At 55.3% G+C, this 121,896-nt stretch overlaps 14 protein-coding genes and 1 long non-coding RNA gene across 31 annotated transcripts; 7 read left to right on the top strand and 8 right to left on the bottom strand.

Annotated features, from left to right (window-relative positions):
* Positions 1-917: 917 nt before the first annotated feature.
* On the bottom strand, positions 918-9,228 carry LOC120380371 (E3 ubiquitin-protein ligase RNF182-like). 2 transcript variants are annotated; one of them, XM_039498067.1, is made up of 2 exons: positions 8,455-9,228; positions 918-3,065 (listed from the first exon to the last, which is right to left on the bottom strand). In XM_039498067.1, the coding sequence occupies exon 2, from the start codon at positions 3,007-3,009 to the stop codon at positions 2,278-2,280; it is 732 nt and encodes a 243-aa protein (XP_039354001.1). In that variant the 5' UTR covers positions 3,010-3,065; positions 8,455-9,228; the 3' UTR covers positions 918-2,277. The 2 variants fall into 2 exon arrangements, with proteins under 2 accessions (XP_039354001.1, XP_039353999.1); XM_039498065.1 differs by lacking the exon at positions 8,455-9,228 and adding an exon at positions 3,757-3,812.
* Positions 9,229-12,396: 3,168 nt separating this feature from the next.
* PCIF1 (phosphorylated CTD interacting factor 1) lies at positions 12,397-33,745 on the bottom strand. 10 transcript variants are annotated; one of them, XM_039498060.1, is made up of 18 exons: positions 32,244-32,418; positions 31,653-31,791; positions 30,750-31,141; positions 27,774-27,912; positions 27,414-27,538; positions 26,849-26,986; positions 23,968-24,098; positions 23,600-23,754; positions 22,522-22,669; positions 22,235-22,318; positions 21,071-21,170; positions 19,760-19,922; positions 18,510-18,682; positions 17,740-17,826; positions 17,111-17,295; positions 14,957-15,050; positions 14,557-14,732; positions 12,397-13,511 (listed from the first exon to the last, which is right to left on the bottom strand). In XM_039498060.1, the coding sequence occupies exons 4-18, from the start codon at positions 27,895-27,897 to the stop codon at positions 13,265-13,267; spliced, it is 2,130 nt and encodes a 709-aa protein (XP_039353994.1). In that variant the 5' UTR covers positions 27,898-27,912; positions 30,750-31,141; positions 31,653-31,791; positions 32,244-32,418; the 3' UTR covers positions 12,397-13,264. The 10 variants fall into 10 exon arrangements, with proteins under 10 accessions (XP_039353994.1, XP_039353986.1, XP_039353992.1 ...); XM_039498052.1 differs by lacking the exon at positions 32,244-32,418 and adding an exon at positions 33,578-33,745 and having other exon boundaries at positions 13,265-13,511; XM_039498058.1 differs by lacking the exon at positions 32,244-32,418 and adding an exon at positions 32,432-32,548 and having other exon boundaries at positions 13,265-13,511.
* On the top strand, positions 27,440-30,217 carry LOC120380372. The gene is made up of 2 exons (XR_005587745.1): positions 27,440-27,839; positions 30,019-30,217. It is a non-coding gene; the product is annotated as an uncharacterized LOC120380372 (long non-coding RNA).
* A 3,944-nt stretch (positions 33,746-37,689) lies between the features above and the next one.
* On the top strand, positions 37,690-54,582 carry LOC120380975 (phospholipid transfer protein). 3 transcript variants are annotated; one of them, XM_039498938.1, is made up of 16 exons: positions 37,690-37,718; positions 42,190-42,311; positions 42,664-42,763; positions 43,102-43,230; positions 44,053-44,208; positions 44,331-44,394; positions 45,594-45,657; positions 45,919-46,010; positions 46,192-46,362; positions 46,526-46,585; positions 46,765-46,929; positions 47,099-47,166; positions 47,292-47,334; positions 53,825-53,888; positions 53,968-54,044; positions 54,277-54,582. In XM_039498938.1, the coding sequence occupies exons 1-16, from the start codon at positions 37,705-37,707 to the stop codon at positions 54,451-54,453; spliced, it is 1,566 nt and encodes a 521-aa protein (XP_039354872.1). In that variant the 5' UTR covers positions 37,690-37,704; the 3' UTR covers positions 54,454-54,582. The 3 variants fall into 3 exon arrangements, with proteins under 3 accessions (XP_039354872.1, XP_039354873.1, XP_039354874.1); XM_039498939.1 differs by lacking the exon at positions 37,690-37,718 and adding an exon at positions 39,221-39,339; XM_039498940.1 differs by lacking the exon at positions 37,690-37,718 and adding an exon at positions 41,369-41,411.
* A 671-nt stretch (positions 54,583-55,253) lies between these two features.
* On the bottom strand, positions 55,254-62,639 carry CTSA (cathepsin A). The gene is made up of 15 exons (XM_039498941.1): positions 62,511-62,639; positions 62,196-62,359; positions 61,162-61,273; positions 60,815-60,865; positions 60,271-60,357; positions 59,973-60,128; positions 59,483-59,574; positions 58,497-58,581; positions 58,064-58,155; positions 57,650-57,728; positions 57,213-57,361; positions 57,047-57,122; positions 56,729-56,818; positions 56,392-56,493; positions 55,254-55,991 (listed from the first exon to the last, which is right to left on the bottom strand). Exons 2-15 carry the CDS (start codon positions 62,357-62,359, stop codon positions 55,908-55,910), a joined length of 1,419 nt encoding a protein of 472 aa, XP_039354875.1. The 5' UTR covers positions 62,511-62,639; the 3' UTR covers positions 55,254-55,907.
* Positions 62,640-62,927: 288 nt separating this feature from the next.
* On the top strand, positions 62,928-66,878 carry NEURL2 (neuralized E3 ubiquitin protein ligase 2). The gene is made up of 2 exons (XM_039497247.1): positions 62,928-63,926; positions 66,742-66,878. The coding sequence occupies exons 1-2, from the start codon at positions 63,146-63,148 to the stop codon at positions 66,855-66,857; spliced, it is 897 nt and encodes a 298-aa protein (XP_039353181.1). The 5' UTR covers positions 62,928-63,145; the 3' UTR covers positions 66,858-66,878.
* Positions 66,879-67,658: 780 nt separating this feature from the next.
* On the top strand, positions 67,659-70,070 carry SPATA25 (spermatogenesis associated 25). The gene is made up of 2 exons (XM_039497246.1): positions 67,659-67,818; positions 69,226-70,070. The coding sequence occupies exons 1-2, from the start codon at positions 67,698-67,700 to the stop codon at positions 70,044-70,046; spliced, it is 942 nt and encodes a 313-aa protein (XP_039353180.1). The 5' UTR covers positions 67,659-67,697; the 3' UTR covers positions 70,047-70,070.
* Positions 70,071-70,081: 11 nt separating this feature from the next.
* ZSWIM1 (zinc finger SWIM-type containing 1) lies at positions 70,082-74,555 on the bottom strand. 3 transcript variants are annotated; one of them, XM_039497243.1, is made up of 2 exons: positions 74,537-74,555; positions 70,082-73,693 (listed from the first exon to the last, which is right to left on the bottom strand). In XM_039497243.1, exon 2 carries the CDS (start codon positions 73,515-73,517, stop codon positions 71,649-71,651), a length of 1,869 nt encoding a protein of 622 aa, XP_039353177.1. In that variant the 5' UTR covers positions 73,518-73,693; positions 74,537-74,555; the 3' UTR covers positions 70,082-71,648. The 3 variants fall into 3 exon arrangements, with proteins under 3 accessions (XP_039353177.1, XP_039353174.1, XP_039353176.1); XM_039497240.1 differs by lacking the exon at positions 74,537-74,555 and adding an exon at positions 74,356-74,513; XM_039497242.1 differs by lacking the exon at positions 74,537-74,555 and adding an exon at positions 74,356-74,501 and having other exon boundaries at positions 70,082-73,690.
* A 1,277-nt stretch (positions 74,556-75,832) lies between these two features.
* On the bottom strand, positions 75,833-82,104 carry ZSWIM3 (zinc finger SWIM-type containing 3). Its single transcript, XM_039497239.1, has 2 exons — positions 81,346-82,104; positions 75,833-79,404 (listed from the first exon to the last, which is right to left on the bottom strand). Exons 1-2 carry the CDS (start codon positions 81,498-81,500, stop codon positions 77,382-77,384), a joined length of 2,178 nt encoding a protein of 725 aa, XP_039353173.1. The 5' UTR covers positions 81,501-82,104; the 3' UTR covers positions 75,833-77,381.
* Positions 82,105-82,372: 268 nt separating this feature from the next.
* ACOT8 (acyl-CoA thioesterase 8) lies at positions 82,373-88,265 on the top strand. Its single transcript, XM_039497245.1, has 6 exons — positions 82,373-82,589; positions 82,896-83,032; positions 85,199-85,424; positions 85,745-85,902; positions 87,569-87,760; positions 87,837-88,265. The coding sequence occupies exons 1-6, from the start codon at positions 82,414-82,416 to the stop codon at positions 87,953-87,955; spliced, it is 1,008 nt and encodes a 335-aa protein (XP_039353179.1). The 5' UTR covers positions 82,373-82,413; the 3' UTR covers positions 87,956-88,265.
* SNX21 (sorting nexin family member 21) lies at positions 88,156-92,220 on the bottom strand. Its single transcript, XM_039497244.1, has 4 exons — positions 92,064-92,220; positions 91,086-91,394; positions 90,394-90,551; positions 88,156-89,939 (listed from the first exon to the last, which is right to left on the bottom strand). Exons 2-4 carry the CDS (start codon positions 91,375-91,377, stop codon positions 89,268-89,270), a joined length of 1,122 nt encoding a protein of 373 aa, XP_039353178.1. The 5' UTR covers positions 91,378-91,394; positions 92,064-92,220; the 3' UTR covers positions 88,156-89,267.
* A 3,152-nt stretch (positions 92,221-95,372) lies between these two features.
* On the top strand, positions 95,373-99,826 carry TNNC2 (troponin C2, fast skeletal type). The gene is made up of 6 exons (XM_039498561.1): positions 95,373-95,481; positions 97,174-97,228; positions 97,556-97,699; positions 97,786-97,900; positions 98,359-98,495; positions 99,511-99,826. The coding sequence occupies exons 1-6, from the start codon at positions 95,479-95,481 to the stop codon at positions 99,540-99,542; spliced, it is 486 nt and encodes a 161-aa protein (XP_039354495.1). The 5' UTR covers positions 95,373-95,478; the 3' UTR covers positions 99,543-99,826.
* Positions 99,827-101,725: 1,899 nt separating this feature from the next.
* Positions 101,726-103,501, top strand: LOC120380660 (regulator of G-protein signaling 9-binding protein-like). The gene is made up of 2 exons (XM_039498586.1): positions 101,726-101,966; positions 102,696-103,501. Exons 1-2 carry the CDS (start codon positions 101,726-101,728, stop codon positions 103,208-103,210), a joined length of 756 nt encoding a protein of 251 aa, XP_039354520.1. The 3' UTR covers positions 103,211-103,501.
* A 282-nt stretch (positions 103,502-103,783) lies between these two features.
* Positions 103,784-107,753, bottom strand: UBE2C (ubiquitin conjugating enzyme E2 C). The gene is made up of 6 exons (XM_039498587.1): positions 107,587-107,753; positions 107,029-107,056; positions 106,772-106,858; positions 106,449-106,653; positions 104,405-104,464; positions 103,784-104,010 (listed from the first exon to the last, which is right to left on the bottom strand). Exons 1-6 carry the CDS (start codon positions 107,682-107,684, stop codon positions 103,952-103,954), a joined length of 537 nt encoding a protein of 178 aa, XP_039354521.1. The 5' UTR covers positions 107,685-107,753; the 3' UTR covers positions 103,784-103,951.
* Positions 107,754-108,773: 1,020 nt separating this feature from the next.
* Positions 108,774-120,565, bottom strand: DNTTIP1 (deoxynucleotidyltransferase terminal interacting protein 1). 3 transcript variants are annotated; one of them, XM_039498920.1, is made up of 13 exons: positions 120,248-120,565; positions 119,825-119,895; positions 118,551-118,647; positions 117,568-117,666; positions 113,868-113,936; positions 113,269-113,325; positions 112,900-112,961; positions 111,643-111,688; positions 111,049-111,107; positions 110,738-110,798; positions 110,220-110,291; positions 109,618-109,673; positions 108,774-109,255 (listed from the first exon to the last, which is right to left on the bottom strand). In XM_039498920.1, the coding sequence occupies exons 2-13, from the start codon at positions 119,878-119,880 to the stop codon at positions 109,117-109,119; spliced, it is 873 nt and encodes a 290-aa protein (XP_039354854.1). In that variant the 5' UTR covers positions 119,881-119,895; positions 120,248-120,565; the 3' UTR covers positions 108,774-109,116. The 3 variants fall into 3 exon arrangements, with proteins under 3 accessions (XP_039354854.1, XP_039354855.1, XP_039354853.1); XM_039498921.1 differs by lacking the exon at positions 120,248-120,565 and adding an exon at positions 120,199-120,227; XM_039498919.1 differs by lacking the exon at positions 120,248-120,565 and adding an exon at positions 120,106-120,222.
* Positions 120,566-121,896: the final 1,331 nt, after the last annotated feature.

Raw genomic sequence — 121,896 nt, 5'->3', positions numbered from 1 at the left:
GGAAAAGCCTGTGGAACAGCCACTCACAAGCGGCCTCCCAGCACCCAGGTGTCTTCGGCAATGGCTCCCCACTAGTGGCCTTGGGGGTTACGCCATGGGGCTGGCATTGAGCCTTGTCCTTGCGCTTGCAGGACGCTAGCAGGGGGGCCCAGGAGGGCTCGGGCTGCCTGCAGTTGCAGTTTCTCTGGCAGTGGTGAGCGCTGCCCTGGAGAGCAGGAGTGCAAACATGGCCATGGGCCGGGCTCTCCGGGGCTGAGTTCTCCGGAGCTGAGCTCTCCGGGGCCCGGCTCTCTGGGGCTGAGTTCTCCGGGGCCCGGCTCTCCGGAGCTGAGTTCTCCGGGGCCCGGCTCTCCGGGGCTGAGTTCTCCGGAGCTGAGCTCTCCGGGGCCCGGCTCTCCGGGGCTGAGTTCTCCGGAGCCCGGCTCTCCGGGGCTGAGTTCTCCAGAGCTGAGTTCTCCGGGGCCGGGCTCCACAGCTCCATGGCCGTGCGTGGCTCACCAGGGCTATAAACCCTCCTGCTACTGCAGCGAACAGTCCACTACTGCACAGGATGGGTCTAGATTATAGCCCTGCTGCTGACCATGGAGACCATGCAGATGCTGGAGAGACCCAAAGCCAGCAGGGCACGCGCCCACCCACCCCTCTGCAGAAGGGCCTGGCAGGCCAACAGCACCAGTAACAAGCAGGCAGACACGGCTAGCAACTGGCCTGTGGTTTGCACTGGAAGATGCTCCAAAACATAATGATCACATGGGCTGGGGGCTTCCTCCTCCATCCCCCGCATGCTCCAGCAGCCAGGTCAGCGAGCTCAGGGGCACAGGAGGAGAGAGCAGAAGAGGGTGAATCTGAGGGCGGGCAGGGCAGGCCCCACAGACAGTCCCAGGCCCCACAGATGAGGAACAGCACCGACACCAAGGGGAGCTGTAATGCTGGTTTTTAATGTCCCTAAGAACTAGGAAACAAAAATCAAAAATAGACTTTACTTTGCTTTCTTTGATAAAAGTAATAAAACGGTTAGCGGTGTTAAATTAATCCTTTAAAAAACAAAACCCAAGGAGGTTAAATAAAGCCCAGCGGGCTCTGGGTAAAAACCACAACGACTACAAAACAGCTGCAAAGACGTTTTTACACACAAAATGAAATTCCTTTTCTCTGCTTTTCTTGTATACGGTAAACAGCTTCGGCAAACACGGAACTCGCACATGTGGAAAGGAAACATGGATGCTATGGAAACAAACCCTGCAGGGAGCATGGTCGCCACGGACAGAACTATTTACACTATGGACACGGAGCTGGGCTGGTGGTGCCAGGCCGGCAGGAAGAGCCTCTGGACCCTGCCGGCTTTTCTCTTGGAAATGACAGGCTTCAGCCAGCTGCCAGGGACCTTCTAGGCCACAGCTCTGTCAGTCCGTCCGTCCGTCCGTCCTTCATCCGTGCAGCCGTCCCAGCTCCAGCTGCCTCTTCCTCAGAGTTTTAGTGTTTGAAGGGGCTGCAGACTCTTCCTATGACTGTGGCATTTGGCTTCTTTGCCCCTTGTTCAGGACAGCAACCGATTGTCTTCCCACAGGGCATAAGGCGAGGGAATCTCCCTCGACTCTGGTGAGGAAAGGGGCCTTGCAGGTTGACAGAGGAAAGCAAGCAGGGTGGAGCTGCCTGAAGAGAGTCCCCCAGGCCTGGCACGGCACTGCATAGCCAGCAGTCTCTCCACCTGCCACATCGAACCTCCCCTCCTCTGGAGCACTGTTACCTTCGCCCCTGCTGCCTGTCCCCGCACACTGCCCTCTGCAGATTAATTGGCATTGGTCTCCCGGCTGGTGCTTTGCTCTCCGCCCGTCTCCCGATCTTTATCTGCTGTTGAGGAAGAAGTGGAGGAGGAAGAGGAGGAACCTGTGGAACTGAGGGTCCGTCCCGAGTGCTTATAGGCTGTGACAAGCTCCTGCAGCCGCTCCGGCGTGGGCTCCCACTTGGTGAAGCCTGCGTTGTTTTGGAGGAAGATGATAGCAGTGTTGTGCACGGCTTTGTAGTACATCTCCTCTCTGCAAGGGAAGACGACAGGTACTCAGTACTCGCTTCGTGGGCCTGTCCAACCAGTCGCTCACCGGCACCTGGACCCTCCCACACTGACGTCTCCCCGTCTCCCTGCAATAACTGTGGGGGCTGGCAAGCCCTGAGTGGGGATGCTCTCGGCCGGCCCCAGGCACAGGGCACAGCCTCGGGGAGGTCCAGGCTGTGCAGGGCCAGTGCCTGGTGCCTTCAGGACACAGGGGAGCAGCAGGCTCAGGTGGAGGGGAACTCGAAGATCTCGCGGCACAGACACTGGCAGAAGCTGTAGAAGACACAGAGAATGAGGGTGGAGGGCACCAGGCTGACCAGCACGATGCCCAGGTTGTGGCGCTCAATGAGCAGGAGGTAGATGCCGAAGGGCAGGGAGCTGAAGTAGATGAGGCACAGCATCCAGAGGATGAAGTGGGGTATGGCATGCCAGGTGCAAGCGCGGCATTGCTGGATGGGGCCGCGGCAGGGCAGCGAGTCCAGGCTGGCGGGGCGGTACAGGCGTATCAGGTCCAGCATGCCCAGGCCTTCGGGGGGCGCCACGTCCTCTGGCACCTCGAGGATGGTGATGACCAGGCAGTCAGAGGAGCTGCGGGAGGGCTCCAGGACGCTGGGGCACAGGATGACCTCAGGGGAGGGCAGAGTGCCTCGCTTCTTTGCCCGCTCGTGGTGTGTCAGCACTGCCAGCACCTTGCTGTCATCCTGGAGCAGCTGCACATCCTCCTCGGGGACCTGGGTCTCCTGCCGGCAGAAAGGGCAGCTGAGCAGGCGGGGCGAGGACTCCCCCATGGTCACCATCTTGCGCAGGCACTTGGCGCAGACCCGGTGGCAGCAGCTGAGCAGCTTGGGCTTGCGGGCCCATGCGTCGTAGCGATTGTAGCAGATCTTGCACTCCAGCTCGTGCGCTGGGAATGTCGGCGGCTGGCATCTCTCCAGCTCGCCATCCTGGTGGGTCATGGTCTCTCTTCCTGAAGCCGCTCGGAGCTCCTGGAGAGACGGTCCTAGAGCCCAGCCTGGGGAGAGGCACGGGGAGACCTCCATGAAGAAAGGGTTTGTAAGCAGAGTCCCAAGTGCCCTGCTTGCCGCCCTCAGGGCCTCCAGCACAGCCACCCTAGGCTAGAAACAGGGTCAGGGGCCTCGTTCTGGGCAGCAATTCAGGGGCTCTGCAGCGCAGGGAGCCAAGGAGAGGTGGGGATGGTGAGCCGAGCCGAGCCCTCCCCTCGGCCCCTGCCCTATCCCGCCTGGGCTGGGGGGAGGCCCCGGCCTCCTGGCAGGTGTGCACATCAGAGCTGGCACCTGCTGCAGCAGCCACGGGCAGAGGCTCGCAGCTTCCCCCTCCCGCCGGGGTTTGATCCTGACAGCGGGGCTGTGGGGGCCGTGATCAGCCGCCCCATCTCAGCCAGGGCCCAGCGCTGCCCGCCCCGGGCTGGGACCCTGCAGCGCAGGCATGTGCCCAGCAGGCTGGGGGCTGCCCGGCTCCCCGGGACGCTGGGGCTGCAGCCTCCCAGCTCAAAGCAGGAGCCCGAGCCAAGGGCGAGGCCGTTCGCTGGGCCGGAGGGCGGCAGCGCCGGGCACCCGGGCCCCGTGGGGAGGGAGGCAGAGGCCCGAGACGCCCGGACGCGGCGCCGGAGCCGGAGCCGGGCAGGGCGCGCAGCCCGGGGGAGCCCGGCCCGGCGCCTCCCTCCGCGGGCCCGGGGCGCTCACCTGCTCGCCGGGAGCCCGGGCGGCGGCGGGTCCCGGGCCGGGGCCGTGTGCGCGCCCCGTGGCGCCGGCCGAGCCCTGCCCGGCCCGGCCCGGCGCGCAGCCAGCCGCGGACGCACGGAGCCTGCGAGCCTCCGCCTCGGCGTTGGCATGGCAGCGAGGGGCGGAGGGCTGGGGGCCCGGCCCGGCCCCCGGGAAGGGGCCGCCCCGCCACCCGCCGGCTGCTCCAGCCCCGCCTCCATCGCCGGAGCGCGGACGGGCGGGGGGGCCGCGGCCTTGGTAAATTGCCGCTTGAACCGTTACTTGTATTGCCCAGACCAGGCCCCGCTGTGCCAGGCGCTGTACAACTAGACCCCAGCTCCCACCCCCGCCCTTCCCGGCTCAGGGGCTGGCCGGGAGCAGAGGCGCTGCGGGCAGCTCCAGCAGGGCTTAGCCCAGAGCTGCTCCCCAGGCTGGAGCCAGGGCTGATAACGACTAATCCCTGGGCCTCAGTCCTCCCTCCAGCTCTCTGCTGTGGCAGCCTCAGCCGCGCAGGGCAGCACTGGAGGGGAGCAGGGCCGCAGGGCCCTCCTCAGAGCTGCACTCCAGCAGCCTAGGGGCAGGGGCAGAAGAAACCCTCTTCATTTCCTAGGCCGAGGGTCCAACACTTGCTGCTTTCCAGGAGCTCTGGGGTGCTGGAGTAAGGGAGGTTCTCGGCCTGCGAGGCTGCCGCTCCAGGAAGATACTACAACACCCAAGCCCTGTCCCGCCTGGCTGCAGGGAGCCCCCACCAGGGACAACAATGGAAGGGGGCTCAGGTGAGACACCCCTGCCACGTGGGCATAGATCCCAGAACTGAGACTCCACTCAAAGCACCTGGGATTTCTAGGGAGCTAAAGAGCCCCACACCCAGCACAAACCTGCCTACAGCCTGTAATTACCACTGTGGCATCCAAGCTCATCCCCAGGCCTGAGGCAGGACTGTGGCCCAGCTCTCTCCCCGGGCCCCTTTCCTCATCGGCACACCGCACTTTGACTGTCGAGTTCTGCCAGAGCTCAGACCAACCCAATTCCTCCTCATGCTCCAGGATCAGCTCCGGGAGGGAGGGCAGGCAGCCTGGCTCCCGCAGGTAGAGGGGCAGCTGCAGCAGCTCACCCCCAGATCAGCCCTGCCGCACAGTTGGAGTGAAATCCAGCGCTGATTGACAGCCCTGGGTCACCCCTACAGCAGACAGAGGCTGAGGGAGCAGTGCGAACATCCCTCATTGCCCGTGCAGCTGCCAGGGAGACAGCAAAGCTAGTGAGGCAGCAATGCTGAGACCATAGGTGTGCGCACGGGGTGTGCCGGGCACACCCTAATGCAGGGGTGGGCAAATGCTGTTTCTGGCGGCACTTCAGTGGCGGGTCCTTCCTCGGCAGTAGTTGTCTTCTGGGGCCTTCTTAGGCGTGGGGCCCAATTCACAGGAATCAGGGGAATCGTCCTAAAGCCAGCCCCGGTCTTGAGCCCCTGCTGCATCCCTCCTGCACTCCAACCCCCTGCCCTGAGCCCCCTGCTGCACCCTACACGCCCAGCACCCCAACTCCCTGCCCTAAGCCCCCTGCCTGCAAGCAGCACCCCTCCTGCACCCCAACTCCCTGCCTGCACTCCACACCCCTTCTGCACCCTAACCCCCTGCCCTGAGCCCCCTGCACACCCAGCACCCCAACTCCCTGCCCTAAGCCCCCTGCCTGCAAGCAGCACCCCTCCTGCACCCCAACTCCCTGCCTGCACTCCACTCCACACCCCTTCTGCACCCTAACCCCCTTCCCTGAACCCGCTCCTGCACACCGCACACCCTGCACTCCCTCCCGCACCCCAACCCCTGCCCCGGCCCTGTATACAATTTGCCCACCCTGATGTGGCCCTCGGCCCAAAAAGTTTGCCCACCCCTGCCCTAATGTCTCAAAAAAAAAAAAAGTGGCTTTGCATTTTAATTTAATCGCATGATACACTCGTTTAGTTTTAAAGTATGGATTGTCGTATTATGTAGTAAGTGCCAAATAGCGTAATATAGATGTTGTAGAAATGTATAGAAAGCCTGCGTTCGCTCACAGCATGCGCCCCACCACCATTGGTCCTTCCCTCCCCCTCAACTACTATTCTAGAAAATTCTTTGACCTATATAAGTGGCCGTGTCAGGCGTGCCCAGTGCAGTGTCTACACTGTTTGTAATCTTTGTCGTGTGTACTCTACTGAAATAGCATAACAAGCCTGTGGCTTTACATTTTAAATCAATTGTATGATACCCCCTTTTAATTTTAAAATATGGATTGGTTCGTTGTTAAGAAAAGGGGCAGACAAACATTATAATGAATGTGCTGATAGTGCAAATAAGTAAAGTTTAGTTGTTAATTAAAAAAATAAGTTTGTTTCTTTAGTTTGATGAATAAAAATAATGAACTTTATGATTGAATAGTCAATAAGTGTTTGCCTTTAAAAAAATAAATCATAGAATCTCAGGGTTGGAAGGGACCTCAGGAGGTATCTAGTCCAACCCCCTGCTCAAAGCAGGACCAACCCCAACTAAATCATCCCAGCCAGGGCTTTATCAAGCCTGACCTTAAATACCTCTAAGGAAGGAGATTCCACCACCTCCCTAGGGAACCCATTCCAGTGCTTCACCACCCTCCTAGTGAAACAGTGTTTCTTAATATCCAACCTAAACCTCCCCCCCTGCAACTTGAGCCCATTACTCCTTGTTCTGTCATCTGCCGCCACTGAGAACAGTCTGGATCCATCCTCTTTGGAACCCCCTTTCAGGTAGTTGAAGGCTGCTATCAAATCCCCCCTCACTCTTCTCTTCTGCAGACTAAATAATCCCAGTTCCTCAGCCTCTCCTGGTAAATCATGTGCTCCAGCCCCCTAATCATTTTTGTTGCCCTCCACTGGACTCTCTCCAATTTATCCACATCCTTCTTGTAGTGTGGGGCCCAAAACTGGACACAATACTCCAGGTGTGGCCTCACCAGTGCCCTATATAGAGGAATAATCACTTCCCTCTATCTGCTGGCAATGCTCCTACTAATGCAGCCCAATATGCCATTGGCTTTCTTGGCAACCAGGGCACACTGCTGACTCATATCCAGCTTCTCATCCACTGTAACCCCCAGCTCCTTCTCTGCAGAACTGCTGCTTAGCCATTCGGTCCCTAGTCTGTAGCAGTGCATGGGATTCTTCCTTCCTAAGTGCAGGACTCTGCACTTGTCCTTGTTGAACCTCATCAGATTTTTTTTGGCCCAATCCTCCAATTTGTCTAGGTCACTCTGGACCCTATCCCTACCCTCCAGCGTATCTACCTCTCCCCCAGCTTAGTGTCATCTGCTAACTTGCTGAGGGTGCAATTCATCCCATCATCCAGATCATTAATAAAGATGTTGAACAAAACCGGCCCCAGGACCGATCCCTGGGGCACTCCGCTTGATATCACCTGCCAACTAGACATCGAACTGTTGATCACTACCCGTTGAGCCTGACAACCTAGCCGGCTTTCTATCCACTTTATAGTCCATTCATCCAATCCGTGCTTCTCTAACTTGCTGGCAAGAATACTGTGGGAGACCGTATCAAAAGCTTTAATCAGGAAAGGAAGGTAGGCTAAGCTCACATGCTAAATCAAAGCAAGCAGAGGAAGCTTATGTTTCAAATTTCTGAGAAAAAAATAATCCAGCGGTGTACAATTGTGGTCACCTATGTTCCAAAAAGATAAACTGGAACAGGTGCAAAGATGATCTACTAGGATGATCAGGGGAATGAGGGGCCCAGAGCTTGGCTTGTTTAGTAAAGCAAACAGAAGGCTGCAGGGGGTTTTCTGCTCTCAGTAAATACATTAAGGGGATAAATACCAGGAAGGGTGAATAGCTACTTAAGCTACATGACATGTAGGCAGAACAACGAATGGATATAAACTGTCCATGAGCAAATCCAGGCTGGAAATTGGAAGTAGGTATCTAACCATCAGAGGGATGCGGTTCTGGAACAGTCTCCAAACAGGGGCAAACCACGTTAACAGATGGTCACAGCTGGAAATGGGACCTTGGGGGAGGCCCTGGGCTCAGAGGTGACACTGCATTCTCTCTCCCAGGTGCTTGACTGGCTGGTTCTTGCCCATATGCCAGCTCAGGAGGGAATTTTACCCTGTCAGAACTAGCAGCGACCTTGGAGGTTATTCACTTTCCTCTGCAGCATGTGGGTGTGGGTCACTTGCCAGGATTATCTGGGTTTATCTCAAGGAATCATTTCCCTGCCACTGCAGAGGGCTCTGGCACTAGCGCATCTTGGTCCCTCCTATTCTCTGCCTATATCACATAATAGTCTGAATACTTTGGTCTCATTTCAGTTGTTGGGTTAGTGTGCGGGTGCTGGGCGGTGTTGGTGCCCTGTGCTACACGAGGTCAGACTGGATGATCCCTTCTGGCCTTAAACGCTATCAGATTCCTTTAGTCTGGTACAGGATTCTAGTAGATTCAAGACCCATTTAAAGACAATGCAAGACTCCCCTCACCACCCTCCTACACCTCTCCTTCTGAATGATTTTTTTATATTAGAAATGTAATAGATTTGAAGGCATTACTAATGGGACACTTGACCTTAGGGAGTCCCATTATCAATCCGTAATTTGCTGGGTGTATTTTGCAATCCTCCTGACATTGCTGGCATCGAAGGAAAAGACAAGTCTGACTTACCTGTGTAAATATCTATTCTTGTGGCATCAGCATCTCTACAAAGTAAATTCCCTGGGTGCACACCCGAATGACGTGTGCTGCGCACGCCTATGCTGAGGACAGGAGGGAAAGAGTAGAAACTGAACTGAACATCTAAGCTGAGGAGGAGTAGATAAGTGCATAATTATCCTCATTTCCTAGCTGGGGAACTGAGGCACAGGGAGACTAAGGTCAAAACTTCCCACTAATTTGGGGTGCCCAATTTGAGACACTGGTATCTGGTTTTTCAGAGTGCTTAGCATTATATAGCACTGTTTCTGTTCAAAGCACAGCTCCCCGTGACCTCCGTTCAGCTCTGAGCACTGCACTCCTACAATTCAGACTCAACTGTCTCACACCAGACACCCAAAAAATGAGGAACACAGTTAATGACCACATGTGAAAACATAGATACACAAACTGGCCACCAACAAGTTTGGGCTTGAAATTAGACAAAGGTTTCTAACCATCAGAGGAGTGAATGTCTGGAACAGCCTCCCAAGGGGAGCAGAGGGGGCAAAAAATGTAACTGGCCTCAAGCCTGAGCTCGATTATGATGCGGATGGTATGATGGCACTGCCTACACTGGCATGTGCCCCACCTGTGACTGAGAGCAGCAAATATCCCCAACAGCCAGAGATGGGGCACTCCTTGAAGAGGGCTGAGAGTTACTAGATAATTCTTTCCACGTGTCTGGCAGGTGGGTCTTACCCACATGCTCAAGGTCTAACTGATCACCAGATCTGGGGTCAGGAAGGAATTTTCCTCCAGGTCTGAATAGCAGAGAAACGAGATTTTTCACCTTCCTCTGAACTGTGGAGCACAGGTCACTTGCAGGTTTAAACTAGTGAAAAATGATGAATCCTCTAACTTTAAATCATGATTTGAGGACTTCAGTAACTCAGCGAGAGGTTAGGCATCTATTACAGGAGTGGGTGGGAGAGATACTGTGTGGCCTGCAGTCAGATTAGATGATCAAAATGGTCCTTTCTGAGACCATCCTTTCTTTTCCTGAAATTCCCTGCTTCATTTACTACACACCTTCCAACTTCTGCAACAAATGAGGCAGACACATCAGCCTCCTTCACTACACCTGTAGGATTTATCCCCAGAGCAGGTCCATTCTGCACACTGAATGATGCAGGGTCCTGCAGAAAAAAATAGTATGTGATCATGTAATTGAAGACTTATCATAATGCATATGGCCCAAGAGAGCAGAGTTAAGTTCAATGGGCAACCTTATTCTGGTATGTACTCGGTTTAGAGTGCTTGACTTTGCGATCTTAATGTTCTTTTAATGTAGTTGGGGGGGGGATTTCCTAGGTATTTAAAAGAGCAAACAGGACAGCCCCCCCTCGAAATTCCATCATGTGGCATGACAGTGACATTGGCATGGTTCATCAGTAGGCCTAGAACCTGTACATCCACCACAGACCTCAGGTCACTTAAACTAACGGAGTCATTGACAGCAGTAGTGGGCTGTCATTTTCCACATGGCCCGGCACTAGGAAGGGCGTCACACTTTGCCAGTGGGTTTCAGATATTCGCAGAGAGCAGAGGATCTTGGGTCCATGCCACACTCCGTAGAGGAGTGTGCTGTAGTGCAGAGACTCTTCAGCCCATTCTCCCTAAGCTTGTCTCTTCCACAACCCTGGCACTGTGTCCCCAGCTCATTCCCCTTGCCTCTCCGGTCCCAGTCCCAAAGCCCAACCAATCAGAGCTCCCCCTCCTCCAACTCCATTTCCTTATCTTAGCCAGTCTCAATACCCCTCCTGGCACCTCATCTCTTCCCCTGCCACTGACAGACTTCCTCCAAATCCAATCTCATTCATCTCCCCAAAGCCCTGCCCGGCCCTTGGGTCCAGTCTCTTTGCACAGCCAATCCCAGTTCTCTCGCATCTCAGTTCCTTGTCAGATCTCTTCTCCTCTCCCTTCCCACTGGTTCCTAGTTCCAGCCTGCAATTCCTCCCCCCGCCCCCTTGCCAAATCTTCTGATCTGTCTTGTCCCCCCGATTTACCACACTGGCTCCCCAGCCTCCTTGCACAAGCATCCTTCCCAGACTCCTGGTTCCAATCTACTTTTCATCTGGCTTTTGTCCCCTCATCATTCAGATCAGACAGCTGCCACCTGCAGGTGGATCATTAAGGGCACAGGAGAGAGGCTCCCTGCTCTCAGTTCCAGTGCCCAGCCTGGAGCAGATGGGAGGAATCATTACAGGAAACTCCTGTACTGGATCATGCTCAGTCACTCGTGGAGCTGGTGCATGTGCAGTCCAGTAGGAGCTGAGAGGAGGGAACATGCTTGATTGCTCTGTCGAGAAGGCACTAGGAGGGGCTCAAGGGCTGAATCATTTTGGCTGAAATTTTCCAAACATTTCAGCCTGAAGCAGACCGCTGTCACTGTCTCCTTCTCTAGAGAGCCACAAGGCGCTCTGCTCTCTTACCTACCCTCTCCCCAATGCACCTGATCTTTGCCTTTACCTTAGCTACCCCCTTATCCTGACAATACTCAGATGCATATTTAGGGATCTCCAGCGACTCCTAGTGAGTTCATTACTGGATACTGTCTTGTTCTCCTGGCCACACACAAGGATCCTGAAAAAGTCTGAATGGTTCAGAAAAGAGCTACAAGAATGAAACGGAAAACCTGCCTTTACACCTTACAGCGTATGACCTAAGAAGATCAATCCATTTAGTTCATCAGAGAAGATTAAGAGGTGACTTGCTCAGTCTGTCAGTACCTACATGGGGAAGAGGGCTCTTCAATCCAGCAGACAAAGACAGCACAAGATAAAAGGGCTGGAAGCAGCCTGGAAACGAGGCTCACGTTTTAACACAGAGGAGATTTAATCACTGCAACTTACCTAGGGATGCGGTGGATGCGCTATTATTTGGAGTCTTTACATCTAGAAGATAAACCTTAGCTGAGCCAGCCGCTATGGGTTTAATGCAGGATTATACAGAAAATCAAATTAGATAAAACACAATGGCCCCATCAATCTATAAATCCTCCCAGACTGCCCTCTAGGCCCCTCGGACCAACGTATCTGTGGCTCTCTCTCATTTCAGTTAAAATGTCCCAAACCCCAAAAAGCTGCTCTTGGGCAGGTGCCTCCCCAAGCCAAGCTCCATCCACTCTCATCTGTGGCTTGCCATCACTGCCTCCAGTCCTGACATCATCTTCACCTACACTTGCACACTGGCTTAACATCATCTCATTCACAATGGTCTCAACTACACTGTATCCAGGCCTCTCCTCCTCTTGCCTAACTATAGCAATTCCCTCTTCCAAGACCTCTGGAAGTCCCAGTAGCTCAGATTCCAGCATATGCAGAGTGCTTCTGCCCCTTTCTCCTCAAATACAAAGAAGTGAGCTCATGTCACCCACAATCCTCAGCACCATTAGCTGATTCCCCCGTTATTCTAAGAGCCAGTTCAAATTTGCCCTACTCCTGACTTCACTAACAGAACGCTGATACCTTCCACCCGCCCCCCTTTAAACATTCTTTCTATTACTGGAGTGAAAGCCTCTCTCTGTCGTAGTTCTAAGGAGCCTATAACCGATGTATCAGAGTGCCTACCATCTCTCCCTCTCACTGACGTGCCATTTTAAATCTCAGCAAAATGGTCTCTTTTCCCTTGCCTATGCCTCAGTCTCTGCTTTTTCATTGGAATGGTTTTATTTAACTCCCAGACATATCGGATATACTATGTTTTGCGATGCTGCACACAAACTCTGCCCAACTCAACCCACAAACCCTACAGATAAACAGATTCAAAGTGTAATTCCGTAAGAAATGATCATTTTCCTAGAGTTCACCCCATCCAGGGGCATAGAAGAAGGCAGTGAATCTGAAGGCGGGCAGGGCAGGCCCCACGGACAGTCCCAGGCCCCACAGATGAGGAACAGCACCGACACCAAGGGGAGCTGTAATGCTGGTTTTTAATGTCCCTAAGAACTAGGAAACAAAAATCAAAAATAGACTTTACTTTGCTTTCTTTGATAAAAGTAATAAAACGGTTAGCGGTGTTAAATTAATCCTTTAAAAAACAAAACCCAAGGAGGTTAAATAAAGCCCAGCGGGCTCTGGGTAAAAACCACAACGACTACAAAACAGCTGCAAAGACGTTTTTACACACAAAATGAAATTCCTTTTCTCTGCTTTTCTTGTATACGGTAAACAGCTTCGGCAAACACGGAACTCGCACATGTGGAAAGGAAACATGGATGCTATGGAAACAAACCCTGCAGGGAGCATGGTCGCCACGGACAGAACTATTTACACTATGGACACGGAGCTGGGCTGGTGGTGCCAGGCCGGCAGGAAGAGCCTCTGGACCCTGCCGGCTTTTCTCTTGGAAATGACAGGCTTCAGCCAGCTGCCAGGGACCTTCTAGGCCACAGCTCTGTCAGTCCGTCCGTCCGTCCTTCATCCGTGCAGCCGTCCCAGCTCCAGCTGCCTCTTCCTCAGAGTTTTAGTGTTTGAAGGGGCTGCAGACTCTTCCTATGACTGTGGCATTTGGCTTCTTTGCCCCTTGTTCAGGACAGCAACCGATAGTCTTCCCACAGGGCATAAGGCGAGGGAATCTCCCTCGACTCTGGTGAGGAAAGGGGCCTTGCAGGTTGACAGAGGAAAGCAAGCAGGGTGGAGCTGCCTGAAGAGAGTCCCCCAGGCCTGGCACGGCACTGCATGGCCAGCAGTCTCTCCACCTGCCACATCGAACCTCCCCTCCTCTGGAGCACTGTTACCTTCGCCCCTGCTGCCTGTCCCCGCACACTGCCCTCTGCAGATTAATTGGCATTGGTCTCCCGGCTGGTGCTTTGCTCTCCGCCCGTCTCCCGATCTTTATCTGCTGTTGAGGAAGAAGTGGAGGAGGAAGAGGAGGAACCTGTGGAACTGAGGGTCCGTCCCGAGTGCTTATAGGCTGTGACAAGCTCCTGCAGCCGCTCCGGCGTGGGCTCCCACTTGGTGAAGCCTGCGTTGTTTTGGAGGAAGATGATAGCAGTGTTGTGCACGGCTTTGTAGTACATCTCCTCTCTGCAAGGGAAGACGACAGGTACTCAGTACTCGCTTCGTGGGCCTGTCCAACCAGTCGCTCACCTGCACCTGGACCCTCCCACACTAATGTCCTCCCCATCTCCCTTCCCCTCTGTCGTACTGAGGAACAGCCATTCTCTCTCAAAAGAAAGCCATACCAGTGAGTTAAAATTCAAAGACGCAGCACACAGCCCCTCACTTGGGAGGTTTCTGTCCTGACGTGCCAATACAGCTGTATAGCTAGGACCCCACCGTGAGCTCTATGGGGCCTTCCAAAGGAGAACCTCAGAGAATCAATGTGTGTTACTTCCCATGGACACTACCAGGGCTGCTCTTGGCTAAGCACACACTGCAGTACCGTAAGCTCCTGGGGAACAGGAAGATTGCAAGAAGCTCAACAAGTTAGAGAAGAGGGAACACTGTACAGATCTTGCAGCGCAGCTCCTACTCCAACATACACAGCTGGGAATTCCTACCATCCCAGCTACGAAAAATCATGTTGTCAGACATCCTGGGCCAACCAGAAACCAAGTGTGGACAAGTGATATTTAAGCACTTGCTGCCCACCAAGCAAGCTGTTAGCACTGCCATACAGAAGCCAATGGTGAAAACTGGCCCAAGCTTCTGCTTCTTTTTAACTGTTACTGAATGGCAGAGGCAATAGGACATTGACAAGCCCAGGAAGCTACTCTGCTCAGCCAGCTGCACCTCAGACTGTATGCTGGCGAGTGGCACAAGGCTCTTCTCCACAATATGATATGACATACGCAGGTCAGATCAGAGACATGTCCCTGAGGGAGAGGCTGACGTCAATTTTTAATAGTAGGGGAAATATACACAAATATGGTTACCCATGATACTGTCTGTTGAGCCCAATCTGAGATGTGCTCAAGGTTCATTTTGGATACGTCACTTCGCTTTTTTCTTAGCCTGTTCCATACCCATAACCAATGTCATCTTGGAGCAGAGGATTCCTGCCAAGGGCCTCTCTAAAATGCAGTACATCTCAAGAGCATCCCAACCAAGACTTGCGAGAAAGACCTACTTTTTGCAGATATGCTGAGACCCGCTGCGGTATTCATGATCAAAGGCTGGCAGGATGAGCTGGTGCCGCTTGAACTTGCTTTGCTCCATGCGGGTCAGGGCTGGCGTCGGAGGGTCCCTCCACTCAGGGATGAAGACAATGAAGGAGAGGGGCTCATTGGAGCTCTCCAGCAGTTTCTAATCCACAAGGAAAAGAAGAGTCTTATTCTTGATCAAGTAACGAGAAGCATGACAGGCTCTGTGAGAAGGATCGCACCCTCCTCTGAGACCATCATAAGAGCTGCCACAGTCCTCAGTGACCTGCTGATCTGTAACCCTGCCATGGGGATGCAGGAAAGCAGCAGAGGGAAGAGAGAGGACTGTCCCAGTCCAAGCACAGTGACAGGGATAAGTGAACGTACCTCAAAGTGAGAGACCATGGCATCCATCAGTTCCTCACAGAATGGAGGATTTGCCTCAAAAGAGCCACTTATGGGGAAGAAATCCAGGAATGGGCTGAAGGGAACAAGGGAAAAGATCACAGTTAGGGAGGACCAACTGTTAATTCAAACATCTAAGAAGGCATCAGCATCAGTGAAAGGGCAGCCACATGCAACCTGACTTCCTAGCAAGACAGGGCCTGCCACATTTACTTCCCCTGTGGCACACAGTCACCAAGGAGAGAGACTTCACCTGGGAACCTGCAGGCCGACATTCCTTGGCTCCAAGTTCACTATTTTCAATCTCTTATTTGAGGCTCCCTCTTCCTTCAGAACGAGAGGGGCATATATCCACAGACCTAACGAACAAGCCAAATCCAGGGCCTGCAACAATTCCATGCCCATATACCCTCACAACCAGGCCTGGAGTAAATCACAGAAATATAGGCCTGGAAGGGACCCCAAAAAGTCATCTAATCCAGCCCCCTGTACTGAGGCAGGACCAAATAAACCTAGACCATTCCTGACAGGTGTTTGTCAAACCTGTTCTTAAAAAACCTCCAGTTATGGGGATTCCACAACCTCCCTTGGAAGCCAATTCCAGAGTTTAACTACACTTCGAATTAGAGCGTTTTTCCTAGTATCTAACCTAACTCTCCCAGGCTGCAGATACTTCCTGTCCAAGCTCCAGTGGACATGGAGAACAATTAGTCAGACTCCACTATAACTTTATTCACATCTGTAAAGAGCTGTTCTAAAAAGTCCCCCCTCAGTTGTCTGTTCAAGACTAAACAGGCCCAGGTTTTTTAACCGTTCATCGTACAACAGGATTTCTAAAACCCCTTTATCATTTTTGTTGCTTGCCTCTGGACTCTCTTAAATTTGCCCACATCTTTCCTAAAGTGCGGTGCCCAGAACTGAGGACAGGACTCCAGTTGAGCACTCCCCAGCGCTGAGCAGAGCAGGACAATGACCTCCTATGTCTTACATACAACACACCTGTTAATACACCCCAAAAGGATATCAGCCTTTTTCACAACTGCATCACACTGCCGACTCTTGTTCAATTTGTGATCCACTATAACCTCCAGAACCCTTTTAGCAGTACTACCACCTAGCCAGTTATTCTCCATTTTGCAGCCATGCATTTGATTTTTCCTTCCTAAAAGAAGTACTTTGCACTTGTTTTTACTGAATTTCATCTTGCTGAATTCCGATCAATTCTCCAATTTATCAAGCTCATTTTTTATTCTAATCCTGGCCATCCAAAGTACTTGCCACCCCTCCCATCTTAGAGTCATCCCCAAATTTTATAAGCACATCTCCATTCCATTATCCAAGTCATTAATGAAAATATTGACTAGTACCAGACCCAGGACTGAAACCTGTGGAAACTCACTAGATACATCCTCCCAGATTGACAGCGAACCATTGATAACTACTCTGAGTACAGTCCTTCAACCAGCTGTGCACCCACCTTATAGTAATTCCACCTCTAGACCACATTTCCCCGGTTTGCTTATAAGAATGTCATGTGGGGCCGTGCCAAAAGCCTTACTAAAAATCAAAATATATCACGACCCACAACCAGTAGGCCTGTAACCCTGCCAAAGAAGGAAATCAGGTTGGTTTGACATGATTTGTTCTTGACAAATCTAGCCTAGCTATTCCTTATTATATATTCGCTATTATCTTTTAATTGCTTACAAGTTGATTAATAGTATCAAAATTAGGCTGTCTACAGTTTCCCAGGTCTCTTTTGTTCTCTTTTTTAAAGATAGGTTGAACGTTTGCCCTTCTCTAGTCCTGCGAAACCTCACGTGTCCCCCATGAGTTCTCAAAGATAACCGCTCAAAGTTCTGAGATTGCTTCAGGTTCTTTAGCCTTTTCTTTCCCTATTTTGGCTTGTGTTCTTTCCCTCTTGCTGTCCATATGAACTATTTGAATATCTGGTCACCACTAATCTTTTTAGTGACGACTGAAGCAAAATAGCAATGAACAACTCAGCCTTCTTGATGTCATCAGTTATTAGCTCTCATCAATGAGAACTTAAGTCCAGGACAGAGTTCCCACCCCAGCCAAAAATGCACGCACATAGGTATACATATGGCAAGGACAACAGAATGCAAGACTCACCCCCTGGATCCAAAATACCCATCTGTGTCCAGGAAGGCCGAACAGTACTGTTTAAAATAGCAGTTCAGGGGCGAGGCAAAGCATTCAAAACTCACTCCAAAGAGCTTGTGGAGGGCTTCAAAGACATGCACCGGGAGTGCCCCCTGCAGGCCAGTTCCTTCATACAGACCAACACCAAACATCATCTGAGGAGAGCAAACCCTCTGTGAGTGAGAGTGCACTGCCACTGCTCCCCTCTCACTGCACTCTGACCCCATTCCACCAGGCTGACAGCACCCCTTCTTTGCCCCACACTCTCAAGTCTCCAGAACAGTCAGGACTGCCCTCTAGACACTTCGTCCAACTGGGCCCCACCATCACACATCTCCACATATTCCTTCCTATGAAGCTCCCCTCACCTGGAACTCAGGTTCATTTTGTAAATGTGTGCACTTCTCCCAGCTTGAGGGCTAAGGTCAAGACCACGTGATAGTTCCCCAGCGTAGTACCCTACCCTAAAATCTTGGAGAAAACCCTGTTTTAGCCCAACTTTGCTTCATTTCTGGATCTATTCATAGTTTTCTGCTGGGCCTCCCAGAGCACTGCTCACTGTGTCAGTATTACAATTCCACCAGAGAAGCAACCAGTACCTGATATCGACGGAGAAGGCACCAAACCCTAGGCAGAAACCTCTCACAGCCAGAGTCGTCAATGCAACTGTACCGATAGAGAAGCCACTGGAAGAGAAACCCAGGTCATTAAAAATAGCAATAAAGGAAGCAGGAGAGTTAGAGAGCCACAGGATGCTGAAGTGATAAGGAATCAGAGATGGTGGGTGCTCGTACAATCCCATCCATAGAGAGAAGCAGGCACTGAGGTGATGGGAAAGGTAGAGACGTTAGAGAGCTTCGTAGCATTTTTCAGGAACATCAAAGGCCTGTCATATCTAATCAGACTGCTGGTCCATCGAGTCCAGCACAGGCCAATTGTGCTTTTATTGGCTCTAAATACACTGCACTCTAAGTTTTAATGGATGGTCTTTTAACGAGTGGCCTAATACTGAAGGGCTGGGTAACAGCAGGCAATGATCAGTTTTCATTTAGACCCTTCAGCATTCTGAGCCCATTGGCCAGTCCATAAATACTTCATTGTTTGTACAGTTCCTTGTCATACACTGAGGCCTGTTTTGGCCTCTGCATTCTTCCCCCCAACTCCCCGCTGGATCTCTGAATTCTCAAACTCTCTCTCAAAGTAAAGCAACCACCACTGGGCAGAATTCCCCTTGCAGTGTGGAAAGAGACCATACTGTTTTACAGTCCCTCTCAGAAGGCAAGGAGAAGGCAGACCTCTCTCATTAAAAGGCAATGCACAATGGTGAGTGTGTTTCTCTTGCTCAGCAGGACTGAAGTACAGCCCTTACCAGCTTGCTGAAGTAGTTGCGGCTCACTTTCACCATCTCCCCCTTGTACCGGACACATGCCACATTGTTCTCCACGTGCATTTCTACATTGGGGACTGGAGGGGAAGGGATGGCCAGTCTCACTGGGTAACAGTATACAAGCCGGTCCTGGACCTCCGGTGCTTCTACCTCGGCTATGTGGGAGACAGAGAAAGACAGGCACATTAGAATCAAGCACACTCAGGGGACATGCCCCACCTCCACCCCAAAGACAGGAGTGATGGGTCTGGAGCGAAGGTGGTAGGCCCCACTCCAAACACATAAGGAGACAGGACTGGAGTGACCACATCACAGGCCAACCAGGCAGTCCTGAGCTGAACCCACAGCTTACTTTAGATACTTGTTGGCCAAGTGAAGCAAGACCCTACACTCACCTCAATGGCACTCCTTTGGCTCTGGACACTAGCCAATCAATCCCAAGATTTCAGGGAATGTTCTGGGCATCCACAGACACAAAGCTATGGCTTTTGATGCAAATTGGAACACTAGACAAGCCAGATTAAGAGGAAAATCAAGGCCCCCAGGCTGGTGCTGCAAGAAGAATCTATTGCCCCCTGCTGATGCCTACGCATATCAGCAACAGCTGCTTAATTTGTTGTGCGGCCCAGGGAAGATTGTAACCTGGACTCTAAGGCCACATCAGCAAAAATCATATTGCTCAGGGGTGGGAAAAAAACAAAAACAAACCCATACCCGAGTGACTTGGCGGGAGAGCATGTCCTGCCAACATCGCTACTACCGCTCACTGGGGGTAGTTTAATTATCCCATTGGGAGACCTCACAGCAGTCCAGCTGCAGCAGTCCAGCTGTGCCGCTTGTAAGGTCACTAGTGTAGACAAAGCCTAACAGAAATAAGATAGCAGGTTTGTCAGGGAGGAAGTAGGGACCAGGAAGAGGGGATGGAGAAATGGTGGGGCGGGAAGCAGACATCTGGGAGGCATCAGAGGATACTGGCCGTCTAGTCTTCAAGATGCAGGTGGAAGGTGGCGGGGAAGGAAGGAGACCCAGACAATGCTCTCCTACTGTGCTATTGTCACTTGAGCTAGCACTGGACCCACCAGTTCTACCCTAATTACACATGGCCCCTACGAGTCAGAAAGCACACCTCCCCGCACTACGAGTGCATTTGAATAGGACAGGCTAGGTTGCATTCCATCACTCTGTTGTCATGTGCTGCGCTGTACTGTGCCTCTTCAGAGATTGCTGCCTACCAGATATATTGTGCTCCTTGAGGATGGCAAGATGCTTTTCCCGGATCCGCTTGACATATTCGAGCGATATGTGGTAAATCTTACTGCAGATGCCTTCAACAGAGTCCTTGGCTGCAGCAGACACATGGGGCCCACATTGCTTACGTAAGTGCTCTAGGCGGTCCTGCAGGGTCAGAGAGAGAGAGGCCCTTACACACCACAATCACCAACTCTCCATCAGCCTTTCACCAAATTCACACGGGCTTCTAACAAGGTGTCACGGACTCACAGATCATGCCCACTCTTGGCCCCATGTGGTCCGTGAGGGGTGCCCCTTTCAGTGAGAGAGCCCTTCTCCCGGGGGTCCTCTCTCTCTCTCTCACGCCCCCCCCACGCCCCCCCAACAAGGCTCTCTCCTCTGTAAGGATAAGGCCTTTGTCTGCAGCCATATTAGGAGAGCAGCAGCCATTAGCCAAGAAGCAGAAAGTCACATCCTCACATTCCATCTAAATTGCATCAAATCAACGTAATATCGGACTGTTAAGAAGGCTCCTGTCCGAACAGTACCATCACCAGATAAAGAAACAGATCTTAAGATGGCTAAAGAAAACTTTGTTTGATAGTGTCTGTTGGGCAAGAAATCACTTAATGGATGTGACTGTAAAATCTATACTTCTATTGTTTTGCCTTTTGGTCCCCATTTCTCTGGTTTAATCTGTATGGTCTCTGTCTGGTTCTTTGATATGTTAGGATTGGTTAGAAAATTGTTTAGTAATATTTTAGTAATATGATTGGTTAAGGCACAGCTACGCAGGAGTCAAGTTTCACTATATAAACTGGGGTCCAAAAGGAAATTTTTTGGAACCAACTCCAGGACATAGCCCCAAGATCAGCTGCCAGACCTCAACACCCTGCCAACCACCACACCGTGCAGAAGCTGGAGTCCCCTAGATGACCTGATCCTGACTGGCCATCATCTGCCTTACTGGGAGTGCTGAGCATTGTATGTGTAGTGTGTGCATTGTTTTGGTGATTGTTAATAAAGAGAGGTTAAGTCGGATATTACCATGTCAGGCTCTTTTCACTGGTAAACGACCCCGCAAACCCACAGAGTTCAGGGTTACACCGGAGCCCTTAGGAACAGGGTAAGGGTGGGTGCCCCTAGAGTACGTGAGTAACAGAGAATTTTGTGCAGGTAACACTTCTATCTCACAAAGCAGCTGTAAGTGAGAAGACAACCACAGACTATCCAACAAGGGGCTTTTCCTTGCCCTCCACCTTTTCTTCAATTCAGTGCATTCAGTTGTACCAAGCTGGAAAGGGGATACTGACCATGTAGTCCTCCTTAGAGGCTGAATGGTCCCGTCGCAGCCAGCTGAAGGTGTCCTCCACATTCCATTTCACAACTTTCCTACTGTCTGGTGATGCACTCCTGCACACAATGGGGAAATAGGAATTTACCCCACAGCTGCTGTGACACGTCCCTTCCCAACACAGGGCCTTCCTATCAGTGGGGGAAATGTGGCAGCCATGTCTTCCGCAACCCAGTGCCCTGTCACTGCCATCCAGGATTCCTGTGGGCAGTTTCTCAGATGCCTGCCTGATCAGGACCTGCCATGCTGTCTCCAAGACGCAATGTAGATGGCTGCTCTCCTCTCTGCAACAGGAGAGGTAAGTAAAGGTATTGTCCTAACTGACCAATGGTCCTTTCATCTCCAAAGATGTCCACTACTGGAAGCTTCAAGGGAAGGCATAAAATCCTCCACTCCCCAATGAACTTACACGAAAAACTGAATCAATGGATGTTGCAACCTTCTACCATGTCTGGACTGGACTATCTGTATAGGGTTTAAATTTTGAGCTCCTTGGGACAGGGCTCTGCCTTGCTTCAGCCACCAATGCTGCTCAATGAAAAGTAATATGGCATCTCACTGTGCCATTCTGTACCTCAGCCAGGAATCTGTTCTTTCTTCCTGACCCTGAAGGATCTTTAGCTCTTATTTTTAACTTAACTTGTGCACATACTACCCTCATTAATAGAAAGCCTAGGAAAAAATAAAGGATTGACCTATTTGTCTCAATGCTAACCTGTAATGGAGAGTTCCACAGAGCATTCACACGCTGTGTAATATTACCTTTTATCCTTTTTAAATTGGTTGCCTTTTCCTACCACTGGTGCCTACTGTTCTTGTCTTATCACAAGGATACACAGCACCCAGTTGGCCTTCTCTGTACCAGGCATTTCACAGACTATCTCCTCGTCTTCTTTCCAATCTCAATAGCATAAATCTTTCCAAACTCATGCCCTACTGATCTGCTCCCCCACAAGATGCTGCCGATCATTTTAACTGCCATTCTTGGGGGTCTGTTCTAGTCCTGCTTCGGTCTTACTGAGAAGAATTCAAGGTGGGGATGCAACTGCCACTTCTAGAAAGGCTTAAGAATATTCTCTGTATTATCAGCTTCTGAGAGCAAACTGCAAGAGACCATCCCAACCTGGATTCAATAAGCCGTTTCGCAGCTTCGGCATATTTGAATAGCAGTCGCTTGGCTTCCTCACGGAACTTGATTCGGGATAATCTGAAACAAATACACATGTATCCCAGTCAGCTTCCCAGTTACCACTCGAAGCAGGAAGCATCAGTGCCAGCTCCCACCCTTCACTCAAGCTTGCTCTGGCTCCACTGGGGAAAGTGAAACTCAGCAGTAAAGACTCCCCTAGGAAAACCCCTAGAATGCCCCAAGAACAGAAACCCCAAAGGTGCACTTTGCTTGAGCAGTACCTGATGGGAATGTCATTCATGATTTCTCTGAACATGGAAGGAGAGACTACTGGCTCACAGTTGCTTGGTAACAGAGGGTCTGTCCCTTTATCCACAACCTTCCGCTCCAACATCCAGCGATTAAAGGATTCCCGTGGAGGGTCAATCCCTAGAGGAAAAGAAAAAAAAAGTTTGCTTATTACTATTTAATAATATTATTATGGTTAGGACCCTACCAAATTCACAGCCATGACACACACGTCACGGACTGTCAAATCTGGTCTTCCCCCAATGAAATCTGGTCTTGTGTGTGCTTTTACCCTATACGATACAGATTTCATGTGGGAGACCAGCATTTCTCCAACTGGGGGCCCTGACCCAAATGGGTGTTGTGGGGGGTGCCACAGGGTTATTTTAGGGGTGTTGTGGTATTGCCACCCTTACTTCTGCACTGCTTTCAGAGCTGGGTGGCTGGCGAGCGGCAGCTGTTGGCCAGGCACCCAGCTCTGAAGACACAGAAGTAAGGGTGGCAATACCACAACATGCCATCCTTACTTCTGCTGGCAGCAGGTCTGCCTTCAGAGCTGGGCTCCTGGCCAGCTGCCACTGCTCTCGTGCTGCCCAGTTCTGAGGGCAGCAGCGCCGCCAGCAGCAGCACAGAAATAAGGGTAGCTGCACCGCAACCCCTCTACAATAACCTTGCGACCGCCCCCACAACTCCTTTTTGGGTCAGGACCCCATACAATTACAACACACTAAAATTTCAGATTTAAATAGCAGAAATCAAGAAATTTTGATTTTTAAAAACCTATGGCCATTAAATTGATCAAAACGGACCATGAATTTGGTACAGCCCTAATTATGGTGCTGCCCAGATGCTTGGATCAGGGTCTCATCCTGCTGCATGCAATCTCTGCTTGAGGAGTCTACAATCTTATGCTCTCTTTGACACAATTTTAGAGAGCCACATAAGGAAGGCAAAGAACAGGGAAGAGGAGAGACAGACTAGAGGGGCAGATGAAGATGAGATAGACAGAAGGAGAGCAAGGCACTGCAGTGGTAGGGGGAAAGAGAGAGAGAGAGACAGACAAGAATTTACCCTCTCGCTGCTGGCAGAGCTCCCGGTAATGCTGTCGCAGCTTCAGTATGAGCTGGGATCGAAGCAGCTCCACCTCAGGGTGCAGAGGCAGCACTTCAGACGGTGCCTTCTGCTTAATCACTGCATTTGTTTGGATATCCAGGTCCCAGTATACTCTGCAGCAGAAGCAACAGTCGTCAGCATGGTCAGATATTTAACCAATTATCTCCACTTAAAGAAGTCTCCTTGGGATGTACCAGCAGAAGACTGAACCACCCAGCCTCCTCCAACCTGGAGCCTGGCAAGTTCCCCTTCACAGGCATGGGGGAAGTCTGCTGTCCCCAACTTGGTAACAAGGAAAGAGCAGAAGCAAAGAGGAGACAACTCACTCAGTTGGTCGTAAAAGAGCTGCCTGTTGTTTATCTTCGGGTGTAATACCACACAACTTTAAAATAGGGGTTCCTGGAATACTGGGAGAACTGGGGACTGGCTGGGCAGTAGCGTTCCCTGGAACATCCACCTGAGAGTGAGAAATGCCAGTCATTACCCTAGAAAGTAAGGCACTGGGGCACCATGCGTAGAACTGATAAATGAAATTGTTTTTAATTGTTCACTTTATTAATGTATCTTCTGTTCACCATTCACTACACTTGCCTACATTGTAACTTCTGTTCACTGTTTGCCATCCACTACACTTGTCTATATTGTAACTTCTGTTCACTGTTTGCCATATTGTAATTCAAACCCCATTTTAAAACACTCCATTTTGTAAAAGCTTCCTCCAACCTTCATTTTTGCAAACCCTGCTGTAATCTTATTAGTTTAGTTTAGATATGTGACTGAGGTATGTATGGATGATGACATTAACCTCCAGCCCCAGCCTGTCCTGATGAAATAGAGTTCAAAACCCCACTGGCTGAAGATGCAGACAAGAGCCCTAACAAAGTAAGAAGAGTCCACCCTAAAAAGAAAAGGTACAATAGAAGGAAGATCAAAGCCAGGTCCGAGGCTGAAAGTCACGCCTGCAATTGATGGGTGATCAGTCACCAAACCCAGAGGCAGCGTGACACAGCAAGACCTATAGACTCTGGATTCAAGCCTACAAAAAGGATAGGTGAGATGGAAGACTTTGGAGGGTTACATTGTGCTGCCAACATGGAAGGGCATCGGTGCATGCCCAACAGAGATCCAGCTCGTCCTTGTGCCCAGCTTTCCTGACCAGTTAGCCGCCACAAGCTACGAACCCACGCTGCAAAATCAAGCCACGAACTCAAGCTATCTTCAGAACATCTGTGTGTGTGTGTGTTAGTGTTAAAATATTAGTTATTGGTCATAAATCAAATTATCATAATAAATGTGGCATCTTTGTCTTGCCCCCTGAAACGATCCTATGTAGTTTTGTCTGTACAACACATGTTGATTATCTCCTAAATCACTCCCTCAACAGTGCAGAACTCAGGATGCCCAGCTGATTGCTAGAGACAGAGTATGTTCACATTGCCTCTGGCATACACAAATATGGGCACCTACATTACCCTGTTGTTCAGTCATAGCCCATTTCCCAGCACAGAGGCACACACAATTCCCTCACTACTGGGTACAGGTCTGAGTCCGATTTTCCTGTTCTTTGGGTGCAAGGCGACATGGAGCTGAGTTACTAGACAGTAATTGGGGCTGTCCTCTGACCTTGAACAGTTCAGGTGACTCTTTGAGACCAAGTTCCAGGCCCCCCTTGATTTCTGTTTCTAATACAAGTCTCAAATATGGAAGGAAGGGACACACAGTGAAGACAGTGCCTTTGTATAGCGATTCCTTTAGGATTAGTTACTCTGTGCCACTCTAGGAATTCTGGCTAACGGGGCTTAAATATCTTTTCCTGTCACAACACAGTGACCACCACTTTGTAAAACTCTTCTGAACAGAAACATTAACTGTTAGCATCAGCAACAACTGAACATCTTTCACTTGAACACAATTATCTCAAAGCTTACCTTCAGCTTATCCTCCCATCATATTACTATCCTTACTCCTCCCATTTACTCAGTTCTCAGAGAACGTTGCAATTCACAGAGATTCACATCAGCTCTCTCAGATTCTTGGCTGTAAAGTCCTCCAGGACACCTCCCTAACATGTTTTATTTCATAGCCCAGTCACCATCTCACAAAAACAACAGCTAGGAAGAACCTTCTCTTTGCCAACTGGTTTGTGCTTGCTAATGCTCTGATTCAGCTGCTGGAGTTTTGATCAACAACAGCAAGATTCTTGCTCTCTCACCTGGGCCTGTGCTTTTCAGCCCTCATCACCTCCCTCAAATGAATGCCTCACTCCCTCTGGGACACAGCCTCCCATCTGCTGTGCACTATGGATATGGAATCCGATATTTTTGGTCTTTCATTACCGGAAGCACCTTTCAGTGGACTTCCTGGTTTGGTAGGAGTGGCTACTTTCAGGCTGGTTTGACAGGAGACCTTCCCTTTAGAGGCACGGCATGTAAGGCCAGAAGCGACCACCAGATCATCCAGTCTGACCACCTGTATATCGCAGGCCACCAACACCAGTTAGCACCCGCACACTAACCCAGCAACCAACATTCGATTAAAGTATCACAGCCCACAGGAGACCAGACTGTTCTGTGCACGGGGAAAGAATAGGAGGGAACTAGAGGCCCCAGGCCTCTGCAATGGCATAGAAATGATTAAGTGAGATCTATCCAGATAATCCTGGCAAGTGACCCACACCCACGTTTCAGAAAAAAGCAAACTACCCCTCCTTCCCCAAGATCACTGCCAACATGACTAGAGGGAAATTCCTTCCCAGTGCCCCATTGGTGATCAGTTAGATCCTGAGCATGCCCCTTTCAGACCCAGCAGGCTGATACACAAGGCTCTGCCCACTTGCTGCACTGTACTTAGACACATTATCTGTAATATTAGACAGTCAGAAATTTGGAGTCATCCTGTCACCTTAATCCCTTTTGTAGGTGTTTCTCTGTTCCCCAGGCATTCAGCAGCCTTAGCTCAGTGCAGACTGCCTCCGTTCCACTCCCTCTTCCCTTAGCAGCCCAGGTTTTTCTGCAATATTCAATACGTGTAGCCACAGAATCTTCAGTTCTTGTAGGAGCTTCCATGAGTAACTCAGCTCTGTCATCTGCTGGCCAATTCTTTAGCAGCCCTCCTTCTGTCTAATCTTAACTATATTTGACATTAATTCTAGTGTTTAGTCCAACTTGGATGTGCTTCAAGACACCTTAAGGAGAACTAGGACCCAACCTTAGGTTTCTTCACGCTGTTACCACTGGGCTGAACTTCCTCAGAGAGTCTCCTCTTCCTTGGCTTGCTCTCTGGAGTGGTTTCCAACACTCCTCCTTCCGCAGGCATTGGAGCAGCATTCAATCCCAGAGGATCTGACTAAGAGGATTGGTTACAGACATACAGTTACAACGAGAATCATAGTTCACAAGCTTTCCACAACTCCAACTAGAGAGAACAAGCTCTCGTCTTCCCCATTTCATTGCCCCAATCTCTCAAGTGGAGAGAAACTGGGGCATTATAGGTTGATACATGCAGAGAGTAGGTGCAGTGTCTGGAACAATTCCAGCAGTGTCCCCACCCCAAAGAGAGAAATGCCTAGCCAAGGCCAGATAAGACTCTTGTAGCAGGGTAAGCTGCTTCCCCACAGTGTCCTGCCAGTACCAGACACCTTCATCCCAAGAGAAGAGCAGATCCTCAGAAGAGGAGCTCTCTCGCTATAATCCCACTCCAACAGGAGTGCCATATAAATCCCAGTAGGGCATCACTGCATCACTATGACCACCTGAGGCAAACAGTTACTCACAATGACATCATGCTGTCCCAGGACAGGCATCTCCCACAGTGACTGGTTGGTGAAACGGTTGAAGTAGTAAGGGCGATTCTCCCGTTTGCTCCAGCACTTCTCCCAGCCAGCCTGCACCAGCTCATCTAGGAGAGAGGAAAAGTATCAGCATAAGAGCAGTCCCGAACAGCAACCCTGCTGCTCCAGCCCCCATCGCTGTCACAGCACATGCTAAACTGGGGGTGGGAAGGGGGAAATATCATCCCCAAATCCCCTCTACCACTCCGACAGGCTCCTTACCCTAAATTTTCTCCTCTCCCTCTCTGCTGCCACAGGGCTCCAGAATCCTATCCCTGACCCCCTAAACAGCAGAACAAGTACCTGGCAGGTCCTGCACCAGTCGGATGGGTTTCGGGGAGCTGGGCTGGTTCTGGTTAGAGGTACCAGGTGAGTGACTCATCAGAGAAGCTTCCTCCCCAGGGCTGCCGTGATTCTCATTGGCCATTTCTCAGCACATGCACTATAGAAAATATACACAAACAGCACATCAAAATATGATTTGTGCAAGGCTGGCCCTGTGTCCAGAGCCAGTTCAACAGCTTAGCTCTAGCAATACAATCCTGTATCAGCAACAGCAGAGGGGTTGAAATGGGGTGGGGAGCACCTGACTCCATGGCAGAAAGCTGTTACAGATGGCTGTTAACCTAATTACACACTGATTAATAGGAACTTTGAACTCTGAACAGCACACAAGAGGGGAATCACTTAGCAGCATTAAAAATACACAACTTACAACTAGACCTCATCAGAAAGATCAAGTGTCTGATACCCTACTCGCCTACCTGGAAGAGAAACCACTTCTCACCTGAGAACATAGGCAGACCTCCCCCATCTCAACCATACCAGGAACAGAGTCCACCCTCATCTGCTCCCGTAATCTTTATAAAATAGCATAGGCTTAAACAATACATACACACAAACTTTGTTAGCTTTAAACTTGAGGCATCTATTAAACATTCAAGTGCTACATAAAATAACTCCAGTGATCTACTAGAAAGGCAACCAATGAGATCTGCGAGCAGACACAGGCTGGGAGGCAAAAACTCCTTGGTCCTGTCACTGACTTGCTCCAGGGCTTTGAACAAGTTACCGCACCTCTCTGTACTTCAATTTCTTGAGCTGCAAAATGGGGGTGACACTCCTATCTCTACCCCCAAAAGGGAACGTGGAGGTTAATTAGGTCATACTGCTAAAGCACTCTGTAAGTATTATTAAATGTTGTCAGTTGGAGAGAAGTCTCCAGGCTCTTCTCGTCTCACTCAACCCTCCCTGTGAAGCTATCAAAACACTTGTCCTGGGGCAAGTATCAGAGATGGCTTCGCTATCAACCCTAAACATGCTGACTCTATAGTGAAGCAAGGAAAAAGGGATGAATGTGAAGGAGTTTTCGGCAGTTACCCCAGTTTTTCTAACTCCAGCTGGGCAGCTGCCTTTGTATTTCACCACCCTTCTGTCCCCCCAATTCAGTATCTAAGACAGTGGCACCTCTTTGTCATTAAAGTTTATTTAAGTGGCGCTAATTTAAAATAATATTGCAAAGTGGCCATGCTCTCATCTTTCATCTATAGAGACTCATGTTAAAATCCTGGGTCATGCGATAAATCTGGCGGTCACTCAGTCTAGTCCCTTCCTGCACATTTCACAACAGGCAGTACATTCAGCAGAAGTGGAATAGAAGGAAGTTCTACGGAATCAGGAATGAATACTGGCTGCCTGTGGTGCTAACTACAAAAGGAGAATGTGGTGCAGGTCGGAACTGAAGTGTATTGTTAGGCATGCCTGGCGGGGGAGGTGCCACAAAGAGGGAACCACCCTCCTTCCTTCTCCCAGGAAAGGCAATATAGTGGGTTAGTGGAAGCGTGCAGGTCTTCTAGAAGTCTTGATTCTCCAGAGCCAGGCAAAAGACAAGCCCACAGCTGAAAGGCTGTATATTATCCAAGAGCACTTATTAGCCTGCACCACAACATACAAATATTTAGACCCTTCAGCAAGTGGAGAAGTTATATTAATTTTGCATATCTGTGCTGTGTTTCCTACACTCTAACCCCAGGATGACCTCTAGTCATCCTAACCAGGAGTGAGCAGAGGCTGCAAAACTAGCTCAATCATTTTGCAGGAAAAAAGCAACAGCTCAGCCCCATGCTAAAGTCACTTTTATGCACCAGACCATAGCCGGAATCTGTGTTTCATAGGGCTCCAGACTCATAAGCTTCATTACCTACGTAGTCCATCAATCACTCATCTTGTTTGATTTTTAAAACCTTTTAATCCTTCCTCTTTAGAAGAGTATGTAAGAGACCCAAGCCTGTGCTTATTCAATACGATTGCCGGTCTGTCCTCCATTATACATTGTGTGCACTATACTTAAATGTAGTGGATAAGGCCCAAAATAAACCAGGTGTGTACTTCAAGAAGCTACAGCTATTTACAGGCTACAAAGTGTTAAATAAAATGACAGCAGTTGGTGCAAGGTTTGATATGTGGTGTATATAATAATATTTAGCGAATGCTTTTCATCCACATAGTTTAAAGCACTTAACAAATGAAGTGCCATCTCCATTTACAGACAGGAAAATGGAAGCAGAGAGAGAGTGATTCTTCTCAACTCACTGAAGACAGCGTGGCAGAGCATACTACAAACCCAGGTCCCCTTATACCCAGTCCTTCTCTCTCCAGTGGACCATGCTGATGGGAATATTTGGAGGAGCAGTTTGGCCTGTATCTCACCAATGCTGGGACTTAAAGTGGATCCAAAATAACCATTATCTATTGGTTGTGTTGTGTATAGTATTTTACAGACATAAGATCTGGTCCCTGCCCCAAAGAGCTTATAACCTGGAAGTGGTAACTACCAAAACAGAGTACAGTATGGTGGAAGAACACACAGCAAGGGAGTACAGCCAGAAGGAGCCTGATTTGTTCCACTTCATCAATAGGGGATTTTACATGTTTCGCTCTATAATCAGACAGAAGGACGGATGCAGACATTAGGAATTAGCAGGAGAGAGGGGAGAAATTTTGAAGCTCTTTCCCGTCATCCCAAAGACAGGGCTGCTCACTGGGGCTGGGAGAGTTGACCACCATCACAACTCATTTCTGCACTGCTTTTGGGTGCCAGTCTCGCAGCTCAGCCTAGGGAACGGTAATTGCTCAATACCCAGTGTATACCTCCTAGCCCCCGGGCTACGGCTACTGAGAATGACACTGACAAACTAATGATTTGCTTGTTGTTTTTAATGGGTAACACACAGGAAGGTCATTGGGAAGAAGCAGAAGAACGCACTCGTGTTAACTCACATGAGCATCAAACAGAAATGACACGAGCCTAACGTACAGTCTGAAAGAGCCCGTTACATCAGGAGGCAGCGCGCCCGGGAGCGCGGGCAGCTTCAGGCAGAGCCGGGGCACTTCGGCTGCAGAGGCGGCGAGGCCCAGCGGCGCGGCGAGGCGCGGCGGCAGGAGGCTGGAGATCGCTTGCCGGCCAGGACAGGCGGAACAGCAGGGCCCGGCTCCCCGCGGCCGAGCGTCCAGCCGGGCCGGGGCGCGGAGCTCCGTGGGCGCCGCCGAGCTACTTACAATTGCGGGTTGCGGCGCGGGCCTCGCTCTCTTCTCCAGCGACGCCGTGCGCTGCGCGGGGCTGCGGCGGCATCTTCACAGCGGGCGGGGGCGCGCCTGGCCCGCGGCGGGCGCTACGGGCGAGAACAGGCCGCGTTAGTGCCCGCCCGCCCGGCTCCCGGAGTGCGCAGGCGCGGGGGCGCGCTCCCGCTCCTCCCGTGCGCGCTCCGGGCCTCGGGCCGCGGCAGCAGAGGAGCCCGCGGCCGGGCCCCGCGCGGCCAGCGGTGGCCAGGGCCAGGGCGCGCAGGACTCTAAGATGGCGGCCGAGGACCCGGGGCCTCCTCCCCCTCAGCCGCGCGGGTCCCTCACCCCCCTCCCGGCGGCGCGGCCCCGCCTCATCTCCCGGGGCGCGGCCGGTACCTGCGTGAGGTGTCAGGGGCTTCCTGCTCCCGTCCCGCCTCCACCGCGCCCTCCCCTCCGCCGCCATCTTGTGTCGGGACCGGAGGAGCCAGTGCGCAGCCGCTGCGCCGCCCCGCCCCGCCCCGGGTACTGCGCAGGCTCCTGACCCTAAACTTCCTCCTCTCCCTCTGCTGCCCCAGGGCTCCAGAACCCTATCCCTGACCCCCTACACAGCAGCACCAGTACCTGGCAGGTCCTGCACCAGTCGGGTGGGGTTCGGGGAGCTGGGCTGGGTCTGGTTAGAGGTACCAGGTGAGTGACTCATCAGAGAAGCTTCCTCCCCAGGGCTGCCGTGATTCTCATTGGCCATTTCTCAGCACATGCACTACAGAAAATACACACAAACAGCACATCAGAATATGATGTGTGCGAGGCTGGCCCTGTGTCCAGAGCCAGTTCAACAGCTTAGCTCTAGCAATACAATCCTGTATCAGCAACAGCAGAGGGGTTGAAATGGGGTGGGGAGCACCTGACTCCATGGCAGAAAGCTGTTACAGATGGCTGTTAACCTAATTACACACTGATTAATAGGAACTTTGAACTCTGAACAGCACACAAGAGGGGAATCACTTAGCAGCATTAAAATACACAACTTACAACTAGACCTTATCAGAAAGATCAAGTGTCTGATACCCTACTCGCCTACCTGGAAGAGAAACCACTTCTCACCTGAGAACATAGGCAGACCTCCCCCATCTCAACCATACCAGGAACAGAGTCCACCCTCATCTGCTCCCGTAATCTTTATAAAATAGCATAGGCTTAAACAATACATACACACAAACTTTGTTAGCTTTAAACTTGAGGCATCTATTAAACATTCAAGTGCTACATAACATAACTCCAGTGATCTACTAGAAAGGCAACCAATGAGATCTGCGAGCAGACACAGGCTGGGAGGCAAACACTCCTTGCCGGCGCCGCAGTCGAACTCAGACACTGCGCAGGCGTGACTCTCTCCACACCTCAGCCCCATGCAATGCGCATGTGTAGAAGCTAGACTCGCTCCTCAGGTGCCAACAGTACGCATGCGCTAATCCAGCAACGCCCTGTTGCCTTCCTGGCGCCATCTTTCGTGTGGCCTTATTGGAACTCATGGGAGGCTCCTCCCCTCTGGGCGGGGCCAGACGCGGAGGCCGGCAGGGGGCGGAGCTCTCGTCCCCAGGACTCCTGGGTTCTTCGGGCTGGTGATTCCTAGAGTCGAAGGTTGCAGGCGCCATTGGGTCGTGGGGCCTGATCGCTGCGTGGCCCATGGGAACTTGTGCGTCCCTGGGGCTTGGCCTGGGTGGGACACGAGGCTGGATGCAGCGGGGAGAGTCACCAGGGCCTCCCCCTCTGCCCGTCCCCGCCACGGTGCCAGGCTCCGGCCGCAGCCAGGAGGGAGTCACCAGAGCCTCCCCCCTCTGCCCGTCCCTGCCACGGTGCCAGGCTCCGGCCGCAGCCAGGAGGGAGTCACCAGAGCCTCCCCCTCTGCCCGTCCCCGCCACGGTGCCAGGCTCTGGCCGCAGCCAGGAGGGAGTCACCAGAGCCTCCCCCCTCTGCCCGTCCCCGCCACGGTGCCAGGCCCCGGCTGCGGCCAGGAGGGAATCATCAGAGCCTCCCCCTCTGCCCGTCTCTGCCACGGTGCCAGGCTCCGGCCGCAGCCAGGAGGGAATCGCCAGAGCCTCCCCCCTCTGCCCGTCCCTGCCACGGTGCCAGGCTCCGGCCGCGGCCAGGAGGGAGTCACCAGAGCCTCCCCCCCTCTGCCCGTCCCCGCCACGGTGCCAGGCTCCGGCCGCGGCCAGTAGGGAGTCACCAGAGCCTCCCCTCTCTGCCCATCCCTGCCACGGTGCCAGGCTCCGGCCGCGGCCAGGAGGGAGTCACCAGAGCCTCCCCCCCTCTGCCCGTCCCTGCCCCGGTGCCAGGCCCCGGCAGTGGAATGCTCTGCTGCCAGCAGTAGCCGTGTAGCCGTGGGAGGTGCTGCGTGGGTGTGCAGAGCCGTGTCGGGATGTATTCGCCAGGGTTCAAGCGTGTAGCGTGCTCTACTTGCCCAATCTAAGCCTCACTGTTCCCCCTGCCATTTATAGCAGTTCTTTATAGCCATGCTAGCTGGGCGTGCAGTGTAGACATACCTTAAAGCATCTTCCAGAAAGGCCTCTAGTCTGGCTCTGAAGGTGTCAAGAAGTGGAGAATCCTGCACTTCCCTTAGTAGTTTGTGGCAAACTGTCCTGCAGTGGCTCAAGAGTGTGAGGACTAAGCTCAGGGCAGACTGTTCCCAACCAGCGATCAAGTGCAAACTCCTTGGGCTCCATAACAGCCTAACCACAGCGTCACAGCGTCTCCATGGGCACTCTGGGCTGTCTCGCCACCCAGGGACCCTGCCTTTGTGACATGGTCCATTACATTGAGTATCCCAGCAACATTTGGATTCAAGGACAAGTCACTTATCCAGGTCAATTGTACTTTAGATCTCACACCACAGACAATGCTTGTAGTCAATCCTATAATAAACTATCCACAGACTTATTAACTAGGAAAAGGAAACAGGAGTTATTGACAAGGTTAAAGGAGGCAAACACACAAATCTCAAGCTTCAGAAATAACAGAAACGTCTACAATAAGCAAGCTCTAGATGTCCTTTGGGGTAACCCAAGCAAAGAATGGGGAATTTTTTGCTTATGCCTAGAAATCTTGTCCCCACAGTCCAAGCAGCATAAAGATACTGTTCCTCCTTGTCAGGGGTTTTTATTCCCTTTTCCACTTCTGCTTTGAACTGCAAGCTCAGTTGATGGGAGGAATTCACTTGCAAGCAGGGCTTAAGTTCTCAACAATTATTTACTGGAGCTGGGGGGGGCGGAGCTTCAGCCCCTGTGGCACACATTGGGGCTGAAGCCCTGAGCCCCAGCACACACTGCAGGGCTGAGGCCACAAGCCCTGGGGCCTGCTGCAGACTGAAGCTCTGCGGGAGGTGCCAGGGCTCCTGGGAGTTTGAAAATATTTACCTGCTGCGGTGGGTCCGGCTGAATTTAAGCCCTGCTTGCAAGAGTCATCTTCATGGGGGAGAGTAAACAGCAAACTCTGTGTCCTCTCTAACGTTCCACTTCAATCCATCTGGTGTTGCTGGGGTTACCAGATGTCCTGATTTTATAGGGACAGTCCTGATATTTGGGGCTTTGTCTTATATCGGCACCTATTACCCCCCACCGCCCGGCCCGATTTTTCACACTTTCTGTCTGGTCACCCTAGGTGTTGCTGGGCCTTCCCTGTTGGGCAGGACATAACATCTGCTGGAAACCAGCATTTCACACTGGCTAATGTCCCTCTCCTACCTGGAGAGTTACAGTTACGATAGCTCACAATGCGAATGCTCAAGCATTACCTTACCCGATGGGATGTTATAAGTGAGATTAACGCAGGCAGCCAGCCCCAGCCTTCAATAGACTAAACTCCCAACACATTCCTATACTTCCCCTTTTAACATGACTTACACCCAGGTGAGCCCGACTGGCTCCAGCTGTGTGTCTGTCAGGGTTCAGTTGAGGGATGGGGACCTTGGCCTGAGCTGGCACCTGGTCTGCCAGTGTCACAGTTTGTTCCAGTGGTTAATCACCCTCACTGTTAAATACCCTGCGCCTTATTTCTAGATTGAATTTGTCCAGCTTTATCTTCCAGCCCCAAGTTCTTGTTATACCTTTCTCTGTTAGACTGCCAAGCCCGTTACTGCTGAATAGTTCCTCCCCGTGAAGGTCCTTGTACACCAGAATCAACCGTGAGAACCCATGTTAAAACATGAATTAATCCCATAAGTCTGCCATGAAGTGGTCTCATCAGCCCCATTTCAGAGAGAGGGGAACTGAGGCTAAGAGTTGTGAAATGCCCAAGCAAGCCTGTCAGATGGGAAACCCAGTCAACTGCCTCTGTGCTCCTTCTGCTCTAAACACTTGACTTCACTTTCCTCCTGAACCTGCCAATGGAACCCAGGCATCCTGACTCCCAGGCCCATGCCTGGACCACTAGCCCACACTTTGAGCTTGTCTACACTTAAAACGCTGCCGCAGTGCAGCTCCTCTATGTAGATCTTCCATGTAGACACTCCCCACACCAACAGGCGGGGTTCTCCCATTTGCGTAATCCTCCTCCCTGAGAGGAAGTAGCTAGGTCGACAGGAGAATTCTCCCAGTGTTGGGCTACCCTGGCGGTTAGGTCGGTATAGCTGCGTCCCAGGGGTGTGCATTTTTCACACCCCTGAGAAATGTAGCTATACCAAAGTAAATGCCTAGTGTAGATGAGGCCTTCCTCTCCAGTGTCTTAAGCAGAGGAAGGTTCACTTTACTGCAATAGTGCAGAGTGAGGCTAGCTTGGCAACCCAAAAAACCCGGAGCGTGGCTGGCTGGGTGATAATATTACTTATTTGTATTATCAGAGCGCCCCCAGGGGGCTAGGTACTGTACCAACACAAAGGATAGTCCCTGCCCCAAAGAGCTTATGATCTAAGGCCTGTCTACACTAGGAACTTACATCGGTGCAGCTACGACTCTGGGGGTGGGGGTGGGGGGTGAAAAATACACACACCCCCCTCAGAGACCCGGCTAGAGTGACCTAGCCCTACTGTAGATGGTGTTCTGTCAATGGGAGAATTCTTCGGCTGACCTAGCTGCGCCTCAGGGAGGTGGGTTACTAGCGATGGGAGAACCCTCCCATCTGCATAGTGTCTACACTGAAGCACTACAGTGGCACTGCTGCAGTGTTTTAAGTGTAGACACCCTGAGTATAAAACAAGAAACGACAGCTCCAGACAGAATGATGGGGGAGCACAAGGAAGCAGCCAGCCAGTATGGGCAGTGGTCTCTGCTCACAAACAGCCCAGCCTCTGGGGATTTTTGTGTAGGCCTCATGGCAAAGGAGAGTTTCACACGCTGCTGTGCACCTGGCACAGGGGACCTGGGATTACAGTGCCATGCCAGTAAGGGCCTGCCCCACCCTCGCGGCTGGGGCGGGCTGCAGCATGTGCTTTGCAGGTGGAGGCAGAGTGCGGTGTTCTTTGGAGAACACACAGGCAGCTGCTCCTGCGGCGGCACTCCAGTCTATTTAGGGTTGTAGAACCTCTCATTTAGCTAACGAGCGCCCTTTGCTCTGCCCCTGTGGTCACATTCAATGGGCTGGTTTCTTTTCGGGATTTAATTGTTAGATCCCTGGTAGTTTAACATATAGAATTAAACCTTGGTCCTCTCCCGCACCTTGAGTCTCTCTGCAGAGGGAGGCTGAGCAGCACACACAGCTCTGCTGCGCAGCTGGACTTTCTGCACAAAAGCAGCTGGGCTTCATCAAGTGTTTCAGCTGCCTGCTGCCTGGCTGGGTGGTTCCCCTCAAAAAGATATAAACAGAGGGTTAGTCTGCAAATAGCTAGATGACCAAAGAAGCTTTGAAGTCCTGACAGCCGGCCTGTAGGAGTGAGCTGGGGCTGCCAGCCAGGGAGGTGGACAGAGTGAGACAAAGCACTGTTCATGGTCTCCTCTGGGTCACACCAAACAGCAGCCTTTCCAGCACTGGCTAGGCCACGCTGCGCCAGGAAACCACATCAGCATCTCCTGAGCCCTCGGATGGCCACACATTATTACATCCCTCTGGGAAGTCATACGTTCTACATACAAATATCCTAAAGGGATTTTCCAAACACCCCTCACCACTTCTGGCTGCCCTGTCGCTGGGAACTGCTCTTTTTGTGATGTTTCCCAGTGGGTTCCCCAGTTTAGCTACTTTCAAATGCACCTAAAGTTGAACACAAATTAGTAAAATTTACTTTGTAACAACCTGGGAAGTCACTGTTTTCTCCGGCTTTCCATGGGAACAGGGTTTCCTGAGCTCTCCCTGCAGCACCAGACCTGGCAACTAGCAGTTTGCCATTTATTTGTTAATTCTCCTTTTGTTTATTAGACTCTTAGGATCAGATTTTAGGCAAAATGAGCTGTGCTAACGCACGAGCAATTGCTGTGATGTTACCACAAAGACTCCTAATTAGTCCTGCACTTATCCAGCGCACGTGATAATCGTGTGCAGATCAGACACAGACCCTGTGGACATTTGCTTGCACAATTGTTATAATTGTGTGCATGTGAGATGAAGGGAGGGGGATTTTCTTAGTGTCACTGTGTGTCTCACTTTGCCCCATGTGCTGTGTGTGTAATGAGGTGGTGGGAGAGGGTGCTTGTTGTTACAGAGGACCAGGTGTGACCTCGTCTAGCAGCCTGGACCCCGGACAATGGCCTGGACACGGTGGGTGTAACATAGCAACTGGTGACCCGGAGGCCCACTCCCTTGAAAGCCAGCCGGTTCTGGCCAGTGGGAGGACAAAGGGCTGAGGAGAGAGGACCCTGGGGATCTGGAAGGCAGCTGGTTCTGGCCAGTGGGAACAAAGGAGGGAAGAGAGCGGGCCCAGGTGGACGTGGGGCTAGAGAAGGGGATACAGGGAGGTCAGTGGGAAGGAGGTTGCTGCTGGACTGGGGACAAAGAGCAGCCTGGATGAAGGCAGACCCAGATGGATAGTGCTGAGAGTTTCTAGGCCCGGGGGCCCTGAGAACTTCCTGTGCTGTGTTCGGATGTACAAGAAGCCCTCCTGTGTTACGCTGGCTGAGGGTCACTGCAGGCTAGAGAGCAGGGTTGCGTTGCTCCCCCTGGGTGGGGAGGCCCACAGAGAAAGCTGGGCATGCAGAAGGCTCAGAGGTGCAGTCCCAGGAGGTGGCATGGCCAGAGGGTCTAGCCCCCACGGAGGGCTGTCACCCTGAAGGGGGTTCCTCCCAGGGACCGTACGGAGCCGGGAGAGCATGGGGCCTGGCAGGCTGTGACAAGGTGCAGTTCAGGGACAGGATTGTGGCCAGGAGCAAAACTCTCTGTACAGTCTGTGGCATCTGCACTAGTGTCACTGAAAGAACCAGAGAAATCCCACCTGCGGAGCCTTTCCCTGTGACTGAGCCCCCAGGTGGGGGCAGCTCGGGCCTGGAGCATGGACATTCCTGGGGTCGCCCTGGTGACTGCGGGGTTAAGAACCTCAGCTCTGCCCTTGGCACCTCCCTTTGGGCTCATGGGGACCAGCAGCAGGCAGAGGTGGGGCTGGGCAGAGGAGTGTGTCCAGAGCCCCTTGGGAGCTGACTGCATAGCACCAACAGGCTGCTCCCTGCCTGCCTCCTGCCTCACCAGGAGCACAAGCTGGCCCCTGTTTGCAGCCTCAGCAATGGCCAGGGCCGTGGGTGTTCTCCTCTGCCCCTGGAGGCGGCCCCAGCAGGTCAGGGCTGCAGCATGGAGGTGGGACGCTGCTTGTGCGAGGCCAGCTCTGGGGATAGGCTCGAGGGCCCCGGCACCAGCACTGAATTTGCTTCAGACACGTGATGAGAGCGGAGCATAACGCGAGTCTGACCCCTACGTGCAGACATACCCCCACCCACCCCACCCCTGGCTGCGTCACGCCCCCTCCACCACAGCAGGCCAAGTGCTGCTTTGGTTTGCACACTGCAGACACACGCTGAGCAATTGTGTGCACCAAGGACCAGGGCAGGTGGCTGCATGTGCAGCTCAGGCAGCTGATGTTTGTGAGCCCAGGCGCTTTGTGCCCTGGGCAGGCAGCCCGTGGGCAGGGGAAACTGGCTTTGCAGAGTCTGCTCCTGGCATGCCTGAGACCTGCATCCTCTCAGCCTCTCGCTGCCTCCCAGGCCCCCTGTCTCCTCCCAGCCCTGGGCTCATGAGGAGTGGCAAACAGTGGGATATATAAAGGAAGGGGAAGCACAGCCAGCCCCTGAGAAACTCTTGGAGCCAGTGGTTCTCTCCTGCCCTGCCTCCCTCCACGTGATTCAGCCTCCCAGCACCGAGAGGGAGAGCCAGGAAAAAGTAACCCCAGGGCACTGTAAGTACAAGGAATTCAGCTGGAATTGTGCAGCCAGGCAAATCCCCCTGCCCCCACAAATGGGACAAGCACAGGCAGCCCTGGCCCAGGGAAGGAAAGTGCCTTTGTACCCAGACAGGGAAGTGTGGGTGTCTCTGGGGGGTGCCCCCAAGTTCTTTCCATGGCCAGAGCCCAGTAGATGCTGTAGAGACCAGGGAGAGAGAGAGGCGGGAGAGGGGGTCCCTGTACAGTGCCTGCAGGGCGCCCAGAGGGCCGGTGCTAGCTAGTTCTGCTGGATGAAAAGACCCCTGCTCCTGTTACAACCCAGGAGGGGGCAGCTGGGGGTGTTGGTGGAAGGCGCCGTGTGCACAGGGCACCCCGCTGGAGGGTGGCTGTGCTGCTTCAGGTGTCCGGATGGATGTGGGGAATTCCTCCCTGGAGAGCTGAGATTTTCACCTCTTCCCGATGTGTGAGCGCTGGCTGTGGGTGCGGGTTGGAATGAGTGGGGGTGAGGCTGTGAGAAGGCGGATCTGGGGGAGTTCTTGTTCATTAGGTGTCCAGCACGGGGCCGGGGAAGGGGATGGATCTCTCTGCCCTGCTGCCAGTGGCCAGCCCAGCCTGGGGCCGGGGGATGGCGATAGCACCCACGGCTGCAGCACTATCCTGCTTGCCATGGCGTGTGCTGAATCCTGCAGATTCCTGAGCGTGTGTGTGGACTGGCTGGCTGCTCCCGGCCCAGCAAACGGGCATGGAGAGGGGTTATGCAGAAGCTATGCCTGGGGACCGAGCTCAGCCAGCTCCCCCTGCCCTGCCTGCCCTGTCTCTGCTTTCTGAGTGTGCCCAGCACTACAGGACGGGGGGGCCCTGCTCCAGCCCCAGCCTCTGGCAGGCTGGCTAGTACTGCTGAGTGCTGAGGCCCTGATTTGGTTTCCAGAGCATGTCTGGGTGCAGGGGCTGGGGAGGGAGTCCTGGACCTGGCAGCTCTGGTGGAAGAACAAGCGACCTGCCCACAGTGCCTGGGGGGAAGGGGGTGACACAGCTCTGGCCTGTCGCAGCTGTGGATAATCCGCCCCCAGTGGGGCCAAGAATTCAAGGGGATTTGCAAAGAATGTCAACCTGCCCAAATCCGCTGGCGTTAAAGGCAGGAGCACGTGAGGCAGTGAGGCAGCAAGGGGGAGGCGGGGTGATGGGCCAGCTTGGTCAGGGAACGAGGAGGAGTGGGGGGCTCTCACTAGAGTGGGGGAAGCTCTGGCCAGAGCAAAGCTCCAGGCTGCTCCACGCAGTCCTGATCTAACCCACCTACATACAGCGCAATGCGCAGCCCCTCGCGGGAACAAGGCCCAGTGGATTGGGTGGCATAAGTGGGCGGAACCCACCCTCTCTGCTCCACTTTTAACTTGATTCAATTGCATCCAGGACACTTGTGTGTAGAGCAGGCCCCCCTCTGGGGGTGCCCATCCCCTCCCCATCTCGGTCTGGGCATGCCCATAGCCCCCCGTGGGGTGCCCATCACCCCCTCCTCCTCTGGGGGTGCCCGTCCCCTCCCCCCTCGGTCTGGGCATGCCCATAGCCCCCTGTGGGGTGCCAATCACCCCCTCCTCCTCTGGGGGTGCCCATCCCCTCCCCCCTCGGTCTGGCATGCCCATGGCCCCCTGTGGGGTGCCCATCACCCCCTCCTCCTCTGGGGGTGCCTGTCCCCTCCCCCCTCGGTCTGGGCATGCCCATGGCCCCCCGTGGGGTGCCCATCACCCCCTCTGGGGGTGCCCATCCCCTCCCCCCTCGGTCTGGCATGCCCATAGCCCCCTGTGGGGTGCCCATCACCCCCTCCTCCTCTGGGGGTGCCTGTCCCCTCCCCCCTCGGTCTGGGCATGCCCATGGCCCCCTGTGGGGTGCCCATCACCCCCTCCTCCTCTGGGGGTGCCTGTCCCCTCCCCCCTCGGTCTGGGCATGCCCATGGCCCCCCGTGGGGTGCCCATCACCCCCTCCTCCTCTGGGGGTGGCCGTGGCCCTCCCGGCGCTGCTGCGGGAAGCTGGCTGCAACCAGCCATTTGTTTTGCGCTCCGAGCCCAGCGACGGTTCCCCTGGGGACAGAGGCAAGTGCGGGCGAGGGGCCAGGCCGCGGGGGGGTGCGGGCTGGACGCGGGTTCCGCCCCTCCCCGCTGCAGGCGCGAGGCCGGGGTGGGGGGCGCAGCATCGGGCCCCGCGGCGGGGAAGGGGCTGCCGAGCAGAGCCGAGCCCCCGCCCCGCGCAGACAGCCGGGAGCCGGGGCAGCGGCTGAACGCGGCTCGTCCTGCCGGAGCCCGCAGCCCGAGGCGGGACCCCAGGCGCCTTGGCCCCGCTGCCCCGTGCCCGGGACTCGGGAGCTGCACCGGGGCCGGGCGCCGCGGCGCAGGGGCGGGTCGGTTTCAGCAACAGCACTACCCCGCCCCCCCCATGGCAGCTGGCTCGGCCGGGCCCCCCGGGCAGCTCGCACACTCCGCCCCGCAGCGGCTGCCCTTGTCCCTCTTTGGGGGCGCATTGGGGGAGCCCTGGCGAGCCGGCACTGGGGGCCGGGGGGGAGCAGGGGACGCCGGCCCTGGGAAGCCAAGTGACCTGCCTGGGAGGAAGGGGGACCAGGTGCCACCGAGGGAGCATCTGGGCAGGATGCCTGGGGGCTCCGGCCAAGGCTCCCTGAGGGGGGAGGGAACCACAGCGCTTGGGGGGCTCTCAGGGGCCAGGGGGAGAGCCGGTTAGCAAGGGATGGTAGGAGGCCCGGCTGCCTGCGCCCACTGGGGAGCCGGCTGTGCTGGCATCTCCCACCAGCGGGAAGGCACAGGGATGCCTGGCTGCCTGCTCAGCTGGTCTCAACACCCCTACTCTGGTCTCCTCCAGGAAGAGACGGGCCATGGCTCGGTGCAGCCTCCTGCTCCTGATGCTGCCCTGGCTGGTCACTGCAGGGAGAGCTGCTGCCCCCGGGTGCAAGATCCGGATCACCTCCAAGGGCCTGGAGCTGGGTAAGGGGCTGGCGGAGCCGGAGTCCATTGGCTGCTCAGGAACCACAAGCTGCTGGAGCAGCACCCCCAGGTGGCCCCAGACCAGGGCGTGCCCACTCTTCTGGGGTTCCCCACAACAGGCTGGTGCGGAGCCGGTGGGGTGGGGCGGGATGTTCCGCTGTCTTTAGCCCACCCTCCCTGGGGAGCGGGCTGGGGCTGGGGCAAGTCTGGGCTGTTTACATGCCTCCGGGTTGCCAGGAAAAGGACCTGCCTGGCCAGTGCCCGGGGGCTGAGGGGTGGAGCGGGGGGAAGGGCCCCGGCCTCCTTTCCTCCCTGTGGAGCCGGGGCAGAGAGCAGGGCTGTTCTCTTGCAGTGAAGCAGGAAGGGCTGCGCTTTGTGGAGCAGGAGCTGGAGCACATCAGCATCCCCGACCTGCATGGGAAGGAAGGGCAGTTCCACTACAACATCAGCGGGTAAGTGGGGGCCGGGGGCAGGGCTCTGGGCACCGCTTCACCAGCAATGATGGGGGCAGGCGGGGGCTGGAGGGCCCGAGACAGCAGCGTGTGCGAAGGGGCAAGGAGCCGGCAGGGGGGTGTGGCTTGGGGAGGGAGGGTGCCAGGGAGGGGCTGGTAGCCCTGGGCTGGGTGCAGCCCTGAAGAGCCAGGCCTTAGGGTGTGATGCCACCCAGGGGTGCAGGGGCCTCTCCCATTGCAGTGACTGTGACTGCAAAGCCGAGCTAGAGATGCTGGGCTGGGGCTGGGGCTGGGGCTGGGGCGTGGGCCTGACGCTGCCCCTGCCCCCGCCCCCGCAGGGTGAAGGTGACGGACCTGCAGCTGGCGCTCTCCAACCTGCACTTCCAGCCCCCGCAGCACCTCGCCTTCAACATCAACAACGCCTCCATCAGCCTGCGCTTCCGGCGCCAGATACTCTACTGGTTCTTGTGAGCTCCCGCCCCCTCCGCTCCCCCACAGCCTGGGGTCAGGCCCCTCCCCCTCCGCTCCCCCACAGCCTGGGGTCAGGCCCCTGCCCCTCCGCTCCCCCACAGCCTGGGGTCAGGCCCCTGCCCCTCCGCTCCCCCACAGCCTGGGGTCAGGCCCCTCCCCCTCCGCTCCCCCCCAACACGGGGTCAGGCCCCTGCCCCTCTGCTCCCCCCCAACACGGGGTCAGGCCCCTGCCCCTCCGCTCCCCCCCAACACGAGGTCAGGCCCCTCCCCCACCGCGCCCCCACAGCCAGGGGTCAGGCCCCTCCCCTCTGCTCCCCACAGCCTGGGGTCAGGCCCCTCCCCTCTGCTCCCCACAGCCTGGGGTCAGGCCCCTGCCCCTCCGCTCCCCAACCTCTGCTCCCCCACAGCCTGGGGTCAGGCCCCTGCCCCTCCGCTCCCCCACCGCCTGGGGTCAGGCCCCTGCCCCTCCGCTCCCCCACAGCCTGGGGTCAGGCCCCTCCCCCTCTGCTTCCCCTCCAGCATGTGGTTGGGCCGCTCCCCCTCCGCTCCCCCCCCCAGCGTGGGGTCAGGCCCCTCCCCCTCTGCTCCCCCCAGTGCAGGGTCAGGCGCCTCCCCCTCGCTGGGCTCAGACACCCACTCTGACATTTGCCTTCAGGTTCTTGATGCCCCCAGCTCTGGGCCTGTCTCTGGGCTCTGGCTGGGCCAGCTCCCCCCCCCTCGGCTTTCTCATCCCCACCCAGGCTCTGGGGAGGGGGCTCCGCTGGGAGATGTCTATTTGCTTGGGTGCTGCTCACCTGCTTTAACCGTTTGCTTCCCAGCTACGATATTGGCTCCATCAACGCCTCTGCTGAAGGCGTCAACATCCGCACCCTGCTGAAGCTTTCCATGGACAATGCCGGGCGCCTCAAGATCTCGAACATGTCCTGTAATGCCTCCATTGCCAGGATGCAGACTGGCTTCACGGGCACACTCAGGTACCGCCTGGGGGGCCGCCCTGCCCCCAACCACTGGTCAGCAGCCCCAGCGCCCCCCAGGAGGCTCTCTGGTCCCCTAGCAGGAGGGCAGGGGTTTGAGGACTGTGATTCTGTCTCCACAGGAAGGTCTATGAATTCCTGTCTACCTTCATCACCACAGGAATACGCTTCCTTGTCAACCGGCAGGTACGCTGTGGGCAGAGACGTCCCCCTTGGGGCTGGGGGCAGGGCTCAAACAGTGGGGGCTGAGCAGGCAGGGAATGGGATCAGCTGAGGGCACTTCCCCCTAAATCATAAATCATGGTGGGGCGCAGGCGGAGCGGGGGCAGGCGGGTGGGATGGGGGCTGCGGGTCAGGGTGGACGGGGACTGTGGGTCAGGGCTGTGGGGCGCAGGCAGAGCGGGGGCAGGTGGGGATGGGGGCTGCAGGTCGGGTGGACGGGGCTGTGGGTCAGGGCTGTGGGGCACAGGCAGAGCGGGGGCAGGTGGGTGGACGGGGCTGTGGGTCGGGGCGGTGGGGCGCAGGCAGAGCGGGGGCAGGCGGGGGACGGGGGCTGTGGGTCAGGGCTGTGGGGCACAGGCAGAGCGGGGGCAGGCGGGGTGGACGGGGCTGTGGGTCAGGGCTGTGGGCACAGGCGGGGCAGGGGATGGGGCTGTGGGTCAGGGCTGTGGGGCGCAGGCAGAGCGGGGGCAGGCGGGGGGACGGGGCTGTGGGTCAGGGCTGTGGGGCACAGGCGGGGTGGACGGGGCTGTGGGTCAGGGCTGTGGGGCACAGGCAGAGCGGGGCAGGCGGGGTGGACGGGGCTGTGGGTCAGGGCTGTGGGGCACAGGCAGAGCGGGGGCAAGCGGGGATGGGGCTGTGGGTCAGGGCTGTGGGGCGCAGGCAGAGCGGGGGCAGGTTGGTGGACGGGGGCTGTGGGTCAGGGCTGTGGGGCACAGGCAGAGCGGGGGCACGTGGGTGGATGGGGCTGTGGGTCAGGGCTGTGGGGCACAGGCAGAGCGGGGCAGGCGGGGGGGACGGGGGCTGTGGGTCAGGGCTGTGGGGCACAGGCGGGGGGGACGGGGGCTGTGGGTCAGGGCTGTGGGGCACAGGCAGAGCACGCCATTGCATGGTGCCTGGGAGGAGCTGGTCCTTTCGCTCCATCCCGCTCAGGGCACGGGGTGCTGGCGGGTAGCGGCGAGCCCTGCCCTGTGCTATGGCTTTGACGCCAGAGGACGAGCAGCTCCTGATGCCACGGGCAGGATGTTCCCGGTTCCCATGGGGGCCAGCGGCTGGGCTCCCGGGAGAGGCTGCAGGGACGCCCATCAGGCTAGATCCTGCTCCCTGCGTGTGTGCCGGGGTCCCCGTCCCACCGACCCCGACCCAGCCTGTGGTGTCTGTTTCAGATCTGCCCGGCGCTGCACTACGCGGGGCTTGTGCAGCTGAACTCGCTGCTGGACACCGTGTCGGGTGAGTCCGCGTCCCTGCGGCCGCGATGGGGCTTGGGCCTGGGTGCAGAACAGTACTGTGCTGCCGTGCTGGGGGGGGGAGGTGCACGCTGGGGGGCAGTGGGCTGCAGCTGCGGGAACAGGCTGGGGCCCAGCGGCTGCTCTGCTCGGGAAGCTGGGGGCAGGACTGAAGGGGCCCAGAGACGGGGCGGAGGGGGCGTCAGCCTGGCTGGGCCGAGCTCAGGTCTCGCCGGGAGACTGACCCTGCCTTCCTTGGGCACAGTGCGCAGCCCGGTGGACGAGCACATCAGCATCGATTACTCCCTCCTCAGCAACCCCGTCGTCTCCCCCGACACCCTCGATCTGGACTTCAAGGTAACGGGGTACAGGGGAGGGGCTCCAGCGTGGCCGAGGGAGCCACATCCTGTGATGCCCTGGCTCCGGGGTGCGCGCTGATACTGTATGTGGGGACGCCGGGCCCCAGCCCGGGGCTGCAATGGCCGAGTGCCCCGGGGCCGGGGTGGGGGCCGGGACTCACTAGCTCTGTGCTGCCCAGGGCATGTTCTACTATCAGTGGAACGAGACGCTGGTGAACCAGGCGGTGGCACCAGTGATCAAGGAGACGGAGCGCATGGTCTACGTGGCTTTCTCCGAGTACTTCTTCAACTCTGCCATGGACGCCTACTACCGGGCGGGGGTGCTGAGCAAGGAGATTGCAGGGGAGGAGGTGAGCAGGGACGGGGTGCTGGGCGTGCAGAGGGGAGAGGGGCAGGGGCGTGCAGACGGGGGAGGGGCAGGGGTGCTGGGCATGCAGATGGGGGGAGGGGCGGGGTAACAGCAGTGCACCACGGGGCAGTCTCCTTACCCAGGACGGTTGCATGTTGTTTCAGGTGCCCAAGGATCTGGAGGTTTTGCTGAGAGCCTCGTTCCTCGGAAGCATCATCATGCTGGTGAGAGCGGTGGCCACGGGGCGGGCGACCCTGGGAGGAGGTGCAGCTCCTTGGGCTGGGGGGGCAGTGCAGGCCAGGGCCCTAGGAGGATGGCAATGGAGCTGCTAGTGAGAAGAGCCAGCTGCCTTCAGGGCCCTGGCTCAGCCCTGTGCTGCCTGCCCCCTGTTCTCTCCTGGCAGAGCCCCGCTGTGGTGGACGCGCCCTTGAAGCTGGTGCTGCAGGTGTTGGCTCCTCCACTCTGGACAATCAAGCCCTCGGGCACCTCCGTCTCGGTCGCTGCCGTCCTTAACATCTCCCTGGTGCCCGTCGACCACCCCGCCATCCAGCTCTCCAGCGTGACCATGGTGAGCTGCTCCCCGGGCACAGCAGGGAGCCCGGCCCCACCTGTTGCAGTTTGTGCAGAACCTGGTCCCATGGGCCCATGCCGCTGCAGAACGGCAGGGTGGCATGGGGCAGGGCTGTCTGCTCGGTGGGGTAGGCAGCAATGGGGCTGTGGCCTTGTCTCCCCTCCAGGATGCCAAGCTGAGTGCCAAGATGTCTTTGCGAGGGAAAGCGCTGCAGGTGCAGTTGGATCTGAGAAGGTAACTCCCCTGTCCCTGGGAGCCCCTCGCTGGGGCGTCCGGGCAGCGTCCCAAGGCAGACTGCAGAGCTGTCCCAGGGCTGGAGCTCGGAGCTGTGTTCACAGTGCTCTCTCCCCCCCGGACAGGTTCCGTATCTACTCCAAGCAGTCGGCACTGGAGTCCCTGGCGGTGAGTGGGGCAGCATCAAACTGATGGGCCCGATCCAGCAGAACCGGGCTGGCGGGAGCTGAGATCTGAGCCCCTCCCTTTCAGCTGCCCTTGGGCAGCTCCCAGACGGGGAGCCCCTGGCCTTGTGGCACAGCCGCAGGGGACCAGCTCTTCTCCCTCCACCCCCAGGGAAGTTCCACCAAGGGATTTGGGGAGAGCAATGGGAGGCCCCTGCGGTGGTGAAGGGAAAGAAGAGGGGAGTGGGGAAATGTCCAGGTCAGGGGGGACGGTGCCTAAAGTGGGGCAGCGTGTGGAAGAGATGGGGGGGGCTCTCAGTTAAAAAAAGAACCCCCGGCCCAAGGCCTGCAGCCGCCCTTGCTTGGCCCTAAACTGCTCTGCCTTGTGCCCTGACCTCGGCCCAGCAAACTTACTACCCAGGCCGAGCACAAAAACAGGCGGCCTGGCCCAGTGGCCAGCGTCGGGGAATGAGCAGAACAGGCAATTACTGAGCGATCCGTCCCATCTGGCAGCCAGAGGCCTAGGGACACCCAGCGCATGGGGCTGCATCCCTGACAATCTGGGCTAAAAGCCGTTGATGGATCTTTCCTCCAGGAACTTATCCAGTTCTTTTCTGAACCCAGTTATAATTTGGCCTTCACAACATCCCCTGGCAACGAGTTCCACAGGCTGATTGTGCGATGTGGAACTTCCTTGTGTTTGTTTTAAACCCACTGCCTAGTAATTTCATGGGGTGAGCCCTGGTTCTTGTGTTATGTGAAGGGGTAAATAATGCATCCTAGTCACTTTCTCCACCCCAGTCACCATTTTATAGATCTCAGTCATATCCCCCCTTAGTCGTCTCTTTTCCGAGCTGAACAGTCCCAGTCATAGAATCATAGAATATCAGGGTTGGAAGGGACCTCAGGAGGTATCTAGTCCAACCCCCTGCTCAGAGCAGGACCAACCCCAACTAAATCATCCCAGCCAGGGCTTTGTCAAGCCTGACCTTAAAAACCTCTAAGGAAGGAGATTCCACCACCTCCCTAGGGAACCCATTCCAGTGCTTCACCACCCTCCTAGTGAAACAGTGTTTCCTAATATCCAGCCTAGACCTCCCTCCAGGGCCGGTGCAAGGATATTTTGCGCCCTAGGCAAAACTTCCACCTTGTGCCCCCTCTCTCCCTTTCCCCCCGGAGCAGCCCTTATTATAAACTTTCAAAAATGAATCCTGCATCATGTGGCCCTGTTCATTAGAATTAATACAGGGGGGTCAGAGGAGATGATCACAATGGTCCTTTCTGGCCATGGGGAACCTGTGAGCAAGGAGGAGGCTGAGAATGCCCCCAGGTCGCAGGGTCTCTAAACGTTCCCAGGCTCTGAGTACTTTGCCCTCCAGCGGGGACCCAGGGGCAAGGAGGCCAGAGCTGGGCTCTCCCAAGGAGCAGGTGAGGATCTCCCTGGGGATCAGGGCTGGCTCCCCGCATTGGCACAGTGCCACCGGGGGTGAGGGTGGCATTTGGAAGTGGCACATGTGCCAGCCCTTTCCCCTCTGTCGCGCTGCGGGGTTTAGTTTCACTTTCCCTTACCCCTCTCTCCTGTGAAAACTGACCGTTTATTCCTACCCTTTGTTTCCTATCTTTTAACCAGTTAGCAATCCATGAGAGGACCTTCCCTCTTATCCCGTGGCAGCTTACTTTGCTTAAGAGCCTTTGGTGAGGGACCTTGTCAAAGGCTTTCAGAAAGTCCAAGTACATTATATCCACTGGATCCCCCTTGTCCACATTTGTGGACCCCTCAAAGAATTCTAATGGATGGGGGAGGCATGTACAAAAGCCGTGTGCCTCTTCAACATATTGTATGAATTGATGTGGCTGCTAATTCTGTTCTTTACTGTAGCTTCAACCAGTTTGCCTGGTACTGAAACTAGGGTCACCGGCATGTAATTGCCAGAATTACCCACTGGAGCCTTTTAAAAAAAATTACCCATCCACCAATCATCTGGTACAGACATAGGCGCTGACTCCGTGAGTGCTTGGGGCTGGAGCACCCATGGGCAGCCAAGCTCCCCTCGCCCCCTGCCCCACCTCCTCCTCTCCTGAGCGCAGTGTCCTGGCTCCTCCGCCTACCTCCCGGTGCTTCCCGCCTGACCGCCGCCAAACAGCTGTTTGGCAGTGTTAGCATGCTCTGGGAGGGAGGGAATGTGGGGGGCTCAGGGGAGGAGGCGGGGCCGGGGCAGGGATTTGGGGAAGGAGTTGGAATGGGGGCAGGGAAGGGGTGGGAAGAGGGAGGGCAGGGCCCCCTGGAAGGGGTAGCATGGAGGGAGGGCAGGGGGCTGAGCACCCCCAGGAAAGCGGGGAAGTCGGTGCCTAGGGGTACAGAGGCTGAATTAAGCAACAGGTTGCATAGCACAGGCAGTAGTTCTGCAATTTCATATCTGAGTTCCTTCAGAATTCTTGGGTGAATCCCAACCAGTCCCAGTGACATTTAATTTAAAAATATGTTCCAAAAGCTCCTCTCTTGCCACCTCAAGCTGGGACTCCTAAAAAGAATGTCTCCTCACATCCTCTGCAGCAAAGAATTCATTTAATTTCTCTGCAACAGCTGTGTCTTCCTTGAGTGCTTCTTCAGGCCCTGGATCGTCCAGCGGCTGCTTGGCAGCTTCCTGTTTCTCATGTACCGAACCGGAGCTTTGTGCAGCTTTTGCTTGTTCCTCCTCAAAGTCTTTTTTGCCCTGCCTAATTATACTTTTACACGTGACGTGCCTGAGTTTCTGTTCCTTTCTCTGTTCCTCAGGAGAATTTGAGGTCTAATTTTGAAAGGAGCCTTTGCAGCTCTAGCCCCTTTGCCTCTCTTTAGCCAGCCGGCATTTTTGGTCCTCTTACTGTTTTTTTTTTAATTTGGGATTTAGTTTGTTTGAGCCTCTGTTAGGGAGTTTCCATGCAGCTTGCAGCTATTTCACTCCCCACTGTTACTTTTAATTTCCATTTAACTCGCTGCCTCACTTGTGTGTAGTTCCCCTTTCTGAAGGTAAATGCTCCGGGGATGGGTTTCTTTGAGCCCCTCCCCCCAGAGAGTAAATTGAATGACATGATGAGTGTGAAAAGAACAGGAGTCCTTGTGGCACCTTAGAGACTAACATTTATTTGGGCATAAGCTTTCGTGGGCTACAGCCCACTTCATTGGATGCATGGAGTGGAAAATACAGTAGGAAGATATAGATATTGTGATGGGGCAAGGCCAGATGGCTACAGTAAAGTAGTGAGGAACAGGTATGTTAGCCCCAGGCTAAATAAATCCCTAGGACCATGTTAATCACATGGCAGTTGCTCCAGGTTAATCAAAACACCTGGGGTCAATTAAGATCTTTCTAGAAGGCAGTGGAGATAGCTACATTGACTGGGACACGTGAAGCCAATCAAGGGCTGGAACTAGTTAAAAGCCTCCCAGTTAGTCAGTGAGATTTGTGTGAGGAGCTGGGAGCAAGAGGCACAAGGAGCTGAGAGTGAGGGTGTGCTGCTGGAGCACTGAGGAGTACAAGTGTTATCAGACACCAGGAGGAAGGCCCTGTGGTGAAGATAAAGAAGGTGTTTGGAGGAGGCCATGGGGAAGTAGCCCAGGGAATTGTAGCTGTCATGCAGCTGTTCCAGGAGGCACTATAGACACAGGGCCCTGGGCTGGAACCCGGAGTAGAGGGCGGGCCTGGGTTCCCCCGAAACCTCCCAACTCCTGATCAGACACAGGAGGAGTTGACCCAATGGGGGTTCCACCAGAGGGGAAGATCTCTGAGGTGAGCAAATCTGCCAATAAGAGTAGGACCCACCAAGATAGAGGAGGAACTTTGTCACAATATACACAGAGAACATGAAACAATGGGTGTTGCCATACACACTATAAGGAGAGTGATCAGGTAAGGTGAGCTATTATCAGCAGGAGAGAAAAAGAACGGTTACTGAGCAACTGTTAGATTCACCTCTGGGACTAGATCTGGGCACGACTGGAATTGCCTCCCCTTGTGGAGACTTGGCATGGGACCGCTAAACACTGAGGATGGAGTGGAGGTTAAGGATAATCTAGGCATGGCCCAATATCTAAACAAATACTTTGCCTCAGTCTTTAATGAAGAGCTTACGGATAATGGTAGGATGACAAATGAGAATGAGGATATGGAGGTAGATATTACCACATCCGAGGTAGAAGCCAAAGTCAAACAGCTTAATGGGACTAAATTGGGGGGGGCCCAGATAATCTTCATCCAAGAATACTAAAGGAACTGGCACATGAAATTGCAAGCCCATTAGCAAGAATTTTTAATGAATCAGTAAACTCAGAGGTTGTACCGTATGACTGGAGAATTGCTAACATAGTTTCTATTTTTAAGAAAAGGAAAAAAGTGATCTGAGTAACTATAGCCCTGTTAGTTTGACATCTATAGTATGCAAGGTCTTGGAAAAAAAATTGGAGAAAGTAGTTAAGGAGATCGAAGTCAATGGTAATTGGGACAAAATACAACATGGTTTTACAAAAGGTAGATCGTGCCAAACCAACCTGATCTCCTTCTTTGAGAAGGTAACAGACTTTTTAGAAAAAGGAAACACAGTGGATCTAATTTACCTTGATTTCAGTAAGGCATTTGATACGGTTCCACATGGGGAATTATTAAATTGGAAAAGATGGGGATCAATATGAAAACTGAAAGGTGGATAAGGAACTGGTTAAAGGGGAGACTACAATGGGTCATACTGAAAGGTGAACTGTCAGGCTGGAAGGAGGTTACTAGTGGAGTTCCTCAGGGATCGGTTTTGGGACCAATCTTCTTATTTAATCTTTTTATTACTGATCTTGGCACAAAAAGTGGGAATGTGCTAATAAAGTTTGCAGATGACACAAAGCTGAGAGGTATTGCCAATACAGAGAAGGACCAGGATATCACACAGGAAGATCTGGATGACCTTGTAAACTGGAGTAATAGGATGAAATTTAATAGTGAAAAGTGCAAGGTCATGCATTTAGGGATTAATAACAAGAATTTTGGTTATAAATTGGGGACACATGAGTTGGAAGTAACAGAGGAGGAGAAGGACCTTGTAGTATTGGTTGATCACAGGATGACTATGAGCCGCCAATGTGATACGGCCGTTAAAAAAGCAAATGCAGTCTTGGGATGCATCAGGCGAGGTATTTCCAGCAAAGATAAGGAGGTGTTAGCACCGTTATACAAGGCACTGGTGAGACCTCATCTGGAATATTGTGTGCAGTTCTGGTCTCCCATGTTTAAGAAGGATGAATTTAAACTGGAACAGGTACAGAGAAGGGCTACTAGGATGATCTGAGGAATGGAAAACCTGCCTTATGAAAGGAGACTCAAAGAGCTTGGCTTGTTTAGCCTAACCAAAAGAAGGTTGAGGGGAGATATGATTGCTCTTTATAAATATATCAGAGGGATTAATATTAGGGAGGGAGAGGAATTATTTAAGCTTAGTACCAATGTGGACACAAGAACAAATGGATATAAACTGGACACTAGGAAGTTTAGACTTGAAATTAGATGAAGGTTTCTAACCATTAGAGCAGTGAAGTTCTGGAACAGCCTCCCAAGGGGAGTAGTGGGGGCAAAAGACATATCTGGCTTCAAGACTAAGCTTGATAAGTTTATGGAGGGGGTGGTATGATGGGATAGCCTAATTTTGGCAATTAATTGATCTTTGATTATTAGCAGGTAAATAGGCCCAGTGGTCTGTGATGGGATGTTAGGTGGGGTGGGATCTGAGTGACTACAGAGAATTCTTTCCTGGGTACTGGCTGGTGAGTCTTGCCCACATGCTCAGGGTTTAACTGATCCCCATATTTGGGGTCAGGAAGGAATTTTCCTCCAGGGCAGATTGGCAGAGGCCCTGGAGGTTTTTTCACCTTCCTCTGCAGCATGGGGCACGGGTCACTTGCTGGAGGATTCTCTGCACCTTGAGGTCTTTAAACCACAATTTGAGGACTTCAGTAACTCAGACGTAGGTTGGGGTTTGTTACAGGGGTGGGGGGGTGGGATTCTGTGGCCTGCATTGTGCAGAAGGTCAGACTAGATGACCATAATGGTCCCTTCTGACCTTAAAGTCTATCAACCCTTAGGGTAGGTCTACACTTACCTGCCAGGTCGACGGGCGGCGTTCGACTTCTTGGAGTTCAAACTATCGCGTCTAATCTAGACGCGATAGTTCGAACTCCGGACACGCTCCCGTCGACTCCGGAACTCCACCGGAGCGAGTGGCGGTGGCGGAGTCGACGGGGGAACCGCGGACTTCGTTCCCACGGCGTCTGGACGGGTGAATAGCCCGAACTAAGGTACTTCGACTTCAGCTACGCTATTCGCATAGCTGAAGTCGCATACCTTAGTTCGACCCCCCCTTAGTGTAGACCAGGGGTTAGTCTAAACCAGCTGGCCCTTCCCGGGGGTGGCGGTGCATGCAGAGATAGCCCTGTGGCCCACCACAGCTCTAACACTTCTTCCTCTCTCCCCCAGCTGTTCCCACTGCAAACCCCCCTGAAGACACTGCTGCAGCTGATGATCATGCCCATCCTTAATGGTAGGGACCTGGGCTGCAGCAGGGGGCTGGGCACCGGCCCCAGGACACACTCTCAAAGACTCCCTTTCCTTTTCTGCAGAGAGGACAAAGAAGGGCGTCCCGATCCCCCTGCCTGAGGGCATGGACTTCACCAAGGAGGTAGTCACCAGCCACATGGTACGTGTGCCTCGTAGGAGGGGCCCAGCAGCTGCCCCAGGGAGGGGGCCCAGTTACCATGCAGAGCTCAGGGCCCCACAGTGCTACCCTGAGCTCTCTGCACCCCCCCAGGCCAGTCAAGTCCAGACCCTGGGGTGTCACAGTGCTGTGACTCTTTGGCCCAGGAATGATTGTGGGGGTGCCGAGATGAGGCCCCTGCTGGGCTAACACTGCTTCCCTTTGCACCCTGCAGGGATTCATCACGGTGGGGGCAGATCTCCATTTCTCCAAGGGACTTCGGGAGGTGATTGAGAAATACCAGCCTGCCCGGCCCAGCCGCCTGCCGGGCCCAGAAACAGCCACCCCTGGCTCTAACTCTTCCCTGCTGAGTTCCTTTAACACTACGGAGCCCCAGGCCAGCCTGAGCTAGGAAGCAGCTGCCTGCTCAGCCTGCACCAGGAGCCAGCTCCTGCAACCCACAAGTGGCCCATGGATGTAGCTGCTCTGGGAGGCATGGCAGCAGCTGCACGGTGCTACTAATAAACAGGGTTAGACACTGCCAGGGCAGTCTGGGCATCACTGGGCAAGGTGCCTTTCACTGCAGCTGTCAGAGACTGTGCCCCCTGCCCGTGCAGCTGATGGGGGCCCAGGCACTGGGGCTAGAGCCACCTTGGGGGTACACAGTGCACCTGCAAGCCCCAGCAGCTGAAGCAGCCCTTGCAGTAACCAAGCCTCTCCCCCCCCCCCCCAATTGGGGAAAATCTGGAGCCTAGCTGCATTGGCAGGGTAGCTTGCAGAGATTCCCGAGGGAGGTGTTCCTGTCAACCCAGGGCCTCTTGCCTGACACCCCTCAGCCTCTGGAGCTAGCCCCTACTCCCACCCATCCCAGCTCTTTCCTCAGGGCAGCAAAGCACTAGGTGCCCAGCTGCTCTCCCCCCAGCTGGAATAGCAGTGCCCTGGCCCTGGCTGCCCCTTTCACGCTGGGGCCCTCAGAGCTGCACTGCACTGCCCAGCACTAGGGGCAGGACTAGGGTTAGTTGCTTCCAGGGAGCACAGGGCCAGGCTGGGGTAGAGGTGAGGCCCAAACAACAAGGGGAAGATCTCCCCCAGCCCCTGGGAAGCTCCCATTCCTTCCCCTACTCCTACCGTTAGCTCATGGGAGCCCCCTAACCCCCCAGGCTCCCAGCCCTGGCACCATGAGCTGGGGGGAAAATGTGCAACAGACAAGGATCCAGGTTCAGCTGTGACGTTTTATTGCAATGCCCAGGGAACAGCCCATGCCCCAGGGAGCAAGTGGGGCAGGGCTAGGACTGTCTTCATTTCACACCACCTTCATCGCAACACATGAGAACTTCCCCCGGGTAGACCTGAGACAGCACTGGGGGCTACAGCAAGGCCGCCTGCAGGCCCAGGGTGATGGGGTGAGAGGCCTGGGAGCAGAACAAGGCCAGAGGGTGGGTGCTGTTCCACCCCCAAGGGGAGAGGGCAGCTCCAGGAACCAGGGCAGGAGGCAGCAGAGCCCCAGGAGGTAAAGGCCACAGCAGGAGCTCTGGAGAGTGAAACCAGCCCCGCTAGGAGAGACAGCAGCCTCCCAGCCACTGAGCCCTAGCCCCCACCCCTGCCGTGCACTGCCAACAGGCAGGAGCCCCCTGCGAGGGGAAGGGCAGGTCAGTCTGCCCCGGCTAGAGGAGCTAGGGAGCAGGAGGACACCCACTAGCCTGTGCCAGCAGCCAGAGGCTTTGCCTCCACACTGGAAAACCCGTATCTGCTGCAGTTGCTGAGCAGTGAGAGGCCCTGGTCCTGCCAGGCACTGGCCCATGGCCTGGGAGAGGGAGGGGAGAGGAGCTGCCCAGGCAGCAGTGCAGGCCCTGCTCTGCCAGGCTCTCAGTAGGGCTGCTGTTGAATGAAGCGTCTGAACATGGTGAAGGCAGCTTGCGGTTGGTCTGTGGGCACCATATGGCCGGCTCCCTGCAGAAGACAGTTGAAGGCACCAGGTCAAGGCCAACCATGCAGGGCTGGAAGGAGCATCCAAGCAGCCTCACTAGGTGGGCCAGCAATTCTCAACCTCTGCCCCTGCCCCAAGAGATCCCAACTCTCTGCAATTGGCCCAGCCTCCCTCCTGCCTGCAGGGATGAAGGACACTAGGTCCCAGAGGCTGAGCGGCCACGGCTCCAGGCCCCAGGCCTCCCCTCCCAGGCCAGCTCTGGGGGACAGTGTGGCCTCAGGCCAAAGCAGAGGAGCTGCTGAATCCCACCCCAGCATGAGGATGAAGGTGCCCTGCCCCCTCATTGCCAGTTGGGGAAATACATAGGGCAGATCAGCCCCCAGCTGCTGCTATGAATACGCTGCCATGCCAGGGGCTGGTTACCTTGATGGTGAGGAAGGCGATGTTGGTGAATTCCTTCACAAAGCCCCCGATCTGGTCTTCAGTCCCATCGTTGTACAGCCAGGGCCTGCGGGCCACTTGCACCTGGAACCAGAGCCCAACACCCTTAGAACTGGCCCTGTGCCCACCCAGCCCCTTGTTCTCCCCAGGTGTCACTTGATCACAGTTCTGGGTGGGGCAGGCCAGTCCCTGGACACTCCTCCCAGCAATACTGGCTCTTTGGCCACGTCTTTACCCTGACGCCTGTCACTGCAGCAGTCCCAGGCTGGTGCGCCCCATCAGCACCTCACTGCCCAGCAAGTCCCCCTCCCCTGCCTACCTTCTGGTCCAGGGAGTCCACGAACCACTCATCCCCCAGGAAGTTGCAGGCCATGTCGACATCACCATTGTACACCAGGATCCGGTATTTCTGCCAAGAGCACAAGGGTGTCACCTGGGCTGGAGGGGCAGCAGCTCTGCACCTCATCTCGGGATCTGCTCAGAGCAGCTGGCAGCCCAGGGCAGGGAGGGCTCAGCAGCTGACTGCAGAGCTGAACGCATTACAGACGCAGGGCAGCTGAGGCTTGTGGGGCGCCCTGCCTCATGGATCACTTCTCCCAAAGGGACCAGGCTAGGATCTGGGACCCCCCAAACTCACCATGGTGCCAAGCAGCTTCAGGTACTGGTCGTTCACAGTCATGTACTGCCGCTTGTAGTTGTGGTTCACCTCCGAACTGTGAAGGAACAGGCAGAGTTACGCCAGCAGAGACCCACCCAGTCCTGGCCAGGAGACCATGTCCTCTCCAGGCCAGAAACCTCCCCACCTGCATATATGCCACTCAGGTGCCTCTGGAGAGATGTGCAGCGCCTGCCTCACTTCAGGGGTGTTCAGGTAGGTGGTGGAGGCTGTGGAGTTGGTGCAGGGGGGTTCTAGGCGAACCCCTTTCTTGGCTGCTGGCATCCGGAGCAGATTCTGGGAGACGATGAGTTATGAGAAGAGGAGAGAAGCTGTGGCCATGGGGCAGAGACCCAGTTCCCTCAAGCCCCCTGCACAATGCAGCAGGGAGTTAACCGCCTCTGCCCAGGCTGACCATGGGCAGCACTGCAGGCTGGCCAGAACCAGTGCCCGCCCCAGAGCTTTAGACACTGCCTGCTCCTGCAGCCATAGCAGCTTAGTACAGCAGGACACGGGCTCCCTCTGAGTCAGGGCAGGCAGGTGCCCATTCCCCACACCCCAGGGAGCAGAAGCCCTGACACTTACCTGCCTCCAGGAGTGTTTCAGGGGCTGCTGGATGAAGGAGATGCCCAGGTCATGGCTGATGAGCTGGTCCTGATAATACCTGCAGCCAGAGCGAGAGCAGCCTGAGAACCAGGCCTGGGCCCCACCGTGAGCACCTCCGCCCCTAACCCTCACTTGCTCAGGTTCCCTTTCTAGGGCAGAGTATTAGACTCAGCCATTGGCATCCTGCTGAGGAAGGACAGAGCCCCAGACAGCAGCCAGGAAACCCCAACCCAAAGCCCCTTCCTGGAGGGATACTCTCCAGGGCCCCTGCCAAGATGGCCAGCAAGGACCTCTCTTCCCCCCTGCTACTGGGCCTCAGGACTTTGGAGCGGTGCTGATCTCTCCAGACTCAAGTCAGCCACCTGGAGAGGGGCTGGAGCCAGCTATTCCTACCTGTAGCTTCCAGGGACACCGCCAGCACATGAGGCATAGAGATTGTAGATGTTCAGGCCTGACTCCTCCACGATCTGGATCATCTCTTGCATCTGGAACAAGCCATGTGGGTTGGAATCCAGCAGGCATTACAGCAACTCATGGCTCAGGTGCTACCATGGTCTGCAGGGCACTGACTGATTCAAGGAGCTGCCATGGGCCCCATCTGCTCAGCCACCTGCCCCTTTAAACCCTGCCCTTGGATCCAATCCCTCATGGCACCACACCCGTTCAAACAGCCAGGGAAAGGACCTTGCTGCTGGTGCAGAACCCAACACAGGGTGCAGCGATCAGGCAGACTCTGCTCTGCCCTAGGGAATGACAGCACTGCTACCACAGGCTGTGTTATACTCCGGGGCCTCCCCAGCACTCCCTGGGCCTGGCCAATACTCACCCTGAGTGTGCAGTTCAGGTTGGAGTTTTTATGGAAGTTGCATTTTCCCTGGGAGCAGCAGAAGCGCTGCAGATCTGTCCACAGCCTGGAGCAAGAGACCCTTGTGAGTGCAGGAAACAGCAATGCAATAGGCCAGGACATGAAGCCACCAGCCTGTAGGAAACTCCAATGACTGCCAAGCACTGCAGCACTTCTCTGCTACACAGACTCCATGGGCACATCACCCCATCCTCTACTCCCACAGGACAGCAAGGAGAGTCCTTATCTTCAAGGCACTCACTGGCCTACATGCAGAACACCTACAAACCTAAGGCTCTGGGCTGACAATCATGAAGGATAACTACTCCTCAGGCACAATGGAGCTGTCACGATCAGGGAAAAGCAGGTGACAGCTGCCTCAGGAATGGCTCCAGACTGTGGGACATGAGACCACCCTAAACCTCCACACCTCCTGCACCAAGTGCCAGGCATGCTGCTCCACCCAGCCTTCTCCAGTGTAACAGAGCAGTGCCGGTACAGAAATCAAACCCGAACAACTCTTCCACTGCACACAACCCTCCCCCTGGGGAGTGGAAGAAGCAGCCCCATGTGACAGATGTGTGCCCGGACAGTGCTCAGACACTGCAGAGAGGAGGATAGGAGGAGCCCCCCCCAAGTAGAACAGAATGGAATTCCCATTCCCAGCCAGCAAGCACAGTCCTGGGGGGCATGGGCCAGTCCGCCAAATCCTTTCATCGCAGCGAATCCCTCTTCAGCCCCCCAGCAACAGCGAGGAACTGGCCTGCTGGTGCCCCAGCTGTGCTGAGGTAGCCAAGCTTCAAGGGCAGCACCCTGGCCAGGGAGGCTGGGCCAGAGCAGAGAACGGCCACCAATGCCCCCATCTGCACTCTGATCCTGAGTCCCAGTCCACAATCCTGAGTGCTGGAGGCCAGCGCCCTCTAGCAGTGACTCAACAGCCCACAGCTCCAGTCCCTGCACATTCTTACCCGGTTCCCAGGAGGCCGTGGTAATAGGCAAAGTAAACCAGGGAGTTGTCATTGATCTCATAGGAGGAGAGGCCGTTTCCCACAGCAAGTCCCTAGAACACAGGGCGCAGGAGTCAGAACTTGCCGCGCATTCCCCACACCAGACAGAGCAGGGACCGAGGCACCTGCTGAGCAGGAAGCAGGGAAGGGGGTCTCCACAAACCCCACCCTGGAGAGGGATAGCCCAGAGCACAGTTTAACACCCCCCAGCATGATGCACCGCCATATGCAGAGAGCTATCCCCTTGGCACACTCTTCCCTCTGCTGGGGGGCATTTCCACTGAGGCCACCTGGTGTCCATCCCCCGCCCCCACCCCATCAGCTCAAGGACTGGCCCATGTTACAACGTGCAGCAGCAGGAAGAAACTGGGGGGCTAGGAGGAGTCACATGGCTGCCCCCTCTCCTCACCATATGCTCCAGGGAAGGGGTCAGAGCCTGCATGTCCCTTACCTTCAAGTTGATGCTGGAGTCCTGCATCACCCACTCAGCCAGCGTGGGTATGTAAATGCCAGCATAGCTCTCCCCGGTGAGGAAGAACTTGTTCTTGCTGTACTCCGGAAAGAGGCGGAAGAACTCCTTCAGCGCCAAGTAGTTATCACGGGCCACCTACAATCAGAGGGGAGGCTGAAGCAGGCTGTGCTGCAGGCCCCCCAGCTCTGGAACCAGCTCCTGGCTGCAGGAGATGGGCAGTAAGGGGGGGAGGGGGAAGAACAGGTGTCACTGCCAGCAGCCCCAGAATCTCACTCACCTGGGTGTCATTAGTGGCATAGTCTTTGTCATCAGAGTATGAGAAGCCAACACCTGCTGGGGACTCCAGGTACAGCATGTTGGCAATCTGCAGACAGAGCCACAGATCACTCAGGGAGAACAGGTAACAGCCAAGACTCTCCAATCTGAGGCCCTGAAGGTGCCAGATCATGGCACTAGCTCGATCTCGAATCCGGACAAGGCAGCATCTAACTGTAGCACCTGCTAACGTGGTCAGGTTAAAACCTCTGTCTCACTTGTTTCCGATGTTGGCTAAAATATGCTGGTTAACTCCCTAACTCCACAGCTTTATGTCCTAGTCTAGACAAAGCCTAGGAGACAAGATGGAAGTAAATAAGGGAGAAGCCTGCCAGAGGCTCCATTTCTATGGGAAAAGTGAAGGCAGGGCTTATACGCGGGGGGGGGAGCACTAAGGCCCTGCACCCTCCTTGGCCTACACCCCAGCACAGCTGTTGCCAGGTGCACAGGACAGGCCATTCCAATGGCCGGGGGAGACCGGCTCTTTCAGGAAGTGAAGTCCATACCTTATTCCAGGAATAGTCATTGTACTGCAGGGTGGTCCCATCCGGCTGGATCTGATAAAGGAGAAGCCTCTGTTACTGTAACAGAAGAGCCAGAGCAGGAGATGCTTCCTCCAAGGGGGACAGGCTGACCAGCCTGAGGGTGCAGCAGAACCATCCCTGAACCCAGTGCCTAGGTGGCTTGAACCAGCAAGGTTCAGGAGACAGTAAGGCTCCCCCTCCCTGCAGTTACAGCCCAGTCATCGTCAAACCTTGGAGGGACATTGTTCCCAGCAAGCCAGGGCAAGGGCATGGATGGGGTGGGGGACTTAGGGTGGCTCAGGCCAAGGAGAGGGATGGTGGTGACTTACCGTGAAGGGGCCATGCTCTGTCAATAAGCCAGACATGGAGCTGCAGCCAGGTCCCCCGTTCAGCCACAGCACCAGAGGGCTGCTCTCAGGGTTGCTCTGAGCCTCTGTAAACCTGGAGACCCAGTGATACTCAGACCTCAGTGGTTCAGGAGTCAAATTAGCGATCAACATTACCCCAAAGAGTCAGGGATGTGGGAATTCACTGCTGCATTTACTATAGCACTATCGACTCATATTGAAACAGTAGGATATGGAAGTATTTTGTGTATAGATCTAATTCTCACAGCAAAATGACTGACAACATTTTATCAACTACAACTGGCTAACCACCACGGGCAGCAGGTATCACAGACCAAGTCCTGCCCACACTCCACCCCAAAGCTCCCTCCTACTTCCTGCTCTTACCCCCCATGGCCCAGCACTCGGGGCAGTTCCCCCTCCCCAGCAGCCAGGGTGGGGGCTCTGGTAGGAAATGGGGGGAGGGCTAGCCTCCCCCCACGGGTAGCACCACCCAGGGCGGGGGGGCACCAGCGCCCGGCGCGCGGCAGAGGCGGGGGGGGGAGGGGCGCATTTGGGCTGTGTGCGCTCCGCCGGCATGCTCGGCTGCACCGGGTCGGGACGGCCGGAGCTGCCGTCGCGGCGCCGCGTCCCTGCCCCGTCGCGTTCCCCGCGGCTCCTGAGTTCTGGCATGGGGGCGGGCGCTCTGCTCCCCTCGTCGGCTCCTCCGGGTGACGGCATGCGGGCGGGAGCTCCACCAGGCCAAAGCGCCGCCCCCCCCCCGGAGCCAGAGCCGCGGGAAGAGGGGACCCGCCGCGGGACTGGGAAAGGGCGGCGCAGCGCTCCGCGCTGCTTGGGGCAGCCTACTTTGTAGAGCCGCCCCAGGCACCACCCATGTTAACAACATAGCAAACACAGCCGGGTCGGTGAACAGTTACATCTCGCAGTGTTTTAAGATCACCGGCTGGAAAGAGCCGCCCCCAGTGCAGTATCGCTGCTATGGCCAGGGCACCCCACGCGCCCCGCCCCGCCCCTACCAGTAGTGCAGACGCTTGTGCGGGTCGATGCGGAGGTAGCCCGAGTACTGCCGGAAGGAGGGCTGCTTGGCCAGCCCCGGCAGGTAGGTCACCTCGTCGGCGGAGGGCGCAGCCCCGACGCAGGGGGCGGCCAGCAGCAGCGCGCAGAGCAGGACGGGCCCCATCTGCGGGAGGAGAGACAAGAGTCAGCCGGGGGAAAGCCCAGCCACGGCTCCGCTCCCCCAGCCCGGCCCGGCCCGGCTCCGCTCCCACCGGCCCCGCTCCCCCAGCCCGGCCCGGCTCCGCTCCGCTCCGCTCCCCCGGCCCGGCTCTCACCTCCCGGCGGCAGCAGCAGGTTCCCCTTGACTAGGGAATACGGCACGTGACTCCCGTTCATATGAACCGAGGCGGTCACGTGACGCTGGGCGCAGCTGATCGCGGAGGGGCGGGGCCAATCCCGAATAGAGCCAATCAGAGCCCAGCGGCTCCCAGTCCCCGCCCTCAATTCCGGTATCCGTCCGGCGCGCCAGGCCGTGTGGGCGCAGCGCCGCCTGGCGGAGAAATCAGGCGCTGGCCTTGGGCCGGCTGCAGAAGGGGCCGTGGGGCGCTGGGCCGGAGCCCCACGCTCCCTGTGGGCGCTGCCCCCGGCACAGCTCGCCAGGCCCGGCCCGGGGCCCGGAGCCCGGCGGGGCAGGGCGGGGCCGGGCCGGGCCCCGGGCCGGGCAGGTCGTGCCCTGCAGGGAATGGCAGTAACAGGCTGGTTTAGCGAAGGGTTTAATTCCCCCGCTGGCTGCAGCAGCTCTGCCCCCCACAGCCCCATGAGCCAGGGGAGCTCCGCCCTGCTCAGGCTGACGGGACACGAGGCTGGGTTATTTGCTCCAGCTTCGCTCAGGCTCTCAGCAGCAGCTTAGTGGCACTAGGACCCTTGAGAGCTTCAGGGGGGCTCTGCTTTCCCTATTAGGAGTGTACACATGTCACCACTCTCCCCACAACAGCTGTACAGAGCCGGGTGCTTGAGCCTGACTGGCCCGCTTAAAAATAGCCACAACCCTGTGCTCTCTGTGAATGCCACAGAGATGGCTGCTGCCTGCCACCCACCCACCCGATTCCACCACGTCCATGGCACCAACATCCGCCTCGACCCCTCGCACACTCAGGCCACCAGGGTGGAGAGCTTTGCCAACGGGCTATGTTTCAGCCAGGAGCCCCTTGAGCCTGGACAGATCTTCCTAGTGGAGATTGAGGAGAAGGAGCTGGGCTGGTGTGGCCACTTGCGGGTGGGGCTAACAGCACAGGACCCAAGAAGCCTGGATGTGGTGCCAGAGTATTCGCTCCCAGACCTGGTCAGTATGGGGGACACTTGGGTTTTTGCCATCACCAGGCATCACAACCGTGTTACTCCAGATGGCTCGGAGGCTCGGGTCCAAGGCTTCCTCTCAGAACCCTACCTGCTCATAGAACAAGTCAGGATTCCCCGAGACAAGCTGGTGGGACGGAGCAGGCCCAGCCCGTACAGCCACATGCTGGATGACTTGTACAAGACAAATGTGCTGCCCCCGACAGCCCGGAGGAGCAGGATTGGGGTGCTGTACGCCATCCGGTCTGACGGAATGGCAGACATGCACATCATCATCAATGGAGAAGACATGGGACCGAGTGCCAGGAGCCTCCCTGCCTCCCGCCCACTCTATGCAGTGATCGATGTCTTTGCTTCAACCAAGAGTGTCCGTGTCATCCAAGTGGAATATGGCTGTAGGTATCTGTGTTTCCTCCCCTCCCTGTAGAGCCATCCTGGACAGACCCCCTTTGGCTGGATCAGAGCTCAGGAAGATCAGAGTGGGGTGGGGCTCCAAAAAACTACTTAAATCCAGTAAGATTAAATGTCCCAGTCTCAAGGGGCACAAACTCAGATACCCTGGTGCTGAGCACAAGACCGACAGAGTAGGCGGGAGGAAGCACTCATTTCCTGCTGGATGCAGCGTCAGCCCTGACAATCGGACTTAGCTCAGATTCCCCAACACTCATTTCTCTGACCTTCCCGCCTTCCTGACTCTTTTCTCTACACTCCTGAGGCTCTCACCTCTGTGTCCTGATCTCCATGGCTCTAGTTTCTGCCTCCCTGCCCTGCCCACCTATACTTTCTGAGCTCCTGACTGCTCTCATTTTTGTGACATTTCCAAGCTGGGATCAGCTTGGAGAGGCAGTTCTGGGCTGAGGTTTGGGTGCAGGGAGCAGAAACAGTGTGTTGCCATTTATGTGCTGCAGAACATCCAGGCACTCCTGTGTTACGGCCTCTGGTGAAGATGTTGATAGATAGGGATAGTGGGTATGGGACCATCCAGCCACTCCAGTAGCGGTAAAGTCATTTCCATCGCACAGCTGTCCAGTGGATGAGGTGTGAAATCAGTTTGGTGTCTCAGTCAAACTCCTGATGGGACAGGTGGCCATGTCACAAAATCCACCATCACTAATTAGCCACCTCATTGGCTACCTTAGAGAGGCCATGTACTAAGTGAGACAAGGGGGCTGTGGAAGAACTCCTGACAGATGTTAATGGCTAGTAACATAAGAATTGCTATGCTGGCTAACATGCCACATTTGTTGTAATGGACCAGTGCTTATTGGCTGGTCCTGGATTCTAGATGTGAGGCCACATGTACACCACTACAATAAAACCAAAGAACAACTGTAAATATGGACCAGACAGAAGAGTGACTTATCGATGTAGGGGAAGCCTTCCTTTGTTTCACTGGCTTAAAGTTCAGATTATTTTGGCACCAAGGCTAAAATCCAGTGGTTTCTCTGCTAGTTGTTTTGAGTTAGTTCTGTGAATGTCCAAACACAGGGAAATAAGATATGCTCTGCTGTGCAGGCTTTTCAGTTCTAGGATGATATTTTGAACCTGACTCATGTATTTGCATGTGCAATTATCATTCATTAAACCTACGTTGATCTAACAGGAGCCCAATGCTCTAATGAGTGACTTTGGTAGCAAGCAGCCTCTCATGTTATTCCCGGACTGGACCACACCTTTTGTGGAGGGCCTGTGTCCTGCTCAGAATGTGAATCAATATATTTTTCCGCATCAGCCCTCTAGGCTGGAAGCTGTGGGGGCAGTTGCAGTACCAGGCAAGTTGCCTCAGGATGTTCACTAGGGCTTTGTTAGATGGCTGGAACTGATGCAGGAGGCAGACTCTGGCTCTTCTCTCACTTAAGGCTTAAGTTATTTCTATTTCTGCAAAGCTTTCTTAGCATATAAAGAGAAGTTTTACTGCCACTGTTTATTGGCCAGGAGACCGTTTGCAGAGTAAACACAGAAAGAACAAGTTGCCGCCCCTGGTGATGCTTGTGGGTCACAAGGGAGATTCAGGGCAAGTGGACATGGGGAGGAAGATATTGCTGCAGATAGCAACAGGGACACTTCTTACCTAGTCCCCTGGTCATAATAACCCGAGAGCCCAGTGCCTCCAAGTTGAGGTAAACAAACTATCTGAAAATACTCCCAAGGTCAGGCACGTTCTCTGAACCATGGTAACATGTTTGGGCTCAGTACTGCTCTACTTATATCTCTGCCTCAGACTGCGCCTCAAATTCCTAGAAGGCACCAGCACTTAAGGCAGCCATTTTACACAGAGACATTGAGCAAGAGTTCAGATTAATCACAGCTGACGGGTTCTTAACCACAGGGCTGACATAATGGCCAGATCATTCCAGCCTTTGAGCTCTCCATCGCTCCCAGAGAGGTAGTCAGGATGGGGCACTGTAGCAGGATAACATGGCATGAGCAGGCCCTGCTGCTGCCTGGGCTGTACTGTGGATAGCGAATTCACTCTCCAGGATTCTCTGGTGACTTTTACCAGCACCAACTAATTCAAAGAATTAAGAAAATGTCTAGATGCACACTGTAGATTTTATTTTTTCTGTTGAGTGTTGAGAGCCTTACAGGAAATCCGATGGGACTATGTGGGGGGTGGGATCAGAGCCTGAGGCCCAGCAGCAGCACTGCTGCGAGGGAACAGAGAACTCACTGACTAAACCAGCTCTAACCAGTTAATTGTAACACTGTTGTGAAACCAGTCTCTCTGGGAAACCCCAGCCAGACCTCAGAGGGATCCAACATTCAATCCTGCTGTGTTTGCTAACTCAGGGACAGGAAGAGATAGAAAGGAGCGCTGGGGATCAGAACTTCATGCAGCGTTTAGATGAATTAATAGGGCCTTTTCCAAATCCATCATGAAAATGCACCAGCACATAAACTGCTCTCCTAGCCTTTACTGGGAGGATAGAAAAGTAAGTGCTTCCATCCTTCACTCTCATGTTGTGCTTCTCAGCAGTAGCTCTCCCAAGGAAAGCAGGAGAGCCTTGCCCCAGCGTAATCAGCAGGCAGATCTTTGTGAGGCTGAATTAATGGTGTCCTTGAAGCAGATTAATCTGCTGCTGTCCCAGAACAAACTGCCTTCCAGGAGCCACTGTCCCAGTGGCTCTTCTCTTCTGTGACAGAGCCACCTGCCTCCTAAGGTTGCCTCAGGGCAGCAAGCTCAGCTTCTTCCTTTCCTTCCTCTTTCAGTCCCTTCCTTGCAGACCCTCTGTCGACTGGTCATCCAGAAGCACATTGTCCACCGATTGGCCATCGATGGGCTGGACCTGCCTCCACTCTTGAAGAACTTCTGCAAATATGAATGAGATGGCAAGATCTCCCTCAGCAGGCAGGCCCTTCAAACGTGCAGCCCGTGAGTGACCGAGAATGGCCTTCCAGAAAGGGGTCCATGCTTCCAGAACTGCTCTTCCATCTTCACCCAAAGAGCCCCAGGAGCAGAGGTGGTCCTCCCACTTCACAGCAGCTGACTGGAACCTCAGCAGTTACACCCATCCTGACATACATTGTGCCGTGGAAGTCTGCAGTGCCATAAAATGGCACAAAGACCACTGGAATGGCAGAGCCTTACAGCACAGACAGTCCATAGCAGAAGGGAAGAAATAGCAGCAGTGGGGGGATTCCCTGCACTCAAAGGGACATGGAGGGATTGGTGCATGTGCCAGATTGTTGTTATAGAAATGAGAGGATAATAAAGCGCTTCAAACAGAAGCAAATTGCTGGGAGTACTGACTGGCATGGCCTAGTCTCAGACTCCTCCACATAGCAATGGGGAGAGGGTAGCACAGAATATCCCCCTGAGGTTGTGTCAATTGCTGTCAGTTACTTCCGAGTTGCATAATTCAGTGATGATAAACTTGCCCTAACCAAAGGGGTTGGGGGATATTCATTTCCCATCAGCACAAGAAGGTTCTGAAGGGAAAATCCAGGTAAATGTGGAGCCCTGGCTGCTTCTTCCAGGCACAGAGGGACTCAGCACTATTAGAAATGGAATAGATGAAGCAGAAGGATAGTTCCCTGCTTTGTAGGATCATGGGATCTCAGTGGGGATGGACAGAGTTAGAATTGTGGCATAAGCAGGGAGGGAGGTCAGCGGCTTGCTGGTTCCAGTGTGAGGTAAGGTCAGGGCCTGTGATGCTGGTTCTAGAATGGGGAGAGGTCAGTGCTGGTACATTATGGGGAGAAGAGGCACCAGCCTGATTCCTACACTGGCAATGTCTTATTGTGTGAAGGAAAAAGCTTCTTCGGGTTTTTTAACTTCCATCCAAGGTAACTGCTTTTCCTTCCAATATGGAAGCATTTTGTACAGAAACCAGAAAGTGATTGGAAGATGACTCAAATATCTGTTTGCTGCATGGCAAATTTACCCATCAAATAGGAGATTTAGGATTAAGGGCTCGTTACATCACAATCCACACTTCATACGGAGACCCAAATAAAATGCCATCCTGAGGTGGCACGTAAACAGGACATGACTATATCGTAATTATCTCAGCAATCCCTGCTCTGCACAAGGCCTTTCCTTGGTCCAGGAACAGTTATAATAGTACAGTCCTATCTGCCCTGCATATCAGCCGTGTTGGAGCTCCCCATAACTGAGCTCTAATCGCCATCCCAATCTGGATGGGAGGTGATTCCACCACCCTTCCCCACCCCCAACCTAGCTGTAGCTTAGCTGGTCCATTTTTACAGATGACTGTAGAAATGTCTCTTGCTGGGTCAGCATCACTCTGTCCCATACTAGGGCAGCAACATCCAAGTCTGCAGGACCTCCCTTATTAAATTCCGCAGGAAAGCCTGCCTCATACCCCTTAGAATTAACAGCAGGCTCTCCATGTTCAAAGCAGTGGTCAAATGTTAACTGACTCTCACCACACTACAGAGAGGGCCCTGAGAAGAAAGGCTAAAGGCCTCAAGCCTCGACTCCTTTCTTTCAGCTGGAAACAAAGAGAGCCAGCATCATGTGATGCAGACTATGTCTGTCAATCCCACCAATGGCTGGGCAGGTGTTTGCACACACAAAGCAAGCCTCTCTTTGAAAATCGGGCCCTAGCTCACTAAGAAAAAGTACAGAAGAGCTGGGATTGGAATGCAGCTGCCAGTGCAATGTCCTGTCACTAACCCATGCGGCTTCCAGCTCACAGGGTGGAGTGGGATGCAGGAGGAGAGTTCTCCTGAGCCCAGCAACTGGAATGAAAATTACAGCCTAGTTCTCATTCCACTGGTGTAATTTATCTTAGGAAAGATGTTTACTCAAAAATAGTGGTGACTTATTTCCAGTGCTGCACATGGAAAGGAGGATGTAATGGACAGCCATGTGGTATGAATGCAGCGGAAACCCTGGTACAAACTACGTATATTGTAAATCAATTCTGCCACAAACTGTTTTCTTGCTCTTCAGGCACCTATCTAGGAACATGCAGGACAACATTTTCAAAACTAGGCCTCAGATTTGCAATGCCCAGTGCTGGAGCACACCACAAGTTAATGTGCTCAATTAGAGAGCACAGCAAGACCCCTCTGAAAGCATGGTCCCTTGGTTTCAGTGGTTGAAAGGCTGTTTATGCAGAGACCTGCCTTAGCCCTGGAGCCCACCTGTTGAGGATTGGCAGAAGCACAATCTGCTATTAATATTCAGTCTGCTCCTACATTTTATCTTTTCCTTCCCCCTCACAGATGCCAGCAGACAGCTCCAAGTGGCAAAGAGCAGTCTACTAAGTGTTTATCAGTCTGGGGAGACCTCTATTCCTGCTGGGGTTCTGGTTCCAGGAGTGCTCAGAAGGAAAACACAGGAACTTGCAGCTCCTTCACATGTAGAAGCAACCCTTGTGTATCAGGAGAAGACACTAAAGCAGCCCTGTAGTGGTGCCCAGCAGAGTCCAAGGTTCCCTCTCAGTAGCAGATCAGGGTACAGGGACATAAGGTGGGAGCCTTATAGTGGACACTATTGTGGAAGGTATTCTAGAAAGTTTCCCCAGCATAAACAGGATGAGATCTTTATATGGGATTATCCACCCGAACGGGTCAGAGACAAGCAGCCATGTGGCCCCTCTGGCATGTATCCATGTACCTCTGTGAAAGGATATCCTCCAACCCAGCAAAGGAATGGGCAGCACATTGGTGAACTGGGCAGCCCAGGGGGAGACTTCCCACTGGCTACCTGTGGATTTCCTCCCAGAGGTGCTTTTCTTATGCCCATAAAACTCAGTAAGAACAGAGGTCAACAGTCAGTGCAGAACCCTCCTCCAGACATCTGCATCCTCACTCTTGCCATGATGATAGCTGGCATCCCCACAGTGCCTGTGCCAGGGATTAAAGAGGAGGATCTTATCAGAGCTGCACAGAACTTCATGACAGAGAATCCAGAGCAAGGTATACAGGGGGAGATAACTCCAAAAAGGACAGGGGATGCACAGTTCTGGAAGAAAGACAGACAGAGGAAGAGACCAGTAGACAGAAGCTTCCAGCCCCCTTCCATAGCACACTTTGAGAAGTAAAGCCAAGGAGAAATTCACAATTCAAAGCAAAAGGCTTTCAGGAAAATATTTGATGCTATATTTACATAAAGGAGTTTATATTACAGAACTCTAGCTCAAAAGGAAATTTCTGACCATACAGTAGTTCTGTTCCTGTGAATGGAGTGTTGATTCTGATGTTAACAAAACTGTGAATGAACCATTGAGCCAAAAACACCCCCACAAACAAACAATCTGCCATGACATGAATTAACCAGGCTGAACTAGGGTGGAACAAATTACTGACCTAAATAGCACCTTCTGTCCTATTCCCTCACCACTCCCTGTTGACTGGTACAGAAAATTATATCTACATCTCCCTGCCCCCAGGGTCTCCTTGCCTGAAGGTGCCAGAGAGGGACCATGCACCAACCCATCCATATATCCCCATGTCGTGCAGCAGCTTTTACTGGCTGGGACTGAGACTGCTCTCTCCTCTGCATGCCCCCCGTGTCCCGCTACAGTACATTTAAATCTCTGATTTCTCCACTTTGCTGTTTGTCTTACAGTAACTCTAATTTCAGATTTATGTATTGGGGGTAGCCATGTTAGTCTGGATCTGTAAAAAGCAGCAAAGAGTTCTGTGGCACCTTATAGACTAACAGATGTATTGGAGCATAAGCTTTGTGCGTCTGATGAAGTGGGTATTCACCCACGAAAGCTCATGCTGCAATACGTCTGTTAGTCTATAAGGTGCCACAGGACTCTTTGTTGCTTTTTACAGATTTATGGTAACACTGATTTGTTCCCTCCTCCCATGTCAGTGACACAAGCCTGTTGACGATAGAGGGCAGGTTTATGTGGAATTAAGAGCTGCTATAACCAGCCAAACCACTCCAGTGCTCCTAGCAGAGGCTGCAGACAGCAGCTCCCTGGTAGCATGGGTTGCTACCCTCTGGGGTTTGCGGCTCCTTAACAAGCAGGTTCAGTTAAATAATTAGAGGCAATGAAGTGAGAAGAGAAAAACAAAAGATGTGGTTTCAAAACAAAGGTCTGACTTCACATGAGCAAATCCTGCTCTACCAGACTAGTGGGAAGCCCTATGTCACCATGACAGGAAAGGGAAGGGAACCACAGGCTGGCTCAGATACACACACCTTCCAGTCTAACCAAAACAGATACATATCCTGGGACTAAACCACATGAACCCAGCTGAAACAACAGATAGCAAAAGGATCCCATGAGGATCTGAATGCATGAACTATGGTTCAGGCAAGTTAGTCCCAGGTTATCACCCTCCTCCCCCATTCCATCCCCAGCTGGATTTCCTGGTGGTTGGGCCAGAGACAGAATTCCTACCTACTTCCACCTCCTTAGGCCTCATAGCAAGAGGAAGTGTTCACCCAATAGACATTTAGGATCTGAAGCCAAAGGGGAAACTATCATGATGCAGATTTAAGGCCCACATTTATACAGTTTCTAAGGAGAATAAAGTGGAAGACATACCACTGGAGTAATTACATTTAAACAGACATTTTTCTAGTATTTCACACCTCACTTCTCCCAGAGGCCCAGAAAGCAGGAGAGAGTCACACCTCAAAGAGGCCGACCGAGAGCAGAGGCACGGAGTTCTCCAGTTCTGAACTACAGCTTCACCTGAACATAAGGTCCAATCCAGCTGTCAGCCAATTCTCGGAGGGTGTTGTACCTCCGATCAAACTCCTCACTGCTGCACTGGGTAAGAAGCCGGCTAATCTCCGCTGTAAGAAAGGACACTGCTAAGGATTTATCCAGGGACTCATTCCAGGAGCTTTTCAGAACCTCCAAGAGGCCATCAGTGCCATTTTGCCCTGCCTGAGAGATATTAGGTTCCTTCTGCCATTGCTCACTCAGCATCTCCGGCTGTAAGATCTTCTTATCAGAGTTCAATACAGCCAGGATGTGCCTGCAGGGCAGCTGGAAAGCTTGACTGAAGTGGCAAGTGCAGCTTTTCAGGCCCCTTTGGTTCACTTTGTGGGTGTCTTCAAGGATCTGTATATTGACTATGTCTTCATTAGTGCCTATTAGCTGCACAGACTTCTGTGCCACTGCAAACTCGTTCAAGCATAGTCTGGCTGCAGGCTCTGTGCAAATATCTCTCAGTGACTGCCTAATGCAGTCTTCAGTCTCTTGGTTACACTCCATATCTTGGTCACCCTTTGGGTCTTCAGTGATGATCTCCAGTTTAATTTCATGGGATAAAGGATTCAAGGGGCTCTGAGGGTTTGCTAGCTGGTTCTGAGGAAGCAGAGGACTCTGAGGGGCAGGCAAGGGATTCTGAAGAACCAGGGGATTTGGAAGGGAATTCTGACTTGGCCATTTCTGATGAGCTGCTGTGAGACTGAGAGAAACTGGTGAAGAATACTGAGCTGGCTGGTTCTGAAAAGGGAAGATCTGAGGGGCTGCCAGCTGATTCTGAGGAAGCAGGGGGCTTGCAGGAGCTGGCAGGGGATGCGGAAGAAGAACCAGGGGATTTGGAGGGGAATTCTGACCTGGCCATTTCTGATGAGCTGCTGTGATACTGGGAGAAACTGGTGGAGAACTCTTAGCTGGTTGATTCTGAAGAGCTATTTGGGGGTTGTAAGAGGTTGGTGGCGAGTCCTGAGCTGGCAGGCTCTGAAAAACTGTCTCAGTAGACATGGTACTGCTAAGAGGGTTAACTGAGAACAACACAGCATCAGGGGGCCTCTTTGAAACACACTTCTGGTAGTGTTTCGCTAGAGAAGTGATGCAGATCTCCAGAGACAGTCCAGTGCAGAAGACCTGGCTTAAGCCCCGTGTGATGATCTCCAAGTCTTTAAAATACTGATTGCATTCCATCCAATTCCTCCATCTATGCATAGCCCATATCTTGTCATTGAGAAGCCAGTGAGTATGAAGCTGGGGAAGCAAGTCTGGTTTCACAAAGTCACTCAGGATTGTGTGCATCATTCTCAGGTTGCTTTCAGTGGCTGCACACATAGTGTTCCTCAAGGCATTTAAGATCAGTCTCTCTGAGATGCATTCCAAAGACATCTGATGAATCTTCTGCTGCAGGTGCTTACATACATGGAAAACAGATAGTTGCACCTCTGCAGATGGAAATGCTTCAGAAAGAGTCTGCAACAATCGAAAGTGTGGATCTACCAGAAAGGTCTTAATTTTCTTCCACTCAGGGTTGAAGGCCTTGAAAGTCCTATACATGTGAGCCAGGCTTTCTGCAGATTCTTTAGCTGGGACAGCAAAATGAATTACCTTAGTCATCTCACCCTGCAGCTTCAGGAAAGGTCTGTCCACCATGAACATATACAGAGCTTTGCCCCTGGGATTGTGGGTTCTGTGGATGAATATAACATCAGGAAAATGCACAAATATGTTTCTCATGAGGACGGTCTGGAAGCTGATAGAGTCCAGCTGAGAGTTTTTATCTAATTGATAAGCTACCAGCGAACCACAGTCAAAGCTCAGCAGTTCTTTCACGGTAACTAGGGCCATTGTTAATATGAAGTGTCTATTCCTCCTTTTGTTACAGCATTCACCGCCTGATTCTCTTTATGATTGGGCGATTCTCTATGATCCAGCCACGTTGGGAATGCCAGCATCCTGGTTACCATCACAACATCCACACTGCCTCAGCCAGATTCATGCTGCACTGTATGGTGATGGGCCTACTGGGAAAGAGGAAGAAGGGTGAGTAGTTAGATAGATGGCAGGACAATGAAATACAGCACTTCCCAACACTTGCAGACACAAGACTAGAGATTAACAGAGCGATGCCCAAACTTTGCCCAATGAAGTGTGTGCAGCCTGCAGGGGGCAGCACTCCTCTGGCATGAGGGCAGACTGCAGCCCAGGGAACTGTACTATGTGAGGTGGAGCCAAGGGACGGGAGAGGCCCCAGCACCCACTACTCCAGCCCTGCCCTAGTATGTGAGGAGGAGGGGGGGTGAGCGCCCCCCTCCCAGCATGCACTGCTCCAGCCCCGCCCTAGTGTGTGTGGAGGGGTGAGCGCCCCCCCTCCCAGCATGCACTGCTCCAGCCCGGCCCTAGTGTGTGTGGAGGGGTGAGCGCCCCCCCTCCCAGCATGCACTGCTCCAGCCCCGCCCTAGTGCGTGTGGAGGGGTGAGCGCCCCCCCTCCCAGCATGCACTGCTCCAGCCCGGCCTCGCTCTGGGCGCGGGAGGCGGAGGGGCAGCGCCGTGTCCCGGCATGCACTGCTCTAGCCCGCCAAGCCCGGACCCTGCAGGAGGCCTCCCCGCACGAGGACAGAAGGCCCCGGCCTGACGCGCTCCCCGGGCCCGCCCCGCGCGAGGAGCCGTCCTGGCCCCTCTCACCTTAATGCGGCGCCTGGCCCGTCATCGCCGCCATTTTTGCTTGGCCAGGGCCACTGACTGACTACCAACCACACCACCAATCAGAAAAGCGGCTGTTCCGGACCCCCAGCCAATCAGAAGAGATCCCGCTCTCTGTTGGCGAATCTACCAATCAGAGTACAGAGAGAACGGACAGACTAACCAATCAGAATATAGCATGGCCGTAAGCGGGAGTCTGGGCTCCCTGGTTACACGTCTTCCAATGGGAGCTGCCGAGAAGGTCGCAGCAACGTTTCCCGGACCCGGCGCAATAGGACTCCGGCAGCGCAGGCTGGTCACGTGATGGTGGTGAACTGGGTCATGTGACACCCCCCCGGAGTTGGCAGGGGCAGGCGCAGCCCACCCGGAGCCGGGGGAGGGAGGGCTGGCGCTGGCCACGTTCTGCCCGCAGCAGAGGCGGAGGAAGGTTTTGGGGAGACCAGAGCCAGAGCATTCCATGCTGCCCCCGCACCCAGCAGCCCCCCATGGCTCCAAGACCACAGCAGCTCTGTCATTCCCTCCCCCAGGGGGCTGCGAGAGCTGCCCTCCCCCTGCAGCCACAGCAGGGAGCTAGAGCTCCTCCCGTCCTGGGTCTGGGCACTGGGGCTTCCCCCACCAGCACTTCTGCCCGGGGAGCGGGGGCTTTTCCTGTCCACCTCGCACTCCAGTTGGGGACTGCTGCTGGGAAGCAGGGGAGAGGCATGGGGGCTTTCCATGCTCCACACCTGCCCCGCTCTCTTGCCAGGCATTGGGGGGGGGGGAGAAAAGGGGAATTGACCAGGCCCATGGGCACAGGCCCCATCATGCCAATAGCTAATCTGCTACTGCCCCACTAAGGCATGGCCCTGGCCTGCAGTGGCCCTGCTTCAACCTAGACCCTGCAGCTGCTGCTTCAGGGAGGCCCCGATCTAGACCCCGCACAGGAGATATGGTGCAAGGTGACAGATGGATTTGGGCACCTCCACACAAGCTCCTCTCTGACCTAAAATGAGCCTCAAGGTCATACAGTTTAAGGTTAGTATGCAGAAACCAATCATGTAGTCTGGCCTCCTGTATACCACAGGCTACCCAGTACCACTCAGCCCCCCCTGCACCAAGCCCAAATCAACCAACAGGATGAGACCTATGGATTGCAGCCCACAGAACACTAAGCTAAAGTATGCCCTAGACAGAGAACTGGAGGGAGTGAGGCTCACCCCTGGCCAAGGCCCTTCCAAGTAGCAGGGAACTGACTTAATGATATGTGCAGGTGAGCCTAGGCGGCAACCCACTCCATGCTGCAGTGGAAGGTGACCAAGTTCTTGACCATCTGACTGGGGGAAAAATTTCTTCCCAGTCTGGAATAGGGAAATCAGACCCTCAGCAAGACTCATGAGCCAAGCACTTGGGAAAAAGAATTCTGTACCACCTCAGAGCATTGGCTCACTCTGTCCCAATATCCCAGTCTGATGTTAGGATCATTACAGATGACAGTCTCATAGGGCTCCTCTGATCAAATGACACAGCTAGGTCTGTCCCCTCTGTTGCTTTCAGCGGAGGAAAAGTGCATTTATCTGATCTTTCAGAAAGGCAAAATAACCTCCATTATGTATGCACATACACACATACACTTCCACAATGGGGAAAGCTCCCCTTAAAGCCACCATGGATTAACATAGGTTCTGGAGCATGATAATAGCTTAGCAGCAGTTTAGTGCAGACGAGAGTCCACTCTGAGGAGTTAGTTAGTTTTGCTTCCTGTGGCACTGCCCCATGCTGCTAGTCCAAGTTTCCCAGTTGAAAAGAGGCCCCTGGCAGCATGAAAAGGAAAGCAGGGTCCATCGTGATCAACTGAAGGGAAAGGGCCTGTTTAGCTTTCCCTTCTAGTATGGACATTGGTTCTACAACACCAAACAAAAATCCTCAATTAAGTGAGTTATTTGTATACAAAGATATTAAATTAACAGTTATGGTGGAAAAACAACCCTTCCATTCAGAGCTCCCAAACCACTTCCCCTTAGGACACTTCCACATTGAATACAATTGAGGAAGGCACATATTTCATGTTTATAGGGCTGAAGTTCAAAGACTGCAGCTGATAGCTGCCTCAGCAATACTTTACATGTTTTTGGTTAGAAACCACTATGGGACTATAAGCAAAAGCAGAATTTTAAGCCAAGCATGAAGGACAGGCTATGGCCCAAGACAAAATGGATAACAAATTTAATGACAAAACAAAGTCAGAACCATATTTTAACAATTAATTTGGTCTAAATACACAGCAGCAAACTGACCACTGCTAGCAGTGGTCTCAGCACAAACAGCAACATACAAACCATAAACGCATTATTGCACTTTCTTCCAGCTGCTACTTAGAGGAGAGCAGGGCACAGCCCTTAAATAGTGCACAACAGAGGATGTAGGGAGGAAGGCAACTGGACTTGCATCTCTCTGCCTCTTCAAAGCAGAAATACTTTTTCCTCTCTTTTTTTTTTTTTTTAAAGTCTTACCACAGCAAGCAATGAACAAGTTCACAAATTTAAAAACCAAGAACTAGTTTTCAGAAACCAAAGAAGTGAGTTAGGAAACTTATTTTATCACTATAACCAGGTTGAGTGTAAATACCAGGTTCAGCTGAGTTTTCAGGCCTCTGTGGCAGACAACTGGGCTAAGGAGACCATCCCACAGGGAGCATTACTGGCCTGATTTCAGCAGCCCTGAGGTTCTTGCCAAGTACATGCTAGGTGCCTGTGTAAGTGGGAATTGCCATATTATAACCACCTATAATCTTACGAAAACAAAACAAAAACCCCCATAACATGGCTAGTCTGAGAAGACACATGAGCACACAGGAAAGTCTCAAGTTTATTACCGAGATCTTCAACAGTCTTGGAAGTTAACAGTTAACCCTGAGTCTCCTGGGACTGGGAATGGGGAGAGAACCATAAGAGGCTAGGGGAGAATTAAACCATCAGCTCCCACTAACAGCTTGTTGAATCTCCAAGTTTGAATACAGAACGTCTGGCATTTCAAATCAGGAACATGTTAGTACCTGTCAGTGATCTCTCAGAGGTTGCACCTGCATCCTCCATTTCTATTTCCTCCTGCTTTACCCAAAGAAATGGCAAGTCCCCTACATTTCTGAAGGTAGAGCATTTCCCAGCCTCCTCCACTGGATCTGAGGATTTAGCCCAGATATCCACAATCATTTTGAGTGTGGAGCTGCGCTCCTCTAGCTCTTCCCCATCACACTGCATCAGGAGATTAGCAAGCTCCTTGCTGAGGGACTGGATTTTGTCATATCTTTCTTCTGCTGCTGCTGGTTGGTTACCCATTGAGGGGCCAATATCATCTAGGAGGTTATCTCCTAAGATAGAAAGGTGCTGGTACTTCTTCTGCCAACGCTTGCATACCATAGCTTCCTCCACAGCCTTCTTGTTGGCATGCAGCACAGACAGGATGTGCCTGCAGGGGAGCTGGTACCGGCAGTGGAAGTAACAGCTGCAGCTCTTGCAGTCTTTGCTGACCTGGTGTGTGTCTTCTAGTAGCTGAACCACAATATTGTCTTTCATGACATTTATGAGCTGAGTTGACTTCTGCACCACCTCCCACTCATTCAGACACAATTGGTAGCCTAGGTCTGTGCAACTCTCTCGGATTGCTGCCAGCATGGTGCCAGGGGGATTTGCAGGTTTCTGTTTGGCAAGTTGGTTGGGCGGTTCAGGACATTTGTTTTGGGGTTGTGAGGCAGCAACAGAGGTACGCTTCATGGAGGCACGGGTACGCACTTTAGGCTTTTCCACATGTTTGCTCTGATTCTCCTCTTCAACACTTGAGAAACCCTGGTTCAGGTTTTCCAGACCTTTGGTATTGAAGCAATCGGCATATTCAACAAAGTGAAGGATACTGGTCTCCAGGGACAACTGCTTGTTGAAGAGACTGGATATTTTATGAGTGATGAGATCCAGACTGTCTACATACGTGCTGCAGGAATGGAGACCCTTCTTTGCATGCATGTACCACAGCATCTCACAGGAGAACCAGTTGGCCTGAAGATAGTCGTACAACTGTTTGTCCACCAAGCGCTTTACCAGCTGAGACAAGATGTCTAGATTTGCATTGGAGGTGGAAAAAACCACCTCCATCAAAGCCAACTTCAGTTTATGCTTGAAGGAAACAGTGGCCACCGTTTCCTTTACCTTCTTCTCAAGGAATCGGACAGTGTGGTAGACAGAGAGAAGCACCTGGGTTGAGGGGAAGAGCTCCTGCATGGTGGCTTTGTGAAGGAAAGACATGTCCACAAAGACCACCTTGACCTTCTGCCACTCAGGATTGAACTCTTTGAAGACAGTTAGCATTTTGCTTACATTCTCATCAGTGTCCTCCTTCAGGACAGCAAAGTGCACCATCTTCCCTACTCGGTCCTTACTCTCCACGAGAAAGGCGTAAAGTACATGCCCTCTCTCACTCTGCACCCTATGCAGCAACAGGCTCTCAGGGAACTTGACAAACAGGCTCCTCATCTTGCTGGTCTGGAAGTTCAGTCTGTCTAGGTCCTGGTTGCTGCCCACACTAATAGAGGCCAATGAGCCCATGTCCACCCTCAGGAAGTTTTTCATGACCTCCGCAATTCTGACTAAAGCTGAAGTTGAGACACTTTCCTTCACTGCCTCAGATTGCACAGCAACCTTGTTGAGTGGAGCAGGTGATCCATTCAAAGTCATGTCAGCCATCACACACTCCTCACTGACGGTTACAGTGGCTTCTGCCTCTCTTGATTGTTGTCTACGCAGTTTTGTTGCAGGGCTGCCATCTGCCATGCAACTTGCAATTTTGGTTGTGGTTCTCATCACTAGAGAAGAGCTAGTACGGGCCAAGGAAGTTCCCCCCGGGTCTACATGGATGTGATTACTGTTCAGTTCAGTAATCACCAGCCGGTCTATTTCCTCGTTATACTGCAGGACAAAAAAAGCTGGGCACAAGCTGGGTTGTGGTTTCCTCTTCTTACTGTATTCCCGTGTCCGGACACAGCCAAACTTCACCTGGATGAACCTGGGGAAGTGGAGAGACAATGGAACAGGATGTAGTCTGATCAAACAGTACTGGTGAAGAGCTATCTCCCTCTCTGACATGCCAACACTATAGCCAAGGACTGCATGACAAGCACATACCATCATAATAGGAGATGTTAGGATGAAAAGATTTCACTGAATATGGCAAATGTTCTACACCCAGGTCAAGAGAGAAGAGGCTAAAGTGATACTTCTAATGTTTGATCACTGTCTTAGGTTGGACTGAAATCTCCGTCTCAGACACTCCCAATCCTCGGAGGTGGCAAGGTCAAAGCATATCACTGACACAATCACTTCAGGAAATTTTACTTGCTATTACACTATTCCTTTGCAGCCCAAATCACTCCTACTGTGGTCTGCTGCATCAAGAGGAGCCGATGACAAGTTACTTTAGTTCAACATAGTAAGGAAGCATTTCCTATCATGCATCAGGAATTTATGTTTAAAGAATGCAAGTTTGGAGGAATTAAGAAACTGGAGTCTGATCCTTCAGCCTTTTACTCATGTGACTAACTCCACTAACTTATACAGAAGCAGAATTGGGCCCATTACTTCAATAGGGCTGCTCAAATAAGTAAGACCTGCATAATCAGACCTTAAGTAAGGTGCAATGGAAGGCAATACTAAAATCCATTAGTGTGAAGGTGGCTGGGGAATGCGAATAGACACTAGTTAAGGCACACAACAGACAGTTCCTTGGAAAAAGAAAATTGCAAGAAATAAAAGTTAGCAAATATAGTCTCACCAATCAAGGTTAAAAAACCTGTCCTGGAAATTAAAGGTAGGCAGGGAAGGGAGAGGGGGTGAGCATAACCTCAAACAAACAGTCAGTAGGGAAAGAACCATGAACAACAAAAATGCAAGATGAGGGAATACTACCAGAGGCGCTAAGGGGAAGGTGAGAGAGTATATTATGGGAGGAGAGGGGTACTAGCCATTAGTAAAGGGTGAAGGTGTGAAAATAACATAGACTCAAAACAGGATGAGAGTCTGAAACTGGCACGTGTGGCACATGCCCAGTGAGTGCCTGCATACTGGGTATTTGCATTTAAGTTAGGCACACACAAATGTACCCATCTGACTTAAAAATCTGGCCCATGATTTTTAAGTAGGAAGTGACAAAGCCACAACTGATCACTTCAAACAGGTACAAATAACTCTCATGCCTAGTGGACAGAGCACCAGACTAGGACTCAGGAGACCTGGGTTCCATTTTTGGTTCTATCACTACCCTGCTTTTTTAATATGGAGCTATACCTATCTCCTAGAACTGGAAGGGACCTTGAAAGGTCGTTGAGTCCAGCCCCCTGCCTTCACAGCAGGACCAATTTTTGCTCCAGATTGGCCCCTCAAGGATTGAAGTCACAACCCTTGGTTTAGCAGGCAAATGCTCAAACCACTGAGCTATCCCTCCCCCCTGTGCACTAGGAATGACATCTCCTTGATCAGTGCCTCAGTTTCCCATTCTATAAAACCAGGATAGTGACATTGACCTCCTTTGTAAAGCATGTTGAGATCTACTAATAAGCACTAAAGAAGAGTTGGGTATTATTATCCCAAACACTTCTCAAAGGACCCACTTCTTCCCCGGTGAAGCACACCCATCTCTGGGATGGCCCAAGGCAGCTATTTAACTACATATGGCAACACTGCATAGCAGTTTCAGACAAAAAGTGAAAAAGAACCCCATTTCCAATGTAGACTGCAGAAGCTATTTAGTTAGGCAGCACAGACTGACTCCATGCTGGGACTTGGTCGGGCACTAAGGTTAAATATCCTATCCCTGGTAGGAGGCCAGAGGCTCTTTAATGACCACAAGTGGTCAGGAAGGATCTTGGTCTTACCTCAGGAAACAGAAGAGTAATTTCATAAGTGCCTGAGGCCCTCTTCCCTCCCACCCCCAGAGCGCAAACAGCCTTACGTGATGTCCTCGCGGATGCTGGTCCCATGTTTCCGGTTGTAAAAGCGAACAGAGACACAGTTCTTTAAGCCATAGTGGCACTTGTTCTCTTTCTTGTAAGTGTTGAAACACTCCTTGAAGTCATCATAGTTTCTAAAGCATGAACCAACGTCCATGGCTACTCAGTCCCCTGCATGTGCTCTATCGCCACTTCCAGGCTCTCTGTAGCCTTACCCTGAGTTTAAAGCTGGAATATGACTTTGATAAAAGAACTCCAGCTTCATTGCACAGTATGCCACACACCTCAACTTCTTCTGTAGGCAATGTCCTGCATGTCTCAGAACCAGGGCCTTTGTAACCCCATCTCAGATTTCTAGATTTCTACTTAGCCCCATTAGCCACCCCCTTCTTTACAGGACATCCCGAGTGGTAACTGAACTTAATCCTTTCTGCTCCCCATTCCACCCCCACAGCACCTTCACTGGGCTCCTCCTCAGCAACCCACTCCCAGCTCAGGGTAGGCCCCCAGGCTACAACTGCAATTTGACCAGCCCTGTTCCCCCCACGCCTGGAATGAGCCCAATCCCCAGCCCTGCCTAGGGAGGCAGATTAGCCCCTCTACTGCCTCCCCTCGACTAGGGCTCCAGCCTCCTGCCCTGTGGCTCACCCTGGGCACGGGACTGACCCCACCTGCCTCTATGGCTGACGCTGAAGATGGAGACGGTACGTGAGCCAGCTCAGCTCATATTAACCCAGCCACAGCCACCGCCCTCCTCAGCTAATTGGCCAATCAGAGGCTATGATCCTGGATTGACAGCAGCCTCACCAATCAACACACAATTTGGGAATCACGTGAATAGTGACTGACAATTGAGCAGTCCAATAAGATCGCACATCCCGCCCCCATATCTTAGGAGGGTACTTCCTGCTTCTTCGAGAAGATACCGGATGTACAGGATGATGGGTAGGTCCTACAGCCAATCAGCGTGTGTGTTGATGTTAACGCCTATAGTAGCCCGCGTTAGCGGTCGTTTCCGGTCTGTAGGGAGGCCGTTAGTGGGTAGACTTCGCGTCACGTGACTAAAGAAGATGGCGGCCTCCACGAGCGCCGGCGGCTTCCGGGTTGTAGCGGCGGGGGCCGGAGCCGAGTCTCCCGGGAGCGGGGACGTGCCCGAGGGGGAGCAGCCGGCGCCCCCCGGCGACCTGCGCAGCGTCCTGGTCACCAGCGTCCTCAGCCTGGAGCCCCTGGACCTGGATCTGTTCAGGTGCCGGGCGGCCGCGCTCCGCGGAGCCCCCTGCCCGTCGGCAGCCCGCGGGCCGGGGCTCCCCTCTGCAGCCCCGCGGGGACCCGGCCGTGGGGAGCGGGAGCCGCTTGGAGTCTCACCCGTGGCTCCCCGCCCGCCCTGCGCGCTAGTTAGCGAGGGGCGGGATCCCCGCGCCCCTTCCTGCCCCGGGTGAAACGGCAGGTCAGTGGCCCCGGCCCAGAGGCGCTCAGCGCAGCCCCGAGCCAGGGAGTGATGCCGTGGGCCCAGCGTCCCCGGGGCTGACCCGCCTCATTCCTCTTCCTGCAGGGGGAGGCACTACTGGGTCCCCGTCACACGGAGGCTGTTCGGCGGGCAGATAGTGGGCCAGGCTCTGGTGGCAGCTGCCAAGGCCGTGAGTGAGGACGTCCATGCCCACTCCCTGCACTGTTACTTTGTGCGAGCAGGTAAACGTGCCGTCAGGAAATCCAACCCCCCCTTCGCTGGGGGGAGCTGGTGCTGGTCCAGGTACAAGGGGCATTTCTTTGATCTTGAGTGTGCTATCCTAGCACGAAGAGCGACATGCAGGGAGTGGGATACAGTAACGCCTCACTTAACATCAGCCCGGTTCATGTTGTTTCCTTGTCGCTGACCTATTAGGGAACATGCTCATTTAAAGTTGCGCAATGCTCCTTTATAACGTTGTTTGGCAGCCACCTGCTTTGCCCACTGCTTGCAGGAAGAGCAGCCTGTTGGAGCTAATGGTGGGGGCTTGGAACCACGGTGGGTGGGTGGGCAGCCCCCCTATTAGCTACCCTAAGTACCCTGTGCAGCAGCTGCCCAGCAGGCTATCAATTGTTGGGCCTCCCCACACTGTCCCTCCTCCCACTGCCATGTGCTGCTTCTGCCCTCTGCCTTGGAGCGGCTCCTGGGAGCCTCTTCCTTGCTGTGCAGCTGGCGGGGGGCAGGGAAGAGGGGTGCTGATGTCAGGGTGTCACCCTCCTGCCATTCCTGTACCCCATCTCCACAGAGCAGGTGGGAGGGGGGACACAACAGGGCTCAGGACAGAGGGAGCTTGCTGGCAGCAGCTGCTGTCTCCACTTGCTGATCTACTTAAAAAGGTAATGTACTTACAGTGGGGTCAGCATACTTAAAGGGGCAACACACATCTCTCTTTCTCTGTCTCTCTCACACACACACACACACACACACACTCACTTACACTGTGTGTCTCTCTCTTTCTCCCCCACCCCCCAGCACTTTGGAAAGTGGAGGGAGTGGTGCTATCCCATGGGATAGCATGGGTTCTTCATCACTGTTCAGTTTCCGCAGGGAATATTTGCAGCCACTGCCATGCATCTACTGTGTCTCCTCCCTCCATTTGTGCTGCCTTGTAGAGTGTGAGGCTACATTAACGTGTTAACCCTTGAGGGCTCAGCCAAGTGCTAGTTCATCATTTAGCAGTAAGGCATTCCCTGAGAAATATCCCCCACTCTTCCACCCTCTGATTCCACGACCTCAACCAAGCTTCACAATCTATCATTGCTGTGTACAGTATTCAATTGTTTGTTTAAAACTCCATGTGTGTGTATTTATATTTGTCTGGCAAAAAAAATTTCCCTGGAACCTAACCCCCCCTATTTACATTAATTCTTATGGAGAAATTGGACTAGCTTAACATTGTTTTGCTTAAAATCACATTTTTCAGGAACATAACTACAACGTTAGGCGAGGAGTTACTGTATGTAGCTGTAGAAACAAGACACTTTGCTCCAGGTCAGAGGATGAGAGAACTACCACCACATGACATAATAGTCATGTCACTTAAGAAAGGATTGGAAGGTGCTCCAATACTGCGGTGACAAGCACTGAATAAGAATTTACATAGAATAGAAGGTTGCCTGGCTAATCTGCCAAGGATGCTCCAGCCAACACTTCACCCAGAGTCTCTGTAGTGTGGTGGGGAGGATGTTGAGGTCTATAGTAGGAGCTGGTGGAGTCCCCTGGCTGTTCCCATCACGGTGCAGTGCCCAACTTTTGCTGGGGTAAAGTGAGGGAGCTTCTCTTGCTGGTCCATGCAGAGTAAGCTGAGGTATGATGCATGATCTTCAGAGCCATCCAGATCTGGGGGCCTTCACTGGCTGGAGGAACAGCACCTGTCTGTGGTGGATTTAGGATTTTATATTGCAAATCACTTTGCTGCCTTGTTTTACACAGCTGTAAAATGGGTAAAGTGCCTGAGCTCAGGGGTGGTGGGAATTAGTGCACTGCTCTGTGTGTTAGTCACCCAGCAAAACCAGTCCCCTTCAGGGACAGCGAGCCTGAAGCAGACATTGCTGCCTCTGTAGAAGCAGCAGTAAAGAGTCCTCATGGGAACACCTTAGGAAACTGCTTCTCACTGAGGGATCCTTGGGTAGGAAACTCACCTGAGGAGGCATCAGCCTGGTAGCTTTCAAGGCAGCTCTGGATTAGAGTCCTGATCTTAATGCAGATGATGGGGGCCAGGCAGAAGGTCCCTTCTGTAAATGTTAATCCCCTTCAAACTGCAGCTGTTAGGGCTTAGGTGCTTGGCTGCCCTTGGGTAGCCAGGTCAGAGATGTTGCTCCATGTCACACAGCCTTTCCCTGTTCCAGGGGATCCCACGGTGCCAGTTCTATACCAGGTGGAGCGCACACGCACAGGGAAGAGCTTCTCTGTTCGCTCAGTGAAGGCAATTCAGCATGGGAAGCCAATCCTCATCTGCCAGGCCTCCTTCCAGCAGAGCCAGGAGAGCCCCGTTCAGCACCAGTTCACCATGCCTACTGTGCCGCCTCCGGAGGAGCTGCTGACTCAAGAAGAGCTAATTCAGAAATACCTGCAGTGAGTGAATGGAGAGGAAGCAGGGCAGCAGTTTCTGCCCTCATGTGCGTGTGCTGGGGAATGGTTGGGGAGAGGCAGCTCTCTCAGCCTGCTAAGCAGACTCAGCCCCGAGGGAGGGGTCCAGCAGCAGCAGAGGAGAGCGACTGTGATGGTCTGGCAATGGGAAGCTCCCTGAGAGCTCTGTCAGAGCACCTCCATCCTGGGGCTGTGAGCTGACGCTACTGCAGCTGGTGTGGGGATTCCCTGCCAAAGCAGCTTGGCCAGCTGGGCTGCCCTTGTAAGAAATCTAGTACTAGTGTCGTTGTGTTTGTTTTCTCAAGGGATCCCAACTTGGTGGAGAAACACAGGCTGGGACTCAACAAGATTCTGGCCCAGGAGGTGCCAGTTGAGATCAAGCCTGTGAACCCACCAGAGATACTCTGCCAGCTGCCTCAGGAGCCCAAGCAGCTGTTCTGGGTTCGGGCACGAGGCTATATTGGTAAGTCCTGTGTCAAGGATTAAGTAACTGCTTCCAGCATGCACCCCCAGGGCATTCCCCATGACCTACTCCAGGCTCCCAGCAAGACAGGGTTGCCTAGTAGATGAGCAGGGAATGGCAGCTAAGAATTCCTAGGGTCTATGCCCAGCTCTGCCACTGACTCATTCTGTGGCCGTGAGCAAGTTCTAGTCAACACTTACCAGTGTCCCCCTTTGGAACTTGGGAATAATGATGCTGGATTTCATCCTAAGGGCCAAGTGCCGCAATGCAATTGGTAACTGACACTGCCTTGGGGTGGCCAGAGCAGTGCCCCTTGGCGGAGGCCTGAAGCCCTTTGGCCACACGTCCAAGATGTAGGTGTGGAGTTTTACAGAGAAGCCTACTCCTGGGGGAATTCTGCACCACTGCGCATGTGCAGAATTTATGTCCCCTGCAGATTTCTTTGCTTCCCCGCAGAAAAATGACTCTGATGGGGAAGCCACAAGAGTGGTCATGTGACTCTCCCCAGCAGTATGTTTCAAGTGTCCAGGTAAGTCACTGTAGGGCAGAGGGTGGGCTCAGGAAAGACCCAGCTGGTGGGCTCAGGAAAGACCCAGCTGGTGGGCTCAGCTACTAGTCCTGGCTGGGGAGAACGGGACTTCCTCTTCCTCTGCACAGCATCCGGGGTTGGGTCAGACCCACTCCCAGATTTCTCCCCCAGCTGTAAGAAGCTCTGCAAACCCCCCCCCCCACTGCTTCCTGCACCCCTTGCTTCTCAGCTGTAGGGGGAGGGATCCCTGTACAGGTAGCAGCTCCCTCATCCACCCAACCCCCATGCATCTAGAAACCCTCATAGCCAGACCCTCCTGATGAGCCCCACTCCCCCTGCACCTGGACCACCCTGACAAGCCACCCGGATTCCCACCCCAGTAAGCCCCAACCAGTTTCACCTGGATCCCCACTGCACTGAGCCCTACTCCCCCAGCACCTGGACCCCCCCCCCCCGACTCCTCCCACACCAACCCCCCTGTTGAGCTCTATCACCCCCACATCTAGACCCATCCCGGCTGAGCCCCAACTACCATCACCTGGACCCTCCTGCAGAGTCCCATTGCCATTGCATTCAAAACCCCGCAACAAGCCCCTGTGCATCCAGATCCCCTCTGCGTTCAGATCCCGCACCGAGCCTCCCGCACCGAGATTGCCCCACACCGAACCCTCTCAATCCACACCTGGATCCCCCCTCACTAAATCCCTCCATCTGCCTTGCTGAGCCTGGCATGGAGGGGCAGGGCTGGTCCTTGCGGTGTGTCTGGATTGGGTGCAACCTCACTGCTGAGTCCCTGTTCCAGGGGGGAGCGGCCAGTGATCTCCCACCTCTCGCTCCCAAGCCTGTGGGCACAACCATGTGCACAGCCCCACCGTCTCCCTAACCCAGGATAGGCCAACAGTTCAGGGTGCAGCAGGGACTTGCCTTTAGCAGCTGCTGGCTCAGTCACGGTGTTCTTCAGCTCAGTGGCCAGGTATAGTGCGGCATCGGAGGGGGGATTGGCCCACGGTCCTCAGGGGAGCTGAGCCCTCAGCAGCTCCACAGACGTGTCCCCCAGGCACCCGCTCTGCAAGGATGAACCTGGCATGACAGGGCTCATCTCTGAACTCTAAGGCTGTGGTTCTGGTTGCCTGGCAGGAGAGTGCGATATGAAGCTGCACTGCTGCGTGGCTGCCTACATCTCCGACTATGCCTTCCTGGGCACAGCTCTGCTCCCGCACCGGCAGCATCCTGTCAAGTTCATGGTGTCCCTCGACCACTCCATGTGGTTCCACGCCCCCTTCCGAGCTGACCACTGGATGCTGTACGAGTGTGAGAGCCCCTGGGCCGGTAAGTCCTCCCCCTGCTGCAGGGGCTGGGGAGCTGCTGGGCCACAGGGTAATGATGCTCTCTCTCCCCCGGGCAGGTGGGTGCCGAGGGCTGGTGCATGGGCGGCTGTGGCGCAGGGATGGAGTCCTGGCTGTCACCTGCGCACAGGAAGGAGTCATCAGAGTGAAGCAGAGCCCAGCTGAGAGCAAACTGTAGCTGGACAAGTCAGCAGCAGCCACATTCCCACCCTGCTCTGGGGGTGCAGAGCTGGGCCCCTGCACAGAGATGGGTGTGACCAGGCTCTGGGCCAGGAGTGGAGAGAAGCCTCAAGCCAGCAGGATCTGCTGCTGGGAGCCTCAGCACAGCCTGTGACCGCTGCAGGCTGCACCGTAGGGACCACGCAGTCACACGCAAGCCACGGGAATAGCAGTTTTATTGGCTGTTAGTTACAGAGTGTCCTGTCAGATGCTGTCCTCAGCCTCCCCCACCTACCTCTAATAAAGCCTCCATGGCCCACCAAGACTCAGTCCCAGCCTCCATGGCTTTTATACCTCTGCTCTGCAGCAGCGTCCTGCTGTGGCTACGACCTACTCAGAAGGGATCCCCAGTGGGATCGGAGGAGGGTGGAGACCCAGAGGGGCTCTGAGGAGAGCCAAGCGGGCTGGGGCTCAGGCTGCGCCAGGGAAGAAAGCTGCTGCAGAGCCCTTGCAGCTTCCCTTTCTCAGTTCTCCCGCCCCGCCCGCAGCTCCTGCTCTCCCCGCAGGCCCAGGAGGGGCAGGCTTTGAGAGGCCCCAGGGGAGTCCCAGAAGCCTAGCACTGCAAGGCCTGGCAGAGGTGGAGGGGGAGAAGGACTGACAGTCTCCTCATCTCAGAGGAAGCACAAGGCATGGGGGCAGGGGCGGTCTGGGAATCTCTCCTCCCAGCCCCCACTGCTGCCCTGGCCCCTAGGGTTGTTGCTGGAAGGCTTGAGAGCTGTCTCTTTGCCGTGGGGCTGGGGAGGGCTAATCTGAACATGCTCTGGGGAGTCTCAGCCCCTTTTCCTACCAAGTCTTAAGAATTGTTAAAAGTTCCCAAGGAGAGCCCCAGACTCTGCCTGGAGCCAGCGAATCCCATTAGTACAGTATCAGTACGGCCCGGCTAGTTCCAGCGGCTCCCTCCCCTAAGGGCAGAGGGGAGTCAGCCTGGATCCAGGGAGGCTGCGCGCCCGGCACTGGGGGACGAGCCGTTTCCAAGAGAACAGGTCGGCGGTGCAGAGACCAGCTCCCAGGACAGGCAGGTGCTGGGCCAGTCCAGGGCTGCACCCCACCCCTCCGCCAGCGTCCCGCTCTCCCCCTGCGCCTTCCAGACACAGCCCTGCCACTGCACACTGAGCCCAACCTGCAGCTCCCCCTCTACCACCCTAGGCCGAGGCTCAAGACACACCCCAGCCCTGGTCTACAGCTGCTGCTGCTGCTCTTCCAGTCCCAATGCACAGTGCAGTCTCCTTCCTCGAGCCCCATGCTGCTCCATCCCCCCACAGCCTGGGCACTCACTCCAAAACCTCCTTGATCAAGAACTCCTTCAGGGTGGGCTGCTGCTGCAGAGCCACCCCTGCCCCGAGCAGCCCCTGCAGCCTGGCCTCCGACTGGCGCTTGTCTTTCCCCACCTTCCAGGACAGGTGGACATGGGCCTGAAGGAAGGGCTCCAGCAAGGGGTGGCTGTCTTGGGCCTCCAGGAGCTGCAGAGCCTGCTGGCAGTAGCGATGAGCCTCACTCAGCTCGTCCAGCTCCTGGTGGCAAACCACCAGGCCGGCCAGCGTGAGGAGGAAGCGGCCCGAGTTGCAGACGCCCAGCCTGTCCTGGAGCCGGTAGGCGTTGCTCCAGGTGGCCAGGGCCTCGCGGTACATGCCGGTGCAGGTGAGGCGCTGGGCTGCCTGCAGGTCGCGCAGGAAGAAGAACTCCAGGAAGTCGGAGGAGCGGCGGATCTCGGTGATGGAGTGCAGGTGGGACAGGAACTGCTCAAAGGCCCGGCTCCGCTTGGCGATGGTTTCTGCCGTGAAGTTCCTGCGCAGCCTCTTCCTGGGGAAGGAGACGCCCGCCATGTCGCAGCCAAACTGGTGGCGCAGGCGCCGGTTCAGTCTCTCAAAGTCCGAGTAGCGCCGGGCAATGGCAGCAGGGGCCTTGTCAAACTGGCCGGAGCGGATCAGGTAGATGGTGTAGAGCTGTGGGGAGAGCAGAGCTGTGAGGGTGCGCAGGCTCTCCCTGCCCCCGCCCAAGGGAGGGGAACGCTGGGGGCAGCAGCTCAGCGAACTGACCACGCCCGTGTGCACATGCTGGGGAAGGGGACAGGCAGCTGGTGGCTCTGCCTGGGGGCAGGGAAGGCGGAGGAGAGCAGGCTGGGGAACAGCAGCAATAGTTACCTGAGGCTCGTCTGAGCCACCAGCGCCATCAGAGCAGCACGGGGAGAGAGAGACAAGAATCAGCTCCAGCCCCCCTGCCCGCCCTGCCCTCCCTCTCCACCCCTGGGGGCAGCACACTCCCAAGGGTCTTGGGACCCAAGCACTTTTCCAGTTGTGGGAGGAGCAGGGGGCATCCAGCGCCCTGCAGGATTGGGCAGCCTGTACCCTGTCACCCCCTTCAGAGTCCCAGCCTGGCCCCCTGGCAGGTGTCACTCACCACATATTTGGAGGAGCGCTCACTGACGACGCTGGCGCTGGTGACCTCGAAGAGCAGCCGCTGGGGAACGAGGCTGCTGCGCGATCTCCTCCAGAAGTCCTGGAGCTGGCGTGTCAGTAGGTTACTGCCCTGGCGCTCAGCTGGAGCAGGGCTCGGATCTGCACCGGAGACAAGCCAAGCACTCACCCTGCAGGCCAGCCACACTGGTTAAGGGAGGGAGAGAACTCGCCGCCCAGGGCCCAGGCTCCCCTCCTGCAGAGAGAGGCCTGGGGAGTGCAGGGCCCCCTGTCTGGTGCAGGCACGTGCAGTCCGTTGGCACTGGCCCCTCATGCCAGCCCACGTCACATATGGGTCACATTGGTGCTTTCTCCCATGCTGCCCTCACCCTTCGGCGCCGCCCCTCCCTTCCCAGGCACATTGCTGTGAGGCCTACAACCAACCTGAGCCCACTGCCCATCAGGCTGGCCTGTGTCTCTCACTGGTTCCTTGTTCTCCCCTGTCAGCTGGTGTCTCCTCTTGAAGCTCCTTGGGGCTGCCTTTACCTTGGGTTTGTACAGCACCTAGCACCAGGGGGCCATGGCTGGGCCTTGCTGGCACTACTAGAATAAGAGAGCCTCCAGCCCCACCCCAGCAGAAAAGGATCTTGGCTGGGCCAGCACCCCCACCCCAGTAAACGGGACCCTGGCACCTGCCTCCATTCTCCATGGCTCCAGGGTTCTTGGGCAGCCCCAGCTCACACAGATCCCCCAGCTCCTGGCTAGCGGCATCATCCTCATTCTCCTCTGCCTCCTCCTCCTCCTCCTCATTACTGGTGAAGCTCAGGGTGCCGCTAAGCCGTGTGGACAGCCCGTCAGTGTCATCCTCCAGTTCGGAGCTCTCTGGGAATTCCTCCGCCTCTGAGCCGCCTCCGCCCTGCCCCTCCCGGTCACCCTCGCCCTCTCCAGCCAGGGCGTGCCGCAGGCGGTGCAGGAGGCGGGAGGCCATTGGGCTCGGCTCAGCAGCTGCAGGAGGAGAGGCCGGTCAGGAAGGGGGGCAAGGAACCTGGGCGGAGCGTGGCTTTGCACAGCGAGCAGGTGCTGTGTGGGAGCAGGCGCTTGCACCCAGAGGGGGGCAGGGAGAAGGGAAACACCAGGGTGAGCAGTCAGAGCTGGGGGCGGGGAGCAGTTCTGCCCCTGCCACAGTCCAGGGAGACCCGGGGGGGGGGCATAGGCTGAGCGATGGGGGGGGGGGGGTCAAGGCTGAGGCCAGGGTTCAGGAGAGGGCCAGGGCCAGTCAGGAGCTTCCCAATCAGCTGCTCCAAGTGCTTTGTGGTTCTCGCTACAGACTTGCAGGGAAATGAGGCCCCAGGACACAGGCTGCCCCCAGTCTCAGCGGGGTCGCTGCTCCCTCTGCTCGCCTCGCGGGGGCTGCTAGGTCAGCCCCCCATGGAGGGAGCGGGGTAACTGGGGGCCAATGGAGAGGGGCAGGGGTCAACTGGAGCCGGCAGAGGCGTTTGGGGGTCAGTGGGGCCGGGCAGCTAGGGGGCTAATGGGGCGGGGTAGCTGGGGGCATCAATGGGGAGGGGGTGGTGGCAGCAGCTGGGAGCTTGGGGGTCAGTGCGGGGCGGGCTGCCCGCGGGAGCGCAGCCCGCACTGTCCCGGAGCCGCTCCCCGGCCGCCCGAGCTGCTCACCGGGGCCGCGGTCCAGGCTGCGATGGCCGCTCAGCCGCGGCTGCTCCTTGGATCCTCCCTGCCGCAGCTCCGCCTCCGCCCGGGAACCCGGATCCTGCCCAGCCCGGGGCTGGCTGATCCCGACAGGGCTCCCTTTTGTGCACGGTGCCTCGTCTAGATCCGCCTCCGCCCAATCCGGAGTTAATCCTGAGCCACACAGCAGCGCCCAGCCAATCCGGATCCATCCCTCTCTCCCACTCTGGATGTCCCGGAACCCCGTGCGCAGAGCACCCAACCGCAACAGCCTTCTCCTCCCCTGCCCGCGACCATCCCGCCAATCCAGAGTCAATCCAGATCGAACCCAGTGTGTGGATTCAAACTTGGTCTAGTAGGATTCAATGCTCCATGCCCAAGATCTGGATCCAGCGCAGGGGCTCTCTACACATACCCCTAACCCGGATCAAAGTATCCCTGAGCCAGCGCACAGCACCCACTCAGAACCAGCCCAGCTGCCTGTATCCCCCCAGGGTGGCTTTATCTAAAAACGGCCCAGTGCGTGAGTGCGTCCAAGAGACCCACACCAGGGGTCTCAGCCCTGGGACCCCCACCCCTGAGGGGACCCCCCTCCTGCTCTCCCCACAGGGACATGAATGTTTCAGTACTTGGCATGAGCAGCTGGCAGTGTGAGGGCAAGTGCCCAGGGGTCTGGCAGACCAGGGTACAGAGACACACGCTCCCCCCCCGCCCCCGTTCCTGGGGCCCGCAGGCTTTCAGGAGCCCCGTGGGTCCCGTCCCTGGCATGGGTGAGAAGCTGCTGGCTCCCCAGGGCTCTGTGTCTCTCCAAACTCGGAAGTCGGCCACAGCCTGGGCATCCTTCCCAGCCCAGCCTGGACCCAGCTGCTTCCCTTCCTTATTTAGAGAGAGAGGCACCCGCTCCCTCCTCGGCAGCTTTTCTTAGGAATGTCTATTAATATCAGGCGGAGCCCAGCCCAGCTGCTCCCATCACTCGGAGCTGGGACCAGTGCGCCCCTGGGCTCTGGCCCCACTCCTGCCTCCTCGGGCTACGGGCTCTGGCCTCAGTGGCCACCCACGGCTGGAGGAGGCTCAGCCCTGAGGCAGCATCTGCCCTAAAGCCTGAGCCCCACTGCTGGTTTGAGAGGGCCGTGGAGCCACCTTTCCCTCCCACGAGGAGGCCGCGCCCTTCTCTGCCCTTAGCAGGGCGGGGGCCTAGGCAATGGGACAGGGCAAACTGCCCCCCCCATCCACTAATCTGGCAGGGATCAAGCACAGGCTCCATGTCGGAGGCAGGATGAGTCACCTCAGGGGGAAGCTCTGTGCCCTCCCCCAGGAACCACAGGGGCTTGGTGCACGCACAGGGGGATGGGGAGCAGGAACAGAGAGAAGGGGGATGGACTCTCGCTGATGACGACCCTGCTTCCAGAGTCACACACTTGTTGATGCCCAAAGCGTCACACACCTGGGCACTGACCTTGCAGTGCCCCTGAGGGGATGTTCCCCTCAGCCAGTGGCCAGCGCGGCCCCTTTGTGCCCCCTCTGCTCTCAGTCATGGCTGTACACACGGTATCCACTCCAGGGTCTGGAATGGCCTGGCTAGGGCAGGCTGGGCTCCAAGCAGCCATTCCTGGCCCTGGCCATTCCCATGGGCCCCCAGGGCTGGAGGGGGGCTGGGCTTCCCCTTCTTTTGCTATTGCTGGGTTCCCAAGGACAGCACCCTTCCCTACATCCCAGATGGGGGGGAGACCCATGTAAACAGGAGAGCTCCCGAGGGTGCCAGGAATCTGAGCCTCCATGCAGGACAGGGCTATCTAGCCGGGGCTCCCAGCCTCCCCTCCAGCCCTGTAGTGATGGCTCCCCTCCCCAAGCAAGCCTGCATATGGGGAGACGCGTCCAGCCCTCCCCTCTGGCCTGTGCTGCTGCCCCCTCCTGGAGAAAGGATGGGGAAGATGCTGTGAATGCAGCTCTCTGGGTGGGTGAGAAAATCCAGGCCTGGCTCTTCTCTCAAGGGCTGTGCTCAGCTGTGGAGTGGATGGGCTTGGCAAGGCCAGAAGCAAGCCTAGGATCCTGCGGTTGCATGGCATCCTCCTCCCCTCCTTGGACTGAACCCTGGGCACTTTGCTGGCACTTGCCATCCATGGTGCTGTGACAGCGCCTCCAGGCACAGTTGGTGCTACAGCAGGACCCAGCGCTAGACAGCTGTCATGCCTGGCCCTTCGGCCACCATGCCTGGGCCACTTGGAACCAAGCTGGTCCCATCCCCTCTTTCTCCAGGCCAGTCTTTCAGTGCAGGGCGTTCCACTCCCCGGGCGCAGAGCCAGGTGGTTCCTGCTGTTCCTTGTGCTCTCCGGCCGGAGGCTTCTTGGGGTGAGATGTCTGGAGGAGAGTCAGGACGGGCTCTGGCCCCAGCCTGAGGAGCCAGTTCCTGGAATGCAGGAAAGGGAGCCATGGGGCTGAGGAAGCGCTGGAGCTGGGGAAAGACAGGACAACGCAGGGACATCTGAGAACTGGGGGGTGAGGGGGCTAGAAACAGGGAATAAACTCAGCCCCCCAAATAGCTGTAGACTTTGGCGGGCAGGAACCCCAGATCATCCAGAAAGAGGGACAAACACACCAAGCCGCATGTCCCAGCTGGGCTGGAGATGAGCCAGTCATGGGACAGTGGCACCTAGGAAAGGAGGCGGGCTGAAGGCTGGGCAGGGGCAGAGCGGCGTGGCATGATCTGGCCTGGTGCAGAGTGGCTGCTTCTGCCACTCGGGGGCCTGGAGCTCACAGGGGTTCCTGAGCTTATAGCACAAAAGCAGGAGACGTTCTTGGCCTGGGACGGGGAGCAGGCGACTTCCTCCTTCCCCCATTCGACCTCGCCGTCCCCTGCCCCACCCCTCTGCCCTCCCGAGCCTGGGGGCCCATATGGAAGTCACCCTCCTTGCCGTGCTGAAGGCAAGAGGTCGGTCCCCCCCCTCGCCCCCTTTCTCGGGTGGCCGTGGGCTCTTCCTTGGCAGGCCAGCCGGCCCTAGCTCTAGCTGGAGCCCCCTCCCTCCTGGGCCAGCCCACGGCAGGTGCTCAGCCCATGCGGGAGGGAGGAGCCGAGTCTCCAGTGTCTTGCTCCCTGGAGGGGTCGAATTCCTCGCTCGACTCCCTGACCTGCTCCTAATCCCCACGGCTCGGCCAATAAAGCTTTTGCTAAATTAGGTAAAATGGCCCTGCCACCAATCAGGGGGCGAGGGCTAACGGGAGGCAGCTGATAGGCTGTTGTGGGAGCGGCAGCCAGTGACACCCAATGGTGTGGTGCTGGGAGGCAGCGTGCTGGGCGAGGACAGTACAAATTGGGGGGCCAGGGGCGGAGGGGAAGCTCCTGGGGTCTGTGTGCTGCAGGGCGCGGTGACTCTGGTCTGTGGGCACCGCGGGGTGACCAGCCAACATGGTAAGAGCCTGTGCGGGAACGGCCTGGAGCCAGGCCCTACAGCAGGGGCCAAGGGCTTGTGCTTGCAGAGTCTGATGTCGGGGAGCAGGAGCCGGGCTCGACTGTGGGGCACGTGTGCGTGGTGGAGACACGTTCCCCCGGGGGGCGATGGCCAGCTCAGGCCCATTGGAGAGGCTGGCACAGGAGCCACGGGACGGTCAGGTCCTGCAGGGCAGTGGTTACGCTTCAGGAGATGCCACTGCCCACGGGATCATGCACGCGGGCGACAGCGCCGAGCACAGGGCGGCTCCCGATCAGAGCGTTAGCAGGGCTGAAGTCGGTTGGGCTGGTTGTATGAGATGAAGCAGGATTGGGGCTGCAGGGCCAAGGTCCCTGCGGGGGATGTGGTGGTGGTGGGGCATTTAGGAAAACAAGGTGATGATGTTGTGATTTGCAGGTTCATCCCATACTGTCCCCCCACCCCCGAATGGCGCTGGCCCGGGGTGTGGAACAGGGCACGGGTACTAAGGGGTCAGGAGGGCTGGGTGAGGAATGGGCAGGGGCTGCTCCCAGCTCACTCAGCAGGGAGAGCCCCTGTCCTGCACAGGGACCCTGGCGTCCTAGCATCCAGGCGCTTGGGTGGGTCAGTGCTGCACTGGGGGGCAGGAGGCTGCGTTTCGGCTCCAAGGAAGCGGAGGTCTGGCTGGGATTCAGGAGCAGCATTGAGCACAGGCTGGCCAGTAAGCTGAGCTCTGGGTCATAAGACACCCGTCTGCAGGCCTGCAAGCTCCCGCCAGCTGCTTGGGCCCGGCCCTCAAGGAGTAACTCAATCCGATTCCCAACAGGTGCGTGAGCCTGGCGTCCCGCTGCTCCCCTAAAAGGGAGCCCAGTCTCTGCTAAGAATAGACGCGCACGTCCAGGTCTGGGAACGCCCAGCACGCAGGCCCTGCTGCCGGTGTCGATGGAGCAGCCTGGCCGGGGCTAGTGAGAGCTGGGAGCCGGGCGCACAGGCTAATGCTCGGCCTCCAGGCTGCTCCCCCCAATCCCAATGACCCAGAGAGGGAGAGGACTCCGGGGGGGTGGGGGGTCGACCATGTGCACCAGCAGGGCAGAGGATTGTGGGAAGTGGAGGAGCTGCCCCTGGACCTGAGCCTGAGGGCAGGTCGTGGCAGGGAGGGACCTGGGTTCCGGCAGCAGCAAGTGGCCAGTTCACGCAGGCCCCTCCCCGTGGCCTGCAGGATCTCTGAGCCAGCCACGGAGCTCACCGGACACTTGGCAGGTCAGACGGGGCCTCCCTGCGGGGGTTGGCCGGGGACCTCCCAGGACGGTGCACAGCTGACAATGCTTGTGAAGTGCTGATAGTCTGTGTAAATCACATATGTAACACGCCCACGCCTGCCTTTCCCTGGCACACGCCCTGCACCCAGGGCCACGGGATGCCCATGGACCATGGTGGGCAGTGGCCTGGGTGGCAGGTGCTCTGTGGCAGGGCTCTGGGACGTGTGGCTGAGCCCAGAGTGCATGGCTGTGAGCTCAGGTGCTGGGGGTGGGTGGCAGTGCTCAGCCTTGGGGTCTGGGTGGCTCAGGGACCCGCCTTGCTTACACCCTGCTGCAGAGAGGGGACAGACCTGGCAGCTCCCCGCCTGCTGTGAGAAGAGGTGGCAGGGCCCGGGCTGGAGCTCTGGGTGAGCAGCTGTTTTGTTTGCCTTGCAGACGACGGACCAGCAGGCGGAAGCGCGGTCCTTCCTCAGCGAGGAAATGATTGCGGGTGAGTGTAACCGAGCCCCTCTGGGCACAGGGCAGGAGGGGCTGTCAGAGTTCCCCGCAGAGAGGGGAAGGGACAGGAGCTGCTGGCCCAGGGTGACTCTGAAGGGGTCCCCCAGGACCTGCCCTCTCCTGGGAAGGGAAGAGGGTGATAGACCTGACCAGCACATCCTACTCCCAAGCCTGGGAGGGCACTGGGCTGTCTCCACGGCTGTGCCCACCCCTCGGTACCTGGGGAATGCCAGGGGCTCAGAGCCGAGCAGCGCTGGCCATGCTGATGGGCGCTGGGCAGAGCTGAGGCTCGTTCTGCTAACTCGGCCCTGCCCTGCAGAGTTCAAGGCCGCCTTCGACATGTTCGACGCGGACGGCGGCGGGGACATCAGCACCAAGGAGCTGGGCACCGTCATGCGCATGCTGGGGCAGACGCCCACCAAGGAGGAGCTGGATGCCATCATTGAGGAGGTGGATGAAGATGGTGAGCAGTGTCTTCCTCTTGGCACAATCCCTGGGGAGGGGGCCGGGGCTGGCGGTTCCTGACCTTGGGGCGGCTTCTTCCCGCAGGCAGCGGCACCATTGACTTCGAAGAGTTCCTGGTCATGATGGTGCGGCAGATGAAGGAGGATGCCAAGGGCAAGTCGGAGGAGGAGCTGGCCGAGTGCTTCCGCATCTTCGACAGGTGAGTCAGCGTGGCTGGGCCCAGCGCCGCCGGCCTGGCTCGGGGGACACACATCTCCCCCAGCGCAGATGGGGGTGGAGACCTGCAGCGGAGCCCAGCTCAGCTCAGCGTGGGGGGTTCACATCACTGCTGAATTCTTCTGAGTCCTGCTGCCCCCGCAGGCTGCAGGAAGGTCCCTGGCCCAGTGGCCATTGACCAGGCTGCCTCACCTGTGGCCACCGACCTCTATCCCCTGAGTAACGTTGCTGCCTTTCTCTCAGCCCAGGGGATGCCCGCCTCTGCCCCAAGTTCCCTCTGAGCCTGAGTCATCCAGGCTCCTGCGTTAGCTGCAGAAGCAGCTGCACCAACTGTGTTGGCTGCTAGAGCAGGGGCCAGGCTGGGGGCCCACAGTCCCCTGCAGCCCCTGCTCTCCGCCCGCCCAGCCAGCCCTGCTCAGAGCCGCATGCCCTCCCCTACAGGAACGCGGATGGGTACATCGATGCCGAAGAGCTGACCGAGATTTTCCGAGCCTCTGGGGAGAGCGTGACTGAGGAGGAGATTGAGGAGCTCATGAAAGACGGGGACAAAAACAATGACGGACGCATTGACTTTGATGGTGAGGCCCAGGGCTCCCTCACCCAGGCTTTGTGGGGCTGCCCAGGGCAGCTCTCACTCCCCCACCCTTGGCAGGCCTCCTCCCCTCCTCACCCCTCCTCGAGCCCAGCAGGATCTGTGCTCCGAGCTCTCTTAAGCCACAAGAGCTCCATCTCCCCAACCTCTCCTCTGAGCTGAGGGATGCCCCCTGGTACAGAGCAGTCACAGCTGGGTGCCGGGGCCAGGGTACCCTGATAGCCCAGCGCGTGGGGGTGTTTGTGAGAGTTGTGCTGCATGATGGGTGTGGTGCTGTCACGGAGTCCCCAGGTGATGCTCTGGAACTTCTCCCCACAAAGCCAGGCAGAACTTTGGGGAGCCTCCTCTCCCTCGGAGCAGCCTGTCTTCAGGGCAAGACGCTCACACGGCTTCACCTCCTGGGTCTCTCCTTGGAGCATTCAGCATCCTCTGCCACTCCGGGCGCTTCCCCCAGTGAGTCCGCCCTGGTGGGGTCCTGGGGAAGCCAGAGGGTCCTGCCCCCCCCACTTCGCAGTCAGACGTGACTCTCAGCCAGCCAGGAACACAGAGGTTTATTCGATGACAGGAACAGGGTCTAAAACAGAGCTTGTAGGTACAGAGAACGGGACCCTCAGCCGGGTCCATTCTGGGGCCCAGCGAGGCAGACAACCCCGTCTGCCCTCACTTCCCGTCCCCAGCCAGCTCCAAACTGACACCCCCTCCAGCCCCTCCTCTCTGGCCTTTGTCTCTTTCCTGGACCAGGAGGTCACCTGACCTCTTTGTTCTCCCACACCTTTAGCATCCCCTTGCAGGGGGGAAGGGCCTGGCCATTAGTTGCCAGGAGACAGAGGGTTGGCCAGAAACTGAGGCACCCACACAGTATTCAGAGGAGACATTAAGAACAGTCCCACTTTGTCACAGGTGCACCCCCACCATCCCCAACCCAGCCCCTGAGCTCCCAGCACCCCCTCCCTAGCCCCCCCCCCGGCACTGACCAGGTGTCTGGCTGCTTGTGCCTGCAGAGTTCCTGAAGATGATGGAAGGTGTGCAGTAAAGGACCGACATTCCTGCAAGCCAGGCCCTGCTCCAGCTCCGCACAGCCAAGCCAAGCCTACTCTGGGAGCAGCCTCCAGCCAGAGCACCTGGTCTCCCCTGCCCTGTGACGCGCTCGCTTTGTACAGTTCCACGGCTCCCTGAGACTGGCTCCCTTGTGGCCGTGCCCCGGGGCTGGTGGGCTGTGGACTCACCTCTCACATGGCTGGAAAGAGCCTTTCCCCCGTCTGTAAACGCTGTGTATAGTATTGAAGCCTCATTAAAAGGGTCAAAGGTTTGAACCTGCTGGAGCCTGGATTTTAGCTGGCTCTGATATGGGGAGTGGAGTGGGCGGGGGACCCTCTGGCCAGAGACCCCAGCACAGGCAACCAGGGAGGAGTCTGCAGGAAGCAGGTGGGGGGATGTGGGCATGACACTGAAGGAGCTGTCCGGGCCTCGGTGCATGTCACTGGAGTTGGGGCAGGGAAGGGGGGAGGGGGGGAGCGTTGCCAGGGCCTGGAGTGGGTATGACCACGTGTGGCCGGTCCAGCCCTGCTCACAGCACTTGGTAACTGCTCAGAGCAGCACCTGGCGCCCCACTCAGCAAGCAGGGCCATTGTGCCCCACACTGCTGCCATCTCCTGACAAGCGGCCCCTGCCCCCGGCTCGCAGCTGGGTTAGTGCCCGGCAGGCACGGGTGGCAGGAGAAGCAGTGGGCTCAGCTGGGCCGCCTGTGGAGCAGCTGGGCTCATGCTGAGTGGGCGGCCCCAGGGGCTTGCACTCTGGGCTGCCTTTCCCACATGGCCGCTGGGGACCAGGCCAGCAGTGAGCTCAGATTTTCCGCAGGGGCGGAGCTCGCTCCCTGGCAGCTCTCTGCACCTCACAGGGGCTGCGGTGCAGGAACCGAGCAGCAACCCAGGCCCTCCCTTGTGGGGCTGTAGGGTCAGCTGGAGGGGCAGGGCCCGGGACCAGGGCACCACCGAGGAATCCCTTTACCTCAGGGCAGGACTGGCCCACAGGGCACAGGGGCTGGGAACATGGGGGTGCTGTTATTCTGGGGGGTGAGTCACACTGAGCCCCTCCAAGCCAGGGACTTGGCAGCCATCACTAGCCTGGCATAGCGGAGAAGCTGCATGGTGATCCCACGTCAGGGCCCCCTCTGCTCTCCCTTCCAGGAACCGCTTCTGCTCCACTCACCAGACCCATCACGGCTCGGGCTGCCGGCCCCACCCCAGGGGGCGTGGGCCAGCCCCTGTGCTGCAGGGCCACATGCCCCACCATGGCCCAGGCAGCAGGGCACTGCCTCCCCCCAGGAGGGGCTTCATGCTTTAGAGGATCACTTTCAAACAGCCCCTTAATCATTCCGGGTGGAGAGGGAGACAGCCAGACTGGGGCAGGCCCTGGGCCAGGGGGCTGGGCCTGCTGCCCCTAGCTATGCCCTTGAACCCGTCAGCAGGTGGGATCCCACAACCAGGGAGCCTGGAGCCACAAGCACAGGCCCCAGCAGCCCGAGACATTCCCAGCTAGGAAAAGATGCAACTTTGGGAGCCCCCCAGGCCAGGACTCCCCCCTCCCGGGCCTCCTGGGTTAAACCCACCCATGGAAAACAGCAAGGCAGCGCCATGCCCAGTGGCGGCTCTCGGCTGCCTGCCTAGACCTGCCGCAGCTCCCCGGGGACCCCAGAGCCCGCCCCTAACAATCTGCCTCAGGCTCAGCCTGGCCCGGCCAGAGGAGACTCCAGCACGGAGAGGGGAGCGAGGGAGCAGGCTGTGGCGGGGCCGACAGCCGGAGTTTGCAGGCCTGGCAGCGCCGGCTCAGGCTGTTCCCACCGAGGGAACTGCATAGCATTGCGGTGACAGGACCGGTGCTGGCGTGTGGAGAGTCCGGCTCCTCCAGAGTGCCGACAGCTTCGGCACAGGCCGCCCTCCCACTGGGAGAACAGCTGGAGCTGACACGAGGGGGCCTGCATCACGGACACCAGCAGGCCCAGCCTGCACGAGGCCCCAAGTGGCTGAGAGAGGCCTTTGGGGCACAGCCCCCCGGCCACAGCCAGGTGTGGAGGACCCCACGTCGACAGCAGGCCCCAGCACCAGCCTGCGGTGCAGCCCAGCCCACTGGCTGGTGCTGTGTCCCCATCCACCAGCAGGCACGGGGGCAAGCCACGCACAGCTGAGGCCCTGGTGGAGCAGGTCCTGGCTGGGCTGCATGCAGGCGCTGGAGAGGGAACACCCAGCAGCAGGGTCCCTGCCCTGGCAGATGTCCCACGTGCCCGACTCCCACAACATGGGGGAGGTGAGGAGGGAGTGTGCAGCCGCCCACACCTCCCTGAGCAAAGTCATTGTGTGGCACAGACAGCTGGCGCTGCAGCTGGGGGGCACGGCTGACTCGCCCCGGCTGCGGGAGGAGCTGCAGGAGCGGAGCAAGGAGGCGCACGAGCTCAGCAAGGGTAAGGAACTGAGCCCAGCCCGTTATCGCCTGGTGACTGCCTGCCAGGAGCAGGGCAATGGGGGGCCGGGGGGGAGATGCCATGCTGCCCCGCCTGTGGCTGCCCCACGGCCAATGCTCCCAGCTGAAGGGCAGAGCAGCCTCCAGCCCAGCCCCTGGGTGCTCCCTGCACAGGCCTGGGGCTACAGCGCTCACACAGCTTGGGCTGGTCTAGCAGAGCGCACAGACCACCCAGCTCCTGCTTTCCTCTGCTCCCCAGGCCCGCCTCCCTCTTGTCCTGGATCTTCTGCCCCAGAGCCAGGACTGTCACTAGCAGCAGGCATGGGCAGTTTGAGAGCTAATGCTTGCGTCCTTGTCCCCCTGGAGAGTAACAGCCAGCTCCCATTGCCAGGTAAGGGAGCTCCTTGAGCTCAGGTGGGGCATTGATCCAGGGCTCATCCCTCTGTGGGCCATGGGGAGGTTGTTTAATCTCCTCCCCCTGCCCCTCGCCCCATTAGACCTGGCAGCTGGGGGCAGAGTTCTGCACCTGCGAGGGTGTGCATGGGACCACAGCCCTGGGTGAGAACACGCCACGTGGCCGTCTTGGGCAAGGCCGCTGGACAAGCACACGGCTGGCCCTCAGGATATTCTCAGCTGGCTCACTGCTACCTTCCACCCGAGCCCATCCGGTGCTGTGCTCTGCTAGCTTCCCTCCCAGGGATGGTAACACGGAATGCATGTCTCCCTGCAGGCCTGCAGAACATGCTCCTAGCCGGGCTCAGGCAGCCCCTGACCAGACCAGAGGAGCGGCAGGAGCTGGAGAGGCTGTGGGTGTTGTCCCTGTCAGCTCTGGAGCTCTTCCACCAAGACCTGCACAGGGCCCATCATCTCTGCCAACTCTTCCCCCTGCAGGGGCGGGGGGTGCAGCTGCTGAGCACTGGAGTCACCGGGAAGGCCACAGATGGAGGGCACAAGCCCTGGAGGAGGGCAAGCTGCAAGGGCGCCAGGAGCACAGAGCAGCTGGGTGCTGCCCCGGGCCTGGAGGAGCAGATTGAGCATGTGGGGACCATGCTGCTGGAGATGGAGACCAGAGTCAATGTCCCTGTCTGGACAGTGGAGGCCACAGAAGAGGCCGGGGCTGAAAGCAGCTTGGCCTTTGAGGCAGAGGGGTCGTGCAGCGAGAGACAGGCTGCAGAGGAGGCAGGTGGCCCAGGGTGCTGCAGGCAGCGTCAGGGCTGGCCCGCACTCTGCTGCACATTGTCATGACCAGCCCCCCATGCAAAGGGGCAGGACTTTGCTTGCCCCAGAAGAGGGACCCTCAGCCACAGCAGCCCAGAAAGGCAAGTTTCATTGAGCACATGGAGCCCAGCGGGAGAACCAGGAAGAGGTGCTCTGGCTTGGGGTAGGAACAGGTTGGCTGAGGGCTCCCCTGCCAGCAGGGCAGTCAGCTCAGTGAGCACATAGGACAGCGGTGGCAAGGTGGGGGAGCACTGCAGGCCATGGGAAGGGTGGTGAAGAGCCCCCCAGCACTGGAGGGAGTCATGGCAGAGGACACTGCTGGGGGATTAATAAACGCCATTGTTCTCCCACTTGCGTTCGTTCCCTGTAGAGCCTGCAAAGTGCCCCTGCCCCAGGGAACCATTTCCACACCCACAGCAGTGGTGGTGATGGAGGTGCCTGAGATCTGTGCTTGGAATCCCCATCTGCTGGGGTGACTAGCCCCAGGTGGCAGGAGATCAGCAGCTGAGAGCTGCCTCAAGGCAGGGCCAGGCCCTCTTGGTTCAAAGTGTCCATGGCAGCCTGGCCAGCCAAATGCAAGTACTATGATCTGTGCAAAACCAAAGTTAAAAAACGAGAGTTTATTTATATAGTAACCGTGGGTTCCACCTGCAGAATTAATTTAAAAACAGCGTATGATACAGAGTCCTGTACAGAGCAGTCAGAGGACAGTTCCAGAGAGCAGACAGGGACGGACAGACAGACAAAGAGCTGCAGCTTGGACAGGCATCAGGTCTCCTGGTTCTTCACCTGCTTTGCGTATGTTTCCTGCAGGTGTTTCTTGAAGGCTGGGGAAGGAGGGGAGAGCTGTTGGAGGGGGCAGACTCCGCAGAGGACCACAGGGGGTCCGGTCCACCCTGGGCTCTCTCCACTCAGGCTATTGTGGCTCCTGCAGCTGGCGAGAGGGTCACCGTGTGACAGGCTAGGAAGGAAGACACCCTCCTCTCCTGGGCCAGAGCTCAGCAATGAAGCCAGGCCGAGTGAGTGGCCAAGTCCCAGGCCCCCCATCAGGTACCATCCCTGGGGAGGGTGATTGTCACCCAAACAGGTCTGAAGGCAGCTGTCCTCCTCTATGCCCAGGCACTGGAGGGCAGCTGTAATCCTGTGCTGGGCCTGTAGGCAGCTCAGCCAGGAGTAACCCAGAGCCATGGTGCCTAATGGACCCCGACGCAAGACACTCACCTGCTTGGTTCTTCCAGAGTTCGGCCGCATGTGTGTTCAGGGGGCTCTCAATGTTCGGCTCTGAGGATTGGGAGATGCGAGGGGAGGGGGTCAGTGTGAGGATAGAGGAGGCTGCCTGTGTTTCTTACACAGCAACACATTGCTGCCTATTAATTTCATTTGGTGACCCCTAGTTCTTGTGTTATGAGAAGAACACTTCCTTATCTACATCAGTCATGATTTTATAGACCTCAATCAGGTCTCCCTTTAGCCATCTCTTTTCCAAGCTGGAAAGTCCCAGTCTTATTAATCTCTCCTCATATGGAAACCCTTCCATACCCCTAATCATTTCTATTGCCCTTCTATGAACCTTTTCCAATTCCAATACATCTTTTTGAGATGGGGCAACAATATCTGCACACAGTATTCAAGGTGTGGTTGTACCATGGATTTATATAGAGGCAACATGATATTTTCTGTCCTATTATCTATCCCTTTCTTAATCATTCCCAGCATTCCGTTTGCGTTTTTGACTGCCGCTGCACATTGAGTGGATGTTTTCAGAGAACAATCCATAATGATGCCAAGATCTCTTTGAGTGATAGCAGCTAATTTAGACCCCATCATTTTCTATGTATAGTTAGGATTATGTTTTCCAATGTGCATTACTTTGCATTTATCAACATTAAACTTCATCTGCCATTTTGTTACCCAGTTTTGAGAGATCCTTTTGTAGCTCTTCGCAGTCTGCCTGTGTTTTAACTATGTTGAGCAGTTTTGTATCATCTACAAATTTTGCCACCTTTCTGTTTACCCCTTTTTCCAGATCATTTATGAATATGTTGAATAGGACTGGGCCCAGTACAGACCCCTGGGGGACATCACTATTTACCTCTCTCCATTCTGAAAACTGACCATTTATTCCTACCCTTTGTTTCCTATCTTTTAACCAGTTACCAATCCATGAGAGGATCTTCCCTCTTATCCCGTGGCAGCTTACTTTGCATAAGAACCTTTGGTGAGGGACCTTGTCAAAGGCTTTCTGAACATTTAAGTACACTATATCCACTGGATCCCCTTGGTCCACATGCTTGTTGACCCCCTCAAAGAATTCTAGTAGATTGGTGAGGCATGATTTCCCTTTTCTAAAACCATGTTGACTCTTCCTCAACAAATTATGTTCATCTATGTCTGACAATAAATATTGTTCTTTACTATAGTTTCAACCAGTTTGCCCGGTACCAAAGTCAGGCTTACAGGCCTGTAATTGCCGGGATCACCTCTGGAACCCTTTTAAAAAATTGGTGTCATATTAGCTCTCTGCTAGTCATCTGGTACAGAAGCTGATTTAAATGATAGGTTACAGACTAGTTAGTAGTTCTGCAATTTCACATTTGAGTTCCTTCAGAACTCTTGGATGAATACCATTTGGTCCTGGTGACTTATTACTATTTAATTTATCAATTTGTTCCAAAACCTCCTCTAATGACACCTCAATCTGGGACAGTTCCTCAGATCTATCACCTAAAAAGAATGGCTCAGGTTTTGGAATCTCCCTCACATCCTCAGCCATGAAAACTGATGCAAAGAATTAATTTAGTTTCTCTGCAACATCCTCATCTCCTTGAGTGCTCCTTTGGCATTTCCATCATCCAGTGGCCCCACTGGTTGTTTAGCACCTGGTCACATGCTCCCCACATGATGCCCTCTCCTCCCCGGCTCACACCCCAGCCTGCTCGCTGTCCCCTGTAGCTATCTTTCTATTTGTATCATGGTAGCACCTAGGAACCCCGGTTCGGACAAAGCCGCAATCACACCAGGCCTTGTACAAACCTAACAAAAGCGCAGTCCCTGCCCCAGGGAGCCAACGTGACGGTCCCAGTATCAGATGAGACAAGAGACGGGGGTGCACAAGGAAATGATGACACACTCAATACTGGTCAGCGTGATGGGCCACTCGGGGACAAGAACATGCTTTGGGCAAGTAAGGGGAGCGAGAGGAGGCTGCCCAGGGACTCAGAGCCGCAGGACACCCTGGGGCGATCCCCAGGTGAGGCAGCCTCACCTCCCAGCAGGCTCTGAATGGACAGCAGGATCGTCCGGACGTCGTAGAGCGCAGACCACTTGTCCTTGAGGATGTCCAGGCAGATGTTGCCCTGCGTGTCCACGTTGGGGTGGTAGCAGGGGGTGAGGAACTTGACGGTGGGGGCATTGTAGGGATACCCGTCGGGGAACTCCAGGGAAAGCTTATACCTCAGCTCCTCGTACACCTGGGGCGGGCAGGGAGGGAGGAAGTAGCGAGTTAGCCTGAGGGACCCAGGCCCCTCCGTGCCGACACCCGGGGCCCCACTGCACACCCCGGAGCTGCCCCCTCGGCCCCTCGCTCACCGTCCCAGCGGCGCCATCGATGGTCCCGATCCACCGGAAGAGATTGTCGGACTCGGGGAAGGCGGAGATGCCTTTGTCGCCGGCCATCTGCGCAGGGACGGGACACGGGTTAGGAGCCAGCGAGCGCCCCGGCCCCACCCTCCGCCGCACCCCCCAGGCCGGGCCTGGGGCCAACCTGCCCCGCGGGAGCGGCCGAGACCCGCCCCGGCCCAGCCGCAGCGAGGGCCCCCGGGGCAGCCCCAGCGCCACCCACTCACCATCAGCGCCATCAGCTCCTGCTGCAGCCTGCGGGGACAGAGGGGACAGGGTCAGCGGGGCGCGCCCGCAGCTCCCCGGACAGACCGACCGGCCCCCCGGCCCGTCCCCCCGGACAGACCGACCGGCCCCGGCCGCCCGCCCCCCGGACAGACCAGCCCGACCGACCGGCCCCGCCCCCCGGCCCGACAGACCGGCCCCGCCCGCAGCTCCCCCGGACAGACCGACCGGCCCCGGCCGCCCGCCCGCCGGACAGACCGGCCCCGCCCCGCCCGCCCGCCGGCCGGACAGCCCGGCCCCGCCCCCGGCAGCCCGCCCCCGGCAGCTCCCCGGACAGACCGACCGGCCCCGGCCGCCCGCCCCCCGGACAGACCAGCCCGACCGACCGGCCCCGCCCCGGCCCGACCGACCGGCCCCCGCCCCCGGCCCGACAGACCGGCCCCGGCCGCCCGCCCCCGGACAGACCAGCCCCGCCCCGACCGGACCGACCGACCGGACCCGCCCGCCACTTCCCCGGCCGGATCCCCGCAGCCCCGCCCCGACCGGACCCGCCCGCTCACCGCTTCCCCACGGAGCCGCGGGCCGCGCTGCCGCCGGGCTCGGCCCCCTTGCGGGCGGCGCTGGGGCGAGCCGCGGGGTCCGCGTTCTGCGAGGCCATAGCAGCGCTACTTGGCCCCGCCCGCGCTCCCGCGGCCGCTCGCTCCCGCTCCGGCGTTTGAAACGGACCTCCGCCCCCTCAGCCAATCAGCAGCCCGTTTTGTTTCGATTCAACCAATCGCGACTCGACGGGGACGGGGGCACCCAGGCAACCGGCCTCCGGCTCCATCGACCTCAGGATTGGCCCGGTGGAGCGTCAATTACCCGGAATTGGCCGAGAGGGCGGGGCAGGGCCCTTAAAGGGCCAGTAACCAGCAATTCCAGCTGGGGGGCAGCCCCAGCCTAAGGATATGGTGACCAGGCAGCAAGTGTGAAAGATCCGGGGGGGGTAACAGGAGCCTATGTAAGAAAAAGCCCCAAATGTTGGGACTGTCCCTATAAAACCAGGCCCGCCGGTCACCCTACCTGGGGACCAGGGCGGAGGGGCCCAGCTGCTGGGAGAGGGTCAGGCCAGCCCAGGGCTCCGCCTTGCAGAGTGGGTCTGCGCCACCCGGCCTAGGCAGCTGCACAGGCCTTTGCACCCCCAGCCGCCTCCGCCCCGTGCAGCTAGCCCAGCCCCAGGGAACACACCCGTGTAACAAGGAGAACACCACCTGCTGTGGGCCAGGGAGCCCAGATGCTGCAGCACAAGCAGCTTGTTTTCCCATTGCGCCCTTGAGTTCTCTATTCGGTAGCAAGCTCCTTGAGGCAGAGATCCCCCCACGCTGCCTGGGCAGGGACTAGGGTGACCAGACAGCAAATGTGAAAAATCGAGGTAGGGGGTAATAGAAGCTTATATAAGAAAACCCCCAAAATCAGGACCTATGGTCACCCTAGCAGGGACTTGCAGGAGAGCTGGGTGTAGCTGAAAGCTTGTCTCCCTCCCCTCCAGCAAAAGACATAACTTCACCCCGCTTGGCTCTGTGGAGCAACGTGCAGATGGGGTGCTGGGTAAGTCATCACTTCTGTCTATAAAATCACAGGCCCCAAGAAGTGGGAGAAACTCTCACTCCTTCCCCCATTAGCTCTGCATAAGGAACAGCTCCATATCCCTCTTTCCCACTACAGCTATTTCCCCCCACAGTAACTACCTTTGCATGGGCACAGCAGGTTCTGGCAGCAGCATTTATTACAAATCTGTTTGTACACAGAGGATCTGAAACAGGAAGTTCACACAAATAGAAAAGTGCAGCTCTGAAGAGAAGCAGGAAGCAGCCAGTGACTTTGCTTACTGCCAGCCACCACCGACTAAGGGGAATGGCCCAAACGGCTCTCAGGAGGTTTCATCACAGCTGCTGCACTGCTTTTCCCTGTGGGCAGCATTCTGGTACCTGGGCCAACAAAAGCACAAGCCCCAACATGTCCAGTGGAACACAAAGGAAGGAAAGATAGGGAAACTCCCGTGAGAGTCCATGTTGTGACTGGGCGCCGCTTGGCAGGGAGGGTGAGGGTTCTTATGTCTCATGGGTTCCCTCTGGAGGCTGTGGGTCCCCTTCATGGCGAAGTGTCTCCATATATTTCTGCATCTTTTCAGTCATCCATGCCGGTGGGATAAAAGGTTTTAGTTCCTCCAGCTTCAAATCAAGAGAGCCCCTGGCGAGCAAGTGGGAGATAGGAGTGAGCATGTGGGGAGGGACACAGACACTGTCTGGTCACAGTTTCAGGAAAGCTCAGCACCCACTACTGAGGTAAGATTTTCCAGAGAGCAGGGTTCCCATGAGAAGTCTGATTTTCAGGAGAGTGCAGCATGGTGGGCACACACTGGGTGCTGAGAAGTCTCATCCCACTCGTGGGTGCTGGGCACAAGATCGTGCCGAGATCATCTGGTAGTGCACAGTACTAGGCAGGACCTTGCTCACTCTCTTGTGCCCTGTGGACATGACTCCGCCCCCCATCCCCTCCCCCAGTCATTTCTTGTTTTATAAGGGCAGAGGTTTCAGCACAGCTTGCCTCACCTGTAATCATCACTGGCAGCCAGATCCTGAATATCCTCCTCTATGAGGAGGTAGGCCTGCAGCAATTGGGAAACAAGAGATGGTTACGAGCCATTCTGGTTGAACATACACAGGCTAACAAGATTTTCCACTTGGCTACTGAGAAATGAGATCTGCCGGCATGAAGTAGTGGCGCTAGCTCTGTAAATAGCACCCCTCCCCCAATACCTCAAAGAAACCAGGTCAGGTGTGAGCAGAATTGCTCCTGAGAGTCCAGGGGAAGTGGTTTTCTGCATTTCACGGTTCCACCTTGCTCACTCTTACAAACCCTCATCATCATAACAGTCACATCAAAGCTGGTGATTTCCTAGGCTGAAGCAACAGCTGCCAAATCTCAACCCCAAGTGACGAGGTGCAAAGAGTGGCCTGCCAGAGGGTGCTCTGAAAGGGGCTGCGGTATGGACGAGCCCATCAACAAACCCAGGCCCCTGGAATCCCTGTTGCTTACTGCACTGGGTTCTGCTTATTTGCACACTAATTCTGAACCAGTTTACTTTATGATTCTCTCTCAGTCCCCATCAAGATCCCAAGCTGTGGCAGGAGCCAGGCCTGGCCACACTCACCATCTTGCCCCCTGTGGCCCTCATGTGCTGCTGTTCTGCCAGCCAGTGCTTGTCTTGAGGATCAGCCGCATACTGCAACAGAGCAGCAAGGTGAGAACACCACAAGCAACATACCATCACCATCATGGGGCAACTTCTGGGTGTGGAGACAGAGCCCAGGCCCAGTCCTTCTCTGTGGAAACCCAGGGGGTAACCCCATGTCTCCCAGTAAGAGATCTTCCTATGAATAAGGACTCAGCCCCATGCTGCTTACTCCTCAAAGCAGAGCCTCTTGGGCCAAGCAAATTCATCACCCCACAGGAAGCAAGTCTAGTGTATGACATTAGTTTTAATACAATTTAAATCTATTGTGAGGTAACATCCACAATGTACTCGAGTCCCTGCCCCAAGAGACGACAAGCAACGTCAGGGTGTGAGAGGGGATAGAACATACAAGCACAAGTATATATTCCCCACCCCCACACAAGCAAGTCCTGAGCAAACCCCAAAAAAGGAAGCGTTGTGCTGACATTTCTGACCTTAAAGAGATGGGGATGTTTGATGTAGAGTCGCCCTCTGGTTCCTCCCATTCCGAGAGCCCTGAAACAGGAACATGGTGGGGGAAGGGGGGTTAGGCCTGTGCACAGGGGCAGCTGAAGTGTGATGTATGGAGGCTTCCTTCTGTCCCCAGAGCCCGTGCCCTTCCCACTCTGCTTCAGAGAGCAGAGATATTTAACTAGTCAGAGGAGCACCATGGGCTCCAGCCCCAGAGACAGTGCCGCTGCCCCCTTCTTCCCCTCACCCAGAACCACAGGGCACAGAACCAGCACCCCACAGGGCCATTCCTTACTTGTTTGCTCGAGATCCCAGCACAAAGGTTGTGGACTCAGTCAGCCGGGCTGGATCCCACTACAGAGCGATTGGGAAAGGGGCAGGGATTAGAAACCCAGAAGATCCAGATCCAGCACCCCCACTTTGAGCCTCAGATTTCTGTGGCAAACTCCTGCAGGGGCCCCACTGGCTCTGGTGGGGCTGACAAGCTGCAGGCTCGTGGGCTCCATGGAGGGGAAAATATACCTCATACCCTGACTGATCGAACAGGCAGTGGAGTTTCTCTGCCCTTCCCAGCGGAACGTGCTGCCCTGGGACAGATCATCCATAGCCAGGAGGAGTCTACGTCCTCCAAGCTGCTGGGCTGCACTGGGGAGTGCTCACAGGCTGTGGGTATGGAGGCAGGAGACGAGGGCCTCCACCCAGCCCACTGCTCTCCCCTCTTTGTCATTGCAGGGAGGTGGCAGAGCTGGGTAAAGCCTGGCCTGGAATCAGCCTCTGTTCCTGTAGGTGGCAGGATGATCACTGCCAGAGGCAATGGGGAGAAGGGAGGCTGCATGGAGCACTGAGCTGAGCCAAGCCCAGTGAAAGGACAGCCAGCTGCACACTGTACCTTTGGTCCCTCCCGGCGCACTGGCTCACAAGATTTGAGCTTCCACCTGATGGGGAAAGAACACATAATAGGCCTGAATTCCCAGCGGGCTCATGCCAAGAAGCCACAGAAGAACTGAAATCAACACTGGATAAAAAGCACTAGGAAAGGGCCTGCCAGGAGCAGACCCTGTCGGGAGGGCTGGTCATCTTGCCAGCCCTACTAGATTTTACTAATCCAAGCTGCCTACAGCCTAAAATGATTCTGCTCTCCTGATTGGGATATACATCCCCTCCCCCTCTCCAGACAGACAGAGCACCCCTGAATCTCCCTCCGCCCCCACACACCCATTTCGCTGGTGCTGGATCCTCTTCCGCATCAACCCCTCTCCTCTCCAGAGTCCCACAAGACTCAGGGCCCTCTGCTCTCTTGTATCGCCCCTGGGTCCTCTGATCCCTGCCTTGAACCTTACCTGACAATACTCAGCTACACATTTCAGGCCCTTCCGTGACCCTCCCCCCAGCCTCACTGACCAGGCTCATTTAGCTGAAGAAAAGCTGTGGTCTCACACACAGAAATGCTTCTCTTGGCCAGGAGGAACCCCCAAGTTGAGCTCCTGACACTCCTTTTCCTTCTTGACTCAGACCTTCCATTTCCCTCCAGAGGCCCTACCCTGAATGCCAAGCTTGGCCATGAGTTTTCCTCTACATCCCCCATTGCTGCAAATCTGCCATTGTCACCTGCGCGATTCACTGCCCCTGTGTGCAGCTGCCTTGACTTGGCCCACATTCTATGCAGATCTCCATCTTCTCAGCAGATCTTCGTCAACTCTGTTACTGCAATTTCCTTCTCAATGGCTTCTGAGTCCCTGCCCTCCTGTCTCCAGCATATGCACTATGCTGCCTTCTCACTGGCAGGGAGTGGGGCCCTAGCACTCCCATCTACAGGTTCCTCATTCGCTTGTTTGAGCTTGCATTTAAACCCCTTCGTGGCCAGGCTCCAGACAACCACGTGTCTCTTCACTCCCCTCACCTGAGCCTCCTGTTTGCCCATATGGGCAATCTCACCACAGCCAAGAACCTTGTGCCCTGCAGCTCTCGTGTTTGGAACTGCCTCCCTGAAGGGCTTGGACTCAGAGAGAGGATGAGTCAACCTCAGCTGAAAGCATCTTGCCCACTTGGCAATCCATTTGTGTGAGATACACCAGGAGAAAGATAGCTGGGCTGCCCTACCCTTCCTCAGCCAGCCTTGTGTCTCCCCACTTATCGCCACACTTACGTGGCCACACCTGAGGCTCCACGATCATTCAGCAGGCTCTGTCCTGGAGGTCGCCCCTTCCTCTGCAAGAGAGAAATCCCTCATTTGCTCACTCACCTGAGAAGCACACGTGCATTCCCTGCTGGGAAGGCAGCTCTCCCAACCACATGATGAAACTGTTAAGCGCAGCTATAAGAAATGCTGAGACAGAGCAAAAGGAGCCAGCATTGCTGAGCAGAGTGGGGGCCACAGGCTGCCCTGGGGGCTGCCCCCTTCTTAACCCTCTCTCAGCAATAGGGAGGGAGCAGCCAGTGAGGCCTGCATAAGAAATGAGGGCCAAGCTTCCCCATGAGGCAGTGTGTCGGGGTGGAGTCCTTGCATGGTCCTTACCTTTTTGGGAACAGGGCTTCCTCGCCGACTCGATTCCTCTTCCATCTGCCGGGCACGCTGGCAAAGAAATTAGCGTTGGGATGAACACAGCCCTTCTCCCTCCCCAGTCTCTAGCCACCCAGACAACTACTATCTTCTCTACTGCACCTAGAAATGCGTGCCACGCAAGCAGGTGGAACCACCCCATCCTGATCCTTAGAGATGGGCACATGGGGTTGTACCTGCCCAAGGCAGAGACCAGGCCTGGGCCCCTCACTGCTCTGTCCAAGTCCTCTCCTCTCCCAGCCTTCACTCTCCTCAATTCCATTTCCTCATCAGAAGGACTGACAGAGAGGCCAGAAATCCACTTACACAGAGGTCTCCTCTGCAGCCAGGTGGCTTTACAAAGGACAGACTGGCTAGGAGATCCCTGCTCCACCCCCATTACAGGTTCTGGTTCCATTTCTTGATCATCACTATCAGCAGGTAAGAATCGAATACTGCTATGGGCCTCTCCTACCTTCTGCCAAGCCACTGCTAGAGAAAAAGCAATTAGAAGCCCAACCCCAGACTCCCAGCCCAGGTCCCTGAAGTACAGCCCTCTGTGATAGCAGCTCTACCTTTGGCACTGGCTGCTCATGGATCAGTCTGGGTATCACCTTCTTGCCATCAGAGAACAGCAGCTTGGCCTGTGGGGAGAGAGGGAAGGGTTATCTGCCTCCAGGAAGCTGCTGTACTTCAGGGGCCCCAGGAGGACAAGGAAGGAGGCTAGATGTGGGACAGGTTCTGCCCCCAAGAGGCATTCACAGATGGATTTGATTCCTATAATAACTTTTACATGTGGCGTACCTGGCTCAGATCACTGGATTAACATGAACGCAGAGTCACAAAGGCCAGAAGGGACCCAGCTGATCATCTAGTTTGACACTGCCCCGACCCCCCGAATAACACAGGTCAGAGAACTTCCCTGAATTAATTCTTGTTTGAACTGGAGCAGATCTTCCAGAAAAACATACACGTATGATTTAAAAATGTCCAGTGATGGAGAATCCACCATGTCCCTTGGTATATTGTCACAATAGTTAATTACTCTCATTTTAATAATCTGCACCCTATTTCCAGTCTGAATTTGTCTCGCTTCAACTTCCAGCTGTTGGATTGTGTTAGACTTTCATCTGCTAGACCAGAGGTGGGCAAACTATGGTCTGCGGGACCCTCCTGCCCGGCCCCTGAGCTCCTGGCACCACCCCCGCAGCCTCAGCGTGCCGCGTCGCTGGTGCAATGCTCTGGGTAGCGGGGTTGCAAGCTCCTGGGGCAGCGCAGCTGCAGAGCTGCGGCCTGCCCTGGTGCTCTGTGCTGCACGGTGGAGTGGCTGGCTCCTGCCAGGTGGCACAGCTGTAGCACCGCCAGCCACCAGGCAGCATGGTAAAGGGGCAGGGAGCAGGTGGGGTTGGATAGAGGGCAGGGGAGTTTGGGGGTGGTGGTAAGGCGGCAGGGGTGTGGATAGGGGTCGGGGAGGTCAGAGGGTGAGGAACGAGGGGGTTTGGATGGGTGCAGGGGTTCTGGGGGGTAGTCAGGAAGGAGGGGGGTTGGATGGGGCAGCAGGGGGCAGTCAGGGGCAGGGGTTCCGGGGGCGGTCAGGGAGAAGGGGTGGTTGGATGGGGCAGGGGTCCCAGGGAGGGGCAGTCAGGAATGAGAGGAGGGGTTGGATGGGGCGGCGGGGGACAGTCAGGGAACAGGGGGGTGTAGATGGGGCAGAGGTCCTGGGCCAGGCCACACCTGGCTGTTTAGGGGAGCACAGCCAATAAATTGAGCTCCTTAAAGACAGGTTTTCCAATCCCTTAATCATTCCCATAGTTCACCTCAGATCCCCCATCTCCAACATCCTTCCTGACGTGTGGACATCAGAACTGGCCACAGTAGCGGCTGAACCAGTACCAAAAACAGAGTTAATGTAACCGCTTTACTTGATTTCCCCCTCTTTATTCATCCAAGGATTACATTCATCCTCTTGGCCACAGCATCACACTGGGAGCTTGTGTTCAGCTCATTATCCACACAGGCTCCCAAGTCTTTTTCAGAGTCACTGCTTCCCAGGCTAGAGTCCCCCACTCTGTAAGCATGGCCCACATTCTTTATTCCTGGATTTATAGGTTTACACTGAACCATATTACATGCATATGGTTTGCTTGCACCCAACTTAACAAGTGATCCAGACCGCTCTATCAGTGACCTGCCCTTTTCATTAGTTACCACTCCCCTATTTTTGTGTCATCTGCAGACTCTATCAATAATGATTTTAGGTTTTCGTTCAGGTCATTGATAACATTAAACAGCGTGGGGCCAAGAACTAATCCCTGCGGGACCCCACTAAAAGCACACCTGCTTGATGATGAGTGCCTGTTTACATTAGAGAGTGTCAGGTACCCCTTTGGAATCCAGTTCATGTGTACCATGTTCATTTTGTAGCATTCTAAATGTACAGGACAAAGTCAAATGCCCTTCGGCCACAGTAGTACATATAAGACACGTTAGTCTCTAAGGGGCCACAAGGACTCCTCGGGTTTTTTTTACTATTCCCTTTATCAACCACACTTGTAACCTCATAAAAAAATACCAAGTTAGTGTCACAAGATCTATTTTCCATAAGTCCACACTGTTTGGCATGATTTAAAGGAGGGTACAATAAAATCGAGCCCTCACTTCAGAGCCCTCAGAAGATTAAGGTATGCTTCAGTGCAGAGAGTGGCTTCTGTTGCCCCGCATAGCATGCCCGTTCTGATGTAACATGTTAGTAAGTGCTCTCCAACTCTCTAGGGTGCAAACTCTGGCTGAGGAAAGGCAAAGCTGATCATTCCCTGGGAGTCTGTAGCTCCTCTCTATTAATGAGCAGAAATTTGTGAAATCCAATTAAGATTTATTTACTTCAAATTTAAGATCAGACACACTCCTCTCCTGGAATGGAGGTGCCCCAACAGATAATTAGTATTAACCAAACCCCAGCAGCATTGCAATAATTTTGCAGATAGGAACTCAGCCAGTTAGCCACCTACACAATGGGCTCCTCCCCGCCACTTCCTCATTCTGAGCCGCAAAATCTCAGCCCCTCCAAACCTGCATCAAAACAGAGGACTGGGCACTGTGCCTCCAAGGCCACCACATTTGGGTATTTCAGACCAGGGACAGCAAGTTCCAGAATCCTGGGGCCCTCACAAACAGTGCCCTGCCAGCTCTGTTCTATAACTAAGGGATCCAATTTGAGTGCCTCTCCAACACAGGCAGTGGAGGCCTGGCCCAGGGAGAGAGGTGTTGATCCCTGAGTAAGGCCAGTCCCAGGCGATTTAGGGCTGCAGAGACCAATGGGTAGCCAGTGCCGATCCCGGCGCATGGGGCCATGTGCTCCCAGAGAAGTGCCCTGCTCAGGACGCGAGTGCCGCGTTCTGCACCAGCGCCAGACTCTGGCTGACTGTAAGGGGCAGCCCCATGCAGAGCACCCGGCAATAGTCTGACCTTCAGGTGCCCCAGGCCTGGAGAACAGTGTCACGGTTGGGACGTGACAGGGAAGGTCCCAACCCCCTGGCCAGGCACGGCTGCTGTGAGGCTGACTGGGTTACAGCGGTGATGGGATCATCCCGGCGCTGCTGGGGGCCTAGACTCATCTCTGAAATTCCTTGTTGGTTGGCTTTGCATCAACCAGACTTGGACAGAACTAGGGAAAGGGGTGGGAGAGGAGCTGGCTCCATACCCCTGGCTCCTCATCCGGGTCATGCTTTAGAGGCCAACATCACCCCAGTGTGCATGAGCTGGAGGAGAGCATGTCGTTCCTTCCACCAGAGCCCTCTGCTGGCTGATCCATACAACCAGCTCTCCCTCAGACCTCAGGGGTTCGGGAGCCAAATTAGCGATCAATGTTACCCAAAAGAGCCACAGGAATGTGAATTCATTGTTTCATTTACTGTATAATTCTCGGAGCAAAATGACTGACCCATTATTTTATTAACTACAACTCTTAATAACACAGTCAAAGCACCCTGATTGGTTAATAATTAAATCACACACGTCATGTAATGCAAAGAGCCGCAGGAGACACATTAAGGAGCCACTGGTGGCTGGTGAGCCGCAGTCTGAGTATCACTGACCTAGATACAAAGGCATGTTAGCAAGGACATTTTGTACTGTGAGGTTTTGGGCACCCAGCCTGCGATGCTCTGTATCCTCAGGAGATTGTGGGGCAGATATTTCCATCCCTGGGTTCTTTCTTACAAGGCTACTCCCAGAGGGCGGTGACCCCAGCTGCGTGTGGCAATAGCACATCCCTACCTGTTCTAGGCAGCTCCGACATGTTTCCTGGATGAGCTGCTCTGGGTCCACCTCCTCCCCGACGTTCTCTCTCACGTTAACTGCTGCCTTCTGGAAAAACTGGAAAGGGGCCCAAGAGACGGTTAGAATGACTCTAGCTGCTCTAACCTCTTTTCACAGGGGGCTGCCTCCTTGGACTAGGCTCTCATCTGCGCAGACAAAGTCAGGGGCTGCTCATGCTACACCTCTGCTCATGCTACAAGTGTCACGGAGTGTGGCGGAGTCCGGGCCCTGCAACCCCCACTTCCTGCAATTCACCATGACTCTCAGCCAGCCAGTAAAACAGAAGGTTTATTAGACAACAGGAACACAGTCCCAAGCAGGGCTTGTAGGTACAACCAGGACCCCTCAGTCAGGTCCCTCTGGGGGGCAAGGATCTTAGACCCCGGACTTGGGGTTCCCAGCCAGCCCCAAACTGAAACTAAAAACCTCTCCAGCAGGCTCTCTTCCTTTGTCCAGCTTCCCGGGCAAAGGTGTTGACTCCCCTGTCTCAGGTCCTGTCCCTCACCTAAAGTCACCCTCTGCTCTCCCATCCCCCATGCAGACAGTCCCTACTGTGTCACAACAACCAAATACCGCATGGTCATCAGGGTCAGCACTGAGCACACGGGATGCAATCCCATTAGGAAGTTCCATGCCCCTTGGGAGCAGACTCCAGGCTCTCTGGTCACTCGCTGTTGTCCAGCAGAACTCATTTTTAAAGTTTCATCTTAACTGTGTGCATTTCGACTCCTCCAGAAGGGACTGGGAGCCCTCTGAGTGTGACCCTTTCAGGGTTAGACTGAGCAGCCCTCACCTGCCCTTCTTATCCAGTTCACAAGGTTGTGTGTGTATGTAAAGGGTGACAGGGCTGGGGTTTCACAGGGTCAGTGCCTAATAGCACAGGCTGGAGGTAGAAGGCTGATGTCCACCCAAGAGATTTCCCTTTCCTAGTGAGCTTTTACCTTCATGTATTTATTGAAGACAATCTGGATCTCCTCATTGATACTAGGCTGCAGAACAGCTCGCAGCAAATCCATGGAGACGGCAGGATCTGTAAAGCTGAACACGAGATAAATTACTCCACCCACCCTTACTGCCACACAGTGCTCAGAAAATCCCCATGGCCCAGAATCCCACTCTACAATGCTGTCCCAAATGTTCTCCCCCATGTGGATGTCCACCAGAGTTTACAGAGCTCTACAAAGGACACAACTCTAGCAACACAGGCTGCAAGCTTATTTCCACTCCAAACCTAGCAGCAGAATTACCTGCTGACTCCAAACCTAGGTCTCCCAACAGAAAAGAGGTGCTGGATACAACACCCCTCTGAATTCATCATTGCTTGAAGCATCAGCTAGAGGGGAGTGTGGTTTGCAAGTGATGTAAAAGTATAACTGGGCTCAAAGAAGAACTAGATAAGATCCTGGAGAACAAGTCTATCTGTGACTATTAGCCAAGATGGTCAGGGACCCAACTTCACGCTCTGGATGCCCCTAAACCTCCGACTGCCAGAAGCTGGAATTGGATGACGGGGATGGATCACTTGATAATCTCTCTGTTCATTCCCTCTGGGGTACTTGGCATCGGCCACTGTTGGAAGCCAGGATACTGGACTAGATGGACCATTGGTTTGACCCAATGTGACCATTCTTATGTTCTTTTGAATCTCCAATTCACCAGGATTGAACAGGCTGCTGAGCCAGTGACCTGTGCTACCACTAGACTTTGGGACATCTCACAGTGACCACCACCACTTAGCAATTGTAGAGCATTTCAGTCTTCAAAGAACTTCATACACATTACTTCCCTGGGTAAAGAGCCCCATTTTACCGCCAGAGAAACCAAGACTGAGATCAGCAAAATGCCTTGCTCAGCACCGCACAGGGAGTTAATGGCAGAGCCAGGATTAGAATTTCTGAGTTCCTACACACTGTGCCTTTGCTCAGTCCTCTAGACAATGTTGCTTCTTCCTGGTATGAAACCCCATTTGCTTGGGTTTAATCCTATTGTTTGGCGGGTCTGGTGGGTGTCAGAGGAGGTTCTTTCTAACTGCCTGAGACAAGATAATCCCTGAGTGCCTGCACAGCTCGCGATGCAGCGAGACCCTTCAGGGAGCCCACGGCGTCCCCCGCAGCAGCAGCAGCCGCCGCCTCCCAGGAGTGCCCGGTGTCTGGATGAGCAAGGCTGGGCACCTGCTGTCGCTCCCAGCCCGGCGAGCTCCGGGGGCAGCTCGTACCTTGTTGTCATCTGCGAGCGCCGACCCCGCCGCTGCACCTGGCGGTGCTTGATCATGATGTTCCAGGGGCTCTGCAGGGGGAGGAGCAGAGGGGGGTTGTGGCGAGTGTGCCCGGAGAGGGGCCCCGCCCCCGCCCACCTCAGGGCCCCGGCGGGGGGGGGGAGGCGGCTCTGGGCTGTCGGGCGAACCCTACAGGCCGCCCCGAGAGCGGGGGCCGCCCGGCGCCCCCCCCCTCCTGTCACTGCCCCGGGCTCCGCCCCGCCCGCTCGCCCCGGGCTCACCAGCTGCCCGTCCCCCTCCTCCGGGCCCCCTGCCCCCGGCGGCCCCGGCTGCTGCTCGGGATCCCGGGCGGCCCCCATCCCGACCCGCCGCACCGGAAGCAGCGGGACTGCCCTGACGTCATCACCTCTGCGACGCACTCACCAGTAGGAAGCGCGACGGGCTGCTATGGCAACCGGGCCGCCATCTTGGGGGGGGGGGGGCTGAGTCCTAGTCAGTGGTGAGGGGCTCTGGGCAGCCCCCACCCCCGCCCGGCCCGCGGACAGGCCAAGCCGCCGCCAGGCGCGGGGCGGGGAGTCCGGCTGGGGAGGCCCATAGACCCCCGGTCAGGACAGTCCGTGAGTCTCCCGTTCCCAGCTTCCGGCTAACAGGCCAGGGCCACCATCCCGGTTAGGGGCCATGGAGCGGCCTGGTCTAACCCTGTCCTGGGCTTGGCCTCCACAGCCTCCTCCGGCAGGGAGTCCCGCCGGCTGACTGCAGACACGCGGCCTCTCGTTCGTTTTCAACCTGCGGCCTGTTCATGTCATTGGGTGGCCCCTAGTTCCTGTGTTAGGAGGAGGAGTAAATAACACTTCCTTAGTTACCGTCTCCACACCTGTCATGATTTTATAGACCTCTGTCATTTCCCCCCTTAGTCGTCTCTTTTCCAAGCTGAAAAGTCCCAGTCTTATTAATCTCTCCTCATATGGCAGCAGTTCCACACCCCTGATCATTTGTGTTGTCCCTTTCTGAACTTTTTCCAATTCCATTATCTCTTTTTTGAGATGGGGCAACCACATCTGCACGCAGTATTCAAGATGTGGTTGTACCATGGATTTATATAGAGGCAACATGATATTTTCTGGCTTATTATCTATCCCTTTCTTAATTACCCCTAATCACATCAGCCACACCATCAGGGGCTCATTCACCTACACATCTACTAATGTGATATATGTAAAGTGACCATACGTACTGGTTTTACCAGTACAGTACTGGTTTTTTGAACATTGGTCTGGTTAGTCGTGAGATGTAACCAGTACAGTTTAGGACTACAAAATCAAAAATTATTAATTTATCAAAAGATTGAGTACATCAAATCAATCCTTGATAAACCAGCCTAAATCAATTTTATTAATTTATCCTAGTTTTAGTTTTATTAATTTTAAATGTCCTGGTTTTAAATTTGAAAAAAATGGTCACCTTAGATATATGCCATCATGTGCCAGCAATGCCCCTCTGCCATGTACATTGGCCAAACCGGACAGTCTCTATGTAAAAGAATAAACGGACACAAATCTGACATCAGGAATCATAACACTCAAAAACCAGTAGGAGAACACTTCAACCTCTCTGGCCACTCAGTAACAGACCTGAAGGTGGCAATTTTGCAACAAAGACTTCAAAAACAGACTCCAAGGAGAAACTGCTGAGCTTGAATTGATTTGCAAATTAGATACCATTAACTCTGGCTTGAATAGAGATTGGGAATGGCTGAGTCATTACACGAATTGAATCTATTTTCTTATGATAACTAGTCCTACACTCTTGTCAACTGCCTGTAATTGACCATCTTGATTATCACTACAAAAGTTGTTTTCCTGCTGATAACAGGTCATTTTAATTAATTAGCCTCTTAGAGCTGGTATGGCATCTTCTCTGTATGTGTGTGTGTGTGTGTGTATATATATATATATATATATGTACACACACTCTTCTTATACACCGCTACCTCGATATAATGCCACCTGATATAACACAAATTTGGATATAACACGGTAAAGCAGTGCTCTGGGGGCGGGGCTGCGCACTTT

The sequence above is a fragment of the Mauremys reevesii genome, linkage group 13 (genome assembly GCF_016161935.1).
Source record: "Mauremys reevesii isolate NIE-2019 linkage group 13, ASM1616193v1, whole genome shotgun sequence".
In the NCBI taxonomy this organism is placed as follows: Eukaryota; Metazoa; Chordata; order Testudines; family Geoemydidae; genus Mauremys; species Mauremys reevesii.
The sequence above is the reverse complement of the archived record's forward strand: the minus strand, read 5'-3'. Positions and strand labels throughout refer to the sequence as shown.

Bases quoted from the DNA above. Each gene is read 5' to 3' on its own strand.
- LOC120380371 (XM_039498067.1), bottom strand. From the start codon at position 3,009: ATGACCCACCAGGATGGCGAGCTGGAGAGATGCCAGCCGCCGACATTC.
- PCIF1 (XM_039498052.1), bottom strand. From the start codon at position 27,897: ATGGCCAATGAGAATCACGGCAGCCCTGGGGAGGAAGCTTCTCTGATG. The intron at 26,987-27,413 runs GTGAGTAACTGT...CAATCCTCTTAG, and splicing joins TGGGACAGCATGATGTCATT to TCAGATCCTCTGGGATTGAA. The intron at 22,670-23,599 runs GTAAATTCTTGT...CTTTTCCTCTAG, and splicing joins GCTCTGCCAGCAGCGAGAGG to GGATTGACCCTCCACGGGAA.
- LOC120380975 (XM_039498938.1), top strand. The intron at 42,312-42,663 runs GTAAGGGGCTGG...GTTCTCTTGCAG, and splicing joins CTCCAAGGGCCTGGAGCTGG to TGAAGCAGGAAGGGCTGCGC. The intron at 46,930-47,098 runs GTGAGCTGCTCC...TCTCCCCTCCAG, and splicing joins AGCTCTCCAGCGTGACCATG to GATGCCAAGCTGAGTGCCAA.
- CTSA (XM_039498941.1), bottom strand. From the start codon at position 62,359: ATGGGGCCCGTCCTGCTCTGCGCGCTGCTGCTGGCCGCCCCCTGCGTC. The intron at 60,129-60,270 runs GTGAGTGAGATT...CTCTGATTGTAG, and splicing joins ATGCCACTAATGACACCCAG to GTGGCCCGTGATAACTACTT. The intron at 57,362-57,649 runs GTAAGTGTCAGG...ATCGTCTCCCAG, and splicing joins TGAAACACTCCTGGAGGCAG to AATCTGCTCCGGATGCCAGC.
- NEURL2 (XM_039497247.1), top strand. From the start codon at position 63,146: ATGTCACCACTCTCCCCACAACAGCTGTACAGAGCCGGGTGCTTGAGC. The intron at 63,927-66,741 runs GTAGGTATCTGT...TTCCTCTTTCAG, and splicing joins CATCCAAGTGGAATATGGCT to TCCCTTCCTTGCAGACCCTC.
- SPATA25 (XM_039497246.1), top strand. From the start codon at position 67,698: ATGGGGAGAGGTCAGTGCTGGTACATTATGGGGAGAAGAGGCACCAGC. The intron at 67,819-69,225 runs GTAACTGCTTTT...TCCCCCTCACAG, and splicing joins TTTTTTAACTTCCATCCAAG to ATGCCAGCAGACAGCTCCAA.
- ZSWIM1 (XM_039497243.1), bottom strand. From the start codon at position 73,517: ATGGCCCTAGTTACCGTGAAAGAACTGCTGAGCTTTGACTGTGGTTCG.
- ZSWIM3 (XM_039497239.1), bottom strand. From the start codon at position 81,500: ATGGACGTTGGTTCATGCTTTAGAAACTATGATGACTTCAAGGAGTGT. The intron at 79,405-81,345 runs GTAAGGCTGTTT...CCACTTCCCCAG, and splicing joins AGCATCCGCGAGGACATCAC to GTTCATCCAGGTGAAGTTTG.
- ACOT8 (XM_039497245.1), top strand. From the start codon at position 82,414: ATGGCGGCCTCCACGAGCGCCGGCGGCTTCCGGGTTGTAGCGGCGGGG. The intron at 82,590-82,895 runs GTGCCGGGCGGC...CTCTTCCTGCAG, and splicing joins CTGGACCTGGATCTGTTCAG to GGGGAGGCACTACTGGGTCC. The intron at 87,761-87,836 runs GTAAGTCCTCCC...TCCCCCGGGCAG, and splicing joins GTGTGAGAGCCCCTGGGCCG to GTGGGTGCCGAGGGCTGGTG.
- SNX21 (XM_039497244.1), bottom strand. From the start codon at position 91,377: ATGGCCTCCCGCCTCCTGCACCGCCTGCGGCACGCCCTGGCTGGAGAG. The intron at 90,552-91,085 runs GCAGGTGCCAGG...TCTCCGGTGCAG, and splicing joins TGGAGCCATGGAGAATGGAG to ATCCGAGCCCTGCTCCAGCT. The intron at 89,940-90,393 runs GTGAGTGACACC...CTCTCCCCACAG, and splicing joins AGCGCTCCTCCAAATATGTG to CTCTACACCATCTACCTGAT.
- TNNC2 (XM_039498561.1), top strand. The intron at 97,700-97,785 runs GTGAGCAGTGTC...TTCTTCCCGCAG, and splicing joins TGAGGAGGTGGATGAAGATG to GCAGCGGCACCATTGACTTC. The intron at 97,901-98,358 runs GTGAGTCAGCGT...CCTCCCCTACAG, and splicing joins TGCTTCCGCATCTTCGACAG to GAACGCGGATGGGTACATCG.
- LOC120380660 (XM_039498586.1), top strand. From the start codon at position 101,726: ATGCAGGCGCTGGAGAGGGAACACCCAGCAGCAGGGTCCCTGCCCTGG. The intron at 101,967-102,695 runs GTAAGGAACTGA...GTCTCCCTGCAG, and splicing joins GGCGCACGAGCTCAGCAAGG to GCCTGCAGAACATGCTCCTA.
- UBE2C (XM_039498587.1), bottom strand. From the start codon at position 107,684: ATGGCCTCGCAGAACGCGGACCCCGCGGCTCGCCCCAGCGCCGCCCGC. The intron at 107,057-107,586 runs GTGAGCGGGCGG...CTGTCCCCGCAG, and splicing joins CGCGGCTCCGTGGGGAAGCG to GCTGCAGCAGGAGCTGATGG. The intron at 106,654-106,771 runs GTGAGCGAGGGG...TGCCCGCCCCAG, and splicing joins TCGATGGCGCCGCTGGGACG to GTGTACGAGGAGCTGAGGTA.
- DNTTIP1 (XM_039498919.1), bottom strand. From the start codon at position 120,183: ATGGGGGCCGCCCGGGATCCCGAGCAGCAGCCGGGGCCGCCGGGGGCA. The intron at 111,108-111,642 runs GTACAGTGTGCA...ATCGCTCTGTAG, and splicing joins TGCGCCGGGAGGGACCAAAG to TGGGATCCAGCCCGGCTGAC. The intron at 109,674-110,219 runs GTGAGTGTGGCC...CAATTGCTGCAG, and splicing joins GGGCCACAGGGGGCAAGATG to GCCTACCTCCTCATAGAGGA.